The sequence below is a fragment of the Fringilla coelebs genome, assembly GCF_963513975.1.
Source record: "Fringilla coelebs genome assembly, chromosome: 11".
Classification (NCBI taxonomy): domain Eukaryota; kingdom Metazoa; phylum Chordata; class Aves; order Passeriformes; family Fringillidae; genus Fringilla; species Fringilla coelebs.
The window spans coordinates 16,446,262-16,590,440 of record NC_140037.1 but is presented as its reverse complement, the minus strand read 5'-3'; the positions used below and the strand labels follow the sequence as shown (position 1 = coordinate 16,590,440).

Sequence of the window (144,179 nt, the reverse complement as noted above, 5' to 3'; positions counted from 1 at the left end):
TGTTTTCCAGGGGGGTCATGGTGGAGGGAGAATGCATGGCCAGGAGTTCTACAAGGGCTTAATCTGCCAACTCCTCACTCAGTGAGACCCTGGGGCACAGCAAGCCCTGGCTGCACCAAGCCAGCCCCAGCAGGAGCATCTCAGGGAAGAGCTCTTTGGGGCCACATCCCCAGATCTCTGTCAGCAGAGTGGGAGGTGGCAGCAGCACCAGCCCAGGCTGTCAAAGAGCAGCAATCTCTGCTCTCCCAGCCCAGCATTGCTTTAGACACAGCAATAAATGCAGTGCCCAAGTCTGGAAGGATGCTGGAGCCATGAGGAATTTTAACACCAGGGGGTTTGACCCACAGAGAGAGGAATGGAAGCAGCACCTCAGACACTTGTTGCAGACTCCAGGTTTTCCTGAGAGCCATTTGCCTTTTTCTGAAGTTGCAAAGACACAAAGCAAATTTTGTCAACGTGAACATCTCATGAGCACAGACAAAGCACCCTCTGCAGCACATCTTCCCACCCACACATGCTGGAATGTGGCAGCATGAGGTGCAGGCAGTGCTCCAGCTACCCTGAGAACTGCCAAGGAGCCCAGCACAGTCACCCAAAAATATCACCCAGAAAAATTTACTGTGTACTTGTGTTCTGCCTTGTTTCTTAGAGGTGTTTTATTTCTGCTGGCAGCATACAAATATATTTCATAAAACTGATGAATCCTAAGACTAGAAATTCTGCCACTCCATCATTTCTGTTTGTTCCAGAGAGAGGACCTGTCTCTGAATCAGGGCAAAGCAGGGATTTTGTTCCCTTTGATTCAGAAACAGAGATCTGTACATTTCAAATATAAATTTTTAACCATAGTCAGATGGGCTAAAACAGTGCTAGAAGGTCTTATTTAGATTTAGCATTACTAGCAAAAATAGTTAAAAACTCTTCCTTAAAAAAGCCAACAAAGTAAGACAAATCTGAAGGAAAAATAGAACTATGATTCTCTACAGACAGCAGCAAGGATATACTCATAATTTGAAAGGAAAAGAGAATACCTAATTTATTTCTTTTAAGGGAGAAAAACGTTTTTGCCTCCAGCTGTAGAGAACAGAACTATTTCCAGTCCATCAAAGAGAGAAACACAGTACAGACCTCATCAGCCACGCCATCAATAGCAGCACCAGTGCCTGATGGAAGACCCCAGCAGCAGTCCTGAGGACTTGCTTTTCCTTCAATCACCATTTCCCAGTCAGGATAAAGCTCCCCTGAGCACGTGGGACTGGCAGGATGCTGCAGCTGAAGCACTGCAGGTGTCAAATCAATATTTTGCTTTCATACAAAGTCTGAGGACATAGTCTGACCACTGCCATCTCCATGGCTTCTCCTTACTCTTTTGGGAAGAGCTGCACTGGTTGACAACCCTGTGTCACCTCAGCCTTGGGAAATACAGATGTGTTTGTGCAGAATGGGCCTGTTAGCTAAAGCTCTGCTGCAGGGCACAGCTCAGGTGATCCACTGAATTTTATCTGCATCCCCTCAAAAGCCTCTGGGAAGCCTCAGGAAGCTTAAATAATGAAAGGGCACCAAGCACTGAACCCAGTCCCTTGATGCTTTGAGTTCAACCACTGCTTTAACCTCATCACCCGGGGAAGAGGAGGGAAGGGGTGCTGGCAAAGTTTGCCTTGCAGTGGGGAGGGAGCAGAGAGGGGCAGGGGAGGGGGGCAGGGGAACACTCCAGTGCCTGGACACTCCTCAGCAACATCCCTGCTGCTCTTCTGGCTCCTCAGCAGCCTGGAGCCTGCCAGGTCTGGCAGTGAGGTGAGACTTGTACAGAACCCTGCAGAGAGCAAGAGCTCTGTCAGGGCAAACCACAGGAGAGAGCCAGGAGAGGAGAGGATTTGGGGCACCCAGGGGATCTGGGATGAGGCTTTGCTTCCCTACCCTTGCTGGAGTAAAGATACAGTAAAGATGGAGCAACTGTGAGTATCGGTGGAGAAGAAAACCATGGCAACAGAAACTTAGCTCCTATGTTAATTTATTGCCATTGAGATATTTGCCAAGTGCCAACTCCCTGGGAAAAATGCATTTTTCATCAGTGCTGCACAGAAATTAGCATCAGAAGAATTAATGCACTTAATAACTGACAAAGAGAGCTGAGAAATGTGTGTGAGGTGTGCAGACAACTGTATTTATGTGTCCCTTCAACCTATAGCAAACACCAGCTAACTGGATAAATGTCACTGCAAGTTTGAATCATGACTTGGTGTCATTTTAAATTCAAGTGGAGCAAGGATTTTCTTTATTTAGCTAACACTGGAAGTGACATAATGAATAAAGGGCACAAGCTCCTTGTTTGTGTTGCAAATCTTTCAGCCTTTAACCTAGAAAAAGGTGAAGGCATTTCCAACACAGGTCAGGTCATAGGCTGATCTGCTGGTTTGCACCCAGAGGAGATGTGCAGCAGACATGAGACCTGTCAGACCCTTTAGGCCCTGGGGGCTGAGGCCATCTCCTCCTCCTCCTCCTCACTTTTCCTGCCCCATCTAAGCCAGGAGACTCTGCAGCCCCTGGCCTTGCTGTGCCCCCCTGGAGCACATCCAGCCAGACCTCTGCTGTTCCACAAAGCAGCAGCACAGAACATCTGTGCCTGGCTGCAGGAAATCCAGGGGTTTGTGTGCTGGGCTGAGTGCCTCCAAGCCCGCTCCAACACTCTGCTCCTTGGCTTATCTCCAAGGTTATCTCCTGCCACCCCACACTCCCAACAGCACAACTTCTCCACAAGGCTTTGGTATCTCCCCTCCTTCCATATCACAGCCTGCTGCTCTGAATGCTAGGCAGCAAGCAACCAGCTTGCCAGAGCATCTCTGGGTTTTCATCAAGAGTCCACTTCTTGGTTTTGGCCCACAGAAAAAGAGAAGAACCTTTTTTCCCCAGCTCTAATTCATTAAATACACAGCACAGACTACAAGTAGCATCATTACATTTCTATGAATATTTTTGAAGGAATATCAATCTCTGCCTTTGTTTTTTTTAATTTACTGCTCCACCAACAGACAGGACTGTCTACTGTCAGACATGCACTGCAGAACTAAGACCTGTGTTGGCTTTCAGGACCTACAGAGACTTTAGGAAACTTGGGTGGTGATGGGCTTGCTTTTCTATTTGAAGTAACTGCTTGTCCATATTTTTGTAGAAGATGGTTTTTTGGAAGGGAAAGTCCCCCAGACCTTCCCTTCCAAATGATTAAACACTGTTTGCTTACACTGAAGGCAGTGTAGCTGATGTGCATTCTGTCTCAGCCTGTAACCTTGCAACAAACTGACCACTTTATTCAGCCTCTCGATTTTAACAGGGAACATTATTTAGTACCACATGCAGATTGGCATCTTAACTGTGAGAAAAATAGAGACTGATTCATTGTTCAGCTGATGGGAGGAATTACCTCCACCACTGTGTGATTCATCTCGATTCATCCCACACCAGGAATCACGAAGGAATAATTTAAAGCCAACTCAATATCTTGTAAGCTCTAAGTGGGAAAGCCTGTGCTTAGCACACATTGCTGATGGACAGAAGCAAAGTGTGGGGCTGTCCTGTTGCAGAGCAGCAATACTGCTAAGATGGAAGCATAATTACAGAAATGGATTCTTTTCCCCCACCCATGGTTCACTGTGGAAAGCTGACGCTCACAGGACAAGAAACAAGGTAGAGAAAAGGCATAAAAAATTTATTGTAGGCAAAGCAAGATCCATGCAGGGAAAGAGTGACAAAAATTGAACTGCTACATGTTCTGATGAGACAAATAGGACAGGACATGGTAGAGCATCCTAAACCAGTGCAAAGCCTGGTGCTGGCCTGCTTGCACATGAGACAAACAGAGGACAGGTGAAAAAAAGGGAAAGGACACAAGCTGGAAGAAAATGTGGGGGAAGAGGAGTTAGGAAAGCAGCAACACAAAGCAGATACTCCAGGACTCAGTAACACTGAAAAATAGGGATAATGAGAAACACAGCCAGGAAAATAACCCACAGACCAGAAGGATTCAGGTTCCCTGATGGGGTGGGGTAGTAGGGGTGACCTTGTAGACAAATTGCAGAGTATTTATCTGCCACAAAACACTTTCTCTCAGGATCCTGCTATGGGCTATACAAAGGGCTGCATGAGACAAAAAGACAGTGGATATTGTTCCCATGGCACAGCTTTAGCATGTCCAAAGCAGGATGGTTTGTAACCCTGACCTAGCACAGATAGAAAGCCCTGCTGTGGTGTTAGGGGAGCACAGGCAGAGCAGCCCTGCAGAGCAGGGCCAGGTTATGGATTTAGTAAGTGAACACTCTGAAACACTGTAATTGCCATCTGGGCTGCATTATTGCAATATGGGGGTTTTAATGGAGAGTTAAGAGCAGTGCTGACCTTTAAATACCCTAAGTATTTTAAAGCTGTACTAAAAGATTTTACACCAATTATTTATTAGCATTATAAGTAAATGAGTTATTATCATTCATGAATTCTGTAACAGTCAATTTGTTTCTCTGCCCAGAGCCTTGAAGTGCCTATTTCACAATTTCTTAGAGATGTAACCATAGGAACTAAGTGGTTGCCAACATAAACCCTCACAATTAATGACAATAAGCTTTCACCCTATTGAGTGATAGTGAAATGTATACAGAGCTGATGAAATGCACCTCAAGGGCCATGGGACCCCGAAGGCAGAGGCACATCCACTGGCTGTGCAGCACTCACATGCTGCCTCAGTGAGTGCACTGGCTCAGCTGTGCATTTTTGAAACTCACACAGAGAATCCTGCTGTGAAATGGAGGACCAAGAAGGCAGATTTTCTGCCCTGGAAAGCAGAGATCCCTCTGAGCTGTAACAGAGAGCGAGGACAGTGCCCTTGACCCACTCCCTGAGCATCACAGGGGAATTGGAAATGGCAATGGAGAGGAGCCACAACTCCCCAGGGACGCCAGGAAAGCTGCAGCCCTGGAGGGCCCTGCTCCTGCAGTTTGAGCAGCCCCAGGGCTCCCTGCAGTGCAGCACCCACCTGGGATCAGGGGCTCAGCTGTGATGCCTCCTGCACTTGAACCTCTTCTGTGGAGATTCTTCCTGTCCCTTCCACATTGGGATGAATATTTTGCCTCTGGTCCCCTCTGAAGAGGTGGGTTTGTTTTGTTCCCCAAGCATCTCTTGCTGGAGGACAGACAGCTCCGCTGCAGAGGATCATCCTTCCGTGGGTGTGTGATTTCCAAGCAATAACAAGGCTTTTCCCAGGAAAGGTTCACAAATATTCCACCTCTGGAGGTGATCATTTTATATGCTTAAATACCAGGCCAGGGACGAATTCTTTTGCTCTTGCTTGCCTGTGACCAGGAAGGCACAAGACCTTCCTGCAGGGGAAAATGTTCAGTACACCTGAAGGCAAACTGCTTCCTTGCCAGGCATATTCATCAGGAGTTTTTGACACGTATGGTAACAGGCTCAGAGGAGATCTTGAAAGACATCTCCATTTACTGCTTCAAGAGAAATATACAGATGACTTTTCCCACAGCATGTTATGGTAGAAATTAGAATATGGAAATTAGAGGCATCCCAGCAAATGGTTTTGAGCTTCATCAGGTGGCTCTACCAGAAAGAAATACAAGACTTTCCTGTTTATGAGATTCTTCCCAGAGTGATGCTGTGGAGGAAGACAGTGAGTGTGCTCCAGCTCCAGAGAAGGAAACAGTTCTTTGCCCACAAGGTGGTGGAGAACACAAGAGCAGTGACCTGGGGCCTGAGCAGAAGGGAGCAGAGCCCTTTGGCTGCCAGGGGGATGTTTAAGGAGAAGGGAAATGTGAGCAGCACATGAGGGGCTGCAGGCACATCTCCAGTCTGGCAGCAAAGAGGGACTGAGGGGCTGCCAGAGCCAGTGGGATCAACCCTGCCAAGGAACAGAGCTGAGAGTTTGCCACTGAAATCTTTGTGACTGAAAACACTGAAAAGGGGCACAGCAATAGCTTCCTTTTTGACTTGGGCAGTGCTGCTGGAGAAAAGTGAAGTGCTTCAAGAGGGGTGGCACAGGCAGGGCACAGGTCTGCACACACACATCCATTTCTGTCTGAGCTCTCTGCACACAAATCCTTGCATTGTGATGCTGTACCGAGTTTTGCCTTTTTTACCTTTTATATATTCTCTGTATTCACATGAATATTTGTAGCTCTGTAGCCTATTATTGCATTCAGAGCTAGTTTTCCCAGTACTTTTCCTTGCCCTGATAGGCAGAAAGGCAAAACATTTTCCAAAGCCCCATCCTACTCTGGCTCTCCCTAGGACCCAAGACCAAACAACAGCTCTTGGAGACACATCTACATCAACAGGTTCAGTTTCCATCTGAGGGGGGAGGATTTAGCAGGGGCTTGAACTGGAGGGGAATTGCACCACCACCTGTGCTCCTAATCACTGATTTTTGCCAATTATGCTAATTTAATAAACTTATAAAACTGTATGCACCCCCATGAGGGGGTGGGCTTTTGTGGACATTTTCTGTATTTGCCCCTGGAGGCCTCCAGTAAAGACCAGGCTTTATATTGCCAACTCTACTAATATTATCTTGAAAGTGTGTGTTGCTTCATTTCTAGGTTTCTTAAGGCATCATAAGAAGGCTCATTTGGCTTCTGCAGTGCAATAATCCTACCAATAAAGAAGCGCATTTGAATATTTGATGCCATTGAGGAAACTGTACTGAACCCTTAGACAGGTTTTTGGTTATCTCAGCCATCAGAAACCCTCCGAATCCTCTGTGTTTAAATGTATCTGTCTTCAGCTCAGTACAGATACACAGTTCCTGGCAGATAACTGTGCCACACCAGATAATAAGCTCCTGCTGCTAGATAAAGCACTTGGAGGAAGATGCACATTTGAATTTCTATTCCCTTGCTTTAATGAGATGCCATCAGCTCAAGTTTGGCCCCATATTTAAATGTCATTAAGAGATGTTCTATGCAATCATAACCACGATAAAAAAAAAAAATAGCACAATTTCTACTGGAAATGGGATTTTTCTTCCAACCCCCCATTTCTTTGCAGCCTTCATGCAGAACTGTGCTGCAGATGAGAAATGACATCCAGTGAGGATGGACTGAGAGATCTCACAGGCTGATCCAGGACTTGGTCACCCCAGAGGGATCAGGTGTCCCCCCAGGCAGGGCTGTGACATGTGGCACTGTGTCCCACCCAAAGCACTGCTCCAGCATGGCACCACCCTGTGCAGTTTGATTTGACACTGACACACTGGAGTGGCCACTGAGCCACACAGGGAGAAGGGTTTGAGGTCCCATGTCCAGAGGTTTGAGCTCCTCCGTGCCCAGCACAGAGCCACCACCCCCTGCTCCCCACAGCAGCTTCTCCCACAGAGGCAAAAGGCTCAGACCAGTCAGATCTGCTGGTTTTCCTCTCTTGCCCTGCTTCATATGCTGCTGACTTCCACTGTGTCCTGTGCCACATCCCAAACTTGATGAAAATCTTGGTAACCTCTGAGGGTTTTAAGATCTCAAAAACTCATTTTCTCCTTCATATTCCAGCAGGAATAGCTTGGAAAATAATCATTTGGCCATATATATATTTATATCCCATCATATTATATTCCAAACAACTGCCTTGGGCTATGAGAAACCACATTAAAATGCATGCAAACTGAGTTAACAAATGTCAGCCAGAGGTCCCAAATAGAAAGTGTGCCTCTCAGACCCCAGGCTAGAAGTCTGAATAAACAGATGTTCTTTGCACTGTGCCCTGGAGGTTAAACTTAACCTTTGTTAGACAAACAAGGGACACTGATACTCTTTGCTAAATAAGAAAGGTCGATGGCAGGTATAATCAATAATATTAGACCATTTGACATATTTTAGGTTAGGGTTTTTTGCAGAGGAGGAGAAGTTATAATATTTCTAGGAGAGGAGAAGCAGACAGACTGTGCACAATAAATCAAAATATTGAGTTCAGAGGCACCCACTGAGAGGCAGCAGCTCTCCCCCTGTTTCCACACCTACTTTATTTGCAGATTGGGCTCCACCCCAGATGGAGGGATGGTCTCCAAGCCCCCTCCAAGGAATGGCTCCTCTCTGACACCCTGGCCCTGGCAGGTTTTCAGGTCCACGCAAAAGACCCAGGTTTGACTCCATCCTATCAGTGAGTTAGGACTTGAGATCTGGATGTAATTCCACCAGAGATAAATTTTGTCAGAAGCGCTCTTATCCATAACTCCATATCCATGCTCACAAAGAGACTTAAACAAAAAGTCCAGAAAAATCTATAAGAAAAACTGTGAAACAGTGTCCCATGATCATAAAAACAGAAGAGAAAGTTAGGGAAAACCCTAGTCACTGTGTTGGTTTTTTTTCCCTGGAAACAGAAAAACAAAATATACCAAAAGACTCTTTGTTTCCTCATGTGTTGGTCAGCAGAGTTTTTACTTTTTCTTGTGCTCTTTTTGGGCTTTGCAGTATGAAATCAGGACACATGCTCCCCTTTGCTTTTTTTGCAATCTCCATTGATTTATATTCCTCTAGGCTGTGCTGCTTTTCCCTGCCTGTGCTTCTATTCTGCTCTAACCTCCCCTGCATGCCTTAATCTGTGGAATTGTTCATTATCTTCTAGCTCATGTAGATACCCATCTTTCTAGCTCAGCAAAAACTAACCTGAATATGAATGGTCTGTGTTCCAGCTGTAGGGTGCTGTGTGTGGCAGAGGCTGCCTCCCACATCTGATTGCTCTGGTCTACCCATCTGATTTCTCTCCACATGACTAAGGGAATCCTTTCTCTACCCAGGCCATGCTTGCTGACCATGGAGATCATTTTTAATGTGGTTCCCATCCCACAGGAGCAAGGATTGCCAGGGTTGTGTTCCTTCCTGCTCTGCTGAGTTACACATCACTAACTAATCTAGAATGACTCTCAAGGACCCCTGTTAGTCAACAGAGCACAATCAACAGAATTGCTGAATGTTTTGCCATGTTGTTTCAGGAATAATGGGTTCAGGTGAGGTGACAATGCCTTGTAAGCTGTCTGCAATGAGATACATTCTATTAGGAAAGTGCAGAACGACAATTGTTGATCATCTAATTAAATTTCAGGCTAAGTTTACTGCAATTTGATTTACTCATGTGCTCTGAGTGACTCACACACATTTTGAAATAAGGGGCTGGTATGACAACTGTGCACAATGATACAGAAAATAAAGGCCTTTTCTACGCCAATTGGAAATAAACCCACATTTATTTAAATAAAGATATGAATTATTTATGGCACTTCTGTAACACAAAGATGCTGATGCAGACACTATCATAACAGAGAATATAAAAGCAGAAACCAAACATGTCTCTTACCTGCCAATAATATGCAAGACATCTAAAGAAATAGTACCTTGTTTACTGTAGTGGGCTGCTCCTCCCAACACACAGTGGATGTGAGTTTTTCTATATTTCATCTCAAAGTCAACTAGAATACCTTATATACTCATGCTAAATACTTTCACTCCAAAGATGATCTTTATTATTGTTATTATACAGAGAAAATATCTGTTGATTACATCCAGACAGATATGCCCATTTCCATCATAAGCTTTACAACAGTTTTATTGCCTCTTGCTGAAAAGTCAGCATTTTGCAAGATTTGAAGAAAAAAAAAAAAGAGAAAAAAGAAGAAGTTGAAAACAATTAAACCACACAAATTTCATAGTCATTTTCCATGGGAACAAAATCTTCTATAGTCAGGGCAATTATTCCTTTTAAAGTATAGCTTCCAATGTTCTGTTGTGAGTTGCATTTAAATAGGGAATGAACTCATCATCACACCGTTTAACCATCTGTAAATAGTCTAAATACAGGACATTAGATCTGGATAAGAAATCTCTGCAAAAATGTTCATTGGTATTTAGTGCAAATTAGAGCAAACTTCATTTTGTAGACAGCATCAGAACTCTTTGCTCCTCACAAATTATCTGGAAGAGTTGATATTTCTGCCAAATGGTGGCATTTTGGCTGCCTTGAGTGAAAGTTGAGGGAGCATGGCTGAGGTAAAGGGTACTTGAATTCTGGCTAATTCAGTATCCAGGCCATGAGAGATTCACACCAGAACCCATGGAAAGGGTGTGAACCTCCCAGCCCTGCTTCAGAGACCCACTGCTAGGGCTGTATCCTTTCAACTATAACCTGCCCAGCAGCCATGAACAAAATAAATAAAATTATATCCTAGAGATGTAGCACTTGCTGCATTTATAGCATTAATGATGATTTCATCCCATCTTATCCCATCTGTAGCAGGGCATAATTTCACTAATACCCTTTTAAAACACCACTAGACTCTACTTTCAAGGGAGGGAATCAGCCCATTGGTGCCCACACGAAGACAGAGCTGTTGTTCAGGAGCACAGCAGCCAAACATCATTTCCAGAGGAGCCCTTAATTGACTGCACTTGTGAAAGATGCATCAAAATGTCCCAAAATGAGCACATTGTCGCTTTTATAATTTGCTGACAGTTTGCCCCCAGGTAAACCTCCAGCACACTAATAGTTTTTCTTGGCCAGCATAACCAATATAGACTTAATATCTTTCTCTGCTAAATAAGAGGAACATTTACAATAGCTGCTGGGTAGAAAATTAACCAAGTGAACTCTTCAATTTGTCTGTCCCTGTCTGTCTCTCTCATTAATTTTTTATGGAAATCAAAGACTAATTCTGTCTCTCTGCTTGTAATCACATTCAAAACATGCTCATGACTCAGTAATCTGCTTATGAACGTTGCTGTTCTCTGCAGTAACTCTGCAGACACCCACATTTGGGGCGGTCTGAATGTTCACACAGCTTGCAGTTGCCAACACAATTTCTATTCCTCGCTGTTTTTGTCATTTTAGAATCTCCCTTCCATTTTGAAAGCTATCAGGGTGAACAGGAAACTCATCAAGCCAAAGTCAGAAGTCACAAGAAGCTATTCACCACACTGCAAAACCCTGGTAAGCAATTTCTGATGGCTTTAGTAAAAAAAAAAAAAAATAAAAATTACTGATGATGCTTTTTTTTTAAAACAAGCCCAGCCTGAAAGGCCAGATGTGAAATCCCACACTTATTATCCCAATTCAAGGGAAGTCTGATCCAAATTTGTTATTTTGTCTTGAGCCAACACAATTTGCTCAGTTCCTCTGCATACAGAACATAATGGGAGTGAGGTTTTATTTCAAATTTCAGCTAGTTGCCAAGATGTTAACTTTCCTAGCTGTGTTCAGCATCATAATTACCTGCTTCAACCAGTAATTGGTTGCCTTCATACAGCAGCAATAATCTAGTTATTATTCCTCATTCTGCCCCAGTCAAAAAGGCTCTGGGGAGGAGCAGTGAGCAGGTATCCATGTCACCTTCCCAGCAGCTACTGGAATCAAAAGTGGCCAAGGAGAATTTCCCTTTAATGGCAATACCATAATTTCTGTGCTCCTGGATGAGGGGAGACAAAAGGCAGTGATGAAGCAAGGAGCAGGAGCAGCTCTGTGGGAGCACGAGGGGCACAGCTGGGCTCATCATTGTTTTCCTCTCAGCTGCATTTTGATGGCTTAGCAACACAGCTAATTTTACCTAAGAGGGAAATGGTGAAGCAAAGTGATAATACTTCTTTATTAAGCAAATGCACTCTTATTTATAGCCAGATTTTGGATCACAAAAATAAAAGAGATGAACACAGAACTTCCTTACTATTTTTTCGTGTGTGCATGCATAATTAGTACAAATGTTTTTCCACATTCAAATCGTACCAAAATCAACTATCTTCCAGCATGTAAATGTTTTTCTGACTGTATGGATAGCACAAACACAACGTCAGGAGAGTTTGTAGCAAAATGGTTTGAAGACTTCTACTTAAAACCCTGTTCTGTACATGAAAAACACATGTATGTGTTGCAGAGATCTGGTGATGTACTCAAATGTTCTCTCATGCTTCCTGTAATCAGTCCCCAGAGCATAATATTTTGGAAGAAGCTAATTTGTTACATAATCTAAAGCAAACAGTCACAGGCTTCCCAGCTCTGCTCACACAACAAATATAAAACCAAAAAGAATTTCTTTATTCTTAAAGAATGAGCCATGAGTTGCCTAAAAATAAGCTTTCATAAGCACATAAAAATGAACACCACAAATATGAGCGTGAGAGAATTCTAAATGAGACATTTATTAGACTTGGGATGGCAAAAGAATAATGAAGTAATGTGTGAAAACGAATTCTCTTTGATTTGACACGTTGATTTTTGTGTGTTTACAGCTAGGCAGGGATTTGCTGAAGGGAGGTGTCCGTGAGGACGTGCAAGTGGGTCAGAATGACAAGTTTCTTCAAGCTGAATTGCACCATTTTTTAAAAATTACCTTCTAAGGTAATTACCTTCTAAGGACAAAAACACACCTCTGCTAACTAAGCAAAACTCTCCTAAAAGTTCTTGTGCAGAATGTACACCACTTCTGATTATTTACCAGTCCTTTGTTTTATTTTGCCAACTCCAGTATTTCCATATCAATCTAGAGCATGCTCATTTTAGGCTTTAAAACTGGGTCAACACACCCCGGAAATTCACACCAAACTGCAGTTCCTGAGCACAGTTTGTCAAAATATTCTCATCACTGAGTAAATTTGTGCTCAGAGCAAAACCAACAGCCTGGAAAACACAAGTGCCCTGCAAGCTATCAATTAAGCCTTACATCAGGATAAACTTGTGTCAAGAGGAAATTATTTCCATTTTACCTGGAGAGATCCAGCTCTGCTCTGATGTACAAAGAAGGACAGCTCAGGAAAGAGTCCACTTGCCTAAAGAAAGGGCAAATCCTTGCTGTGCTGTTTGATAAGGTGCTACAGGGAGCTCCTGTACCCTCAGTGGGGTATGATTTAACCTGAGCATTTTCTGAGATCTCAAAGCATTCCCATTCCCCATCAAAATGAAACAAAAATGCTTTCAGGACGTGCTTTTGCAAAAGGCACAAAGTGTCCCCAGAGGAACCCAACTCTTCATGACTGGGGCAGGAATTTGGTGGCTGGGCTTTGCTCACAAAGCCCTGGTGTCAGGGAGGTGCAGGGGGGTGATGAAGCAGCTCTGCACAACAACCTGGATGTCAGAAAATTCACCTTCCTACAAATCATCTGGGGAGCCTCCTTTTCCCCCAGCTGGTCTCTGCTTGCTTTCTTGGCCCATGAACTCTTTTAACTCAGAGTAACAAGGTGAATCCAAAACACTGAGATGTAAGTAAAACTGCAGGAAGAATGCAACATATTTTAAATTTTTGAAGTTTCTTCCATTTGCAGTGGCTCAAATTGGACTGTCTTTTTTTAAGCCTCTCTTACTGTTTCTAATTAAAGAATTCATTTGGTTTGACTAACAGATGTAGAAACATATTTCATCAAATAGTACCTGAACCACATTTTTTCATTAACTTTATCAAAATTGACACCTGGTAGTTTCTTTTTTTCTGATCTTTGGAACAGATTTAAGACAAGAAAACCTTTAGAGCACTCTTATCCCAGGTTATGCTTACCAACCACTGTTCCTAGCTCCATATCAAACACAGAGGTGGGTTTTGTCTCCCTGTAGATATTCACACAGGCCTAAGTGGGTAGGAACTAAGTCTGCTTGGAGGACATGATTCCATGATTCTGAGAGTGGGTGGTTCAGAGGCCAAGGTTAAACCTTTGAACTAAAGGGAAGTTAGAAACATATTAAAGATTATTTCACCACCCCTGGTTCTGGGAGGTGTGTTACTACTCACTGCAAGTTGTGCTCAGATGGAGAAAAGCATCTTGCTCAAGACTCAAAACATGGCACCACCAGCTAAAAGGTGGAAGTGTTGGTTCCATAGAATCCAACAAAAAAATTCCCATAAACTTGGGAGGTGCCAGATCTTCCTCCTGAAATATTGGCCATATCTCTGCCTTCCTGCACTGGCATTTTCCTGCTCTAGTATCACTCATTCCTCTGCTTTTACATGCCATCCTCCCAACTTAATCCTTCCTCCATTTAAGATGTATTTTACGAGGTTGATTTTCAAGGCACCACATTGCCCCACCTGCTGCGTGTCTTTATCTGCTGCCCTTTCCTTTCACTTCTCCTTTTGCATCTTTTTCAAAGCAACTGAAGAAAATTCAACCTTTACTGTACAGCATCTTGCCAGCCAAATGAGGCAGGAGAAATCGAGATCTACCTCCTTTTTCCCATCCAAGCACCTCGTGAATACTTTGGTCCTAGGAGGAGTCTGAACTAACAGACATGAAATTTGCTCAAATGGATTTTTCCCAGATTGGTCCTAATTCAGTGTTATTGTACATGGCCTCCACTCCCCAAACAGCACTGCCACACCTTTGTGCCTGAAACTCACCCTGCTCTGTCTTAGTGGGATTTAATGAACAGGGAAATAAATACCCCTTTTTAATACCCCATAGCTCTCAGGCTACTGAATGGGGTAAATGTAAATTGAATGCTGAAGATTATATGATTTAAAAAAAAAAAACACAATAGATGACCTAATTTCCAACCAGATTTTCTAATAGGACACATATTTCCCTTGCAGTTCTGGTATTGCCAATATTGTGCTGCATCTCACAGCATGGCAGCAGACAGGGTGGAAGGGTCAGAAGATCTCAGTCTGGAATTGGTAGGAGAAATGATGCTGTACATATTTTCCAGCTCTTGTCTGTGCTAAACTCTCCATCTTGAGATATGCAACATTTACCAGCTTACACATTTTACATTTCCCACTTTGAATGCCCATTCACCTTCTGCTTTGAACTGTTTCAGGGTCTGTTAACAAGGGAAGATAGAGCTGCTCAGAAAAATAAATTACTTTTTAAAAAATATCGCAGTAGTGCAGGGATGTTTCTGAGTAACTGGGTTGAGAAAGGGAACAACAAATGCAAACCATGAGCTTAAAAGTACCTGGACAAATTGACTTTGCATTACAAATTGGGCCTGTGCTATTCAAAGGCATCAATTTGTATTGTGTTAGTAGTCAGTTCAAGTAGTAGTTAGTAATATTCCATTACAGTTAGTAATTAATTCTATAACAAAATTAAATAAATATTAAATATTATAGATCAATATTATTTTAAATTATTATTATTTAATACAAATAATAAATAATCAAATTCAATAATAGTTAATAATTAATTCAAATCATCTATTTAATGGCTAAAGGACCTATGTAAAGAAAACTTACTTTCAAGAATACAGTACCAATGAGCTATTGTAGCATCATTTTTTAGCTGCCCAAAGGGTGATCTCAAAAGTTAAAACTAAATTTCTGACCTTATACTGTTACCCAGAGGCAACCTTCTGTTGCCCACTAATCTGATTTTCAGGAAACATTCAGCTTTAATTCCTCTTGCCATCAGTAAAGGAAATGAGCTGGCCCATGCATTGCCTTTACAGCTGTTAGTGATGAGGCTGGCAGGATAATTCAGGCTGAGTCCTCTGTCCCCAAAGCTCAGAGCAGCCTGCTGTGTCTGTGCTCCCGAAATCCCTGCCCTAACCTGCCCTGGACTGGGGCAGGGCTGTCTCAGGCCATGGGTGACCCTTCCCCACCTCCTCTCCAAATCCCTGTCAGGTGAAACCCACCTCCACAGACTCTCCCTGCCCCAAGTGCTCATCGGGCTCCTGTCTCTGGTGCACGGCTCTGCAACAAACAAACACAGAGACAGGAGCTGCCTCCTGCCAAAGGAAAGAATTGCAAGAAGGAGGAGATTAATGTGGAACAGCTGTGCTGTGGATTTTTTGAATAATTTGCTGAAAATAAACTTTAATGGCAAATTAAGAGCAGAGATTAGCTCTGCAGTTCTGTGTTCTCAGAGGGTAAGTTGCCTGCACAAAAGCAAAGCCAGAGCTTGGCAGCAGGGGCAGCCCAGCTGGCAGTGCCTCCCTGGAGCCAGGCAGGGATGGGAGCAGGGCTGGCAGGGAGCCGCACCCACTCCCTGTCAGCTCTGGGCAGGCTGCTGCTTTTGGGAGCTCCACTTGCTGGGAGGAGGGGAAAAAGGAGGTGATGGCCCCGTGGATCAGCTTGGCTGCTCCTATCCCCTGTGCCTGGCTCTGAGAGCTGACCCGAGAGGCTCTGGGCAGGGTGGAACACCACTGTTCAGGAAGTCACTGCCTCTGCCAGCTCAGGCTTCTCTCTCCTGGATGTGTCTGTTTTTCAGCAGTTCAGAGGCCCAGATGAACCCAAACCAGACCTTTCAGGTCTCTGCACAAATGTTGGTTCCCACCACAGGAGCTGACAGCAAGCAGGCAGCCTGCACCCCCCTGGCCTATTTGAATGTGTTTTCTGAGCTCACCAAGAGCTCAAGTCCTTCAGTTTGCATCTCCCAGATTCTCAGCCCCTCTCCCCTCTGCTCCCCACTCCTAGAGCTGCTCTCAGCCCCTCTCCAGCAGCAGGGCAGGTGAGCTCAGAGGTGTGACAGTCCCTTCCAGTAAGTGATGGGATACAAGGCAAGGCACACTCTGCCTGGCTCCTGGAATGTCTGCTGACTCCAGCAGTGCCCATTTCTAGGACCATACCTGGTTCAGCTTGCCCAGAAAGCACCTCCCTTATGGAAGCCCCAGTCCTGAGCACAGGTCTGTCAATGCAGAGGGTGCAAGCTCCCCTCCTGCTGCCCCCTGAGTGCTGCAGTGGTGCCTCTGCAGGGACTGCTTGGGCTCCTGGCTGGGAGGCAGAGGCAGGCTCCTCCTGAGGCAGGCAGGGAGGGAGGTTTCCCTGCTGCACTCCTGTGATCTGTGAATTAAACACCCTGGCTCCATCATCAGTTTCTCCTGTAATGACTGGGCACTGACAGAGAGGGATGAAAACACCAAGTCATTCCTCCTCCTCTGAAAGGAAAAAGGCCAATAAAAGATGGATGTTGGCAGGCTGGCATGAATTACCACGCAGGCTGATGTCTGAAAAGTCCCAGCTCTGCCAGCATGCCTGACTGCTTCGTGGACATTGAGTAACACGACCCCAAACATGACAGAAACTACTTGTGTCTGCAGAAATGGTGTCAATTCATTTTGAAGTTAATTCATCCAGCTCTGATCACTGCTTTTGCTTCAGCTGAGAAAAGACATTAATCTGTTTAATTTCTCTCTCTGTGTTTCAGATCAGACAATCCATTTAGTGAATGTGATTGATAAATGAAATAACTGTGCAACATTCATTCCTTTCACTAGTTCAGAACACACAAACTGAAAATAAGTCACTACAAACCTCTATATGTGAAAGATAAACTACAGATCTTTCTGGATATTGTAGAGTTCAGTACCAGAGGAGGACTGAAAGATTGTTTAACCTCATCCAGTCCAATTCCTCCTCACCTTGCACCCTCTGCAGCCATAAGAGATCACCAACATTGCATGGTCAAACACAAAGGTCTGTTTGGATGGATATATTGAATCTGGCAGGAGAATTTTCCTTGCATGCTTTTCTGATTTCATCTCTTACTCCAACAAGCACAATTCCTTTATTTAAAAATATTTTTGACACAACCATATCCTACCAGCATGTAAAATAAAAGCATTTTTGGTACTAAATCTTTGCCCGTTTCAATCTTTGCTTGCTTGCTGAAAGAGAAAATTTGAAGAATTGCACGGTATGTGAGAGGAGAGACCACGGCTTGAAGTGGTGGAATGATCCCAGAAGCAGAGCCAGGCTCACAAAAGTGGCACTTGCTCCTTTTCCTGCCCACACAGACATGTGGAGCAGGTTGCAGCTGAGATACTCCCTGATTAATGGAAAATTGTTTCTCTAACACTGATGAACCACTCATCAGGAAACACCAAGCACATCCAGCTCCTTCCAAATGTGAAGACATTTACTATCTGCTCTATAAGCTTTATTACAGTATTTCCTACAAGTTTTATGCATGCAATCAAAGCATCTACATCAAGTTCTGCACATTTTAAACGCCTCCATAAAGCAGAGTAATGACCTTCCCCCCCAAAAAAAAAGTTAATAAACCAATAATATTCAAGTTTTACATCAGTGAGGCACAAATATTAAGTGTATGCAAATTGCACTGATAAATCTGGAGCGAGCATGTAGCATCCAGCACTTTGCAAAGTCACTGGAGATTCTGGGACAACAGACAGCATCAGGAGAGACTGATGGCCACTCCTGCCAGACAAGACCTCCTGAGTGAGGAAACCAATGCAGACCTGTTCATAGTGCTTGGAAATGGAAGGGGTGAAGCAGTAATTCAAATGCCACCTAATCTTTACTAGTTCAACAGCCAAACAAAAGTCCTTTCCCAGGGCTGGTTAAAGCCCCTCTGATATCACATCCCTGGGAAAGGCATTTAATCAGTGCCAGCCCTGCCTGCCTTGGGCTGGCTGGGGCCTCTGTGCAGGTCCCTACCAGCTGGGAGCCACGAGCAGCCAGGGGACACAGAAGGGACACCAGGGAGAGGAGAGCATGGCACACTCAGCAGAGCTGCCTCTGGCTCTCTGCACACTCCCACTGCCAGCCCAAGCCATCTGCCAAGGGTGGGAAAGCCACCAAAGTGCTCCTTTTTTTAACTGAGTGATCCTATAAAGATGTGCAGGTAATCCCACAGCTCCCCCCAACAGAAAGGTTTGATAGATGAGTATTTGCTGCCTGCCTGCCACCACCCAGCAAAGGACCTGGATGGGTTTAATGCACTGTGCATCTCACAGCAAATGTTGGCTGCTTTTCTTTGCATTGCACTGCAAGCTCATCAACAGAGCAACAAGGTCAGCTTCTTTGTAAGCACAGAGAAAGCAAAATGGAAAAAACAGTCATTGCATTATTATCCCCTTGTTCATCCCTGCTCCTGCTCCCTTCTCCAAGGACACACAACCTTAGGGGTGACCCATGCTACCAGTCTGGCCCAATAATTACGTTTCAAAATAAAGTTAGCTGTCAAGATGAAGTCTGCTTTCCTGATGATGCTGATCTTCTCTTCTTTTTGTACTCCAAAATAATACAAACAGAATGAGAGCATGTTTGGTGGGGGTTTTTTTCCCATATTTTTTTCCCTTTTAGGTAGTATAATTTTAACCTCCAAACTAGGCCAGCTCAGAGAAGGAGCATTTAATCTGTTACAGTGATTAACAAAGCTGTACTATTGTTAGAGACTACATGTGAAATGTTTACCACAATACCATCCACCTTGTGCAAATGTTTCCTAGATGGTGCTAAGGAAAAGCATGCAGAGTGCAGGGAAAGACTAAAGAAAAGAGCCTGGCTGAAACCCACCAGTCTGAAGCTCTGACATTTTGGGCAGCCCCCCTTCCCACTTCCTGGGATATGAAATGATGTTACCCATCCTTTAAGAAAGTCAGCACATTCCACAGCACACATAAATCTGTGATGAGTCAAGGGTGAGGAAAGCCTTGTAGACTCCAAGATTAAATACAGCATGTCTCATATCTTCTGTTGCTAACTTATATCCTTTCAAAATTAATCAGGAAATGTAGCATACAGCCCTTTAACGTGAATAAAATGGGGAGCAAACCTCTCTTCTCCCTCCATCTCTTCCTGGCATTTGTGCTTCCTGAAGACACAACCCTCATGGGGAGTTTTGGGGGTGTTTGTGAACAAGTCCTGGCATCTTTATTTTGCCTATAGCCTCAAGCCTCCTCCTCTGGTTGGAGGAATTAAGCAGGTTTGGGGTCATGGCCAGGGCAGGAGGTTTCCCACCAGAAGAGCCCCACCACCACTGTAATTTCACTTTGGAATCCCTTCATTTTGATTTGACAGCCCTTGCTCTGTGGCTTTCACACTTTTTTTTTTTTTTTTAGGACATTCCCTGTCCCACCCCTGGTCCTGAGGGGGGCACAGACCCAGATGTTGGATGTGACCCCTTCCTGCAGCTCTGCCCCCAGCCAGACCCTGCAGCCCTGGGAGCTGCCCTGGACCAGAGCACACCCCTGTTGGCTGCCTCCTTGGTGATGGAGAAACATTTGATTACTGCTTTATTACCTTTGTTAGGAGTCTCAGCAAGGGAAGTGAACATTCCTGTGCTCCTCTGCTATTGTGCCCAAGTCAGGCAAACATTTGTTTCAGGAGAAACCCACCTGCCCATGCTGCAGTATTTGCTGCCTTGTCTCATTTGCTCTTCTGGCTCTCCTCTTTGCTTCAGCATGGCTGATATGCTGGAATAAAAAATAAAAGCAGGCTGGGGAGAGCCTGGAGCTCAGCCTGGCTTCCTCTGAAACACACAACACCATGGGAAAAGCAGCTGACCTTTAAATCTTGAGTTGCATTGGGCTCTTTCAGAGCTCTTTCTGTATGAAGATTTTCAAGAATATTAGTAATACACAACAATTCATGGAGGGTCTGTGTTAGTTCACTGCTTTCTTACTTCCCCAGCCCCCCAGCCAATGACCTCTCCCACATCTGGTGGTGTCTGGAGTACAGAAGCTCTTCAGGTGCTGTGCTCATTTCTTGCCAGGGAGTGGGGGATATTTTGCACCTTGCAGTGAGGGATTTTGTTACCTTTGTAGAGATGTTCTGGAAAAGCTTCAGCTCTTTTTAGGACTAAAATTAAGCCTCTCTCACTGTGTGTTTAATTAACTTTTATTTGCCTGACATTTTATTTTTTATTATTTTTAAGCAGTCTGAGGTTCTTGGCATTAAAGTCACATGTAAACTAATTCAACTGATAGATTATCTTCACAAAAGACCTTTTTTTTTCTATCATCACACCACTAGGAATATTTTTCTGAGGAAAGAAGGTGGCTGCAAAAATTCCCCTTGATTACCTCAGTACAATGGATGCTTTGCAAGGCAATAACAAGGGGACAAAGTATCTGCTGAGAACATGTTAACCCTAAATCAGGCACTTTATGCTTCTGGTTGAGTTTCTCCAGGTACCAGTAAGAGAGAGGAGGGGCTGCAGAATATTTATTTTATTGGGAAAAACCCCATTTATTTCCTCAGTGGTTTAAAGGCTGATTTTAACCAGATTGAAGAAGAAAATAACCCCTGCACTCCTCCACCTGGTTACTGCCAGGCTTCTTCTCCCTTCCCTTCTATTTTGGGCATATTTTGGAAAGGCTCTGGAATCTCTGAGATGTGAAGCCTCTTCTGCCTGAGGGGCCATCAGAGGCCACACAGGAGCAGGAACAGGAGCAATGTAACCAACCTGAAGAGTAAAACTAAAGGGAGCACAAACCCCTCTGCTTTGGACAGTCATTTTATGTATAAACACACACACACACCCCTAAGAGGCAGATGAAGATTTTAGGAGAAATGTTGCCTATCCCCCCCCAAAAAAAATCGAATCAATTAATATGCTGAGCATTACCAAGACACCAGCTTGATGAAGTGCCCTCAGGAGAGGCAAGAAAAAAATTCTATTTTTGCATTTACAGAACATCTCAACCCACGATGTTCCACCTATCATTTTCAAAGCACTCATAATTCACCAAAGAGAGAAAACCTGGCACTTACTGCATATGAGATATGTTTACAGTGGCACAGTTGGTACATTGATTACATTACTTCCTTTTAAATATTTTAACACAGTCTTTGGCTAATGGAGTATTTAATTAAAGAGAAATAAACATTAGTTTTCAATTTATGGGAAAGGAATGCCCTTACAGTATGGGCTGCAGGATATGATCCTCCCTGTCTTTGCAGATTTATCACTTTCTCCAGACACAGAGGATATAAATAACATCAGCCTTAGACTGGTGGCTCTCAGCAACTCTGCAACACTTCATAATATTCTGCTGAAAAATCAGTGTTCTCTGAAATTCTAGTCCTGAATTGCCAGCAATGTCTTCTCAGCAGCAATCAAAAACTGTTGGGAGATATGCAGTGGGGGTACAGTAATCATTATTGGGCCTACAGACACCATAGTCTGTTTGGCTGATAACAAAGTCAACATGCTGGTTTTGAGAATAGAAAACAATGTTAAATAAGCATTAAGCAAACACCCATTCTATTCCTTTTTTTACAATGACTCTTTTGCTTCCGTTTCCTACAATCTGATGGATTCAAAGCCAAAAATTTAATTTTGCTAATTCTACCCCCTTACTGAAAAAAGCGGTATTTCAATCTGCGTGGATGTGGAAAAGAACAATTCAGAGTTTCCTGGAGAAAAATGGGCTCTCTGGAGTCTTTTTAGCCAACATCTCCCTAATTTGTTCCTGATATCTGATCTAACCCTGCCATCCTCGAGCATGAAGCCATTGCCCCTTGCCCTGTCACTGCCCGCCCTGGTGACAACCCCCGTGGTCCTTCACCAAGCGGCAGCAGCAGATTTATCTCCCCAAGGCACCCTTAAACTTTGGGCCTCCTATTTAGCAGTGCCCCTGTAACATTTTGAGGGCTGCCACCTGTCCTGTGCTTTGCAGTGTGACATTTCTCCTTGTGCATTTTGTGGCGTGGCTCTTCACCCAGCCTGAAACACCCTGGGGCTCTGTGCCTGCTGCTCTCCTCCTCCAGCAGCACCTTGCAGTGGTCACCACTGAATTTCAAAGCTTGCAGTGCAGCATTAACCAGGAGCTGCCCTTTCTAAGGGTTTTCTGCTGGCTGTTTTTCTCCTCCTTCCCTTTATTTTTCTCCCCTCAGACAAGTCTTTGGGAGAGAGTGCCTCAGCACAGAATTACTTTGTTTGGTGCCAAATCCTCCTCGCAGTGGGATGCAGTCAGGAGGCTTGCATCCCTCTGCCAGAAAAACTCTCCTTTTCAGTAGCTCTCAACCTCCAGCATCCCTCTGGCAGACAAGGCAGAAAAGAACAACCTTATTTCTTTCTCCCTCCCCTGCAGGCTTCATCTCCACCAGTCACATCCCAGCTCACAGCCGTGCTCTGCTCCAGGTCTCTCCCCACACTGTCTTCACACAACTGGCCTCCAAGTTGCTGCTCTGGCTCCAAGTGGAGCTTTTAAAATCAAAAGGAAAGCCAAGCACGGAGGGAGGAGGAGCGAGCCAGCTCTCAACACGAGCTAGCCCAGCCAGCCTGCCCAGTCCTGGGCTCCAAATCCGCAGACAGGGCTCCCCTATCCTGCTGGCTCACAGCCCTGCTTCAGAGCAGAGCAGGAATCCAGAAACAGGAGAGACTTTTTATTTGCTGCTTCTCTGGGGACCTCTTGAGCTGCTCTCTGAGCAGCTCTCACTTAAGAGCTGGCATGGCAGCCATTTGATTTCTTTTTAAGCACTTGGTGGTGGAAGCAATTTTAGAAAAGGAACATAATTCTTGTAAGGGCAACTTCTGCCTGGGCAAACGCTGCTGTCAGCAGTGGCACAAATTAAAATGGGAAAAGAAGATTCTGCCTCTTGAGTGGGATGGGAAGAACAGAGGCTGCAGCACTGCTCCAGGGCTTTGATGTCCCAGGGACCACAGCACTGCTCTCAGGGCCAGTGAGCTGCCTGAGCCATGGAGGTGGCATCTCACCCAGCAAACACCCCACTGAGTGTCCCACAAGCCTTTCCTGTCTCCTAAAGCAAACAGATTATTTGCCTTTCTTTTCAGCCTTCCTTTCTTGACATTTCTCCCCTGATTCTGTTCCTTCCTCAGATTCATCCCTATCCCATCACCACTTGACAGCTTCTAGTTATTACTGATTGCAGCAGCTAAAAGAGGGCAAACCTCTCCCTCCCCAGTCCAAGAGACTGACTTTTAAAAATACATGCAATGAGATAAATAAACCTCAACATATCACATACCTGATCTGGTGGAAGAGACCTCTGCCAATGGCAGTTTCTCCTTTTGTAATGGTGCATTTTCAGGAAAAATATATCAAGTCCCAGGAAAGAACTCAAACTGCTTAAGTGGCTGAGTCTCCGACACCCACATTTACAGAGTTAATAGCTGTGAGGAACAGAGCATGCTGCACCACAGAGCAGGAAAAAATGCCCCACACATGAAAACCAACAACACAAGCCAGTAAGCAATTTCCCTTTCCAAAGGGATTTGAAGATCACACTCTGCAGAAAGCTAGGAAAAAAAAATTAATTTAAAAGCCTCTCTTTCCCTTGAAATGCATGGCTCTGGGGGATCTGGTGACACCTGGGCCCATCCAGCAACAGCAACCACGGGAACCCAACAGAGACACAAGCAGGCAGTGACCTGCTCTGGACACTCTTTGGGCAGGTTTTGCTTGTGGAGGTCTTCCCCCATCCCCAGGCCCCTGAATTTAGCAGAGATACTCCTAAAACCACACTGGAGAATTGGAGTTTGCATAATATTTCTTCTCCCGGATGCCTCTGGGAGCAAGGAGTCCTCTGGCAGGAGTTTGGGAGAGGTTTTGCCTCTGCTTAGTGCCCACATTCAGCTTATCAGTGAGTCCAGGAAAGATCTGGTGTGTGCTTCAATCCCTCCCTCCATGCCTGCAGCCATGGGGTTGGCAACTCACACCAGCTCTGCACCAGGCTCTGCCAAGCTCTTCTAGTGCTGGAATTTAAAAAAAAAAAATACACTTGCTTCTATCTGCCACATTTCTCTGCTGGCAAAACACAATAGCAGAGATACATAGTGCCAGCATGAATTCCATTTGCTAACTGAGCCTATTCTGCTCACTAAAACAGCTGTGGAACTGTGTTTGTGTTTTGCTACAGTGGCCAAATTTCTCAGCACAGACAAAGCTGAATTCCCAGCACTGCCAGGGATGGGCTCTGCCTCTGCAGCCCTGGAGCAGCCTGGGAGCCTCTCCCTCTCCTGTCTCTGGCACGATTCCTTTGTTCCCCAAATTTCCAGAGGGGAGAACAGACCTCAGATGGGTCAGTTCAAGAGAGGACTTTTCACACCAGAGACTTTATCTCACACTTTGTATCACCTAAGCAGCTTTGTATCAAAATTGCCTTTCTTGCAATTTTGCAAATTGAAATATTACCCAGCAAAACCCAAACACGACTCTCTGTTTAATACAACCTAGATGCAGTATCTTTTTAAGGAAGGCTCCAAAGTGAAGGTGTATTTTAGTTAGAGCAGCAAGGACAGGTTTAATCAGTGTTGAACAATTGAGTTTCTCGCCCAACTCTTGATTAATAAGCATGAAATACAACCTACCTTAGAACTACTCCAAACACTCAAGTATGTTAAAGAGACTTTTGATCCTCTCCAGCTTCTTGAGTGTGTGTGAAGCTGCAGCTGAATCCAATTTGTACCATCAGCAACTGGAGTTATTCTTTATTCTGCATTTGTCACTGGCACTACCCTTGGCATTGCACTTCTCTCAGCCACAATGAGGTGCCACTGAATGATGGAACTCTTTCTACTGTGTTAACACTGTGGTCATCCAGGTGTTTGGAGTCTGTCAGGGAACTTGAGCTATATGTGTTCCAGGACAAAAAGGTAGGAGTGTTTCTGAGGCATTTTGACTGGGCAAATTGAATCACAGTTGAAGCCAGAAGTGGCTCTCCTGCAGTGTGTCCTTTGAGGGACTTGCTAAAATGTCTCAATTAAATCTCATTTATCAGTGGGAGCAAGACAGGCCTCTGCAAAACAGCTTTTGTCCAGAGGCACCCAGGTCTAGTAGAGCCAGGCACTCTGAGGGTGGCTGAAGACACTTTCCTGTCCAACTGAGGATCCAGAGGCTTCCTCAAGCTGTGGGGTGAACCTTGCTAAGCCCCACAGGTGGATGCCCTGACCAAAACAGCACCTGCAGGACAGAGGCAGGAGGAAACAGTGGACAGGCATGAACATCTGCACGAACCTCTGGCCACCAGCACAGCACATGCTGCCCATCAAAGGTGGAAGGGGCCACTTTTAAAATTTCTGCCACAAAGGGAATCTGTGCTGTCCTCCTACTGAGAGAATATTCATGATAAAGCCTGAACTGAAAGAAATACTAAATATTTTAACCAACTCAGTCCTCCTATGGAAAGAAGTAATTTTCCCCTCTCAGGGCTGCATGGATGGGTGCACACTTGCTGCCTGATGGAGCAGTGATCATTTATTCAGGCTGCTTTAGCTTAACAGCTAAAATTCAGCTCTTTGACTTCCTGTGCTTAGGAAAGAAATTGATATACATTTTTTAAACCTTGAAATAGACAGAAGCTAGTAAAAGCCAAAAAGAGGGGAGGAAAAAGGGAGCATTCAGAACAAATCAGCCTAGAGTAATCCAGAATAGGTTTAAGCATGTTTCCCCTCATATTGCCTATTTCCTTCTGGACAGTTTTTACTGTCTTCTTGTGCACCTTTCACCCTGTGGACTTTTTATATCTCCAGCATTCCCCTGCCTACAGGGTCAAATACCAACCTCTTCCACAGTCCTTAACTCACAGCAACTCAGGGAATGCTGCTCCTTGCCACCCCAGGTATTTTTCCTCTATAAATAAAAACACTGGAGCTGCTTCCCTAGTTTTTCACAGCTCTTATCCAGCTTTCTTTAATTTGTGCATGTATTTTCTAATAATTACCATGTACACACAGTGTCAGCTCCCCTTTAAAAGCTTTAATCTTTCTGTTAATCTAACTTGAGGGGTTTGGTTCTTATCTGCCTTTCTATTCCCCATCCATTGCCAAAATAAAGGAAAATAGCAAACAGGAACCTGCCACCCATTGAGTAATCTGGACAGCAGAGCACCTGAAAAGAGTCAGTCCAAATGCAAACTACAGGACACATCATTTTCATCCTCTTTGATTCTTAATGGCAAATCTTTAATGTTAAATCTATAAAGTAGATCAGCAATAAATGAATGAGGGAAGGAGAGGGAAGAGGGGAAAAGATATAATTTCTGATGATAAACATAAAAAGACAGAAAATATTCCCAGCTTTGGGCTGCTTTCAGAGGTTATGTGCAGGGTGAAGCCATTTCAGTGCAGCCACTGCCCTGCTGCCCCACTAGCTGCAGTGACACCATCACATTGCAGAAATGGTTGGCACCAGCATTCCCCAGTTCAAGGCTCTGATTAACTGGCTGTTCACCACTGGGAACACCAAGATGCAAAATTAGCTGCTTCTCTCAGGAGAGGGTCTGCCTTTCATCTCAAAGATCCACATCAGACTCTGCATTGCACTTGGAAGATCCCAGTGCTGGCTCTCAGGGGTTCAGCCAGCAGTGCATGGGGGGCTGCTCAGTCCCTGAGCAAACTGAGCAAAAAGCTCAAGGGCTGTGTCTGGAACTGGAGGTTTCCCTGGCAACATGGAGAGCTTGGTTCTTCTCACCATTTGCAGTGTGCACAGACTTCCTCACTGTATCTGCAGCCCAGGGAGCTGCAGGGCTGGGAGCAGGAAAGCTGCCCAAGCATCCAACCTCCTCCATCCCAGCACAGGTCAAGGCTCATTGCTGTGCACTGAACAGATTTTGGGGGGCACAGCCTCCTGTGGTGGCTTGTGTCCCAGAGAATGGCCACACAAAAGCCGTTTGACTTATAAGGCCCTTTGTCCCAGCACACAGCAATGCCATAAAATGAAGAAAACATAGCTTGAAGCACAGGTTAAATTAATTTCTTCTTTAAAAAATTGTATGTAGCTTTACTACAAGGATTTTGAAACCACCTAGCAACTTGGCTTTTAGTAGAGCAAAGCCTGTGAGAAACACAGATCCCAAATCCTAAAACTACACAAATAGAAAACTCAGGCATATCACCACTAGGAAATTAGTCCCAATTCCCATAGCACAGCTGGAAGTGTAACAGCAACTCCTGATCCAAGGCAAATTACACAGAGGCCTTGACCTCTGATAACGAGTCCTGGCTCCCCAGGCTGTTGTGTCAGGCAGTGGTGGTAAATGTGTGTTTGGAGCCAGTGTTTGCAGAGGAAAATGCAACTCAAGTAATCAGAAAACACAGGAACTGACACAATGATGTGCAAGAAATGAACAAGAAGGAATCCAAACACATCTCCTTTGCTGCTTCCCACTGGAGGTGTTTTAGCATATTGTTCTTCAATACAATTCAAACTATCAGCTGATAGAACAATTATCTAACTAAAAGATTTAACCATGATTAAAGTCTAAACAAGCTGCTGAGCAAACACCTACTCAGCCCCACTTGAGCTTCATTTCAATTCCCTGCACGTTGAGTGCTTCAGTTACTGGTTTTTCTGGTGATCAGGCTGGCAGGGTTCTAGGCAGCATCTCTTACCTGCTCACCCACCTTTTATAGTCCAACCCCCCCACCAAGGCAGGGTCACCTGGAGGGGAGGACACAGAAACACTTCCAGGTGGGTTTGGAAGGTCTCCATGCAGGGAGACTGCACAACCTTCCTGTTCCAAGACTCTTCCATCTTCAGTCTAAAGAAGTTCTTCCTCTGGTTGAGGAGTGCCTAAACACTGAGGAATGGGCATTGCTCCTTGTCCAGCACACCACTGGACATCACTGTAGAGAGTCTGTCCCCAACCTCTCTACCCACCTTTGAGACATTTATGTGCATTAATGGGATCCTTTAGATGCCTTCAGCAGACGATTTCTGCAGAAAGGGCCAGTCTGCCCAGGCCTAAGCAGAAGAGAATTTCTGGACTTTGTGCAATAAACAGCACCCCAGTGAGTGCTGGCAGAAGGAGGAGAGCCAGCACTCCCCTCACCACACCCCAGCAGGGCAGCCACCTCTCCCTGACCTTTCCATGGACGATGGGACACAAATTTGCCTGTGACAAATGGCAGAATGCATCAAATGAAGAGTTTTACAGCAGTGAAATAGCAAAATACCAATGGGCACTGCTGGGTTGCTGTGTCACCAAACAGCATGTCCCCATCCAGGAGATGTCACTGTCTTGTGGCAAGAGCCACAGGGGGTCATTTAGGGACCACAGCCACTCTCATCATGACCTGCCACCACACCCAGCTCAGCCAGGAAACACCAGCAAGGAGCAGGATCACCCCCTCCCGAGGGCAGCAAGAAATACAAACACAGCCTGGGCTGGCTGCACCTCCTGGGCTGACTCTGAAGCATTTGAGAAAATGCTCAAGTGCTCATATCAACACAGTATTGTGCCATGGGTGCATCAGCTGAGAGCAGAGGAGATTAAACTGACAGTCTGTATCCTGATTTATGACATAGAAATGGCAGGATCTTTACTCATTGGGCTTGAAAAATAGTTATGCTGCTTGACTTTTTAGTTAAATTGTGAAGACTATTTATTATGTGACCATAAATTGTTTGTATAAATACTTATGGTTTTGAGGGATCTCAGTGCAAAGGACAAATAAAATAAAAACTAATAAAAAAGTATTTTTTACCATTAAATAAATAGTAATTTAAGCATGCCGAGGGTCACAATTCTAGAAAGATTGATCATCCCACAGGAAGAATTTTTTAACTATTTGGCTGGTTCCTTGCACTTTCCTTGAATCAGCTTCTCTTGGGAAACCAACAGCAAAATGTTAAAACCCGTTGATTTTAAATGGCTGAGCTTTTGAAAATCACCCACATTTGCACATCTCAGGCAAGAGATGAATAATAGATATCTAAACAAAACTACCCACATGCTTGCTAAGAAGAGTGGAACACACCACAGTGGCAATAAAAGTAATCTGTAATACCTGTTTCCCCATCCATGAATTCCATAACAGGTATTAAAAATGAATGCATCATAGAAGAGAATCTACAGGCACAATTACAGATCTGAATTCATACCACTGGTATTAAAAAAGAAAAAATCTGTTAACCTCCAATAATGGTAAGATACTCTCAATGCCATTTGGATGACAGAAAACTATAAGGAAAAGCTACAGCTGAAAGAAGCTAATTATGGAAAATCCTGTACAAAATATTGCTGAACACAGAAGTGAGTATAGCTTCCACTCTTTTCTGCATTGCAGATGTGCAGATTGGTTTAGGTAAATATCCCTGAACAGTAAAGAGAAATTTGAGCCTAAAAATAATAAATTTTGGTAGAGAAAATAAGAAGCAGCAAGCTAACACTGGATGGGAATTCCTCCTTTTCCTTCAGTGCATCTTCACACACACACAGGGGGATCTTCCCCACAAGGACCATGTCTTGGCAGATACTCCAGGTTCAGTATAATTCTTTATTTATGTGCACAAGTGAATAGAAAGGGCTGGAGAAGACTTCACATCTTACAAAGTTTTAGATATGCAAGTCTAGGGAGCAGAGCTTGCAGGGTGTCAGCTGATTTGGTCCCTAGCAGGGACACAGGAGTCATTACCACACCTCATGCCCTGGAAGCTGTTATTTATGGGCACTGTGTTTGAAGGCAAACCAGCCCAGAGCACTCACCTCTCCCTGGAACCCATTTCTGGGGTTTGTCTAACACTTCCTATTAGAAATTATGCCTGTCACCTATTTTTGAGAAGGTCTCACACCTCTGCCACTTGCTGCCAGACACTGAAATTTAGTGGGGAGAGAAGCCCCCAGCCAAACAAGCTCTTTTTCTTCAGTTCATTCTGTCTGGGGCTGCTCATGTTCCTTCTGCTCCTGGTGCCAACAGCAATATTTTTTTGCAGCCTGTCAAAGCAGTGATTAAATCCAAGACTGCAATCTAAAGGCAGCCCCAGCAGCCCCAAGAGCTGCAGCAGAGGCACATCCTGCCTGTGCCAAAGGTTTCACTGGTGCCTTGCACAGGGAGGGATGGGAGGGACCAGGGGATGGAGCCCAGAGGCACATCCCAGCCTTGGGTGGAATATCCTGCAGCAGTAACAAATCCACCTCAGGCTCTCACTTCTCCACAAACACTGAACCAGCAACCCTTTGCACCTCAGCCTCCCCTCTGCTGCACACCCCTGTATGGGTTCCTGCCTGATCCAGACTGCAGCAGAGGAGCCCTAGCCATGCACAGATTTCCCAGCCATGCACAGGTTTCCCAGCCATGCACACACAGATTTCCCAGCCAGGCACACACAGATTTCCCAGCTATGCACACACAGATTTCCCAGCCATGCACAGATTTCCCAGCCATGCACAGATTTCCCAGCCATGCACACACAGATTTCCCAGCCAGGCACACACAGATTTCCCAGCCATGCACAGATTTCCCAGCCATGCACACACAGATTTCCCAGCCAGGCACACACAGATTTCCCAGCCATGCACACACAGATTTCCCAGCCAGGCACACACAGGTTTCCCAGCCATGCACATGCAGATTTCCCAGCTCCCCCTGTGCAGGAGGGTGTCTGAGATGTGAAGAGGGGTGGCAGCAAAGGCAGCATCCCCAAGGGGACGAGGGAAGGAATCCATCTGCCAGATGAACCTTTTTCAGAGAGAGAAGATGCTGCTGGTAGCTTGGGGGGCCCTGCACAACAGGGCAGTGAAGGGGGAGAAGTTCTCAGAGAAACGTTGATTTACCAGGAGGCAGAGGCAAAACCTGCTGCTGTGGAGCAATGGTTACCTCTGGATGAACAGGAGGGTCTGGAGCTTGTAAATCCTGGAACACACCTCAGCAGCCTCTCAGGACATGCCATTCATGGCAAATTATTTGCCAAGAGTCCCAGTGCCTGTGGCAGCTCCTCCCTGGGTGCTGAGCATCCCCTGATCCCTTTGGGCTTGTGCATGACCTCTGCACTGCTGCTCTTGTGCCAAGATGCTTTTGGAAACAAATCACCTAAAGCAGGCCCCTTTCTAGGCTGCAAAAACCCAGGTGTACTCACTATCTCCCCAAGGTGCCATCCCATTAAAAAATTAAGCATTAGTATAGAAAATATTAATACAAATACAATTATGTTAATACAAATAGAAAGATAATATATAATAAACTATATTAAATCATCAGAAAACATGGACTTCTGCAAAGCTGAAAAACAGAAAAAGGTGCTGTGACTTCCTGAACTTCACAAATGTTTGTGATTCCTCTTGAAGTACCTGGTGAGAAAGCAAAATTTGGATTATGCAGGTCACATTCTTTCACTAATAGTTCTATTCAGAGGCAAATTGATGCACTTCTAAATATCACGAAGCTATCTCTATATTCACACTTGTTTCATGGTGTATCTTTCTCCTTCTTTAAAAACTTAATAATGCCAATTAAATTTAAAAAGCTGTGTAGGCTGGATTGGTGAGGCTCAAAAATGTTTTGGCTGATTAAGTTTGGAAAGATGCCTTGCTTTGAAAACATCTTCTTTGTCCCTGTCTGGAGCCAAGGGTGACTCCACTTTGCAGCATATTCCAGCTGAACTCCAGAGAAGTGGGCTGACAGCACAACAGGAGCTCCTGGAGGAGATGCACATCCAGCCATCCTTTATCTCTGCTCCCTTCCAGCCCCCACTCTGCATTCCTTACACTTGCTGACTCATATTTGTCTATGCACAAAGGCCCACAGGGGGAATTTTCAGTGCCAGGTTTACAGGATTTGCCCTTTATCACCTCCTACAGATATCTAAAAGGATACATGCAAGCCAGGACTCCGAGGAAAGTGGGCGTAGAAACCCAGGACTCTCAGCATCACGACAACTGGAATAGCAATAAGGAAGTCACATGTCTTGGCCAAAGTTCTGTGAAACCTTTCATTTTCAATGAATTGGCATTTTTCAAAGGGAAAAATGCATCATTGCTGTATTTCTCTTCAGAACTCATACAAAGATGCACCACAATCATTTGCTTTGCAACAAATCCCTCCATAAAAAGTGCTGAGCTTGCAGAGCTGTCTGCCTGAGAGGTTATGTGGAAAATTTGTAGGAGTACAATCAGAGATGAAATGACATGTTACCTTCTGGATTATAACTAATCCCTCTGCAAATAATCATTTATTCAATCAACAAAATAAAATCAGTTACATTAACCTTGAAAGATCTACTAACAGCTACACTCCAAGCTTCACATACACAGATCGTGATGTTTAGCACTGACAGTTCCCACTATCTGATTTTTCACTCTATTTTTGTCATAAAACAGTGAAAGATATCCTCAGGCCTTTTTACTGTTTTACTTACAGAGAATGAATTATATGGAAGGTAATTTTCTTCTCACTTGCCCCAGCCTCTCTAACTGGGCCAGCAGCACGTCCATCTTCAGAGCCACCAGGGATGGGCTCTGTTGGACATCATGGAAGCTTCCAGCACCTTCTCACAGAAACCACCTCTGTGGCTTCCCCCCTGCTATCAAAAACCAGCCTGTGCTGAACCAGCACACCCTGGCATGCATGATTTCATTGCACCATCCATCCAGCCTGGTGTGTTTTTGTCTGAAAACCACTTCTGGCTGGAGACAACTTCCTATGGCAAATGTTACTCTGTGGTGTCCTGTGATTCCTGGTGTGTTGCTGCTCAGTGCAGGTGATGCTGTGCCTTCCACACTGCACCAAACCCCTGCAAAATGAGAGGTTTTGCAGCAATCCCCAGCTCAGCATGGCCATTCCTGCAGTGCAGCCATCCCCAGCTCTGGAGCACTCCACCGGGCCTGAAGGGATGAGCCCTGAGATCTTGGATCCAGCCCATCCTCACAGAGCAGCACACACAGCTCTGGGAGCCAGGCACAGCAAAAGGCAGGAGCATTCAGCCAGGCATCATCTCCTGTTTCTGGATGTTTTCTCAGAAGGGAAATCCAGAACAAATGAAATGGAAAAGGTGATTCAGATCCACTGGCAGGCAAACAAACTACAGGAACATCTTAGCTTTTTGCACAGTCAGGTCTGTCCCTGCTAGAGCTTCTCCAGCCCTCCAGAGGAACAGACTGACAACAGAAAGTGCTGGGAAAAGGATGGTTCTGGAAGAATCAACAACCAGCTGGAAGGCAGCACGAGGCTGGGTGTGCTGCAGCCAGCCTTGAGCCCCACTAACAAACTGCAGAATGCTCAGCACTGCTGGAAAGCTGTGCCATTCACATTCACATCCTGCATTGCCAGGATGCCAATTTCCTGGAATTACCTGGGGACTGGCCACCAAAGCCCTGATCCACAGCAGGGTCTGGGTAGTGACTGCAATGCAAGCTGACACCTGGGGAGAGCAGGTGGCCACAGGATGGTTTCTACAACAGCTGGGTGGTTACACACCTGCAAGAACCTGGAGGAAAAGCAGACATCTCCTGTTAGCCAAGGCTTGGCCACAGCATCCACACGTCCAGGTGCAAGCTGCAAATACTGAAAATTGTATCTCCAGCCCCAGGAGACAGACAGCAGCCTGAGCAGGGGCTGGATGGCAGCACTGAAGTCCAAGCCCAAAGGCTCAGCTCCTGGATGCTCAATCCTGCTCTGACTGAAGCCAAAAGGAAATCTGGGAGAGCACTCTGCAATGCACTAAAAAAGCCAAGTTTACTGGTGTTTATGTTTATAAATATATAATTAATGTTTCTGAAAAATTCATTCTGGGAGCCATGGAGAGCAGCAACATCAGAGGAAAGCAGACTTGAAAAGAGAAGGGAGAGGTTGAGTCAACAACAGAGCATCTTTATGATCCATATATTTAACAACTGCACCTTTCTGTGCTGTTCTTAAAAATCACACTTATTTGTTATCTGTGCCTCTGTGCAATGCCTTTACCCTGCAATCCTCCAGGAAAATTATTAAATTTAATAGAATCCACCCACGTTTTAAAGCTGAGATGGAAAGTACTCATATTTAATAAAAAGTACATTTTCTAAATGGTTATGGTATTTAATTTGCATTCTCTTTGCTATTTTAACTGCAGCTTTATTAGAACAGCATTGTTGGCTGCAGTGTTTATTTTTCACCACCATTGCCACGATAAGAAAAACATGGAAAGCAGATGAAAAACAGGGAAAATATAAAAAAACACAGCATGAGCAGAGTAGCTGAAATGTGTGTTTTGGGGAAAAATATCTCAGATCTCTGCAAAGCTCAAATCCCCAGTCACCCTCCCTATGAGCTTCCAGGAAGAGAAAAGAAGATGTACGACGTTGCTGGCTTATTTCCATACCAATTAAACATCCTTTTGCTTTGGCAGAGAGGCACAGACAGTCAGCAGGTGAAAACTCATCCCTCCAGCCAGCTGTGCCCATTGGCCTCTCCCAGCCTCTGATTCCTCCCTCCCTACATGGTGGGCACAGAAACTCCCTTTCCTTCCCCTGCTGTGCCCCTCTCAGGACCCACTGAGCTCCCTGGGGTGGAGCTGGTGCCAGATGTCCGTGTTTGCCCGGGTCAAATCCCCAAGCAGAAGATTAGACATGTCTGCACCGAGAGGATCATCCCCAGGCTCTGTTAATGAAATCACAAAGATCAGGAGGAGAGGCTGTAACGCTGGCCCAGAGCACCCACAGGGCCTGGGAGGGGAAACATGAACTGGCAGGAAGGGGGAGAGGGAATGGGCTGGGAGAGCCAGGGAATGGGGTGGGTGAGCCTGGGAATGGGCTGGGTGAGCCTGGGAATGGGCTGGGAATGGGCTGGGTGAGCCCAGGAATGGGGTGGGAGAGCCAGTCTGCTTTGGGTGCCCAAAGCCCTCCTGTGTGGCGGTGTTTGCAGGGGTTCCAGGACAAGGGAAGAGATGAGACTCTTGACTCCATGTTTCAGAAGGCTGATTTATTATTTTATGATATATATTATATTAAAAGAAAATGATATACTAAAACTATACTAAAAGAATAGAAGAAAGGATTTCATCAGAAGGCTAGCAAGGAAAGGAAAGGAATGATAATAAAGCCTTGTGACTGCTCACAGCCTCGACACAGGTGGCTGTCACTGGTCATCAAGTAAAAACAATTTTCCATGCTGGGTAAACAATTCTCCAAATCATATTCCAAAGCAGCTTCTCAGGAGAAAAGATCCTGGCAAAAGGATTTTTCATAAAATATGTCTGTGACACTCCTGAATCCACAGCCCTGCTGCAGCCCCTCCAGCCTCGGCCACAGGGATCATCAGGAGTCAGAGGGGAAATTGCAGAGGGAGAAAGGTGAGCAGAAACAGCAGCTTGATCACAGGCCCCAGTAATCACTTTCTGAGCTAGAATCAATCTCTGCTGATTCTGAAAAATCAGACATTAAATTCTCCTTTGACTTTGTCCATAGATAGGGATTTGCTTGGATTCATTTAATCATCTCTGTTGCTTGCTGGATGGAACAAGGAGCAGCAACTCACCTTTCTATAGATGTCACTGAGTTTATGGCCCCATGTGCTAAGGAGGCAAGGCACACAAAGTATTATGCCTTCATTTGCTAAGGAATCAGATTCACAATAAAATGTAATAAAAGTATTAGGATTTGTTTACTGTTTCTCTTTTAAATAGAAAAAAAAGAAGTTACTTTAATGAACTATTTAAGCTGACTTTGATTTAAGCCTTTTTTGGAGAATAGTGTGTCCACTGATTAGATTCTGAGAAAAAGGAGATGGGTTTTTATGTTAACTGGTCCTTTTGCTCACTGCTGTCATGAGTTTAGACAGATCCCCACCAAAAATCAAACTTTGATCTAAAATAACACTCACCAAACATGGAGCAGAGCCAAGAATGCCTGCAATTACAGGGCAGCAAAATTCATCTGGCCCGGGGTTCCTGTGCTGCAATACACACAAAACACTTCAGATGGAGTCATTCAGATAATATTTCAGATAGAATAGCCAATAACAATTGTTTTAATTAGCCCTTGTCAAACATCTCAGAACAAAGCCCTGTAACACCAAGACTGGTGCAGATGTTTTAAGATTTGCTCAAACAGGTTCAATCAACAGCTTTGTCCTGGCAGGGAATTCAAAGAGGAGAGGATAACTAGAACATTTATGCCGAGGCATGTGAGCTTGCAGCTATTAAATACAAACCTACCAAAGAGCTCACTCAAAGGGGCGCCACAGACTCATACCAGAATTGTTGCCAACTGAAAACAGCTCCTCAATAGTTTCTCTGTGCCTACTGAATGTCTGTCTTCAGCCCTTCTCTAAATATATTCCATGTCATCCTGGGAGAAATACTAGAAAGGCAAAAAGATCTTCAGTACTTGTACTCTTTCTTGTGAAAGGGCTTCTACCACCTCCAGCCTCCTTTTTAGATCTGCTACACAGAATGGCCCTGCTGAGGGGGTTTGCATGGCAAAACTTCTTAAGATGATGCTGCCAGAGCATGAGTGCAGTGGGCTCACCCCTGGCCTTTGCTTGGCAGCAAGAGAACACAAGGTGCCTCCAGCTTTTGAAGTCTTCTTTTAAGCAGGTTGGTTCATCTGATCAGAGGCAGGCTGGCTGCTCAGGAGTAGATTTTATAGGCAATTAAAGTGGCAGAGAAATAAAATGCAAATACCACATTTAGGTTTAATTAATTGATTTGCAATTATGCAGGGTATTTCATGCAGGGTATTTCATGCAGGATGGCACAGAGGGTGCCTTGGCAGACCAGAGACAGACAGGAGTGACCTCGGGAGTGCCCACACCGACCCAGTCAGCCCCAGAGACTCAGCTGGGACCCAGTCCTGAAGAACTCAAATCTTGAAATGCAGAAGGCTTCAAATCCTCAGTGTGGCTCCTTCCCATCTCACAGTCTGACCACAGGCTGCTCACGAGGGCTGTGCAGGGCAGGTCAGGTCCTGCAGCCAGCTCTGACTCCCAGCAGTGCCCCAGATCCCTGCCCTGGCACAGCTGGCTGGGTCAGCTCGGGGGTGCAGCTGTGAAGGGGATGCCTGGAAGGCACCTTGGATCCCCCAGAGGAGCTGCAGTGGAAAAAGACCCCATTCCACTGCCCAGCACTGCCCCAGCCCTGGGATCGTGGCTGCACCCACCTGGCTCCTCTGCTCTTCCCCTTTGTGCTCCCTTCAAGGTGAGCTCTGCCCTCAGGTTTGGTTGGATGTGTTGGTGTGTTTCTGTGCTCACGTTCAAGTGGAGCTAATTTTACATGGCAATATGCCAGTTCAGGAAACCAATACGCAAATTCATAATTATTCATGCATAATTCAGGGATTATTTGCATACAGTAAACAGGCCATCATCCTGATGAAGTGTCAAATGATATAAAGTGCTAATGAGAGAAAAGAGAATAGACAAGAAGAGATCATGAGATCAAGAGAGAGAGAAAGTGGGAGTGGAATATATCCTCTAATGAACTCTCAGAAGTCTCCCTAAACTGTTGTGCATGACAAGAGACACTAAAACGCCTTTAAGCACGGCCCCATGAGCCATCTTCTCTCCCACATTTCAGTCCAAAATTTCCATCAAGCAAAGGCACATTTTCAGTCTGGCCCAGGATTTATCTGGGTGTAAACCAGATCATTCCAATCAAACCAGAAATCAGCTCTCCCAAGACCCAGCAATCCAAAAGGGCCATCATTGTCAGACATGCAATGTTTCATTATTACCCAGCAATCCAAAAGGCCCATCATTGTCAGAGGTCAATGTTTCATTATTACCCAGTAATCCAAAAGGCCCATCATTGCCAGAGGTCAATGTTTCATCATTAAAGGGCTCCTTGGCTGTCCCAGGAGGGTACCTACACTTCCATTATGTATTATGTATGGGGAGATTACTTTAATCATTTCAACCCAAGAACAAACATTTCCCAGCCTCATCCAAGTCTCTCTCTCACTCTTATCCTGGGGTCTATGAGGGAGACAGAGTCCTCACCTCCAGCAAGTGCAAAAATACTCTACATTGCTAAGAGTGTTTGTCAGCAACATGATATTCACTGAGGAAGAAAGGGAGAAATGGATTCACACTGATACTCCAGCACTGGATTCATTCCATCATTTTACAGTGAGGGTTGCATCCACTGGAGAGACACAACTCTTACTGAAAGCATTCTCTTTGCAAGGAAAAACAATCAAAGGTGTTTGTTGGGAGTAAATTCTTTCTTTTTAAATATGCAGACTTCATTACTATTACTTGGAGCTTTAAAATGGGAATATTTCAGAAAAGGGTTTCTGCCTTTCAAGATTCACCACAAATGTGGTTTTTAACGTGTTATATGTAAATAATATTTCTACTGAACCACAGGTGTTAGTAGTTACTATATACACATTAAAAATACCTCTGAGAAAAATTACAAAAACTGTTGTAAAAATGTGCTTTTAAAAGTTTTTTCAACATTTGATTTTAAAAACTTAACTGCTAGTGAAAAGCTTGAGCATGGAATGGTGCAAACACAAACGACAAAGGACAGCTCCTATCTTGATTTATGGTGTATTAACCTGTTGCTTTGGGCACACAACAACTGGCACAAAATGCAGTGAGGTGATGATGGTACACTCCTGGTGGTAGCTCCTGCTGGACTGAAGCCCAGCCAGGCTGGTCTGGGCTCCTGGGGGCTGTTGGAGTTCGAGTCCTTTTTGCACACATGTTATCCTGTGGTTTGCCATTGATTAGGTCATAAAAGCCCTGACTTTGCTATCTGCTGCCACTGAAGCAGACTTGCTATGGATTTATTATACTTTCACTGAACTGCAAACACACCTATTGTTCATGGAGGGGCAGTCCCATTCTCACTAAATACAAGTACCAAAACATTCATTATTCTGATTATTTTGTGGTTTGCTCATTTCTGCTGTCACACCAAGAGCAGCAAGGTGGCTTTCAGAGGACAAAAGCAGAGACAGGCTTTCTTTGTGTGCATTCCTGTTTGTTTGCTTGCTTCTTAAGCAGATAATATTGCCTCTCCACAAAATCTATTTATAATCAAGGCTTCAGTCTTGCTTTCCTCTTGGGTTTATTTGGGGGGGGGTGGGGGTTGCTGGGTTTTTTCCCCATGAATGGACTGCCAGGGGGAGCTGAGCCTGGGAGATAAATATATCAGCTGCAGTAACTCTTGAGCAGAGCTGAGGCTTGGCACAGTGCTCTCTTTCATGCTGCTGTATGCATGATAAAAAGGATTTTTTTTTTTCTGGTGAAGATGCTTTAGGAGAAAATGTTCTAAGCATGGTGCACAGTGGAGAGAAAGGGAGGGAGACAAAGTCTGGAAAAGAAGGCAGGAGCACTTTGCACCATAAGAAAAGATTTAAGCTTGTCAGAATGAAAGACAAGCATTTTCAAAGTGCTTAATATCCTGAGAATTACATGGGATGTGGGTGGCTTCAAGGCTACAGCTCCTGCTCTGCCACATATAGGTTTCAATGTCAGAGTCTAATTTTACCCTGTGATATAACAGCCTGTGCTGGAGCTGCTGAGACGAGTCTGAGTGCCTGTCGCCCCAAGTGATTAGTGCCTCGCTTTCCTCGTTTCTCTGAAGCTGAGGAAGGGCGAGAATGGGGCAATTTGGGATCACTCCATGACTTCCACATCCACAAGTGACGCAGGGGCAGGCACAAACACTGCTCCAAGGCACAGCACAGCTTCCACTGCCAGCTTGTAAGGTGAGCTGAAGGTGCTGGGGGGGAACAAATGAAAGCAGGGATTCCTGCGGTGGGCACAAGCTGTGGAAGATGCTGGTTTCTTTTTCCAGTTAACCCACAGAAACCTCAGCTTGAAAATTAATGATTTCAGGGCAGGAACCAGAAGTGCAAGGCCAGGAGGGAACATGGCAAGGCAAGGCAAGGCAGCAGTGATCCTGTGCTCATGAATTCAAGGCTTCATCTCAGTTGAGCTGGGCAGGAGCCTGAGAGAAGCACTGGGATGAAATCTGACTTCAAGCAAACAACCATAAAAAGGAAAGGGTGGAAAATGGAAATTAACAGTCAGTGAGACAGACCTTGAGAAACCTGATAAGGATTAACACTTCTGATGCCTGTTCCTCATAGAGGAAAGGAGGGTTTGACAGCATCACAGGGCTAAATAGTTGTGACCTCTGGAAATTGGTCCATCAGAGCTCCTGGGATGGGCTCCTGAGATGAGGGCAGACAGAAATCTACACCTAAGTGGTTCCTGCCTTGGAATAAGCACAGGGCAAAATGACTTTCTGCATTATCTGCCAGTCCTGTTATTCAATCATTTCACAAATTCCCCCTAATGCATCTCTTGGCATGTGCAATGCATCCCAAAGAGGGAGGGAGGGAGGGAAGGAAAGCAGGAAAGAAGGAAGGCTTCTTCCTTCGTTACTTTTCCTATAAATGACAGAGCCTCCTGCCCAAAATGAACACAATTTTTGTGGATTTGGGGTTTTCCCCCCCACAAATGTATGCCAACAGATCACAGAAAATGTTGGAGAGCCAAGCACATCTCTACAGCCAAGGCCACTGCTCTGCCATTATCATACAGAAAATGTCAGGTTTTGCTGTCATCACCAAGTCCCAGGGCTTGCTCAAATAAATCGTGGATGAAGACAAAGGCAAATTTTGGCCAGTGGTCCCTTCCCAGTGAAGTGCAGCCCCTCAGGAGTGGTCTGCAGTGAGCCCCCACAGCTGCTGCTCAGTCTCCTGCTTGCAGCCCCCAAATTCACCCAGGGATTTTCATCCAGTGCAAGCCCTTCCTCTCCTGTGAGCTCACCTGTAGCACTATTTAAGCTGTCTCCTGATGACAGTCTCAGAGACAGATTTTTCCTTGCCTAAGCAAGAGCTCTGCCAATTCCACCCATTAGAAGTATTGACTGCCACGGGGTGATGTGTGGAGCAGTGAGAACACAGAGCTGCAAATTGTAAAAGACAAATTGAGTCCCCACTGACAGTTCTGAGCACCAGCACGAAGAGAGCTGCTTCTGCCAGCAGAAGGATTTTTAAGACTTTCCTAGACTGAAAACAAAAACAACACATGGTGACAGTGACCTTTGGGCTGAGGAAGAGCCAAGGATGAAGTTCTTGCACCTGTAAGGGCCAGAGGAGGTGCAGGATGATGCTGTGGGAGCACCAGTGGTGCCAGGAGCTGTTCAGCCACCTCTCACTTCTGCAGCACAGATGACAGAGAGCAGTTCAGTTTTCTGGCTCTCACTGAGCAGACACCAGACCCCCAAGTTAGACACCCAGAGCCATTGCAAACACTAAAGCATCTGGTAACTGTAAATCAAAAATTTTCCTCCGAAGCATTCTGTTAAAGCAACAAATTCACTATCTTTCCCACACAGGCCACATTTATTTTGCCTTGTACCTTGCCTTGTATTTAGCTGCATTAAAATCAGCTTATTCTACACCAGTCCAGTGCTGACTACAAAGTAATAGTGCTGATGATTATAAATTCTTCATGATGCTATTTTCAGAGTAGGAAAGATCTGCAAGGCTGGGAGAGGCTCCCCTTCAATCCTTTTACCCTAATCAATCATGTTTGCTGTAAACCTGTTATAAACTTGCTATGAAGTAAACAATCAGAAAACCAGTATCAAATTTGTCTGACAAGGTCATCTTGCCCTCCTTCAATACTTTATTCACTATGAAGTAGGATTTGAAATAATGATGCCCTCAAGGTACCTTCACCCCTAGCAGATGGCAGAAGTCACAAGGCAAGAGCTGTAATTAGGAAATCCAAGGTGGTCTCATCATTTATTGCCTTCTACATCAGTGCTGGAGAGAAAAAGAGGGGGGTCTGTTTGCTGGTGCTGAGGGCACCCATTTTCCAGTCTGGTGCTCCTCGTCCCTGGCCTCCAGAGAATGCTAACATCCCACCTGAGTTGTTTTGGAAGTCTCCAAAGCGCTCAGTTGTTTCCAGGACCAAGGAAAGGGGAAGATGTGTCACTTTGCCTGCTAGGAAGTCCCCAGTTGCTTTTCTTTAGTGCCTTTGCAGCTGATTGATGAAGAGTGGCAGGGAAAGGGCACCAACAGTGGGATTGTGCCTTTTGCAGCCCCTGATGAGTTGCCAGGCTCAGCCCAGAATTTCCCTGACACCAAGAGCAGTGTATGCAGAGACCCTGCACTCCAACAATGCTCTGTGTGCACGTGGGTCACACCAATTTTAATTACATGAGGCTTTTCCTCTCACATTTCCAGGACATGCTGCAGAGCTGGTTCATGACTCACACACTTAGAAGGAGCTCTGCTCATAAATCATATGGATAAGGTTTATGCTCCAGGCCTGCTTCCTAGAGTATCCAATCTTTAGTAGCAACACAGAAAGCTCAGGAATGACCTGAGCCAAGCTTTTCAGCTAGGGCTGAGACCAGCTGGCCTGGCTCAAGAAGGATGCAGAAGTACCCAGAGCAGCAGCTGCCCCAGCCACAGGCTTCAGCATCTCCTCTTTTTGCCAGCTGTGGGCAGGAGGGGTGAGAAACCAGCCCAGAAAAGGGGCACCAGCTAGCAAACAGAGCATCCTGTAAGTAACAGGGCAAATGGTGCAGGGGTACAGGCAGCATTCATTCAGGAGCACTTCTGGAAACATCCCACAGAGTAGATAATGCCAGGGAAGAGCATTTTCCTTTAACGGCCCCTTCATTTCTCTTTTATTGCATCTGAAGGATGCAGTAACAGGAAAAACATTTGAAGCCATAAACAACCACAGAGAAGCAGCCTGGCATCTCCTGAAATACACTGCAGGATTGAACACAGACAATTTCAGGAGGGAGCAGGGTGGTGGCACAGAGGCAGAGTATTGACGATCCCATGCTGGGGGAAATCTCATCCTCCTGTGCATGACTGAATGAAAATCCCACACTGCACTCCTCATCACTTGTTCTGCTCTGGGAGCCTTTCCTGCTGGCTCCATGGGCACTGGGGATCCTGGGGGAAGCAGAGGTGGTGATCAGGCACAGGGACAGTCCTGCAGCAGTGCTGCAGGTCCCAGAGATGTGCTGAGGAGATGAGCCGAGACTTGTGCCACTGCACTGCAGCAAAAGGAATCCAACCAGCAGAATTCCACCCCATGGACAGCAACAATGCAGTCATGTCAGAGCTTCTCCAACTGAGCTGTGCCTCACTGGCAACATTTTGGCCCTATATCTGAAATACCAAGGGAAATGACCTTTTCTTTAGGAACTAATAAGGTACCAAACCCCCCCAGTGTGCAGGATGATACAGAGCCCATCTAGTTTGAGCAGAGCCTCACCTGCAGCAGAAGAGAGAACCCCGTGGTGGTGGTGGCAGTGAATTCCCCCAACAGCCTGTCTCCCATCCCCTCCCCTCAACAGTGAGAGAGGCAGGAGCTGTGCCCAGCCCTTCCCCCAGATCTTGAGGTATCTCTGCCCCACCAAGAGAAACCCCTCAGTGAGAGTGGCCAGGTGCACCCTCCCCTGAACCCCTGCCACTTCTTGGGTCTCTCTTAAATCATTATTGTCTCTTAGCAACAGATGTGAGAAAATTCCCTGAGAGAAAGAAGGAAAGGAGTAATCCTGACCTCCAAGACACCTACACAAATGCTGCTTTCCTATAAAGTTTGTAGAAAGATGTTAAATAACACCTAATGCTGGCTTTAATTTAGCTGGATGCTGGAAAATAATGCCAAAATAGTAAAAACCCCCACAAAATCCCAAACAACCCAAAAAACCTATTTCCAGGGCCCAAGAGTCAGTAAGCAAGGACATGAAACAGGTTAATGACAACATCCAGTGTGGAGATGCATCACACCCCTGGCTGTCCAGCCAGCAGCACCTAAGTGAACTCAAACAATTCACTCTGCATATCTAATTAGCAGCACAGCCTCGAGGCTGTGATGCAATCAATCACTCAGCATGAGGCTGTGATGGGGGACACAGCTGATGGCACTCCCTCGTGCAGGGCATGGGGGAAGTGCCAGCACTGGACCCACAGCTCTGGTTTGCAGCAGATATTGCTGTTCATGATGGCCTTGATCTTTTTGTTGTTGTGTATTTACAGACCCTACTGCTGTGCACAGACATCCCACACTAAATCTATCAGAAAACATTACCCACTATAGCTCTTGGCAACACCAGCTCTGCTGTGTCAACCAGCCAAAACGGGGCTCTAAATGAGGAGAACAACTCAGATCATATGTTTTGCTAATTATGCATAAGAAGAAGATGTAAACGAGCTCCATTAAGATTATTATGCATGAGTTCATGTTTTTGCACAATTCACAAATTACCTATAACTGCTTTTCTCAGATAAATAAGGTTGGAACGACTCAGCTGACATTTTTTGCCAAAGTCTATGACTTCACTGCAGCTTTCAGAGAATTACTCTGAGATTTACAGTCTTATTAACCCATGACCCTGATATTGTCTGATGAGGCTTGATTATCATCCCAGTCTGGTGGCTGAAAAGAGTCCTCTTCTTGGTCCAGAAGACTCAGAGCAGAAGCAACATGCCTCTGAATTGAATTGGAGTCTGAAAGAAACTGCCCCAGCTGTGTATGAGCAGGGATAGCCCTGTTCTGCCTAGGAGGAAAGCTGAGTCAATAGGATGAACACATAGGATGTCTTTATTTTCTGATTCAAATCAATCTTCTACAAACTGGGGATGCTGAAATAGACACAATTACTAGAAGGCATTGATACATCATTCCCTGATCACACCGAGTTCATGATGCTCCTGCAGAGAGATGCACGGAGAGTCTGGGGGATCAGGACAAAAAAAATGGGTTTCCTGCGATCCTCTCCACATCCTGAACAAACACAGCTCCAAATGCACAAAGCCACGGCCTCTCCCTAGGTCCTAGATCACAATGAACATGTTGCTTGGCAATACCATTCCCTTTTGGAAGCTCTCCATTCCCCAGCACTTCTGGCTTCACTACCAACTGCATCCACACTTGGGATTTCCTGTTGAAAAATGCTGGGAATCAACTGCACTCAATTTCTCAGTCCCTTTTTACTTTTTAACATAATAATCAGATCAGGGCAGGCTTGTGACTTTTAAAATTAACCATATTATTGTTATGATACTATTTTCTTCTGGATCATTAGACAGCAGGAATGCCTTTCTAACCCCATGTTACTCTGCTAATTGCTTCAGCTTTACCTACTGAACACCAGCCCACTGTCCAACACTGAAAGAACAGATGTGTTAGGAAGAGATTGCCTGTTTTTCCATAGTATCTCCTGGCAGAGATAGAAGGAAAATACCTCCCTGAGATGAGAGTAAGGTGGGACAAGTCCATGGTTTCAGCCAGTGCTGCAGACAGCTTTGCTGGAGGAAAGCAGTGATCAGCTTCTTCCCTTGACCAGGCTGTACACAAGCAGGAAGCCTGACCTAACATTTCTGAGATTTATAAATCCCTGAATGACCTTCATGGATCTCTTTTGAAAAGTTTTGAAGTGCTGCCAGGTTCACTAACCTTGCATCATTTCCAGAGGGATGCTGAGAGCCTTTGCTTGAATCGGTGGTGGGGTAAGAGCACCTTGTCTCTTCACACCTGAAGGGCTTTAAAAAGGCAATTGAAGGATTTCTGCAGAAATCTCATCCATCTTCCAAAAGTGGCCACTATGAAGGACACAGCTCCTGCAACACTGAGGGCCAAGGGGACTGGAGGGCCGAGCAAAAGTCTGCAGGAGCCCAACAAGACCTGGGTTTTAACCCAAAATTCACCCACACGTCCATGAGCTTTCCTAGGATGTGTTCAGGCATTCAGCTGCCAAATCCACCTTGCTCAGGGGCTCCTGCTTGGGCAAAACTGTGCCCAGACCACAAATTAAGGTTTGCCAGTGGCATTGTGTTCTCCTTGACTGACATTCATAGCTTTAACTACAGGTATTTAGAATTATATTAATGTCTCCTATGTTATGTAAGGAAGATTAGAGTTCTGTTCCATTTAATCTTGCTCATCCATCATTTATTTAACTTTGCATATTGTCATTCAAGGCAAGTATTTGGAAATCAAAGCTCCATTAAACCTATTCAATTATCTGTTGTTCTGGGTAACTGTTATCACTGGGTGCAATAGCTTTTATTAACTGAAATAGAACATTAAGAAAATGAAAAATATGTGATTGTTAACCTTGGAGCATCCCCAGGTCCTCATTTTAAAGCAGCTCAGGCATTAATCCTACAACTTATAAATAAATGATTATTAAAAAAAGACTAGGAAAAGTTGTAGAAACAGACAACTAAGCAATGTCTTCCACCACTGATTCTGCTTTTTTAAGCAGGTAGATCTTTCTTTCCGTGCAGCACACAGAAAGGCTTTGATGTTTTATGTAATGCTGTTGCTCACTGAAAGGCAACTTGAAGTTCAGTATAAAATTCAGATTACACAAAGAGCTCAAGTCCACAGCTCTTGCTCTCCTATTTGTGAAATGCTTTATATTTAAGAGTATTTATACTGCTTCAAAACTATGTTCAGAAGAGACATATTGTGGTGACTCTGTCTTAATCACTTTGTAATTAGATGTACATTTAGTAACTTCAAAGTAAGAGGAAATATTGGTCTATTTCTGTACTATTCTTACTCTATGTCATGCTTGTAAAAACTTCAAAGTGTCTAAAAACCAGTCTGATTTCATGCATAATTAGGTATGGAACTGATACTTCCAAACAGCAGTCTAAGACAATAGCAACCCACTTTCCAGCCCTTGGCAAGAAACAAATTGAGACAGAGACAGCAGCAAGAATAGCTGATACCTGAAATCACCTCCCTGCTCTCTGGAGTGAGAAAGCTTGGGATCAGACAACCCATGTGGTCTGTGGATCATCAAACTCCTCATTTGTGCCAGGAAGTTATCTAGGAAATCTTACAGACTGAAATGCCTGAATTGGTCAGAGAGAGGTGGCTGGACCCAGAAACACATTTGAAACAGGGAGCTCAGAAAAGTCACAGGCTCTAAGGGAAGGTGCCCAACTCCAGAGGCCAAAGATACCTGATACAGGATCACAAACAGCAGCCAGCAACAAGGCAAAACAGCTCTGTGAAATTCCACTATGCTGAGGCACAGTCATATCCTGGGGGAAGTTTATTCCAGGCTTCCTTGTAATCCTTTTCCTATTGCTGACCAACACCACCTCCCCCAAAGAGCCCCAGCCACTCTTCATGGACAGCAGTGCCTGCCCAGCACAGCCTGCCATCCCCTCAGCACTTCTCTGGGGCAGGAATCAATGCAAACTCCTATTAAGGCATAACTTTTTCTGTTGTTCCTCTGCCACAGTGCAGAGAACCAAAAAATACCCTTGAAGAGATGCACATATGAGATTAGATGATTTACCAGCATGAACAACAGATGCATGTGGGTATTGACTCCCTTTCTGCTCCAAGTAATTACTGCAGGCTGCAGTGAAGAAGCTGCAGTCTCCCAAACACCTTCAGTCACATCTCATTGGTCTCCAGCCAGATCATCCCACAAGAACCTTTTCAATCACACAATCCTATAAAAACCAATTTGGTTTCATGATGGTGATGAATCTGTCCTCTGACTAACCCTATTATTTGCTTGCTTGCTTTGTGAAGTGCAGATCAGACAGCTTCAGATACATCCATACATTTTCAGTGTTTTGTTAATCACCCTATTGCTTTATTGATGTTCCCATATTGGACAATCCCCTTCATCTGAAGAACACTTGCTAATTGTCAATACTGGGCAGGCTGGACATTTGTGATAAGTCTGGCTAGCAGAAGAGCATTTCTGCTGTTCTGTCAGAATGAAATGATCAGCTGTAAAACAATAGGATAAAAACAAATGCTATGTGTTTTCATCCATGGGAAAAATCCTGCCTGACCAACAGCACAGAATTCCTTGTAAGAGAGCTTCCTTGTTGGACTGGGGAAACACACTTGTCCTCACCTATCCAGAGTGTGGCAGTCACTGCAACCTCCTTAAGTGAGTTACTGCTTGAAGATGGAGCAGCTGGGCATTAAGAGCAGGAACCAGCTCCATTGGGATTACCAGCAGGCTGTGCTGAAATGAGACTTCTCAGAGCAAGGGCATTATCCCTGGTGACAATCCAGTTCCTGGCTGTCATTAAGGATCCTGGCCCATGAAGCAGCTGTGGTGCTCAGGGAACGTGCCAGGCTCATGTCCAAGGCAGGAGCTGTCTTACAGAGGGAGACAGAACTCCAAACCTGTGTAAAACTGCCCTGTATTACCAGGCTTTTCTTTTTCTAAAACCTTGAAATGGTCAGGCTGAGAGTCAGAGAAAAGGTGACATCAGAGGGACTGGTAGAGATAAAACAGAGAATGCCTTGCAAAGAGGCACAGCTTGACTCAGCTCTGCTCTACAGCGAGCAGGTGACACATTTTTTATTTTTCCTTCCCATGTGAAGGAAAAATAAAAAATGTACTTCAGGTCCTGAAGACTCAAACCTGGGGAAAAAGAAAAGCAATCAACAGTGCAATTTGTTTCTAATTCCCAAACATTTGAAGTCTGCTGCAGTGAAATAGTTCATAACGAAGCAATTTCTATCACCAAGCAGAAGAGGAGAGATGTGTGGGCCAGGAACAAATCAAAAGCCACTCTACCAGAACCATCACTCTTGAAGAGCCCCAGAATTGCTGCTCAAGTGTCTCAGTGCATGTGACAGCACTCAGTCCCTGCCCAGGCTGCTGCCTGGCTGACCAGCCCTGTGCAGGTCAGTGTATTGCTGCTTTGGGGCTGAGCCTGGGGCACAGGGGACTTTGGAGCTTCTCTGTGCAGGACAAGGAATATGAGATACTCTCATTTCCCTCCCAGAAGCACTTAGCCTCTAAATTATCAAGCAGTGGAGGAAGAGGGGGTTTTATAATGCCAGATGCTGCAGCTTGTGTCTCCAAGGCTGTGTCTCACAGGGTGCACCAAAAAGGCTCAGATGGTACAGAGGGTTTGGTCCACACAGGGCTGGCAGCAACTGCTGCACCAAGCCAAGAGGTCCTGCAGGGACCAAACCCTTGGAAGTTTGCAGGATTTCCTCAGCTCAGCTGGGACAGGGGTGAGCAGGAGCAGCAGCACAGCCAGGACAGGCACTGGGGGCTGAGGCAGGTCCTGCTCCAGTGCCAGGAAAGCTCAGCCAGGGCAGCTTTGGGACCAGAGCACCACATTACAGGAACAATCCCTGTTCACTTGAATGCTCTCCCATTTCTGCAGCAGCCACTGTGCTCCCACACCCCCTTCCCCTGGCAGAGCCCCCTGGCACAAGGAGCAGCTCATTCCTGAAGCAGCAGCACCTCTGCACCCCCGAGCCTGGGCTGGGGGACCAAAGCTCAGATGTGAGCTGAGCTCCCTGACCCAGATGCAGACACCTTGCTCACTGCCACTGCAGGACTTCCCCAGAGCAGGATCAGTGCCTGGCTGAGGGGAGGTGATGGTTTTGCCTCCAAAACCATCCCAATCCCTCTGCAACTTCGAGGGGAGCTGAGGGACCTCAGCAGGATCCCAAACTGCAGCAATCTGGGGCACAGAGACTCCTGAGCTCTCCCAAGGGCAGGCAGAGCCACCCAGCCCCTCTCATCTGGTAGAGAACATCTGCTCCTCAGAAACTGCAGTTTTCACAGAGAAAAACAAGAAAAACAGGTGGCATTTTTCACTCTTTCCCATTGACTTTTTAAATTGAAAATGCCACCATTTTCAAAGAAGGCCAAAAAGAAAAAAAAATTACAAGACAGGGCATAAACAGAAACTAATAGAAGTATTTCCACAGGATTTTTTAAGCATGAAAACCTTTTTATAAGTATCTATGGAAAGATTACTGCTATTTTGGATCAGCTGTGGAGTCAGCATCGAGCAACAGATTTTGCTGAGCATCCGCTCCTCTGGAAACATTTCCCAGGATAGAAAGCAAAACACCCAGAACTTCTCAGCACACTCAATTTGCTAATTTTGTCCAAGGAAATCTACCCTCCAAAGTGAGCCCTTCATGTCATAGAGCAGTGCCCAGGAAGAGCAGCAGCACTGCAGACACTCTGGTCACCCATCAGCCCTTTGCACAACACCCTGCACAGACAGCCCAGAGCCTTTCCCTTGCCAAACACACATTTTATCCATTTTAATGCTGATCCTCCCTGCAGTAATGAGTGGCTGAAACACCAGCAGGGAGGCAGCAACAAAGCCACTCTTGAGGTGTTGGGGAGGACTGAACCTCCCTGAGGGCACTGGTGGGACTGAACTCCTCTTGGAACAAGAGCAGAGATAAATTCAGGGAACTTCTTCCTGCTGCCCAGATGTGCTCAGCATAGCAGGCAGCTGTGCTGAACTGAAAATCCATCGGACAGCATGGAGAGCAAGACCCTGGAGAGAGGTTGGGACAGACTGTGTAACCATGGATGCTGACTAATGAACACAGATTCATTATCTTACCAATGTTCAACAGTGTTAAAGCACAGAGTGATACTCTGGCATCACTTAAAAACCCAACTGATTAAGGCTTATACCAGCATACTTTTATTTTTTGTATTTTTGCCAAAATCCCTTCTCTAAAGTGTCAATGCTACAGCAGAGCTCTGCAAATCAGGGTATTTGTAAGGCTGTTTTAAAGATTTTAAAAATTGGGAAAGTGAGTTAAAAAAGGGAGCTTCAGCTGAAAATTTGAAAGCCAGTTTGCCAGCTAAATAGTACAAGGAGAAAAAGAATAATTAAAAATAAAGTTATCAGGCTTTTAATATTACATTTACCAGACAAGCTAAATATAGCAGCATTAGACTAAAGCATAGTCTTTTGCAGGCTTAAGTTTCAACAGTTCATTTGCTGATTAGCATCAACATGAAATCACTCAGCACCTTGATTTTTGGGGAAAAAAAAAGACAAATAGGGAATTTTTACCTGTTTAAAGAAACCCAAACCACAGTGGGCTAAACATAGAAAAGGAGAGCGATAACGGAGAATGATGTAAAACCTAATTAAAGACCTTTGGCTGCCGCAGAATTGAAAACCAATTAAAAACCTCTTTTTGCCTAGGAAGGTCCCAGAAGAAATTCCTAAATCTTAATTTGCTTCTGTCCTTATCTGCTGTGGCAGGTCTCTGAAGGCTCCTCAGGAAGATAAAGGGCAGCAGCAGAGGCACCCGGGCTCTGCCTCCCCTCCCCAGGCACAGCCCCCGGGACCGATCTTTAATTACGGAGCACAGCCGGGTGCTCCATTAGAGAAAGGACTTTTAAAGCCCCGTTTAGAACTTGATAGCCAGCCTCAATAGCTACAGCCCTGCAGGAGGATGGAGGATAATGCTCAGCCCAGGCCATATTGTCGGAACCCAGGATGTTCCTCTGGCTGCCCTGGAGGACCAGAGACCTTGGCACAGAGCCCAGGACCCCTGTGCCTTTGATTTAGCCTTGGATAAAACAATTACCGACCCTACATGAAGAATTACAAGCCACAAAAGTTTAAATAGAATGATAGTGAATTTATCACAGGGTGAAAAAATAGATTTTTGGGGGTTTTTAGCATGGGGGTTCAGGGGACAAGATGGAGAAAGCAGGGCATGTCCAACCTTTCTCCTTCTGCTTCTTGGCCTCCATCTTCTGCTGTGATGGTGGCACTTTTGGATTGGTTTAGAGTGGAAGCTCACTGTCTAACACAGGTGATAGGAATTGGGAAGTAATTGTAAATATTGTAATTGTAGTTTTTAGCATAAAGATATAACACCAAGGGCAGGCAGAGTGCCTCTGACTGTCCTGCTGAGCTGACCTTGGCAGGCCAGGAGAAAGAATTTTATAGATGAAATACAATAAACAACCTCGAGACTGAGAAATGAAGAGCTCTGACTCCTTCTTCAACCGCAGGGCTGGGAAAAGAGACTTCCCAACTTATCTCAGGGTCCCTCTGACCAGCAGAGACCCTGAGACCATCCCGTGAGTGTTCCTACTCCTGCCAGCACCTCCAGTGCTCCCAGCCCAGGCTGTCTCCTGTCCTGCTGCACCAGGGCAGTGCCTTGACACTTGGCCAGACACTTGATACCATTGTGTTCTATTGCTGTAGGGAATTATCAATGACAGAAGCTGGGAACACTCAGAAAGACTTTTCACAGGTTTATGCTTATTTTTAAAATCTAATTTAAATCCCTAGTGGCCTTTCCTTTTTATAGAATTAACACTTAATTCCTTCCTCACTACTTGAATGAATTCCTATCTGTGGTCAGCCAGAGAAGATGAAATTGGCAATTACAATTCTGGGGTGTCATAGTGCATATGAGTAATAAGAACCATGGATTTTGACATTGATTTATTTTCTTTGTTACCACTTTTTGTTGCCCCTGTCAATATCACTGGGACCTGGGGTTTGAGATTCACACCCATGGCAAGTGCAGAGACCAGAGGGAACCAGAGGGATCAGCTCTGCTCCAGTTCCAGCCCTGGGAAGGTGCAGCCTGCCCACTGTGTGCCCTCCCCAGTATTGCCAACACACAGATCAGCAATCCCAGACCACTGAGGCTCTGCAAAGCATGGTCTGGGAGCTGGTGCCATGCCAGAGGGGGGGTATCCGAGGGCAGAGGGCATTTGCGTGGTGCCTCCATCACCTGAGACATTCTTGGAAAGATATCAAAGAACCTTTTCTCCTGCACTTTCCCTTTTGTGGAATGCTCCCTTTATGCCATTACTGCTCTCCTTTTCCCTTCACTTTTTAAGATTTCTAACACACTGTTTTTTCCTTCCCACCGAGGCAGACTCAATCTTGCCTCCCCTGCAGAGCTGGGTCAGCTCTCCCTGCTGGAGGCAGCAGCTGACCCTGCTCACACCATCCCTCTCACGAGCTCTGCTCTTCTCACCTGAAGAAGGAGAATTAAAATTATCTTAGCAAAACTCAACACAATGATGGATGACTGATCATGGCTCTTTCCCACCAGAGACCCCACAGGCATTGCTTGAGCTGGCAGCTTGCTGGGATTTTCATGATTTAATGTTTACCCATGAGCTACCTGAAGGGCAGCTTGGGCAGTGCAGGCCCTTTCATCATTTTTCATGCTGAAGTCCCAGGCTCCATCCAAGTCATCATCTGCAGAGGAGCAGCCTATGCCTGTGCAGACACAAAACAATATCATATACCGGTATTTACCAACTGATAAGTGCAATGACAAGCGCATCCACCTTAGGCAGAGGGACCACGGGAGCCCCAGAGCAATTACATAAAGCAAACTCTCACCTTGAGAACATATTGACATTATTTCAAACTCACGCTCCCAGTGACTTTGCTCCCTTTGCTGGTGTCCCTCCTGATGGCAGCTGTGGTGGATTGCTGCCTCGAATCTGCCGTGCCAGTGATCTCACATTCCGCTCTCCCCCAGGGCCGGGGATGGGTGTCTCCACAGACAGGGATGGGTGCTTTCATTGCAGCCTGTGCCCCCAGGACCCAGAAGAACAGAGCTGCTCCTCCCAGGGATCCTGAGGCCTGACCCTCTGGAATGCCAGGCCATGGAGCTCAGGGCTCGGGGGTCCTTCTGCTGCCGGCAGACGCTCCCATCCCTGCGGGGCACTCACAGCCAGCCCCCAGGGATCATTGCCATGAGCCCCCAGGGATCATTGCCATGGCTGGGGCCATTGGCCATCTGATCAGCTTGCTCACACAAGCTCTGCTGCTGCACTCCTTACATGGAAAAGGCAGCTTCAGGGTGGGGGAGGCAGCTTTAAGCTGCTGGAGGAGAAGAGCCAAGGGAAGGTCCTGGAGGGCAGCTTGATGGGAGCTCTGCGTGTCGGCTCTCACGCCATCGGACACTGAGCGAGAAGCAACTCCAGTTGGGAATTAACCCATTTTGCAGTTACTGCCAAGCCTCTGGGTTTAATTATTTTTAAGAAAGTATTTTAATCCCCATTCCTAGGGGGTTTTTTTTTCCCCAGAGATCTCTTGGCCTTAAAGCAGGTTCATTTGTACAATGGCAGCTTCAGAACCTTGTCTGGTTCAGGCTGGATCCTGAGCTCAGGGGGCTCCAGGCCATCAGACACATCCAGGTATTCCAAAACAATCAGCTCAAGGGCTCTTCTACACACAAAAATAGCCTTTAATTTGGCCCCTCCCTCCTGCACTGCTACAGCTAAATTTTATTTTCCTTTATGCCAAGCCTTTATTCCTGCACAACAGACTGCCCAGAGAGGAGGATCAAGAGGAACTGTCCAGAGGTTTGTGCATTGTAAGGTCACAGCAGGCCTTTCCTGACGTAAGCCACTAATAGCATGGCTAGACACACTAAGTGACATAAAAGTCAAGAGTGGACAATTAAATATAATTTCAAAGTGATAGTTATCCTACTTGGGAAGGCCACTGGATTTACAACGTCTAATCCTTTGCAAAATGTCTGTATATTAAATAGAAATAGTTAATTCAACCACATATCCTCTCTGTGACCTCGTTAGTCTATCCCCTTGCTAAAAATACTCTTGGTTTGTCCCTGGGAATACAGTGATTCTCATTAGCAAATCATGGTTACTCTTACTTAGCACAACAGCACAGACTGCTATACATGAAAAATACATCAAAGAAACCAAACAACGTCTTTCTGCCTTTCTGAGGGGTAAAAACCAGTCAGAACAATCAGTTATTTTCTTGTGAGAATACAAAAGAACCACCAGACCACTACATGCCAAACCCAACAATAATCTTGTGCAGATATAAATTAGCCCCTACCCCTCCCTGTGCTCAGACCGTGCATCATGCCCACAGCTCCACTCTTTTATTCCCTTTATGGCACATCCTGGAGGTCCTTGGCAGGAGCTGCACTGGCCTGTCAGGGCTGTGCCACCTGCACACCTGCCACCTGTGTCACCTCAGTTCGTGTGTGTGTCACAGCTTCCCAATGTCTCTTCATCACGAGATGCTGGCCCTCAGTTACAGGCAATGTCTTGCTGAATTTTCCCATGCTGTCACATCACTCCTGCCTGTGAGATGCAGCACGAGCCCTGCTTTGCCCTTGCACATAAAGGCTAAATTTGCTAAAAAAAATGTGTTTACAGAAGTGTTAAAGCAAACAACTGGAAATTCTTAAGACTGCACAAAGCATTCAACATGAGCATGCTGCTCACAGGGCTGGTCAGGATCTCCCTCTCTGTCCATCACCCAACCCAAAAACAGAGCTCAGTGAGGAGCAGCTGGTAACACCAGAAGCAACCCAAAATGGGTGAATGTACTGGTGAATCTAGCCCCTGTCCCAGCTGGAAGCAGAGCCTGCAGGTGAGATGCTCCCCTGCCTGGAGGAAGCTCCCAGGTTCCAGCAGCGTTGCCAAAGGACATTGAAAGACCTGAGTGCTTCCCTGGCCTTCACCATCCTTAAGCAGCAAAACCCTAAGATCCTTCCAAGCAGTATTTTTCCTAATATGTCTTCAAAAGTCACTGTGGCTTTCATAGAACTCATTTTACCTGTAATTTTACCAAATTGTTTTGGTGAAAACTGTTCACTCCCTACTTGGTGATGGCCACAACCAAAACTTGCTCATATGCCTATAGTAATACTGGGAATATGTTTCAGATTTGTTTTCTAAGCCTAAAATTATTTGAAATAACTTTCCATCAAGACCTGTAAATCTGATCTGTGACCCACACACAAACATTTCACCTGGTTCCACATCATTCACTGGAGCTGGAAGGAAAATGGACTTTAAATGAAAATAAACCATAGCATCTGAGTATTTACATCTTCAACTGAGGAAAAACAGTTCCTCTGTTACATCCTTCCTGTTCATGACTTTTTTTCAGCTGAGAACACACAATTATTGGTGATAGAAATTCTAAGAAGTAAATATAATTAGTTCTAATTAGTAACCAAAGTACTTTTACTGAATAAACAAACTGTAAATCTTTCCTCTGTGCCTAAAGGACAGATTCTCTCTTAAATTGTCTGTGATCATATTACCAGAGTCCTGCTACTGGGCAAGCCTGGCAAATGAAGCACAGAAGTATCAGACACTCTGCAAGGTGTGAGCAGGGCAAATGCTGCTGCTGCTGGTTGGTTTGCAAGAAAAAGTTGGTACTAAACTGCTGCAGCCCTTTCCAGTGCCTTAATGGTGGAAAAATGGCAAAGCACCTGCTACAGGCCATGAGGAGGAGAAGGCATGAAGCTGCTTTAGATTTGCCACTGTGGTGCACATCTTTACAACCAAGTGTTCATGTATAAACCACCATCCATTAGCTATGGAAAAACATGCACTAAAAATAATTTTAAAAGGAACATTCAGCTGCTATTTACCCATTATTTTTTTGCTATTCGAGATGGTTTGATTTTTTTGTCCCTTTTTTAAAACGATTCATCCCACTCCACCTTGACATCTTGTTTACAGTTTGTTTCTAGGCACAGGGAGCTGACAGATGTGATGTGATTAGCAAGACAAGACAGCCTAAATACAGAGCAGACAGCAGAGCAGACAACACGCAAGGGGCCTGCGAGCTCCTCTGCAGCTCCATCATCCCCAGCAGCCCTGGGAGCTTCCATCTGACAGTGGAGATGGGCATTAACCCCTGCAAGTCCACACAAGGCCTGGTTTCAAAATAGGCTGCACTTAGGAGCAAACCCAGTTTCTGAATTATAGAGAGAGAAGTGTCTTTCTGCAGCCCAGCTCTTTCAGACAGGAACATTTCCAGCTCAGTTCCACTATCATTAGAGAGTGACTAAAATTATTTCTGAAGATCAGCTTGTGTGCTGTGACCTTGTCCTTGGTGCCACCTCAGCAGTAGTGTGGGAACAGGAACAGAGCCCCACAGCTGCTCTGAGCTGCAGGAGCAGAGCTCCCTGAGGGGATCCCTCCCCTCCAGGACTCAGGGCTGTCACACGTGGAGTCATCCGTGTGCTCTCCAAGCAAAGGGGCAGGACTGGCAGGGCAAAGAGAAACTGAGGAACTGTCTGACAAACCCAAATGAGCATTTCTGGTGTTGGCAAATTCAGATACCTGGGGTCTCTCTTGCCAGGGTCTTTACACTACAATGCTTTGGCTTCCCAAACCCTCCCACAGCTCAAGCCCCAGGTAACACATCCAGAGAAGAAGATACTTTACAGTCATTTGATGGGGCTCTCCAAAATATTACTGCCCTGTTTTGAAGGGACATGAGGCCATCCAATACCCACCCTCAGTACCACACATCTGACAATGTGCTGCCCAGGATCTGCAGACAATGGGGTCACCACCCTCAGCAGGTGGCTTTACTTACTACTCTGGTGAAGAGTTTTCACTGCAGGCTGTCAGATCACATGGACAAGGTCCACAGTAAGAGAATAGAAACAAGGAGCTGAACAAGGGGCATCCCCACCTTCAGCAAGAGCAGCACAGGTTGGTTCAGGGGCTGATGGCTCCCACCCCATCCCAGCAGCCATTCACAGCATTTTGCAGAGGCATTAACCAGGAGGGATGAGTTCAGAGCCAGGAGGGGCAGCCTGCCTAGATACTCCATCACAGCAGACTTTCACTCGCTCGCTCTTGCGATGAACCCAGTTACTTGTGGCAATTCAAGAGCTGTTTTCATAAAATAACCAGTGGTCTCAAGGTTCTCCTGTGCCTTCTGTGGGTGGCCAATACAGACACCTGACAGCACAGCCTTTGCTGTTGACATCAAAAATGTCACCTGCCCCCCCATCCTCCTTCAGGTAGATCACTAGATGTTAGAGCTTTTGGGAAAAAACAAAAAGTAATACCAATAAACAGCTGGAGAAAACAAGTCTTTCAAGATAAACAGCTTCAGGAGAATGTAATAAATTACTTGTTCCCAGTTTATGTGTAAGGGAATACAGGCTCCCCATGTGGCTTAGAGAAGAAACAGGAAAGAGCAAGTTCTTCCTCCAGCAAACAGAACTAGGAAAGTCAAGATGTACCCCACCCTCTGACGAGACCCAGCCCCTGGGCAGGCCGGGCCAAGGGTGCCCCTCAGATCCTGGCCCTGCTCTGCCCTCATCCCCCCCAGAACCTGCAGAAATGGCAGCGCAGGTTGCTGGGAAGCGAGGACCCACCCTGCTGGCCATCACCTCTCCCTGGAGGTTCAGGGCACTCCTCTCTCAGGGCTCTGCTTTGCCCAGCAGCTGCAACCTTCAGGGCTTCCCCAGCAGGTCCCTCCCTCCACTCCAGCACCGAGCCCGTGAGATTTGCCAATGCACAGGTTTCACTTGCCTCTTAGCCTTCATATTTGCATCACACACACTGAGATTCTTCTGCTTAATCCTGACCCATTTCCAGTGGCAAAGCAGTGCCAACGAGCACAGGGTGCAATGGTTTGGTGCTGCAAAGTCCGCTCTATGTGGAGTGTACAGAGAGGGCTCAGAGCAGAGGCTTCTGTAAAAAGAAACTCCAGTAATTTTTAGTTTGTTTGCTAATTGACAAGCTGATTTTAGACTGCATGAAAGACTAATTGCTATTCCTTTCAGCCAGGCAACTGTTAATGAAGCTGGAATTTGTCCTAAAGACCATATGGCACATGTCATCTCTATCAAGTTATCTAAATTCCAGAAAGTCCACATTTATAAGTGTATAAATATGGAAGACAAAATGAAATGTGATTCTTTAAGAAGCATAGTTTCTGCTGCAACCCTGAGTTCCAAGCTGCAGCTGTTTATTGAATGGCATTGGTCTCTCATGCCACATGATGTTAAGATTAAAAAATTCATCTCAATTTTTAAAAGACAGCAAAAATGAAGAGTGAGATGAAGAATGTGAGGCATCTTTTAAAATTCCCAATCTGATGCCTGGTCTAATGAAAATGCTGGTTTACAATGGGAATGGGTTTTCTTTGGGGAGGAAGTAAGGAGAGGGAGGGGAAACAAGGTCACAGCTTTTTTCCTATCAGCATCCCTAAGTACAGGAGACATGCTTGGTGACATGCAGAGTCTCAGTCATGTCCCTAACTACCTGACCTCTGCACAGCCCAGTCTGCCTGGAATGAGACTCACAAAATGTCTGAGAAATATTTAGGGCCGAAAACTGGGGGGGGGGGGGGAAGGGAGAAACCCCCACTTTATTTCTCTAATTCCAAAATCAGTGGCTGATGAGTGTTAGAACTGCAGGAGATCACTCAGACATGCTCTCAGTGACCTCCCCGTGCAGTGATTGCAGCTCAGATTTGTCCTATGCTTTGGAGAGCCAAGATTCAAAGTATTCTGACGAACAATCAAAGATAAAAGAGAAAATCCTTCCTCCATGCATGGATGAAGGTATTTTTATGGCCCTGCTGGTCCCTGCTCAGAGGGCCACAGCAGCACCTGCCTTCCCAAAGCCACACTCCATCCCTTCAGCCTCGCAGAGCCACAGGCTGGAGCCCAGCTGGGGCAGAGGTGGCCAGGGATGGCCCCTGGCTCTGGCACAGCAGGGATGGAGCCAGCCCTGCCAGGAGCAGGGATGGAGCCAGCCCTGCCAGGAGCAGGGATGGCAGGGGAGGCTGCAGTGCCTCGGTGCAGTGAGTACCCAGGGTAACTCCACGGGGTAAGACACAAGTCACAGAGCAGGGAATAATGCAAAGGTGTTTGGTTTTTCCTTTCCCAGCACTGTGTCACTCCTGGGTTATTCCACTAGATAAATTTAACAGGATTGTAAATCATAAAATTGTCCCAAATGGCAGAAATGCTGACAGCAGACACTCATTCAGTTGCACCTGATGTTTCCTTTTCTTTGTTTCTTCTTGCCATCCCCTCCTTAAAATCCCATAAAGTGAAAAGGAGAAGCAGAAACTCCAAAAAGCCCTGAATGATGAACCAAAACCTGACATTTCATGTTTCCTGGGTTTGACTAAATGCAGTACTGCTGAAATAACGAGATACATAAAATCTCTTTTTAAAAGGCTTAGGAAATAAAACCAGAAAAGTGTGTCCTCTAATATTCTATGTTATTTTAAAACATTATTCAGAATTGACTAGATAGAAAACACTGTGACTAATGGGAACTAGGGCATCACTTATGTGATATGAGCACTTGAGACATCCCATGTACACACAAAGTCAAATATTAATAGTGTGGTATATCAACAGAAGCAATCTCTCTGTTTTGGGGACAGATGTAGGGATTTATTTTATTGTCTTCATTTACAGCAACAATCCTTTCATTGCTAATATCCTCAACTCCTGACAAAGCATGCCTAAGGGACAGCAGCTCTCTCTCCCCTTTCTGGAAACTTGGGCTGTGCTTTAACTGCAATTAGGAAGTTGCTTTGATTTTCCTTCCAAGTTCACTGCTCCTGACCCTGGTAGAGGTTCTTTAGTCACACAAGGCTGTTCCCCAAGGGTGGAAGAACATCACTCCCAATGAGCCTGTCTGGGTAGGAAGGGAACCTCTCAGGCAGGGCCCAAGGGAGCCTCAACACCCAGTGCCTCACCCATGGCTGAGCAGGGAGCACACACTCTATAGAGAGCTCACTGTAAGCACCCAATGCAATTAAATATCCAAAAGAGACAAATATTCAAAACTAAAGTTAACAAGCACAGGCCAAAACAATCTGCTTTTAAATGTATTAAACAGGGCAGGCCTGATCTTCAAAGCAATTTTTTTTCCAGAAGTGTTTAAGAAAAGAGATGACCCCTCTTTATCCCAATTAACAATCCAGCAGCCATCAGCAGGAGTTTTATGGCTCTGTGATGGTATTTATTGACAGCTGTCACACATTTGGGTAAAATATGGAAAGATACACTGGCAAGCACTGAGTAAGAAACATGGGGAGGGGACTCAGGTGATCAGTGGTGTGTTTATTTCGGTGCATAAAACATGTAAGGAAAATTATTTCCACATTTCTAAGAAAAGGTTACAAGCAATGAAAAACAAATGGAAAAGAAAGCAATTTTTTTTTTTTTTACAGTAAGGTTGAACAAGGTAGGTAAAGGCAAGGTTGTTAATTCAACAGAAGCCAAGGATTTTGGAACAATCCTGGTTATGAGGAACACAGGTTAAAACAGACTAATTTTTCCTTTATTACCAAATACTGTTCTGTTAAACAATGTTTAAAATCTGAAATGTTCCTACAGTTCTTTTTCCTGCAGACAGATGAGCATAAACAAACTTGCTCTCTATTGAGAGCTGGAAAGTGTGACCCAACCCTGACCTGCCCCCCACCATCTCCACCTGGGCACAGAAGAGAGAGCAGAATCAAAGGCCAACAAAAATCAGGTTACCCAAGGAGTTCCTGTGCCTGCCTGTCCCAGAGCCCTCAGCAGCTCATGTGCACAACTCTCCTTGCAGAGGGACAAGGACACTCTGGTGGTCTTTAAATGCCCAGGTTACTAAAATTTTCAGCCTGAGAAATTTGCCTGATGCACACAGATTTTAGCTGGGTTTGAGAACTTCTTGCAAAGCAGTCAGGGGCATTAAATGTCAAAGCCATGGCCCTCAATCCACAGCTCCACATGGTCTTTAGCTCCACAGGACCTTTGGATGTAAGAGCACAAGCTAAGATTGATTTTGGAACTCAATCAACAGGCAGCAGGGAAGAGTGGAGGTGCTCTGACAGATGCCAGACAGCACAGAATGCTGTGGTCTGAGGGAGCAACAGGCCAGCCAGGAGTGCAAGCAGGTACAAATAACTGAGCTTTGACTCAAGCCAACTATAAGTTATTAAAAAAAAAATATATATATATCACTCCCTATTTAGTCTGTGAAAGCTGAAAGTCCAAACTAACCTCTAAGCCATGACCAAAAAAAAATCTAAAACAATATGCATTTTTGTTCCAGTCCCAAACATGTTTTTATCTGAGATCTTTTCACATTGCAAAATGATTTCTCCTAAACACTTAGGAAACAGAGCTCCAAGCAGAAAGGGTTTAATAACCATGTGGACAGCCTGAGAGCACACAGCTCTGAAAGAACGACCTGAACCTTTTGCTCCCACTGCAGACTCACAGAGGCATTACTCATTCATGAATAAAAAGTTAAAAACTCAAACAGCAGCAATAAATACTCCCAAAGATGGGGAAAAAACCATCACTCGAGCCAAAGCAATACATATCCTAGGAGACCATCCCCTCAGCAATGTCAGCCACGCATGGCTCCTGCTGTAGCACCACTCCCAGGGTCCCTGGGCTGCATCTCTATACAAATTACCAGGTCATGAAAGAGCTCTGGAGGACTCCTGTGTGTCACTGATGGTGGAATTCCCCATCAGTGAAAAAACAAAACAAGCTATGTTGTTTCAGGTTGTGAAAACACATCCCACCCCAGAGTGGGTAATCAGCAGGTCCCACAGAGCTGGACACCAAATCTGGAGCCTACTGAGAGAGAAAAGAACTTCACTGAAAGACCTGTGAAAGCCTGGCAACAAGAACGTGTGACCTGGTGACAGGCAGGAGAGCCATCGGGATTTCCTGGCTGGCTCTCAAACTGCAATCACCTTTTCACAGCTGAACAGGTCCTGCCATACTCATGGGACAAAAAACTTTATCAATTAAGCAAACCATAACTCTGCCCTTTAAGACTTTTTTTTCTGACCACATTAGCACATAAAGAATCATTATTCACATTTAAAATACAGAAGAAATAATCCCCGATAAGCTACATATGGTGTGCAAGGAAAGAACACTTCACAGAGCATGGAAAGCATAAAGTGCCACATGAGAGCTTGACTCTCCCTCCAGATCTCTGGGTCACCACTGCACACCACCCTCCACACACCACAGAAGGTGCAAGCCAGGAGGAAAGGGGACACACATTACTCCTGCAACATGCACATACCTTTCACTAGCTTAAAACTGCTTTTATAGTTCCAAGATACACAAGCTGAATTACAAATACATTTATCAACTATGGGCTATTTTCTCTCTTGATGCAAGTGCCACTAAAAAAGGCTTTGCTTTATCTGTTCTGATCAGGAGCAGAGGAAGTAACAGAGATGTCAGCTACCAAGGACATCAAGTCAAACCAAGGATTTAAGAAACAGTGACCAGCAGAGTCAGACACCAGTGTAAATGTGAGGTACTCACCAGCTGGAGGGCAAATTAAGAAGGAACAACAATTGTGGTAGGCAGAATGAACTTTGCAAAGAAAAGTGCTATGATCTTTTCTGGTAAGATCATCCTCAACTCTTTGGTTAGAAACTTCTCCAGATATTTGTACTGCACTTGTTGCTGTGGTGTCGAATTATCTTTTGATGTCCAACCAGCCCATCGGATTAAGAGTGTAAGCCTTTAGGTAGAACTTTATTTACCTGCATGCAAACTGCTCTAATCCACGATTGCCATTGTTCCATATACTGGTATGAGCTTCTCTCTGTCACTAAAATGCTCCTCCTTGGAGATCCCTCAGAAACAGAATGGGCAATTTAAAAATAGCATTGCTTATAAGAAAACAGCTCACTTTTGTCCTGAGAGCAGGTAAAGTGATTCTTCCACCCAAGGGGCCCGTAGAGCCACAGCCAGGCTGTCAGCCATGTTCTGCTGCACCAGGGCTCATCCCTTCAGCACAACTCCATTATCCCAAGAAGCCACAAGTCCAGCTGGATCCTTGCAGGAATTGCTTTCCCTGGACCAGGTTCTTGGACTTAACAACTTTCTAAGGGGAGGGGAATCACAGAAAAATGGATATTTGCAAATAATGAACTCTCTGATATTAACGAGGTAAAGAAATTTTACATAACCTGGATTTTCCCAGGTCTTCTTCCCCATTCTTCTTGTCCTATCTCAAAACACAGAACAATGGAAATGTCATCTTGGATGTCTGGAGTCAGAGTGCTTGGGTTCTGCAGGGATATCAGATGGGCCTTTGGGCAAACTGTACAGGAAGGGAGCCCTTTTGGCATTTGCTGCTAATTGGGCACCATAAAGCAAAGTCTGAATGAATTTTGCAGTGTGTGTCTGCATCACTGGGAGAGGGCAGACAGCTCCTGTGGCTCTCCCAGCTGGCACACCATGCAACCCTAATTTCATTCAAATCAAATAGCTATAATTGCTTTTTATCCAGATGCTTTTCTGATTCAGGTACTACAACTGCAACATGAGAGAATCCAAGATTCATGAAGGGGCAGCCTGAAATGGAGATGGGATTTGCTGTATCCATGTGTGTACCTACAGCTGTGGGTTCAGAGATGGAAAGGGGTTCTTATGCTATGGTTAAGAAAGACTCAATGAGCATCAAGTAACTTTATACATTACAGAAGAAACCAGTTTGCCGTTTTGGGAGAGTCTTTGATGTTTGCTTTTCAATCCTAGTGAGTAAATGTTAACTAATGTAATTATAAACACTTTAATCCAGAGGGAGATTTAAAAAAAACAAACAAAACAAACAATCCCAAAGATTAATTTGATTGAAGCACTACATTTAATCCACTGATGACAAAACATTCAAAAATAAGTCTTCCATTTTATGTATAACAAATAATGAGTAAAAAAAAAACCAAAACAAAAAAATAAAACAAAAACAAAACAAAAAGAAACACAAACAAAAAAATCTCAACATTGTGGCCATATACCAGCTCCTGGCTATACAAGGCTCAGACACAAAACTGACATCCTGGCTTTAAACCACCTCAGAACTATAAGAACCCATGTTAAGCTTCTTCAAACAGAGAACACCAGTGAAGATATCCACTTTGAAACACTGTGTCCCTCATCCCCAGCATGCAAAGAGCAGGATATATTTACATCATCCTAAAGGAATTGCAACTCCTTCAAGTACTTTTCAGTTCAATTAATAAAAGAGACACTGAATAACTCAATAACTCACTGATTTAACTCAAGCAGGATCTAAAATCTGATCTTTGAGGTGGAAAAAAAAATTAGTAGCATGTGACACTTAAATGATTGAAAAATCTTTAAACAACAGAGTGACACTTTTCTACCCAGTGCTTTGCACAGCATAAGAAGAGTACTCTTAGGGTGATGAACCAATTTATCTTCACTGGCCAGTTTCCAGGAGTATCCACTGGTGCTGCTGTTCCACCTGCAACAACCTTGCACAGCCATGGAATTGAGACTTCAATTTTTTAAAGAGGAAGAATTGATTTTGATTTTAACCAAAACAATTATGAAACCTAAAGCTTACATGTAGATTTTGGTAATGACCATTACTAGTAAACTGCACAAAGAATAAATATCAGTACTTCCAAATCTGACACCACAGTAATCCTGCTGCTTGATTGCATCAAGCAGGGACAAAACACAAATAGCAAAATCCCAACAAAAGTCTATTAAGTTTTACTTGGTTATTATTAATAGGTAACACAATAAGCTGGTTTAAACAGTTTTCCCCAGAGGATGCCCCTGTGACTGTGTTCATTAGCAAAAGGACTTGTAACATGATGGGAAGTTCAGAACAACCACAATGGCATAATCAGAGCTGCAGTTTGTCAGCAGGGCACTGTGTTTTGGAGCAGGTAAAGATTCCTGTGAATTTACAGGGCGGCACACATAAACAGTTCTCCAAGGAAAAAACCTTAAGACTGGTTTTTCATCAGTCCCTAACAATAAAATGAACACATCAGACCAAAATAGTTTCTCAAAAGTAGGTCAATAATACCCATTCATGATCACTTGTGCATTGGTTTCCTAGCAGGTTCACCTACCCACGTGGATCCACGTCACACGTATCCTGGAGACAGTGAGGCAGAGGAAGAAAACCAAATACATTAATGAGGTAGCTTAGACTGGGTAACTGCAGTTAAAAGTTTTATTGAACAAAAGAAGGTAAAATGTGGTAGTCCAGGTTCACTGAGCAAAAGCAGCTCTCTCACTGAAGCTGCACTTTGTGCTAAATAACCTTAATAACTGAGACTATACAGAGGACACATTATGCAAGTTATCTCAACAGCAAAGGAGAAAAGGTAGATTAAATTTGATTGGATGGAACCATTTGGTCAAATTCAGTGGCTTAAGTTACTGATTCTAGCCCTTAACTACCCATATTCAGTACAGCCATAGCACAGAATACACAACTGCACTGAATTCCCATTTGTTAATAGTGTGTGCTCCCATGCAAGCGGAAGCCAATTCCTGAAAAAAAAAAAAACCAAATTAAAAAATACAAATATGTTTAGGATGTTTTGTTTGAAGCATCATTCAACTGACTCAGGAAAAACACTCGATATATGTTATAAAAAACTCCCGGCCTCTACAAGGTCCGCTCCTGTACAGTGCTAATATTTTAAAATTATTTTATTTCTTCCCTCTGCCTAAGAAACTTCATATGCTCTGAAAGCACCCACAAAGTCAGGTGGGTAAACAGATATGTCAAAAATACTCTGTGTAAAGAGGGAGGTAGCTCAGGCCCCTTGGCAACCTTCAGAGAGTTCACATTGATGTGGTCTACCTACCCTTGTGATCTGCAGTCAAAAATGAAAGGAAAAAGGATTTCAACATGAAATTCAGTGACATGTTCAATACAAATTTGACTCACTGGGCTCCCAAATGTAAGCTACAAGGTACCTCACACCCAACATACAACATTAATAACGTACCTAGTTCATACATTTTATAGACAAAACCCTCTCATTTGTTAAACATTTGGCTCGGGCGAGTACATCTTTTTTGTCAACCACTTGAGAGACATTCTAGGCCAAACAAACAGCACAAATAATGTCAAAGTCTTTTTGTTTTTTTTTCCAGTAATTGTATGAAATGCTGCAGGCTAAGCCTAACAGAAACTACTGAAGAAAAATAACAGACCCCATGATGCAGTGCAGAGGTGTTACTACAAGATGGTGAGCCAGGGGATGGTTCTAAGGTGCTGACAGAGGAGACTCTCTGGACGGTGACCCTGTGTTGTCCTCCGGAGGGAAAACAGTGAGAGTGCAGGCTCGAATGCCACCAAGGGATTCTGGAAGGTCAAACACTTTATGCCACTCATCCTTTTCTGGATCATACTTCTGAACTATTTCCACCATGCACCGGTTATTCCAAGAATATCCTCCAACAACATAGATTTTATTTTCAAAGACAGCAACCCCGACATCACTTTGCCCACGTAACATGGCGGCAATTGGAGTCCACTGGTCTAGAGTTGGTGAGTAATATTCACAGCTTAGAACATCATCATAATCACTTGTTCCTCTAAAGTGATTTCCACCGATAACATACAGCTTGTCTCCTACAGTACACATGCAATGCAGACCTCTGACTGTTGTCATTGGAGCTTTCTGAGTCCATTTGTCTGTGTCAGGGTCAAAGCACATGAGTTCCTTTTGGAAAGTATCGTGGGTGATTCCTCCTAAAGAAACAAGACACATGTTAGAGGAGTAGCCACCCTAATAAGTATTAATTAACAAAAAATACATTTTACTGAAAGAATTCCATCTTCCTCCAAACTTCTTCACTCTAGCTTAGATTACTACCACAGAAGTACTCAATTTCAAATTCCTTTAAATGGGAATATGGACAGAAGTCATGTCTCCCACTGCACCTCATTACACAATTAATACTGGCAGATTAAAAGAACAAAAAGCTGTTACCTACACTTCTATTTTGCAAATTTATTTCTTTGCTTGTATTCATTCAGTTTGCTAGTTATGTTTCTCACCATCAAGAATCCATATCCCTTTCAAATTTTGATACTGTGCCACTGTGTTTTAAGTATCACACAGTAGAATTTTCATCAAAAATCTTTTTTCATCAACTTCAAGTGAATAGAGAGAGGACACACTTTTCAAATATTCTTCAGTTAATAGTTACCTATGGTTCTCTCTACATTTACCTTCTCCATAGCTCCCTGCAAAAGCATTTGGAGATGCTCCAGGACAAAAGGAAAAGAAAAATCTGTGGGATCTACATGAAAAAAACACAGCAGACAGCATATGTATGTGCCACCTGCAGCAAAACAAGCAAAATGGGCAAAACACAACTGATAGCAGCACAGCAATTAGGAGCTCAATGGACTTGCTCACAGAAAAAGAGCACCTGTACCTTATAGTAAATTCCAAAGCAAATTTCTCCTAGCTTACTGGCACAAAGCCCCTAAAAGAAGCAGCTCCAGCACATCCCCCACTAGTTCTTGTCAGCTAAGCAACCTTGTCCTGAATTTTAGCTTAGTTCTCAAGAGGACATCCTTTAAAATTTCAGTAGGAGAATGTAGGCCTGTGATCCCTGCAATGATCACTGATGGACAGATTGAATCTTCTTTAAAAATTAAGCTAATAGCAGATTTTCAGACAACACATTTGGAAAAAAATAATGTAATGAAACTACAATCTCAGTGACACACAGGACAAGCATATTTCAAATAAAAATCCAGTGAAAGTAAAGCTATCACTTATATGCTATGATTAACATGAGAACTCAGCCCTTTCCATTACCTCAATGAAGGCAAACGTTGTTTAAAGTTATAAAATTTCCAATGCATTCCAAAGTTTTAGGGAGGGTGTGTTTAATTGCTATATTATATCACAATACATGTTATAATCATTTAATACTGTTATACACAATTATAATTAGATATTATAACAATATTATGTTTAATTATATTGCTATATAAATTTTTATATGTGGTGACAGAAAACTTTATTCTGATTGGTAAAGTGAGTAACTGCTTTGGAATTCAGAGCTATTCAATTACTAAGCATAATATTATCTACAATAATTTTCTCAGAGCCAGCGGTGTATGTGCTGTTTGACAGGAAACTGCATCACTACCGATACCATGGCAATCCCACTGCCACCACAGCCTAATTTGTACCGTCTGCTGCTGAAACAGAAAAAGTTAGACAAGGAATTGTTTCACAGAGATGATGTCACAGGCATCATTTATTTACCTGAAATATACATTAACCCCCCATAGACGGTTCCAGCGTGACCATAGTGGGGCTCGTTCATTTTTGCCACGTAGCTCCACTCGTTCATTCTGGGGTTGTAACATTCCACAGTGGCTGTTGGGGACAAAGCAGAGCACAGAAGTGGTGAAAGCAGCACGGCAGTTCAGTGCTGAGCTCAGTGCAGCGGCAGAAACATTCACAGAGGAAGTGCCAACAAGTGACACTGTTCAGCTGAGGGAGTGTCAAGGGAATTATTGAGCACTATCACAGAAACACAGAACAGATGGGGTCAGAAAGGGCCTCTGGAAATCATCTTCTCCACCTCATCCAATTCCTCTGCTAAAGCATGGTCACCAAGAGCAGGCTGCATAGGGTTGTGTCCAGCTGGGTTGTACCATCAGCAAACTTGCTCAGAGAACACTCTGTGTTCTAAATTTCTATTGTATTGCAATGTTCTATTAAGGATTTGCACAGCAACATACAGCACAGCATATGCAAGTCACTACATCAATTTACAAAAGCCAGGCTTAAAAGAAAAAAGATGAAACATCCCTGAATCTGGCAAGGAGATAAGCAGTGCCTGTGTTGATGCACAACTCCATTTGTGCAGTTTTCCCTGTCAGCTGGAATGTTAGAATGATCAAGGGTTTTATCGGATCAGAAATCACAGAGGACAGTACCCAGCACCCAGGAGTGCAAAATGGATTCCTGAGAGGGAAACCTCTCTCCAGAGATGCAGGCTGCAGTAAAAGGCCTGCAAAGATGTGCAGAAATTTCAAAACCAGAAGGAAACAGATTTGATGTGCAAGTAATTACAGCTGTCCCAGTTCCACCCCTAGGGCAGCCCCTTCCAACCCATGTTGCTGCTCCTCTGCGCTGAAACATCGTTCTGCTGCTTCCACAAAAACTGCTTCCCCTTCCCAAAGTGCTCCCACCCTGCACTCAGGTGAGGAACCCGTGTTTCTAACACGCTCCAAGGACAGGGAGAGCAGAGGATGTGCAAAGGAAGAGCAGAGCCAGCAGCACACAGATGAATGTGACATTCAATGCTGGACAGCTTTATCTCACTCTGCACTACAAACTGCATTTGAGAGAAGCCAGAGCCAAAATATCCCTCTAGCAAGAGAAGAGCAAACATGCAGAATTGGTACCCACTGCCACCATCCCTAGCACCATGTTATAAGGACATTATTTATCTGTGAAAGGACAGTGCTGAGTCCAAGAGCCATCACTTTCTGACGTGGCTTCAAAACTGTCTCTAGCATTCCTAGTACAGCCAAAGTACTGTCTGACACTATTTCAGACAAACTATTCCAACCCAAATCTCACATCCACTGTGCTCTCAAACAAAGCTAATTACTTTCCAGCTGAAAAATCCTGCTCTGGTGTTAGATTGATCTGTAGAATTGTTTCCCTGTTACCTTGCAAGGTCATTCAACTTCTCTCTTTTAGCAAGATATTCCTCTGCACTGAAAAGAAAAAAAATACTCAAAATTCCAGCTATTAAAGGTGCCCATAATTTAAGAGAGACAAATTCCTCTTTAGAAAATCTCCAGACAGAGCAGAGTTCACAAAACACTCTAAAACTGCTACTTTAATGCACCTAAGTGAGAGTGATGGATTCATTCTTTTGACACTATGAATGATTCAGACCAGGCTCTATTTATGGTTAACAGTAGAACCTCTGATGTGTTCATTACCATAATCCAGGGAAGACAGGCCTCATTTTAATAGAATTAAGCAATCTCAAAAAGACACAAAGTTTTGGCAGTCCCAAGGGATGTTCAGCCTGCACTCATTTTATAGTGCCATCTGTGATGCTATTTGAGGAGGATACGGATATTTAACACTTCTCTGTCAGTAGCTTCTAAAGTGTCTTGAGGTCTGTTACAGCAGACCTTAGCAACTCTGTGATGTCCCAAAACCCAGGCTCTTAATTTTGTTATACTATTTCTATAGCACAGCTTATTCAAATAGTCCTAACTAATTTTGTCCTAGCACAGCAAGGAGCCACTCCAAAATAAGCCTCAGCACAAGAGGTCCTCTAGCTCACACTCTGGTCTGATAATCACAATACTACTCTGACAGTGAAGAGCCCAACTGGATACTGGTGCATATCAATCAACAACATTTAAAATATATTAGCTATATCTTTAAAGACATGTATCTATATGCACACACACACACACACAGGGGAAGTTTTTGTATAAACAAGGAGGGTTCAGGAACATAGGGGGCATCTGGAAAATATCTTCCAACTTGATGGGCAGAGGGTCAAAAGAACTGGCCTGGCAGTTTTCTCTTTTTGTCTTTATTGCAGCGTGACGAATGAATCTGTGGTTTAGTCACAACCCAATTTCCCCTCAAGTGCTGAGAAAAAGCCCATATATAAAACCTCCAAACTCTACTCAAGCCTATCAGCAGCAGAGCCTGAAGTATCTGGACACTACCTAATGCACAAGTTTTCTAGTGCATTAGACACACACAGCTTCTGCCATCATCAAGCACAACTGAACTCTTACAATGAGCTACAAAAATCTTTTGTCAGAAGAGAAAACAGTCTCCAGTGTTCAGCTGGAATCTGCCAGTGTGCTGTGCTTCACAAGTATCTTTGTGAGCCACACCTGCTTTTCCCTTTGTCTCTCTGTTTTTGCCCACCTGCCTTCTCCAGGCTGGGCTGCTCCCGTGCCCAAGTGCTGCTCTCCTGCCTTCTGGGAATACCTCTGGCAGGTGCCTGCCTTGACATTTAAAGGGAGCTAACCAGAATTATCTACAATCCTTCCAGGAGAGGTGCTGAATTCTGCACAGCCCTAAGCTGTCACAGGGTTGAGAAATGTCAATTATAATGTCATAATTCAGGACATTTAAAGGATACATTTACCACATTCTAACACATGTACCACCTGCATGGAAATTCACTCATCCTGCCCAGTGAACCAAACTTTTCTTAGTGGCATGCACTGGTAAAACAGCAGCTCATTATTACATTAAAGCAAGTATTACAAATGTAGAAAGTGGCATTTATAAAGTTCTCAGAAGGAGAAACATCTGAAAACTGTTTTCAGAAGGTTTGATAGAAAGTTTCAAAAAGTATAATTTTTATTCCCATGAATCTCAGGGAAAAAAAAAATTGTTTTAGTAACTTTAATCCTTTGGCCCTTTTCCATAAGAGCCCATTTTCCAGAAAGCTCAGTTCAGGTTTTGGGAATTTTTCCTCTCTGACAACAGACTGAAATTAGTTTGAACCCAAGGGCAACTTCTTTAATATCTGTCCAACACAGATTTGACCTTCTCTCTTTGAAAAGCCTTAGAGCTTTTCTCTTCTGAACAGAATGGGAAGTTTAAGCTGGATTGCATCTTCCAGTTGTCAAGGTTTATGAAAGAAATATGAAAATGAAAAGTGACTCACCTCACAATTAACAAGGAAAGAACCTGAAGCCCCAAATCAAAGCATCAGACAGTGAAAATATTTAGCATTTAAAGTGCTCTTCCCACAGAATGATCCAGTGGCATTTTTCAGGTCTGTGTGGAAATTGCTACAGCATTTTAATGATATCTTTACAAAAGAATTTTAGATAGGTGATAAATTTTGTATTTTAATTAAAAAAAGCAGAAGAGTTGAAGTCAGCAGAATGATACTGCTCAATCTAATTTAAGGTAACACTGCACTCAAAGCCTCCCTCACACACAGGTTGTATTGGCTTAGTGAAAATATTATTTCATATTGATTTTGTCAGACTTGCAACTTTTTCACTGACATCTTTATAACCCTACTCTGTTCAGATTATGCAGTGCACAAGATCAGCAATCTGATTATCTGCTATTAATTCATACTGTTAAAAAATAGCTCACTGAAGCTATATATCAGGTTTTCTGATACTCAGAGATCAATGCATGTTATTTTGTACATTTCCTCTTTTAGAGGATATTAAGATTGTTTAGGATGTCTTTGCAGGTAAATAATGATACATAGTAAAGAATTCTGAAAACCCCAGTATCGGCATCAGAAAATGGCTGTCTAGGGAAAACAAGTTATTGCTAAGCAGTTTCCCATCTTTTTTGAACAGGAGGCATTTTTAAATGTCCCATTTCATCAAACATTGGAATGGAATGAAAATTTCTAGCAAAGCCAGACCACTTTTTTCTGGTGGAAGCAGTGTACGGAATGTTTCCTATGAATATTTGCAACATGACAATGAATTAAATCTGTGTATGTGAATAACCAAGATGCAGTAATTTTAAGAAGCCACAGATCCTGCAGTAGAAATGAAGTTTTGTATTGTTTCAATTAAATATGTTTCTCACTGCACTTACAGATATCTGCGCATTTCTGAAAATCGAATCTTGGTACCAAGAGGTAGAAGCCACAAAGGGACATGGGACAGTTGAGTATTGGGCTGAAAGCAGCAAACTAAATAATGAGATGTTACATCTGGGTTAGGAAGAATATTATGCTAAACTTCCAAGCACAATCTCTGTGACATTTCAATTTTAAAGCACAGACAAATTTACAGTTGAGTCTCCTATCCAGACTTGACTCAACGTTAACCACTATGGCTTTGCACAATGCAGGGGATTAATAGAGGTCATCCTCTGCATATTTTTGTTAAATTTAAACTTACCATGTATTTATTATTTGTTTCTAGCTTGTTCTCTGGAAATTGATATGGGGTTTTTCTTCTGTTTTTGTTTGTTTCTTTCTTTTTTGGAGGTTTTTGTTTGGTTTGTTTGGGTTGTTTTTTGGGGTTTTTTTTTGTCAAGCTAAATTAAATATCATTTGCAAGGGGGGAAAAGAAGAGGCACCAGGACCAAGTCATTCAGTCATTTGTACAAATAAGATCATAGGGGAAATATAACATTTTTAATAATTAAAAAGTCCAGAACATCAGAATACCTGAATCTCACTAATCTGTGAGTGAAACAAATCACAGTCATAAGACCAAAAAAAACCCAAAAACCCCAAAAAACAACAACAACAACAAAAAAACCCCAAAAACCCAAAAACCCCTTGGCATTTGAAATACTATTCCAGAAAATTTGTGTCTTTTAAAATGTAATGTTCATTCAACAGCGAGTTGTAGCTAGAGCTATGTATCCTTTAGGAATGGATTTTGTTTCTCAGCTGAAGTAATGATTCATTTTTTCTTTTTAAAACTGCACTTATATTCCCCACACTTACACAGGCAGACATAGATGCTTACTTCATGTTTCCTGGCAAAGGCCAAGACGCTGGATAATATGCATCAACACACAAGACATACGTATTTGCAATTCTTTTGTGGGATTCCTTCTAGAATTAACTTCTAAGACTATCCAGAAAAAATTCTGCATTTGCAGTATTTTCAGAAAACAGCAGCACTCCAATTTGTTTCTCTCCACCCCCTCCCTTGGCAGGGGGTGTTTCCAGGCCCGGCACACGGCAAGGCGCTGGCCGCAGGAGGACTCACCTAGCTCGCCCGCCGCGTTCCGGCCTCCGACTGCGTACAAATGTCCTTTGAGGGCACTTAGGTGGAAGAAGGTCCGTTTCTCGTTTAGAGATGCCACTTGCATCCACTTGTTGTAGCGCGGATCAAACCTGAACACCGTGTCCACCGCCGTCTTCCCCTTGGTGTCGTAGTTGCTCTGGCCGCCCACCACGTAGAGGAAGTTGCCGATGACGGCGATGCCGTGCTGGTAGCGCGGCGCGTCCATGGGCGCCAGGGACTTCCACTCGTGCGCCTTCTCGTCGTACATGCGCAGCTCCTTGCTGACCACCAGCTGCTGCCTGAGCACCCCCCCCAGCGTCACCAGGTGCGTGCTGTCCGAGCGGATGGCCGTCCGCTCCGACTGCATCACCGGCTGCATGTACGGCATCATCTGGTAGTTGCTGGCCTCCAGCAGCAAGTTGACGCAGGTGTTGTCGGTCCTCATGAAGTCCACTGTCTGAACGTAGTTGATAAGATCCTGGGGTGTCATCAGGGGAAACCTGATGTTCTTCATGAGCTTGGCGGCGTACTCCATGCGAGGCTCCTCGTAGCGCAGCCAGCGACACGCCGCCTTGAAGAGCTCCAGTTCGGTGCAGTGCTTAAGGCTATTACTTGAGAGCACGAAGGCAAGACGTTCAAAGGGGAGTTTCACAAATTCACCCGTACTTAATAATGCAGGGAAGTTCTTGAGGATGAAATTATTAACATATTTATCCACTTCTGTGAGATTGTATGTGTTGGCAATTCGCCCAACCTCGACACAGTTTTCCAATGAAACCTATTAAGTAAACAGAAAAAGGAATCAAAACGCTTTCTTAATTTGGTGTCTAAATGATAATGTAAATACTGTAGAATCAGCAATATTTCAGCATTTTGCAGAGCTCAAGGTGATTTACACATGAGCAAATATTCAATGCAGTGTATATATTCATGACTGCAAAGGGAGACCCAATTTATTCCTTATTTTGAAGAAAGAACTGAACAAGTAACAAGCAGATGGCATATATTATGTCAAATACCTTATACAATGATGAGGCATAACAGTTATATAGCACTTCATCTTTGAAAAGCTCTGAAAACATCTTTGTAAGCAAGACAAGTGGAAAATAAATTTAGGGGACAGGTGATCAACCCAAGGTTACAAAGAGTAAAACAAAGTCTCACCAGTAGATTTTTTTCTGACACTATTAAAATTGTATTGGCATAATAAAACCAAAGAGAATGGCACAGCTAACCCCTGTATGCCACATATTTTGGACGACTAACATTTACAGTGTTCAATCTCATGAATACATTCCTTCAAAACAAACAAAAATGGATCTTTAATAAATCAAGGCAGTGTTCTTACAGACTCTGTTCAAAATTAAATAGATGCCAAAAATAAGACAAAGGTAGTGATTTTAGATCATAGACAATTTTTTAAAAATAATGAACCTAGGAGGATTTCCCCTAAAAATACCCAGCTCATTAAATGCTTTAGCAGTATGGATCACACCCTAATTTAACTCAGTACTGGAGTGGCTTGGTAATCATCTGTTTTACACTGTAGCTGCACGTATCTTTTTATATCTTTGGCTCCTGAATTTCTAAGGTCACTTGGGATCCAAGGCACAGGAAGGAAGAAACATGCCAGGAATGGGGCAGACTTCTAGTGGGTTTTCAGTGAACCCAGCCAGTTCCTTTCAGGAAGCTCTCTGGTACATGTGCCCAGCAAGTCAATCAAATGCTTCTTGCTGAGAATTGCAGCTTTTTTGCTTTCAAACCTTATTCCAGACCAAGCTTCATTTACACATATTCTAGTCTCTGTGCATGTCAGTCCTATTCAGTGTCAACCACCTCCACAACTTTGTCATTCTCATTACATTCCTAATGCCAGAAGAATTTAAGCTTACAAATCTCATGGTTATTTTTAAAAAGATTATAAAGATTGAGGACTGGACCTGACTGGAGCCTAAGAATTCAAAAACCTTCAAATGACTTCTGGTCATGACAGAGATTAGAAGATTTTAATACTGTATAACTCAATCTGATCATTGTCCTTTAATACCAGACAATTCAAATGTCTAATGAGTACAGGAATAGGAGACTTTTTAATTCACTAGAAACTGATCTAACTTGCCCTAGAGTTAAGATCTACAGTCATGCAAAGTCTTCATTCACACATCTTGAAACTTCTACTAATCCTGTAATCAGGTCCTATCTATAAAATGAATATGCAGCAGACTGTCAGGAGTTCTAGTATGAAAATATTTGTGCTTTATATACATGGATATAATTTTTGTATTACAAGACAGACCACATAGTTTATATCAAAATCTAATCACACCAACTAGCAACAGCAATTCCCTGACAGTTTTGAGGATCTGTGGCTGCTCCATTGCTGAAGTGTCCAAGGCCAGGCTGGATGGGGTTCTGAGCAACCTGGTCTAGTGGAATTTCTTCCAAAATTTCTTCCAAGTTGTATTACAATATAAAGCAATGGAAAAATCACTACTTAACAGACAGCTGACTTGCAGTATACCACAAATTTTAGCTCTTGCTATATAGTTACTGTATTTAAAAATCACTCAGGTATGCATTGTCTGGCACCAAACTAGAGAGATGCAGCATTTCCTCCACATCAAAGTAGGCAGGCAGATATTATTGCATACAGGAAAGGCACACTTGAACTTAAAAGATCAAAGCAAAAGCTGTACAGGTTCTGTACCACTGGCACATGCCCAGGATGCAATGAAGTATTTGGAGTTATTGCTGCCTGCTACTTATCAAGTGCCCAGAGTGCACTGAGTTCTGTATTACCATAATTATGTTACACTGTAAATCCACACAGCTGAGCATATTCCTGGACTACTTACATTTGAAAAATTTATTGACACATTACACACTGTTAATGACTGATGAACATGACATCAGCAGTTTCCAGTCAACCCCTGATTCTCAGAAAATTTACTTTATACTGCCTTTATTAATCCACTGGGACTGTACTGCACTCAGGGTTGTTTTTTCTTAAATATATGATTGCAAGTACTTCCCATTATGCTTATGAAATTGTGCACTATGTTTGACTCACCAACAAATTCCACCACTCACCTCAAAGCAGGGTGCCATATTAAATATTGTCTTAAAGGTTACTTTTCTTGCAAAATTGCTGTTCCCCTCTTTTCTGTACTCTAAGATGACAATCAATGTACCAGCCTAAATTATATTGCAAAGACTTAAAAGTCATAAAAATATATATCCTAGATTCTTAAATCCTGAGCCAAAAATAATCCTTCAACAGAAAGAAATGCTATAGCTACTTCTACTTGAATATTCAAAACTGGATAGAGTTCAGCACAATAATGTTATTTAAATAAATACTTCAGTTACCCAAACATTGGAGTTTTTTGGTTTTTTTAGAAGTTTGACTTATGCTATGGTTCTGTGTGGAAGTCAGACAATCAGGACCTCTCCAACAAAGAGAAGGAACTGCTACTCTGGAAACCCCACTGAAGTGAACAGTAGGAATGGAAATACCAGGTGAAAATATGTACACTGTACAGAGTATCCAATAACGAGTAAAAATGCTCACAAGGAAAGAGTTAAAAGCCATAAACATTCAAAGAACTAAGCAGCTCCACAAGGGGTTCAGAATTTCAGTTAAATAAATCCTATTTTACATGGACTTTGACTACTGAGCAGAGCTGCTCACTCACATTACTCATTGTAATTGCTCATTACAAAACAGAAGTTGCAGAAAATACTAAAAAGCTTTTCAAAAAAGAAAGGTCAAGTACAGCACCAAGTTACAACAGCCTGAAAAACCCAAAGCAAAAGCCCAAGTACGTTCTTGAGAAAGCAGTTCACTTAATTCTTTGAAATTTTGGTAGCAACCACTTCCCAAGCTCTCATGAAAACTTAACTGACTATAAAATACTACAAAACTCAACACAGCAAAATGATTGCAAGTATGAGATCCTTGGAGAACGGCTCAGGAAAAGTAGCAGGCACAAAAAAATCCAGCCCTCAAACCCAGTAACACAAAACAATCAGGGGTCTAACTTTGTTTTGTGTCAATGGCTGTCAGATACTGAAGCACTTCTTGCAGTACTTGAAAGGGTCAAAGTTTAAAAGAGCAAATACACCCCTGAAACTCCCAATGTTCCTATGGGCTCCCATTGACAGAAGTCCAGAAAAGACAGCACAGAAATTTGACCAGCTCAGAAAACAGAATCAATTGTACCCCTACAGTACAAAGTCAGATTTCTGGTGGCTGTCAGAGCTGGTCCCAGGGTTAAATCCCACATTCCCACAAAACAGATTAACTTGCTCTATCCTCAGATAACCAAGTTTTTTTGACAAGACACAACTTCCAAATATTTGACTATTTCCTAGCAGTTACAAAAGTGTAAAGCACCAAATTATAGATGGAATAAAATTTTTTTGCAGGTACATCCAAGACATTAATTTTCAATGTTTGGGAATGTTTTCTTTAATTATAGTGTAACAACCCTTTCCCCATTACCCTGTAATTTTCCTAAGTGCTACAATTCACTTGGGGAAGTTTCTCATCTTTCTCCACTTTGTACATTGCTGCTACTTTTGCAAAATCAGTGTTGTGCCTAGAACTCATTGCTCTGAAAATATTTCCACAGCATTTTTATGAATTTTATTTACATTACAGCTCAGTAAGATGTGAACATGAGAGTAGTCCTAGTCCGTTGTACAGCTATAATTATTGAATAACAATAGTAACAGTAAGACTGAAAACATCTTAGGAAGTATTCCACTGTTTTCTCTGAGAGTCGGTTTGGTTGCAGAGCAAAGATAATCAGAGCAATGGGATATTTGACAGGAGGGGTGTAAATGAAGAGCAAATAAAAAAACCACTTTCAAGTCAGCTACAACAGATACTGCTCTTTGAAGGTCTCATTATTTTTGTTACACAAATTAAGCTGTTACCTTAAGCTTTGGTTTTTCTTTGTAAATATTTCCAATCCCCTCTTATGCAGTACACAATTTCATTATGCCTTACATAAACTGACTTCTATAATCTCTTTAATAATGGACTCCCCAGACAATTCAAAGACAATTAAGCATTTGTCTGGGAATGGTTACCTCAGCTCTCAAGCCAGATAACTTCAGTAGAAATAAGCTCAATACTTGCTCAGAATATTCATTTAAATTACAGAAGTGCTCCTTCAAAAAGATCTTTTGCTCACCAACTCTCGTTTCAACAAATTTAGAAGTAAGGTCATTCAAAAATTCTTTATATAAGGATGCTAAGAACATAACTAGGCTAACAGAACAACCTCAGTTTTTGTACTTTCTCTACAGCTATTCCATGAATGTGATTATGTCCCCTTAGACATCAGTCTAAATGAAGGTATAACCACAAAAAACCCAAATAAAATTAAGAGAATTAATAAAGTCTTCCTCATTCTTTGGGAATGAAATGCAGTATCAAACAAGATATTTCTTATTTGAACAAAAACAGTGACTGAGTCAACATCCCAAGTGAATATACTTTCAGAGAATGAGCATTTTAAGCAATAACATGATTCAATATGAAAAAACTTCTTTCCTTAACAAAGCCAAATAAACAAGGAGCTGCCCTACCCAGAAAGGGGAAAGGCCACCACAGTGTCCCCAGGGCTCAGCTCCCATCAGAGGGAGCTCTTTTCAAATACCTGATTCAAAACCACCAAGATCAAGCCCCTTTTCCAAGCTGGTATTTATAGTAATGTCAAACCTGCAGAGGCATCACTTTGGAGGTAAAAAAATAACACTGAGCAAGATAAAATAGGTGGAGTAGGATTGAAGAGTATTAAGCTTAAAGAAACATTATCACAACATTATCAGACAGGTCAGTTATAAAATGTCTCCAAATTAAAAGGAAAATGGCATTATCAAGCCTGAATATCTCTAACACATCATAGGAAACAAATTGCTGTTATTACCAGCTTAGAGTCCTCTGGTTTGCATAAATCCTGGTACACATTTTCAGTTAGGGAGGTCACATTTCTAAGCCTGTGTACTCTACAGAGCAACAGGAATACCTGCTTCTTCATTGCTCATTACAGAATTGAAAAGCTGATTTCCAAATGATTCCTTAATTTGTCTGGAACACACCTGTTAAAGTCAGAGTTCTAGTGAGATGTATAAGCATTTAACATCAACACTAGAAAACCTCCAGTGAACATTAAAAATAACTGCAAAGTGTCTCTCCAGGCAGAACTGCTCTTGCACCACTGCTGTTCTACAGCCCCACAGGGCAGGAGCTCCTCACTGCTGGCAGGACAGGAGAGGTACTGAGGGATCCTGTCTGGGTATTGCTTTTATCCTCTGTTAGAGTCAGAAAACAGGTAACTGCACCCCATTGAGATGGAAGGGCTGTAAATATGGGAATAAAGTGACTGTAACTGAAGCACACCTAATGAATGCAGCAAGCAGATAATGCCAGAGTGAGTGCAGTCATGCAGGGAGACCCTGAAACATCTCAAATCAGACATGTAAGGGAAGAATTTCAATGTGCTAAAACATTTGTATCAAACTCATGCTGTATGTAACACTCAGAAGAAAACCAAGTTTTTCAAGGAAACTATAAAGCAAATTTGTTCTCTGCGAATCTAAGCTGTGAATAATGGCAAGTTTTAGCCATAACTTTGATTATAACCTAAGTCAGTGTCATTATAGAAGAAAAAACAAAACTACATACCATGGCCTTAAACATTGTAAATGGGAAACAAATTGTCTTACCCCAGAGATAAGAAATACTTTACAGAAGTCCAAAACAGGTAAAATCTGCAAAAAACTGGCAGCTTCCAGAGTGTCCTGAAGGTTGTCCATGTTAAGGGAAAGTTTTGCAGTATAGATGAAATCAATGATCTTCTTTAGGCCTATTTTGTTCACACCATGAAGCTTAATGCACATTAAATCTTGTTCCTTCATTCCTCCTGAAACAGACATGCAGGTAAATGTAAATGATCATTTCGATGGGGTTGAAATTATTTCATAAATTTAGAGATAATTAAAATATAATTTTAAAATTTAATTTTAAAACCCCACATGCAATAGTAGAGAGAGATGTTTAGTCAACAGTGTTGTTTGCAGTCCTGGACTGATTCACAAAAACATCAGTGAACTCAGCACTGAACTTGTGTCTGAGTGTCTGAATTAGAGCAATTTGGAGCAGCAATTTGGAGACAGACATGGCTTTAATAAAAACACCACCTGTGAACATGGCCTTGAAGTAATCACTTGCAGAAGCCATCATTGCTCTGTGCACAGGGAACACCTCATCACCATCTCCAGGAACGAGCGTCACGTCACAGAGCAAACCTTCCACTCGCAGCTGGTCAAAGCCCTGCAGGAAAAGCACAGTGCAAAGCATCCCTTGGATCTGGGAGGAGAGTAGGAACCTCTTATTTCCCTTATGTAAATATTTGTTTACTTTTATGTACATGTGTAGTGGAGGTCCAAAAAAGTGACAAAGAAATAATTTGTCATCTTAAAACCATTATCTGAAATATATTCAATGATTAGTATTCATTGAAAACAAGCAGAATAATCATTATTTTCCAGATACAGCTGATGAATGCCAAGTACACCAGGCTTTAGAAAGTAGTTTTATTCAAATAATTAAGTTATTTTCAGGAAGGAGTTCATTTTGTAAGCTTTCACAATAGCAGTTGTTTCAGGAAGGGACTGCTACCTTTTTTGGACCTACCCCTTCTGGTCACGTATGCATTCTAGATAGAATTCTGTTCCACAGCAATTTAAGGGGTTTACAACCTAACAGGCTGCAAAAGTCTGTGACCTGAAAGGAAAGCAGTTATCTGGTTCTATGATTACCAAATTTGTTACCAAAGCTGACATGCTAAAAACTCCAAAATAAGCTCCCATTATACATCTGATTTCTGAATTACTTATAGCATCTAACTGTAATAAAAAATAAAATCATCTACACTGGCATCCTAGAGAGAGATTTCTCCAAAGATGTTCCTGGTTGTGTATACTAGAGAATGGATGAAATACTCTCCTCCTTCATTCACTGTGGAACAGAAACTCAAACATAAGCCATTTTCCCTTGAACTGGTATTTTTCTAATACTAGCAAGAATGTAAATATTGTCTCTATAGATGTTCTACTACACAGTAGTGCCATAGTCAGACCCAGCACAGGGCATTAGACCAAACCTGGCAGGGCTCTGCTATCTTAGGGACATGCTTAATGCAATTAAATGATATTCAAGTGAGCTTCTTTGATACAGCTGTCATGTCAGAGTTAAATCGTTGTTATGTCTTAGAACTTGAGAGTGGACTGGGATATGACCCCAAGAAAAGGCCAGGTTTTTTCCCAAACTGGTGCTGAAAGTTGAACCTCTACCTCACAGGAAAGCAAGTCCCAAGCAATGCTGGCTTGTGGGCATGGACAGCACAAGAACATGAGAGGTTTTGAGGCTTTACAGGAATTACTAGACTAATAGAATCTGACTGGATACATTGTTTAGAGCAGCCAAAAATCTCAGTACAACTCAATACAGGATGAGAATATTTATTTACCTGTAACACCACAGAACTGTGAGTATTGCTGGTGAAAAATCTGGTGGTTCCTGTCTTCGAAGACTGCAGGTGGGCAGAGACGCCCATATCGCTGCTGCCAAGAGACACTTTCATATGAGGATCCTCCTCTTCCACCAGGGATCTAAGGGAATTGGAACAGAGAAACCTCAAGCCCAAAGTCACTTCCATTCAGCGATCTTTTGTGCTAAACCCACAGTCTTCTGGGATGAAATGTAACTGCACAGAGGCTACAGGAAAAAAAAATCAGCAGGCAACAGAATCAGTCCTTAGTGGTTCCCTTCAGCTAATTCAAGAAAGTGAAGGGTTAACAGTCCCTAGAAAGGCATAACTGCTTTTCTGATTTTTCCTTTTCCTTCCATCCCCAGCTCCCTGATTTAGACACTTGAACACTGTTATTTCGACAATCCAGCATTGTAGGATGTTTATAGAGGTTTCATCTAGTTTCCAAAATTAAGCATCTTAGCTTTTCATTGCCAAACTGGTGAAACATTGAAACTCTAACTGTAATATTAAAAAAGAGTATTTTCATTCTTACAGCTTGCATTACCTCACCCATGCATGATTATTCATAATAGAAAATATACATCATGGAGTTTCAAGCTGCAGTTGGAGTTTTTAACCTGCTTTTAAAAACACACAATTAGAACTCCTTCAGGATATGATATTCACTGTTCTGCTACTGTCCAGGCAAACACTTTAATTTTAAGATTTGATTCCACACAATTAGTGTCCAAATCTAGACAGGACAAGCTCATTTTATGTAGAATTGTTAAAGAATTACTGCAGTGTTATTAGCCTACCATTTTAATCTTCAGATATAAATTAGGTTACATCTGAGAGCCTAACTAGGCTAACCTGTAACTATTATACAATGGTAATAAAATTCTTCTACAGAAATATTAACAACAAGTAGTTTCAGTAATTTCTGTGATTTAATGTTCTATCTATGAGCCTGTATAGAGGTCTAATGAATATGTACACAATTTTAATTAGCAAACATAAGCTATTAATCCAGAGAAGAAGCCATCTCTTTTTAATCAAGTATTTCCATATCTCAAAAAAGATTTCTAGCTGTTTGACATACTTGCTGCAAATTTCAGATACAGAAAGTTTTCCAAATTTTAAACATGCAAGTTAAAACATTGGCCTTCAAACTAGTTTCAGAAATTACTTTAAGTAACAAGAACGTGCTTAAATCCCCCTCCTTTTCCCCAGTTTTTATTATGATCACTATGTAAGGACAAATTTGGAATTTGTGGAAGAAAAATAATTTCCTTTTTTAAAAAACATTTACCCCCACCTTCTTCAGGTACAAAGACCACGTAGAGCACTTTCTGAAACTCACAAATTACCCTCATAGCATTGATGTGCCTTGTTCAAAGCCATGAGTACAAAAGGTCAGCTACAAAAACATATTCAAAACAAATTCACCATTCAACAGAGTACATGGGTTTGAAACAGTGAGATTTTATGCACACAGACATAACATTGTAGGAACAAGGGTACATCTGAACAGCTGTGACTTCTAATGTACTCAGCTGAATAAACTAATGTGGATGAAGTGCAGCATGCAAGATCCGTGCTATTTTTGAAACACAATTATCTCTATTTTATAAAACAAATCCAGAGTCATTTAACAAAGTTTGCAGGGTATGTCTTAGCAAAGGGCTCTCCAGACTATCTCTGCATCCAACAAACACAGCTATGCAACAGAGCAGCAAGCAGTTGCTGGCTCACGACCCAAAATATTTTTGTTCACTCGGTTCTAGGGTGTTTTGGGTTTGGTGAGTTCTGTTTATTTCAGTTTTCATACAATTGCATGGAGGCAAGAGTCTTACATAATTTTAAAGGACATCCAGTCTCTAAATTTGTACATGACTTCCTGAGAAGAAATACAAAATAATGTGGGGAGACTTGCAAGCGTGGGCGTGAAGAACAACAGATTCAACAAGCATGAATCTGACTCTTTGCTCTTGAAGCATCTTCCCAAAATGTCAGATCAGATAGATGTTACATGAAGGAGTATTTAAAATACTTTCTCTGAACTCGGAAGAAAATAGAAAGCGAACACATCATTTAAAATCATTATGGAAAGAAACAGACAAGTAAACCAACCTCCTTGGCTGTTTGGAGTGGGCTTTTTACCATGTTTGCCACATCACTGCTTGACTTCCTGACAGACAGCATAATTCATAAGTTTTACAAATGAAGGCAAAGACCTTGAGCATGATTCATTTATTCCAAGGACGGCTGGGATAATGGAAGCATTTTTCTGAACATGACACACAACTTCCCATAGCTCTGTTCTCTACAGGTTATCCTCTATAGAATACAATGCCTTGTTAAAACTGCACAGTCAACAGAGAGGATATAATAAATATTAAAATACTTGCAATACCTAAAAGTAGACATTTGACATGCCTGGTGTGGCTATAAGCAGTTCTCTACCTAATTTTCAATATATAATGAGCACTTGTCTATCACACACATAAGCTCAGCAGCTCACCACCTGAAGCTCTTCTGCAGAAAAGATTTTCACTATTTCTCTTCCACATTTGCTGTTATGTGGAAACCACAAATGTGTTATGGACAGAAACTTGCACATGTGAATGAAGCATTAAAAACTGCAAATTCCACACTAGAAAAATTCACCAGAGTATAACTTCTACAATTCTAGTCCTAAACATTAACTTGGCTGATTCCATGTGAATAAAGACAAGTAGATTATATTAATCCTATATGGGGTTTGGCTTATATATAAACAACAATGACCAAAAAAAAAAAAAAAAGTGATGTGGGTTTTTTGTTTCTTTGTTGGGACTTGGGGATTTTTGTTTGATTTGTTGTTGTTAAATACACCACTACTGCTTAGCAGTTCTGGAGGGCTGAACACCCTCTCCCTTCTGCAGCAAGTGACATTCAGGAGCTGGGTTTGGCAGAAGTTCCAAAGCAAGTCAGCAATAACACCTGGCAATAAGGCACTGATCCCCTGAATTCCAGCCCTGTGACATTCAGCAAGAGGGAAAGAGCACTCCCAGAGTGACCACAAATTCTGCCTTTGTCACTGGCTGGGTAGCAGCTCAGCATTTATCTTCACACACCACCAAAAACCTGTCTTTGTAAGACAAAGTGAAACTACAACAGTGCTTAAGCTCTGTGTTAATTGCAATACACAAAAAGCAAAACCCAAGCATTGCATCACATACCCTGAAACAAAATCTTAAAGTGTTCAGAATGCAGCTTCTGTTGCAGGGGCTGTAACATGAAGATTCAGAAATAACTTTGCCATTCACACCCAGAACAGATGGGAATTGAGCTGAATGTCCAACTGACTTCCCAACAAAACCACAGTAAGTACATCTGTCTTGTTTGGACACTTACCAAAGGCATTATTTACATTTATTAACATAGGTCTACTAAACACTATCATTAACTCAATAGTAATGAAGGTAAACATATTGATTTTTTTTTTTTACTTTAAGTACAGTATATCACAATTAAGCATACTACCAAAGGAGAAAGTTAATTCACTTTCTAATTAATTCTATTGTTCTGATCAATAGAAATCATTAAATAAGAAGTACAGCAGTACCATTTTTAACCAGAGTTTTACAAAGTTAGGAAACAAAAGAAGCTAAAACTTCAGTAGCATGTAGTGAGAATTCACAACAAGCTGCTCTAAATGTGGATGTTAAAATCACCTTCAAGACACACACTTGGTCTGGAGAGGGTTGAACATTACAGTAGTTAGCCAAGAGAATGCTGGAGTTGAATGTGAAATGAATATTAACACTGCAAGAGGAAGGCACAGGAGCTGCCTGACTTTCTGCAACCTCTGGGAAGCAGTGTTTTGCAGCTCAGAGAAAGGTGCCAGAGGTTAATTAGTTGCTATCACAAAGTAGGTTGAATCAGAATTTTCTTACCAACCACATGTTGATACTTTCAAGTACAGCACAGTTTTTTCCTAGAGGCTACAAGCAAATGTGCTTTTCTCATGACTCCAAGTTAATCCTCTGAGTACTTCCCACTGATATTTTTGAAGTGATGAAATACAGTGTTCATTATATGGATATTAACATGCTTTAACTTTCCAGCAAATACTGACATTTCACTGGCTGGAGTTACAACCTGATTCACAGAGGCAAATTGCTTTCCAAACCACTTAGCAAGTATTAACCTGTTAAAACAGTTCAGAGGCATCCAGGTGATGATGATAAGCAAAGATTCTTGAAAATTGTGACAAATTTTATTCTCAACTAGAATATTCAAATCATGCCCTTGCCATTTTGTAGAGCTTAGTGGCACAAATGAAATAAACCAATATTCTGACATTTTCTTCAGAAGTAGTCAAGTTTATTCTGATGCAACAGGAACAAGGCAACTAAGAATATTATTAAGGATTTTTTCATTTGCATCAGTAATCCATTCATCTATTTCTCAAACTATTGTAGAAACTCATTGAAAACAAAGTAAGGAGATCAGCCTACAGCTACAGATATTTTAGAGTGCATGTTCTCCAATTTATTTAAAACCCAGTCTTTACATAACTCATTAAAAGCTTTGCCAAAGCCAGATCAGCCAGAGAGTGAGTTCTTAATTTGGTGAAGCTCAATAGCTCATTTTTGAAAGGACTATAACCTTATTTTCTCTGTCAAATTACTGTTAAATGAACCATGACCACAAGTGTTCTGGTCACTGGTAAAATGGCTTCTGGCGCAATCACCCCTGGCATGTGCCAGGACTCTGGTATTTATCAGGTAACAAGACAGATTTCAGTTTCAGGTTAATCTTATTGCAAGCCAAATCTTTATGATTTTATGACCTATCAAAAAAGAAAACCAAAAAACCCTGGTACATCCCAGGGCTATCCTATCCATGCACCTATGCATGTAATTCGCTAATGAACCTATTAATTAAACAGCCTAAAATACAAGTAATTTTTTACTTTGTATGCATAATCTGCTAAAGAGTATTTAAGTAAGCTTAGTCTCCAAAAAAAACCAAAAATTATTGTCTGTATTGCTGTCTTCCCATTATGAACAGATGTTCCAACTTCCTGAGTAATGAATTTAGGAATTCCCCAACAAAGTACCTGGCCACCTTGGAGCTCAGTAAGCAGAACTGATGGGGCAGCATTGTATTAAAGAAAAACTCATCATGTTTTTTAAGAAATTCAAATATTAACATAATGTAGATGAAAAAATTATGCAATCATGGTATTTCACATTTCCATCCCATATCTTCCACTCATACAATTTCAAGAGATCCTTTATTCAGGCAAAGAAGCTACTTTTATACTTGTCCTCCCCTAAAATAACCTCTCTTCCTTTTATTACTACTTTTTATCAAGAATTTCTAATTTAATTCTTTTATGGTATCAGCAACCCAGTAAAGCTAACCAGCTTTTATCAACTGCTAATGATTTCTTATTACAAAAAAGTTTCTATAGGAAATGCAAGTTCACATTTTAAAACACGTACATGATTCCAGCTAGGAGAGAAAAGGAAGAGAAAAGATCATTTTTGTGCCAATGGGTTGACATAGCAAGTTAACTCCTCTCCACAGACCAAGGAGCAGGTTCAAACTTTGGGGCACACGGGAACTGACACTGCTGCTGCTCAAGAGCCAAATGGAGCACGAACACAAGAACAACACTGGAAGGCAGGACCTAAATTGCTTTGCATGGATCACCTCTGTGACACACACAGTGCATTGGGAGTGGCAATCATGCCTTTTTTCCCTTTATCACTATGACCACTTGTCCTACACTACTGGCTTCAGATGTCACCGTTTTTACTGGACAGTTTAAAGACCAAATTTTTATTAGATGAACTTGAGGCTGCTGCTGAAACTAAAACCACCTGTATTTGTCAGGCTACCGACTTTCTTTAAAATGCTGTTTAATTAGGTTCACTTGAAAGGGGCCACCACAACCAGAAGTTTACAGACCTTCTGCCTCAAGTGAATTATCATTGCACTGTAACTTCTGTGAATGCAATCTCCTAAAACAGTTAATGGCAACTAGTGCCAAATACTGCTCACTTTGGACAATGCTCTGATGTTTATGTTTTAATATTTCACTTTTTACACCTGATCTTTTTCATATATTAGATGGACAGCAGTAACAGCTGAACATTTAAAAATATTTGCTTAGTAACTTCATACTGAGCTCTTTTAAACAAGTCTCCACTCCAGGAGAAAGGCACAAAGTAAAAACTTACTGTTTCTTAAATAAAAAAGCAAATAGATGTCCCATTTTCCACCTTTCCTCTAAAGTGAGGGTGTCTGTAAAAGAGAACATAAAAACAGGCTCTATACAATAGACCAAAGCAGTCAGAATTGGGTTTTTACTTTGACAAAGCTCTGGCCAAGGGAAGTAGGAGATGAGGATATAGGACTTGCAAACCCCCAAACCCAGCAGAAAGGACAGAGGTCGTTTGTGGGCACACACTGATGGGCAGAGGCAGGCAGTGCTCAGCTTTTCCTGCTGTTCTGACACACTCACAGCACAAGATGCTCACTGCAGTGACCAGCGGAAGAAGGTGAAGGCAAAGTCAGTACAGGAGCAGCAGAGCCTGAGTAGCTCTGCCAGCACAGTGAAGGAGAACAACGACCACAACCTCACTTGAAGGACAGGGACAATGACATGTGCTTAACCACAGCCAGGCTCCAGGTGAAGCTATTTCTAGAAGCAAAGTTTTGGAGACTAGTACTTAAATGTCAAGCCTTAACCTTTTCTTTCTTTTTTTTTTTTTTAAGTACAGTCAAGTCTTTTTGGACTTCAACATACAATCACAATATTGTGTCCAAGCACACAAGGCCACATCAACAGAAAGTATGAGAGCTACTACTCAGATGATTGAAGACATTGTCACTGTTCCCAGCACTGGTGGATCTCAATAGCAAGTAGGAGAACACAGAAACAAAGAAACTCCCAACATCACTTAAACCTTCTTTTATCACTTTCTAGTAAGGCCACACTGTGACCAATGCCAGCAGATCAGTTGCCATAAAGCCAGCAGAAGAGGACTGAGCAACTGCTTAGGTGTGATTTCCCAAGAATATGCACAGAGAAAATATTTTCTTCAAAACTCCTTCTTAAGCAACCAAACAATCACAGGTCTCAAGCTGTTTGCAGCATAATTACAGCCCGCTGGTTAATTCAAATTTGTTTTCCACAGAAACAAAGCAATATTTGGCTCAGTCACTGCTATAAAGCTTTTGTTCCCAACAGCATTTAATCTCTCTGGGAGCCTTAGCATCACATCCACATTTATCTGTTTGACAAAGGGTTTGCATTCATTGAGCCATTCGTAGCTTAAATCTGCAGACTTGCATTGTTTAATGATGCTAAATTAGAAGCAGTTCACTAATGACTTTTTGCCAAAGTTGGTGTTTGTCTGTTGATTCCTGCTATTAGAAACAGAAAAGGCAAGGAAATTCACATTTTGTGGCTTTTCTACACAAGGAGAACTATTTTATTCCCTTAATGTTGAAAAAGGTAAAATAGAAGAGTTAGAGGTTTCACAGTTGAGGCTGGACTAACACAGCATGTATTTTCTGCTCTTTATGTTTGGTCTTAAGTGATCAAGAGTTAAACAAGAATTTTGACTAGGCAGCTTAATACTTCCTGTGTATTACAAAACACAAAAACCATTCTGCATGCACCAGCAGATTACAGTTATACCTCATGTGTTCTTAGTTTCCACACACAGAAATTAGTAAATTAATAGAATGGCTCCTTAGAGACAAATTTAAGTCTAAGGAGGCACCTGCACTTTCAATATTTGGTCACAGAACACACATCCCACTGTATTCCTGTAACCAAATTAGGAACTACTCCTCTCAAGAGTGTTAGAGTTTTTTCCCCTATATACTGGCCAGAATTATTCTGATACCTTAAAAGTCAGTAAGATTCTGACTTTAGGGTTTGGGTCCTTATCTACCATTCCTCTTGCTCTGTCACTTCTCACAGATGTTTCAGCATTCTTTTATTGCAGTCTACCAAAGAGGATGTAGAGGGGCATTAATTACTTTCAATTGTAAAATATTTTTCCCCTATGTGATAAAGTATTTAGATCTATGCATGCCAGATAAGAGGGGCACGTGACTTGTTCATCCCATGAAAAAACCACAATCTTTGTCACTGCTGGACAGCAGCAACATAGATGCACAATTCCACTTCAGTGTGATAGTTACACATTATTACATTACAATTCCCATTATTACCATTTAGAACAAGCAACTACTATTTTAAAACCCAAATATTCACCAAGCACTTTTTGAAAATCCATAGGTAGCCCCATCCAAATGTCAAGAGAAAATACCACTTAACACTAGAAAAGTCAATGAGTAGAATGTGACTGGAGAACAAGATTTTTTCATCTTACAAAGAAATAATGACAAAAATAACAAACGGGCAGAACTGTCATGCTGGCAGAACAGGCTAACATATTCTAGATAATTCAATAAAGATGCTTTACCATGTCACAACACAATGTCAATATTGCAACATCCTGCTGCATGAGGAGAAGTGTGCAATTTTGGGGACCTGTAGGCCACATCGTCCCCTATAAAGTCTCCCCCAAAAAAACCAGTAGCCCCTGGAGACTTCATGATAAACAAGTTGGAAGTTTTTTCTCATTTTTTCTCAGTTAATTACAGCAATGAAATTTGCTGTATGAATGAAATTTCAAACTTAGAATTATCCCTTGAAATACCTATTATATAAAGAGCAGAAGAAATACCAACAGGCACAAAGGAGAATTCTATACACAAAATTTCTAGGATTAAAAGCAGTCTCCTATTAGTTTGATGCAATCCCCTTCTACTCCCCATTCATCCAATTCATCTTTTTGCGCGCATTGTCAGATCAGTTTAAAACATATTTGAGGTGAGCAGCATATTGACTTCCAACATGTTGAAGTTTGAAATATCTAGGAAGCAATGTCATAAAATGGAAATGTTGCCAAAGACGGGAGCGGGTGAATATCGTGTAGTCTGTCAGTTGCTCAGGAGCCCAACAAAAGGGTTCATTTCCTAAAAATGACCATTGAAGGCAGCAGACACACATAGGGTGGTCTCACCAAAGAGAACCAATACAGGTGGTCTGAAGAATTACACACACACACCTTTTCCCATTTAAATATATATCACTGTATAGGATAAATTCAAAGGGCTCATTGTAGAGCAAAGCAGATAGTTGAAGAAGACACAAAAGCATCAACCTGTAAAACCAATATAAGCAGCTAAAACTAATGCTGCTTACTCCAGAGGATTAAGAATTTATTCTACCTTTCTGCAAAGGTAGATTTCCTTTACAGCAAAGCATTTCCTATCAGACAAATTTCATAGCCACACGACTCAGGACAGACTGTGTAGTAAACCCTTTGATAACAATACATTTGGAATACTACATCTGTTTATTTCTCCTAATATTAGTCAGTTATGTATGAAAACACATGCAAAGGATAGTTTCCATTTAATACTATTCCATGTGAAAGGATAGAAAGCACTAAGATTACAAGTGGATTATTCTGAAATAAGAATTCTTTGATATTACTTATCTTTAAAATTGGCATGCAGGTGACTAAAACCACTTAACCGAATATTTAACTTTCTAAAAACCAGCTAAGAATATTCTTGCATGACATAACCTTAACAGAACAATCCTCTGTAAAGTGTTTTTGGAAATAGTGCTTTTGCATTATTGAATTCTTTGTAGATGTTCATCATAGCACTTTAATCTCCTGAGTTTCCAAAAATATCTCTTCCATTTGTATTAATGGAAGATGTGCACAATTTAAAAAAAAATTACATTACTGGTGTGAATAAGAAAGAATTCCCTTAGTCCTTAATGCATGAGATGCCATGCACCAGGAACAATAAGTGGGACCCACGTTCCTTTATGCCTCAAAGCTGTTAAATATAATTCAGGACTGCTCCTCACCCTCACTGTAGTAGTGATTTAATTCTTAACCTCTGCTTATGTCAGTCACTGTTGCCTTTTTGTTTTTAAACATTTGGCAATCATGTTAAATAACAGCCAGGATGCCACAAGACATCACTTTTTCAAGTGTTATTCACTGTCTGTGCTATTCACTTTCTCCTTTCCTCTTATTCCCTTGCTGAAACTGTCCACCTAATATATGAAGTCACATAGGTCTCTCTCCACATAGTCAACACAACCACAAATATGAATATGATTTGACTAGTGGTGCATAAACTTGCTGTAACAGCTTTCACAATGTTTGACAAACAGCATCTATATTCTAAACCCCAGCAAAATAAGTGCCACAAAAGAAAATGCAGCCTGACAAAGGCGTGTGCACGCATCCACAGCTGCATTCCTAACTCATGCACTCAGCCAGCTGCACTACACCTACAGATACTGTCACATGCCAGTCTTCCAAGTCTAACAAAGCCTAATTTTTCCTAAGACATGTCACTGGATCTCTCCAGCTTGGGGGAAAGTTCAAGGTATTCTGGATCAGTTTCAGCAGCAGTCAGGGAATGTGAAGAGTTACCTCTTTGCAGTCAGGATGTCCTGAAAATATCCCTCATAAATAACTGGTGGTAGAGAAATCCACCAGCCAAGAGGCAGCAAGTCCCTGCTGCTCCTTCCCATTGCCAGGAAAGGGGTACCAGCTCCTACAAACCAAGCAGACTTCCCAGAGACAGAACCACATCCTCACCCACAAATTGATCACACCTCAGCTTCTGCAGGACCTTCATGTCAGGTACTGCCCAGCCACAAGTTCCCCACAGCACAGAACTCTGCGAGACGAGCTCCTCACACTCATCTTCCCCCATCAGCAACCGCCACAAACTTCCCAAGCAGAGACTGAGCTAAGCCTGCACAGCTGCAGGACAGTCAACATTTTGCAGTGGCACTTCGTACACAGGTAGTTCATCCACGAAGCCAAACCTGCTCACAACCACCAGTCTCAGCATTTTGAGACAGGGAAACCAAGGCAGAGTTCAGCTATCGGGTACACAGACCAAAGAAACTCTAATAAAATCTACGCATCCTGATCATCAGTTCAATCTCCAGATATGTCACTTGTAAATCATAAGCAGGATGAAACTTTTAAGGCTAAGGTCAACTTTATTAGAGGAACCTGAAAAACTGGAACTTCATTTTAAATACAAGGAAAAAAAAAATCGAACAAAACACTTTTAAGACCTTCCTACTTTGCATTCCAAACTACACTAAACCCCTTATTTTGTAAGATTTAGATGTCAAGTATCAAAGGGATTAAAAGCTCAATCATACCTTTGTATACCCTAGATCCAAAATATGAATAAAGTATTCATCTGTGAATTCTACAGTTTTATGGCCATTTATTTTGCATCAATACATGTTCCATTTCACACACCACTTATTCCTCAACCCTTTACTCAAAGCATAAGCTCTTAGCCAGTGTGCAGAGTACTACTTACAACAGAAGTTATAAATATGAATATGAAGAACAGATTATATAAAACAGTATCAAATTACTGTTATCTCTACAATGAAAGTAATTAATCTGATCACCTACTTTACTGGCCAAACCAAATTACAAGAGATTTTTTCATTAGTTGATTTATTTTGCCTAATCAAATAGGTGCCATTTTGTAATGTTTCTCATTCTTTATAACAAAATATATGAATAATTTTAGCGTTAGATATACAAGTCCTCCTAATGCCAGGTCTGTGTGCCAATAAAGAAATGTCTCCATAAACATTGAGATACATTGACTCATTATCAAGAGATGATTAAGGCTGCTGATCACATATTTCTCATGCTCTAGATAAACTCAGCATCATATAGTTTAAACATGATCACTAAACCGGCTCATACTTTCAACACACTGAGATAATCAGCCACACGATCCCCATCACAAAGGCTGGAGCAGTCTCAGGGCTAAGATTAGCACTTTAAAGGCGACACACAAAAGAAATGCTCCCTTTCAGCAGCAGAGACATCAGACTGGGCTAGTTCTGATTTTTCTTGTATTTAAGACCACTACAGTTTAAAAACAACAGCATAAGATAAAACACTAATGACACTGTTTCCCTGAAACAGGTTCAAATGTCTCACAACTCTTACCATCTTGATACTTTTCTTACATTTAAGTCATTTTTTTTAACAACTCAGAATAGGAATTTATAGGAAACAGCTTCCCTTTTGGTAGCCTGAAGTATATTTGATGCTTCCCATAAAAATTCTGAAGCACATCCACACCTTGTCAAAGAGGAATTAATCTCAAAAGCGAGTGTGCCCAGCAGAGGTTTTGTACAGGCAGGTTTGTTCCCCACCTTTCTGCCCGAGAACAATAGTGACCCTGCACATGGCGCTGGATCCCTTCAGCCCCACCATAACAATGCCACGCTCAGCAACAATTAAAAAAAGACATTTAGAGGACCTGTGCACCTCTCTCTTACAGCATGTACCTACTGTAGCTAAAGCAAAAGCCTATCTGTAAGCAGACAATACAAGCTTAAAAGTACTAATATTGTAGGGATTAGGCTGGAATTCTATTGGAAAGTAGTAGCCTTTACAGCAATTTCCAGATAGAAGAGTCACCTATACTGCTACCTGTGCATTTTGAAGCAACTCTTCCTCCTTCTGGAAGAGTTGCTTCCTTAAATAAAGGTAGAAGGAATTCAGTATCCTGAGCTTACTAGTTTTATTTCAGAGAAAGAAAAAAAAGCCACCTGTATATGCCAACACAGAACTCACAGCAACAAAAGGTGAACAAAAGCTGCATCAGGATTTGGCAAGACAAAGGCACATTGTGAAGCTACTTTACACTGACAGCCTGTATAACTACGTAAGTATTCAGATATGAATGATTCAAATTTATGTTATAAGCTTTTATTGCAACTTTTTATGAAGACATTCAATTTGTATTAAGGCTAAGACTTTAAAGAATAAAACAAGACCAAAGCAGGATGATTTCACCTCTACAAGAACTCACACGAACAAAAGTGCAATACAATACAGCAGGTGATTTCAAGCTCAATTTCCAAATGAAATAGTCAGGAGAAGGAAACGTTCACAAATACACTATATAGAAAGCCTGCCAGCCTCAAAGCTTAACTTGTCATTTCAAGATCGGCTCTACAAATTAACACCACCACAAACTTTTCAAATGAACATACACAGTATCATTATGAATAGGGCTTAATCTGCACAATTTCTCTACGTTTCAACAAAAAGGGAAAGACTTGACACGACATCCATCATGAAACATCCAGGATAAAATCGGGAGGGGGGTCTACATAGCAAACAAGATAAAATTCGGAGTGCCAATGTCATTTAATATGTATCAGGGTATTTTGCCACAGGGTAGTCTCACAAAAAGAATTCCCACCTTATTATCCTCATTTCTCTCACTTACATGTATGCTGGAGAAAGTGGCGATGACCTGGATGTTTTAAGCACAGGAACTGGGAATTTCCAGATAGCAGGAGAGCTCGTTTTCCATTTCAATGGCATGTTGTCACCACGGTACTACAATAACAGTAAACAGCGTTTCCATAACAGACTACCAACTAGGACTTCCATTCCACACACTACTGACACAGCAGTGGCTGCTGCTAAGAACAAGGAAATGATTCTGCCAATGCCCTTAAACCGATGCTTCCAATCTGTAAAACAGGGCTGTAAGGCATCTCCTTTTAAATCCTGCTGTCCCCTAAAGCAATATGATGATTCTATCCTTCTAACTCAACAATAGTGCCACCTCGTTAGGGAAGCACTGACTGCAGTATATGTTAAGAAAAAAAAGAAAAGACTGCACTCTGCACACCAGCATAATGCAGCTTTATTTAATAAAAGCAGCTAATTTTTAAAGTACTGTTTCTGATGCTATTGTTCTACCTTAACAGGGACACTGCAGCACTCTACTATATTCTCTTCCTATTAACCTCATTTCTGACCAATGGAAGCAGAAAAAAAAAAATGGGTTTCATATGAAAATGAAACAACATACCTACTCAGAATACACTTGTCATCCTCTGAACATTCTTCTTTTGAGCTGCAACAATACAAATGGGATATAAATCTCAGCATAGCCTTAGGCCACGGCTAATAGAGATCAGTGACTAAATTCAGCAGCCTGTTTTCCTCCTGTGCAAGCTCTGACCAAACAATACAAGAATGCCATTATGGAAAAAGCCCATTGCAAAAATCAGTCCTTCTAATCCATAGCTAGGAAGACAAAATAAAGCAGAAATCGCTGCAGGTTTCTGCATGCTCTTCTAATAGCTTCTGGTTCAGGACGCTCTCATTTTCCTATTCTCATTTCCAAGGAGGAAGAGCAAAATCTCATGCATTTTACAACATGATATGGGAACACAAATATCACTCTGTCTTCTGCAGTAGAGAAGCAGAGACTAGCAGGCTGTTAATAGCAGTCTTTGTAGGAACGCTATCAACAATCTAATTCTCAACGCCCCCCAGCAGCTCCCAAATTGCCTCCAGAGCTGACAAAGCAGATGGGGCCACGCCGGTCCCCACCAGGGACCGCTCCGCAGCTCGGGGCTCTGCCTGGTGACCTCCCGGGGCTGACGACAGCGGGGAGCAGGGAAGGCAAGCTATTAAAAAGGGAGTGGGGAATTTAATAGCATCTTATGCAGAAGCAGAGCACGTTTCTAGGGAAGAGAAGGCAGAGATTCTGCTATACTGATTACCTTACAGGAAAAAAATACATCACCTCCAATGTATCGCCACGGCAGACCAAATCAACACTAAGATATTTAGTCTGCAGATTTCAGAATAGTGTCTGTACAGCAGGACAATTTTTCTATTCATCAGGACAGCTTAATCCTCTCATTAAAAAGCCAACACCCTGTCACGCTATTTAGCAATAAAGAATTGAACCAGGAGCTATTTCTATAAATGTCTATAAATTTATTCATTCTAGTGACATTTAACAACACTCTGATAGGGTTCTGTAACAGTGAAACATTTTAAGTTTCACTGTTACAAAATGTTTTTTACAATGTAAATTCAATTTTGGGATGAAATCACTAGGGAATAATTGCTGCTGCTGATTACCATTATTGAAAATAGTTTTGGGCAAGCTGTTACCAAATCCAAAGGGAAGGAATTAAAACAACACAGGACAACCTCACTCAAAACCAGATGCACCCCTTGGACAAACAATTCAGGGCCCCTCTACCACTTCTCTGAAGTTCTAAATTATAAATGAGCAGCATTAACCCAGGCAACAAATTTCTCAGGAACTGGGATGCTGAAGAGACACCACTGTGTATGACAATAGTGTTTATATCTTGTGACTGTTAAGAAACACTAGTCCTGCAAAAATATCTTTGCAGTTTTAGCACAGTCATACTTTTAGCAAAAGAATTCAAGTATTTACATGCCAACAGGCAGGCTTGGCTACACCCTTGGTCAATACTGTGTCCAGTCTCACAAGCACACACAACACCAGACTACTACGTCGTGCCAGCTCTGCACTGAAGGTCTAGAAATCATGTTGAAAGATGTTAGATAGCAGCTATTATAATAATAATAAAAAAATCATTAATTTGCATTCACACACTCAGCTTTGCTTTTGCATTCACTATTATACAGAAAGTGTCTTAAAATACAAAAAGCAAACACAGTTACTCCCTTCCTCACACAGAGTGCAGCCAGAGCAGCCAACTGGTAGCTGCTTGTAAAGCCTCTGCCTCCACTGCTCTACCACCCCCAAGGAGATCTTCACATGTTTTATTTATTAACAGCAGCATGACTAATTTAAAACAAAAGAATGAGGTTAAAGACAATCAATGGACCCCTTTTTCAGAAGTAACTCCTGAAATACTCTTTTGATCAGTAAAATAAAATCCAACTCAAGCCATAAAGTCATTCCCAAGCATTGACTGACATTGAAGTCAATCCAGACAGGCACAGAAATCAGAGTTCCTTCTCACTTTTGATCCCAACAAGATCATTCACCCTAGAGAGCAACATGAGTCCTCAACTACCTGCTCTCCCTTGTGTGCTCCTGGTCCCAATTACTTTTCCACTTACTCTACAAACATAAGTAAAACCTTAGCAGAAAAAACAGTAAACAATTTTTTTAAATTACAGGAATTCCAAGCACTGCCAACCAAATCCCCTCCCAAAGTCCAGCATTAACTACTCCAGCAAACAGTCCATGTACAAAATCCAGAACTGAAGAAAGCAGCAGTGCCAGGTACTCTAAAAATAGGGAAATATTTGTCACTTGCTAAAGAACAGCCATGTGAGAAATGAATCACCTATCCACACATAAGGAGAAAAAAATAAATCAAACCCCATTTTCTTCCTGACAGTCACAGATTGGTTGCATATTCACAAGGAAAATACTATTATAATGTATTTTATGCTTTGCATCAACTATTCCTAAGACGACAGAACATCTCAGTATATAATTCTGATATTTTAATTAAGACTTCAAAATAACATTTTAGCTGCACATTTAAATATATGGGAAAAGTAATCTGATCTCCTGGAGTGTGTTATACCACTGAATAAACATTTTTCTGTTCTCATATTACATAGCTTTGCCACTCATCCTCAAATGAAGGATTCTGAGGGCCAAAAGCAGCATTACACCTCTGTGCAGAATACTCCTTGCTGAGAAAATATTTTCCCAGTGAAGTGCTCTGAAAACATACCAACTTGGCACACAAATTGGAGATGTGCTTTAAATTTAAAACTCCTAAGTGCTGAAAATCCCATGATAACTGCACAGATTAAACATAATTTTGGGACCATTCGAGGGGCTTTTCTGTAATTTTCTCACAAGCATGTTCACATTCAAAATTAAAAGCATCTACTATTTATAGCTTGAAGTCACCTTCTACTTATTATCCAAGTCTGCCACACATCCTTAATTCTGTGTACAAAAGATCAGAAAGTGTTTGGGGTTTAAGCAACTATTTCCATGTTCGCGTTTCCAAAGCTGCACTGAGCACACACAAGTAACTGACAGAGTATCACGAATTCCTGCACGAAACTCAGCCATAAAGGAAAGGAACAGGTGGCATAAGAAGAACAAAAGTAAATAATGCCACCTAAGGCAAGATCCCAAGGTGCCACTTTACAGAGCTGAGACATTAAGAGAGGCCAGAAGCTACTGGCTGGGGATGAACAGCAGCGCAGCTCTGATCCCACAGAGGGAAGACTGAAAAAAGTGCTTGTGATTAGAGAGGAAAGCATTTCCTAACCCTCTCCCTCCATCCCTCCACCTACATCCCGCTTCACTATTGACCAACAAGCAAAATTTGGCCCCAAATGAGAAGAGCAGGCACACACATCACACTCAGCAAGCACATGACCAAATCACACACAGAGTTCCCTTGCCAGGGCACTGATCACAGCATCCTTTCTTCTGAAAGCTCTTCCTGATTTTCAGAGCAGGAACACAGCTGAAACCACGTCCCTTGTGACTCTCTTCCTTTTCTGGGGATATCCTCTTCCCTCCTATCCTCCCTGCTGCTGCCACGTTGTGTCACACACAGCAACTGTCAACACATTGTCCTCTTACAGCCCACTGTGTTCACAGTTCTGGGGCATCTGTACACCCATCTCTGCATTTCCCCTAAGACTTTCCTTCACAGTTGCTCAAAAAGAAGAAAAAGGCACAGGCAGAAAGCTGTACCAAAGCCCAAGCAATATAAAACTGCTCTAGTCTGAAAGTATTTATTCTTAGCCTTTGAATGTTGCCTGAATTTTTGTATGAAAACCAAGCAGAATAAAAGTTAACTTCTAGAAATGTTGCTGGATTTTCATCAGTTTGCACAGATAATGAGTTCAGCCTTTTTCCCTCAGTTCTTAAACTGCTAAAAACAAAACTGAAAAAGATACTTGCTCAGTCAAGTGATTTGCTGTGGTCAAAAAATTGCTGTTCCACTTTAACAGGCTACTTACCTCTCTCCCTTTATTCATCTCTTAGGTGTCAGAGGAACTGAAAGCACAAGGTGAAAAGTAGGGTTATGCTACATCACAACTTTCTCAAGTCTTCCAAACCCTTCCCAGCATGACCTGAAAAGTCTTCTCACTTCCAGAACCTCAGGCTTCTAAAGTTTTCCAGAAAGAAAAACAGCCAAAGCTACTGACAGTGGTATGTACATCTCCCATTTTCAGCTAGAAATGTAGACAACAGAAAGGTCTTAATATTTGTGTCACAATCAATTTCCTACTGATATAGTGTTTATATAAGAGAAGATGCCAGACTCAACAAGAAGAAAAATACCTTAAAGTGGTAGTGGTTAGACCAGTAAACATATTCAAACTTCTGAGATTCTTTTTCCCCCACACCTGTGTTCTTAAAATTCATTGATACAAAAGCATGTTTCCATTTCAAAATGCGCATTTGTTATTTGATAAAATCCCTGCTTTATGAAATTAGCAGCAGCAGAGCTCACCCCAAACTGAAGGCAGAAAATCAGTTTCACATAGGGAGGAATTGCTCTCATCTTTTCTGTGTCTTCAAACCACCAGCCTGCTGAGCTGATGCATCCTACACCACACAAGAGCATTTTGATAGGGAACAAAATAAAGCAGAACCCCCAAAATCCAGCAAAATATTCCCAAAGGCGTGGAGCTCAAATGCAGTAATCATTTCAATATCCAAATCATTTCAGCAATTTCAATATGGCTGCAAAGGCACAATCTAGAAACTGAAGAGGAACAAATAAGGATGTGTAACATTTTTCTATGGGTTCCCAAAAAACTGACTGTGTGATAATTTAATTGGCTTCCTTACTCAGCTCTTTCCACTTCACATGGGTGCTTCTCATGCCTCTACCTCTGGCTTTTCAGTCTATTAAACTGCAGCTGTTCCAATTACTGGAAGAGAATAATTAAAAGATGGTGTTGACAGTACTGCCCTGTATATGAGTCAGTTAATTAATACAATTTCTTTGACCACACATCTCAAAATATTCATACCAAAATTCATATGAAGGGAAAACAAATTTTTGCCTAAGGAGGAATCCAAAGGAAACCACTGCAGTCACATCTGCAGTCCCCTCACAGCAGCACTGAAACATTCCCCAAACACTGAAGTACAGAAGAAGATTGGCAATATGCACCTGGCAATGCTTTTACTGAAATGGCAACTTTTCTAGAAATATCAAAAGTCTTACTAAGAAATCTTACTAAATCTTACAAAAAAACAGTCTTTGAAATATTTTTTTTAATTTCATTAAGAAATTAGCTTTAAAACTGCTGAAGACAGTTCTGACAATTATGCCTTTATTTTGACTTGTTACCTGCTATATTGTCTCAATTTTTTTTTTTTTTTAATAACTGGGGATAAAAAGGCCCTCAGACATCAGATGTAAGTTACAGCAGCTTTTAGAAGCAGTTGTACTGTAGATATCAAGGTGCATGTGAAGGATAATAAATGGATCCATCCATAATCTCACCTCATAAATGGATCAGAGATGCTAACAAAGTAGTTACTATCAAATAAATTTATTTCTTTTAAACTGGGATGCCTGGTCATGGAACAAGGAGCAATCATAAAGAAGTGAGATAAATGGGTTTGCAGCCAACCCCTCCTGCTGTCAAAATGCTGTAAGTAGTGCAGGTCCCTGTCTCTATAGCAATATGTGGAGCCCTTTCTCAAATAGGAAAAAAAATCCCCAAATCTTTAAATATTAAGTTAAGCAGTCATGGCATGTCCTATGTGTTTAACAAGAAGTGCTACAGTTTTCTATCCACTCACTCAGCATTTTTTCCTGTATAAATGAGGAAATTGCTGCAGTAACATTTTAGGATGCATCAATTCAGTGAAAATTATTATACATAAATATACATATGCATACTATATATATGGGATTGTGTATATAGCATGTGTGTACATATATATATACACATACATACACACACTATATATAGACATGCATTATTTCTATATATATTTGACAAATACACATTACCCAGCATCTGACACAGCCACTTCTCCTTCCCTTCCACACACCTCAGATAGGAGAGATTCAAATTCTCACATGATTTTGAGACTACCAAAGTAAGTATATGTTCTTCAACAAACCAAAGATGCTGAGAAAGGATCATGTTGAGAAATTAGTTTCACCATTTCACACATTCTTGAAATGTCCATAACCCTTGTCTTTGCATCATTCATAAATGAAAAAAAAAATTTTTTTTTAGTCCAAGTTTGAAACTTCTGAAATTCTTCAGCAACAAAAAAACTCATGCCATTTCCTATAAGGTCAAAATCCCCTATTTTTAAAACTATTTAAGCAAAATAATTTTGCTCAAATCTTAAGTCAGGTTCCCAAAAACTTGTAGGAAAAGGGAGACTAGAAATGCATAAATTCAGTCCCTGCAGTATTCCCACTTTAAATATTTGGAAGCATTCATTTGTTAAAATATTAAAACCTGTCTCAGGTATATTTGGTAACTATAAAAAGCCTCAGAAATATTTCGAATATTCTGAAGTGCATGCTCCTTACCATGAAAGTGGGTTTTATTTTATGCCACTTATGGATGTCTTGCATTTTCTTGTGTGCATTCTTGAAGAGAGATTTTTCTAAAATTGAGCTAAGATTTGTCAAGATACACTGTTAACTTAATTACAAGACACAGGTTATAATATTAAAAAAAAAAAAAAGCTTTGCTTGGGTAAATTACTGTTATGTAAAATTTATTAGGTAAAATAAGGTCTTGAAACACTTAGTAGGAGGTAAAACCAAAGTGAGCTAATGAAGGTTTCCAATTTTTGATCTAAGTCAATGTACTCTACTGACAGCACACCACTAAGAAGAAATGCTTTTGAATTAGCACCAATTTATTCAGAGAACTTGGCTCATCTTCCCCAGGTGATTATATTTAATAAATCAACACAGAAAACTGAATGCACAGTCACAGCAGCCAGACTGACCCTGCTGAAGATAATTGTCTGAAGCAACAGTTATTTTTGTTAGGTCAAACTGTGAACTACAAAGAATTTATTTCTAAACAACTTCTCCACAGCTGTTATAGTCTGCTGGCTGCTCAATTTATTTTAGTAAAGTATGCCTAAACACATTTACACATCAGACTCAAATGCTGCAAATATATTAAACAATTTAGTAATGGAACAGAAGCCAGGACTGAGCACCAGCCATTAACAACTCCAATATTTCCTGCACCACAGACAGCAAACTGCAAACTACAGGTGTCATGTGTTGGGTAATGTTTTTTTGAAATATTCTTAAAGTGGAAGTTTGTAGGCTTTTTCTTTCATTCTTGCATTATTTATATGGAATCTGTTAGCCCTCTTGCATTCTCTAAATCCTACCATCTTTGTCCACTGGAGTGTGTTTTGGTGGTCCTACAAAAAGTGACCCTGAGGAAAAGAGAAGAAGAGCAGGGAGGAGTGTGGGGAGTCAAGAACAAAGCCTTGATCACTGCTCTTGTGCGATTCTGTAAGAACTCTGTTTCATTAAAAGCCAAAAATATAAACTTTTCCTGAACACAGGAATTCCCACTGCATTATCACCTCTGATGTCTCCACTGTGCACACCCCGGACACCTCTATCCCAAGGCCAGAATCCCTCAGGAAGACTGACAGAGAATAAAATTGAGAAGGTTTCAAGAAAGATGCTGATGCTTCAAGTCCAGATTGTCAGAAATCATTGTGTACAACCTAGGAGCCATAAAAACTGCAGCAGGCATCTTCCAGCATCCCATGGACACTGCACTGCAGCTGGCTGGATTCCTTCAAGGAGCCACAAAAGGTGCAATTATTTAATTACCTGCCTTCAGATACTCTGAAGCATATTAGATACAAATTTTTATTAAATAAGAATTTGATCTTAAAGTTCAGCTTGCCCTCACACACAGGGACATGTGAAAGTCTTAAGCAGCAAAAAGTTCAATTTCAAATTTGTCACTAATGTCAATTGTTTATGGCTAGTGTTAATTTCTCACATTCAGTGAGTGAAAAAATAGTATAATTTCTCTACACTAGAAAAGGAGTTTCTGGACCACAGATCATTTCAAATAAATGCCATGAGAACAGCTGAAATTAGTAGCAAATCCAGAACAGCTAACAGGCAGTGTGGGAAAAAGAGTTTTGTACTAAATTTTCATTGTACAGAGTGTATTCATGACACAGAATTAGCCCCATCCTAGCAGTCATCAACATTTAAAAAACACTTGCAACTTTCAAAATGCATACCTTGCTTACATTTAGATTTTTCCAGAAGACAAAAATACATAATCACAAAACAATTCTTTATATGAACTTGTTGCATTTCTCTAAAATAAACCACTATGTTCTACTTCTAAATCACTAAATGTCAAAACTCCTGTGTAATAATTAAATTATAGACAGAAAATTACAAACTGCTTTCATCTTTAGCAGCTCTGAGAACATAAATTTAAGGAAAATTCCACATTTCCTAGGCAAAGTTTTGAAAAATGCCAGTTAGCTATTTCAAATATATTATGGTGGGCAAACATACAAGCTATTAATTCATTTCCAAAAGCAGATTGAAAGTTTTAAAATACTCACTTAGCAGACTGGAAGAACTCTGCAATTGCAATACCCCTATTTAGTGGCAATCTGGATAATTTAGGATCAAATGAGGACACACTGCTTTGCATAAAATAATTGTACATAGCAAGAAAAGCACAAGCTGATTTTAGAAAGGCCCATGGAAGAATGGCAATCTTACTTGCATTTTTAAAAACTACAAACTATTTAAATAAAATACTTTCAAGTCTTATGATTATAAACCTTTCTTTCATAAAACTTCAGACATCTAACTCCTATTTAAAAATACAATTCAGTGCTTTCACCAATGTCCATGTAGCAGCTTCTACAGGTGATTTTACCAGCACTCCACACCCTCCTGACAGTTCCCTACATCTTTATTGAGAGGTGGCCACATCCCTTCACCTGGCAAAGCCCCCTTCAGAAGCACAGAACAGAAAATAAATCAGTGAAGCTCAGAGGAGGAGAAGACTGCAGAGAGGTGGGTGGGAGGCTCAGCCCAGTGAAAGCCACCACCAGCACAGCTGCACCACTTCATCCCACCCACATCATCTGGTCAGGAAAAAAAGGTCTAAATTCTGCAAATAACTCCAGGCTCCTATGCAAAAGAGTCACATCCTTCTCATCTGTGCTGCTCTAGTGAATCACAGCAGGCTCAGGAGAGATCACATTGGAGAAAAGAAAATTAAAAATCAATAGATGTGCATGGTGTAGAGGTCCTTGGGGTGAAATAGCGTTGCACAGCTGTGATGCATGAAGACACAGTGCAAGAGTCAGCTAAACCAAGAAATATCTGTATTTCAGCACCTTCTGCAGCTGCAGTAGTGTACTTTTCTACAGCTGAAGATATCTTTTTGAAGCATACGTAGAGAACACCAAGCAACCATGATAACTTTGAGCTGGGACAAGCCCTTCACTGAAATAATTCTAAGTAAAGCAGTTGTAATTCAGGGCTTTGTCTGCCAGAGGGAGCTGAAGGAAAGTGAAAAAAATCCCATGCATCTCATTCCTCCAAAAGTTTCAGGGTTATCCTACATGTTACAATTAATATTCTAACAAAAAGGGGGGTTAATGTAAAATCCACCCCAGCTGTGTCTAGCACAGGGCACCCCTGCACTGACACCCCACTACCAAAACCCTGCCCAGTGCCCTCGCTCTAGGAGTGAGTCTCTCTACACTGAATGGAAACAATACCTCCATTTAAAGTGTATTTAACTACTTTTTGATCAACACCATAGTGGAGATGACTGCTCCAGAGACAGACTAATAAGGAAAGCATCAAATGAGATGGTAATTAACACCTTCTTACACCAGCTTGTCAATAAATGCAGGGCAGCACTGCACAAAGACCAAGCTTCCAGTTAGAACAAGACACATATTATCTGAAAAGAAGATTGTCATAAAAAGGCTCATTGGTCTTTTTTGCACACTCTTTTCACTACACCTAATGGTGGTACACCTAAAAATCTGCCTGTGGTTAGAGATGCTACCACTCAAAACTATCATTTATATATTACCATACCAATAACTTATTTCTTTATAGCACTTGCTAAAGAGCTTAAAAGAAACAGGAATTGGTCTCATTTTGCAAATTGATGAAGCAAGCTAGTCAAACAATGTGTTCATGGGAAACTGGGATTCTGTAAAACAGCTCAGGGAAGAATTTCATTGCACACATACTGGATAACCCCTTTCTTCCCCCTGCATTTTCAGGGAAACTACTTCCACCTTCAAAAACTTTACCTATAAAAACCTGCACACAAGGGTTTTGCAGTTTGGAAAAAAAAAAGGCAGGTAGGTATACCTTTAAATAACTCTTTTAAATGCTAAGGTCTAAACTGATCCAGCTACCCTTAGATTTCACCAACAGCTTTAAAATCAGCCCAGTAGCATCTTGTGCATTTCTTGCAATCAGAATGCTTTTAGGAAAACCAGTTGTGCCACCTTCTGGTATTCACAAGAACTACACAACAAGACAAATATTTTAATACATTCCCATTTAAAATGGGAAAAAACCCCAGTACAAACAGAAAACTCACTTTATCTATGAAAACAATAAAAAATACTACTTTTTTTAAGCTTTGGTTGATCTGTGCAACATCATAGCCAGGACTAGCTAGACTGGACTAGTTTGTACCCAGCCTTGAAGTCCTAAGGCCGTAATGCCCAGGAGATGGATTGGACGGTCCTTAGGGGGTCACTTCCAACTGAGGATATTCTATGACGCCTACTGACAAACACAGCACTCTTCCCACACATTACACATGGTCTGAGGCAGGAGTTATTCTGCTCCTTGCCCCATCTTACCAGCTGCAGCAAAGAACCGGGAAAGGCAGAGCGTGAAAAGGATGAGAAAACTTGTGGAATGACTTCTGTACAAGAATTGAATTTCAGATTTGACTTGACAGCACAGAAAGCAGAGAGGAAAGAAGAAATACACTCAGAGTACATAGTGCCGCAAAAAGCATGGTAAATGTGGGGTCCTTATCCACCAGCTCTCCAACACAGTAAAGAGAAAGCTTTACATGAAACTAGCAGATGTTTGGTGAAAAAAAAAATGAAACAGAGGAAATGTCTTCAAGTAACATGCTGCAGCTATCCCACCAGGAGCAGCTCTTCAATAATTGTTTATTACAACACAGATTCACAGAAGCAAAGTGAGAAAAACAGTTTAAACCAGAAGTGGTTGTACCCAGTGCCCCGTAGGTGACTCCAGGACACACACACAAGGCCAGCAATCAAACTTCTCCCCCTTATCTCCCACTACCAAGGCATCCCTAATACTGCAGTGGGGCACACACATGGTTATGTAAAAACAACTATAAATGCCCTTCCTCCTGTATTATACCTGGATCTATGCAATTAACCCTGTACTGATGAAAACACAAGGAAAGAAGAGTTTAAGCTATGACTTCAAGACATTTTTGATAATTTCCAATCTATGCCTTCAATATAAAATTGTTTCTAGATGTCAAACTCCCACCAACAGGTTCTGAAGCAGAAAAGGCTTCAGTGAAGGAAGAATGAAGGCACAGAATTAGGTATGAAATAACATTAACAGATAAAGCGAATAACTGACTCCAAAGTGTGTCAACTGCTACCTCACAACCCCTCCCAAGACAAACATTCAGTGAACCTCCAATCTTAGACAATCTCTGACACAGAAAGTAGGTATTTCTGACTGTAATTTTCCACTGTAACTTTGAACTACAAAGTTTATATGAATTTAAAATAGAATTTGGAAGTTTGGTGTGGGAATCAAACACAAGACCATGCTCAGTCACTAATGTACAAACAGCAGAAACAAGGTAAGACAGCTGAAACACAAAGACATCTATTTGCATGCCCACTAACTCATCACACCTTCCACAAACCTCTGCATATCCTTTCAGCCATGTTTACTCAGCTCTCTGCAGTATGTGTCCCATGGTATAATCATTTTCTGGATCTCTAAACAAAGCAAAACTCACATTAATCAAAGCTTTGCTTTGACATGTTCTTCCAAGTGCAGGATATTTTATTCATTCTGAAGTTTGGCAGTTTCATTTTCTGGAAATGCTGAAATTACAATTTTGCCCACACAAGACAGAATGATAATATGCAGGAGGCTATACAACACCATGAGAAATACAAAACATGATTTTCATCATAAACAACACCATAAATCATGCTGTAAATAATATCTTACTTGCCTGAAAGATTTTACAAGAACCTCTGAAATAGCTAATATAACAGCGAAGTTGCCCAATAACACTTCAGGAGAATCATGAGAGTAACTCAGACCAGGCAGAATGTGACTCCAACCACATGAACAAAGTCTTGCTGCATATTGCACAAAGTGTGGCCAGGAAAATGCAATGCCATTGCCCCACACAACTAACTGTTAAAACAATTTTTTTAAAAAACCATGCACTAACATCAGTCATGCCTGACCTCCTCCTGTCTCCCTGTGTATCTACAGATATTTAGAACTGGAACTGAGTAGATTCCTGCAATTTACCAAAGCATTTCTTTACTCACTTGGAACACTGATTCTAAATTTCAAACCCTATACTGAAAGCAGCATCGGTGTCTAGAGATTCAAAGACAATCTCAAAGGAAATCAGTACTTTCATGACAGTTAAATCCTTGAGAGCTGAAGCTTTGGAGGCCTTTGAACAGCCTATAAGGAAAACATGAAAAGAAGGGAGGATTAATTCTGGGGACACGTGGGAAATCTCTGCTGAGACAAACATACATTACTCCAAAAGCACAGGATACAGCAGTCAGATTAGCAAGGGAGGAAGGCAGGAAGGCAGGGCAGTAAACCAGATATTTATTCAGTGGGGTCAGTACTGAACTCAAAGCAAAATGCAGTTGGTAGCTTAAGATAAGATGAACATTTGCCACAAGAGTTTCTGTAAACACTGAAATAAAAACTGTTCAGTGAATAATAAACCTCAGCAGGGAAACCAAGAGTTACAGCAACTATGAACCCAGGAGTTTTACATAAACACTGTTACAGAAGACTGTTCTTTCTTTAGTGCTTCTCATCAAATTTCTGTGAACTTATGTTTTGGTGCATATCCTGAATCAAGCAACAACATGCACAAACATACCTTCTTCTGTTTGAGCCTTTCACTAAAGTAGAAATATAAGTCAACTACCAACACCTTGCAGTCCAAAAAGCAGCTGCTGGGGAGAAATTTCTAAAGCATGACAAAGTTTTGCTGGATCTTGAAATAAATGTCCATTCAGGAGCATTTTTTTGCTGTGGGAAAAGGGAGCGTGCAAATGGCACTAATCAAAGATTGATTTCTTTAAAGGAAAAGGCATATTTGAAGACTACCAAGTATTTTACATAATTACATTCAATAAATAGTTAAGAAGATTTTCAGAATTTTCAGTCATTCCATCAGGCACCTGTGTGTAAATAGCAAAATACAGGATTTGTAGATAAGCAGCCTATTTATAATTGTCTTTTATCAACACCCCAGAACAACGCACAAGGCCCAGTGTGACTAAGCTTTTACTTCAGAGCTCTAATCTGATGAAAGTCTACAAAATCCAAAGGGCAAAAGTAAAATTAACTAAAATTATTGAGCCTTAGCCTCCTAGTGTTGAATGTACAAATTCTTTTTCACAGCAAATTCCAGCAATGTGATTCAGTTCATTTACCCTCCTCCCGAGTTCTGCATCAGTCTCTAACCCAGTTCACTGGCTGGAGAACAAGGCCATTCCTGTTCTCCAGCAGAGCTGCTCATTACTCCTGAAGCATGAACAGCAGAGGGATGGCTGCTCCCACTGCACAACAAGCATCACATAATTACTCCTCAGCAGCGCGAGCCTCTGCCACACCCCAGTGCAGAGCAGCGATGAAAAGGATTTCCGGCTGCCAATGACAGACCAGGGATGTCCTGGCCAAGGCCCTGAGCAAAGCCCAACACAGACAAACATGTACTTTGCTGGATGGGCCAAGCTGTAATTATCTGAAAACAGAACTGAACAGAGTCACATTGGCACTCTAATTACCGAGACACAGAACAAGAGAGGAGAAAACCTGGCTGTGGGAGCACAGAGGAACCCAGACAAAGGCAAAGATGCTGCTCCAGCCAGGAGAGAGCAGCTTGACAAAGCCTGCAAACTCCTCTGCCGCAGCTCTCGTGTTCCCCTTCGCTCCCACATTGCTCTGACTCACTCCAGTCACATCAATTTCAGCAACAGCAAACATGGCTTTGCTCCTTGTCCAGCTGGGCTCCTGCAGGACTTGCTGACTTGCTGATACATGACCTCTGCGCTCTTTGGGACAACAGAAGGAAAATGAGATTTAACACATTCTCCTTAAATTAAGTTTCCTCCTGGATCCTTGGCTAATCCACCTCCACCTACTTGGCTGTCAGCTTAAGATTCAGCCACCCTGAAACAGGTGAGCTGGAGCAGAAGAATGAAAGCAGAACTCAGGAATTTGGAACAGGATGGCTGCATGCTGAAAATGTTTGGAATCCAACATGATGGAGCTGGATGTGAAAACATAGCTTGGGAAAATGAAAGGAGATTAGCAAGATGCTCAAGTTTCAGCAATGCCAAAGGAAGGTCAGGGATAAATATACACACAATATTGTGACAAGGCAGAAGAGCAGTAGTTATAGCTGGAGGTTTTCTGTGACAGACATGGACATTTAAACAGTGGACTGTTATGTTCCATTGTTAAATTTCTGTTATCTGCAGGAATCATACTGATGTCTGGATTTCAGAGTGTTTATTTATGGGATTGGAAGTCACCAGGCTGTAGAACACACTGTTTTAAAAACTGAGCTGCTTCCCTGAACAGCCTTTGCTGGTCCTGCAGGATACTTGTATAATACCTCTGAAGATCACATGAAAACTTAATAGTTGCTGCAACTTTCATTCTCCAGGACAGGACATTAATGCAAATATAACCCAACACTTCTCATTATTACAGGATGTCCTTAACAACATTAGTAAGCTTAAAGTGCAGCTCATTAAAACAGATCAGTTTCAGATGCAAAACTGATCTCCCCATACTACGAACACAAGCAAGACTGTTTTTCCAGCAGAGTCTCCACCACTGCGTGATTATTTTCCAAGATATGACTGATTTTGCATCCAAGTGAACTGCAACCTGAATCAGAGACATCCCAGATGTCCAATGACAATGGAATAATGGGAAATGTATTACCAAGCTGCACACAGGAACATACACAGGCAGAACACCTCTAGCATTAAAAAAAAGAGTGGAATGAACACATAGGAGGTTTTTGATTGGTTGGGTTTTATAGTGCAAGGAAGGTTTTGTGTTGAGGTGTGGGGAGTTTTTCTGTTCAAATAAGGCAAAAATATACACGTCCTTCAGTTGTTTTGGGGTGGGGTATGGTTTCTTTCATTTGTTTAAATGTAGAAAGCACTAAACTATTTGGTAACCATGAAGAAAGGGACACTTCTTTCAAAATTAGGTCACTTCTGTTAACAGCAAAATTAAATAAAACAGGTCAGACACACTCAAAGAAAAGTTCTCTTTATGGAATAGCAATTCTTATTGCTATTCAATAAAGCAATATTCTCCTTATTCAATAGCAGATAACATAATTCTTCCATTTTGACTAAAGGGACATTGATTAGAGCTAAACTTTAGCACCAAAAGAATTTTCTGGGAGTAAGCAATTTAGACAGCATTGTTGCTTTTCAAGATTACAACTTTTACTTCAAAAGTGTTCATTTGGATGATCAGCTGCTAGTTAAGGCAGATTAAACTGAGTATTAAAATTACTCATTTTTGAAAAATCAGGGGTCATTTTTGAATGTTTTGTACATTATCAATTTAAGAACTATGCCAGTCTCTGCCAAAAGTGATACACACAGTTTCAATATAAGGTCACAATCAATAAATTACATGCAGACAAACAAATACCATACTCTCTTTCAAAGGGACAATGCTATACAAACTATGGGAGTAGATTATTTTAGATTTAAGATTTTAAAGCACCTTATCATAAGCACAAATTTGCTTTGGTTAAAGCCCTTCTTTTTAACTTGATGCATTCAAATAAACAGCAAACAGCAGGGAAACAATTACTCATAACCCTACAACCACCAGTCATCAGGAGAACAGCTATAACCAGCAGACATCCACCCACCCAAGAGACAGAAGACAGGATACAAAAGGGAAAGTGACAATCAGCATGAGATTACACTACACTGCTAACAGGTGTCATCAGATGGAGACCTTTCCAAAGTCAGCTTCCCAGAAAAAACCTGCTTACAGTATGTTGAACATCCTACAAGCCAGCCAGACCTTCCAAGCAGCCAGGGCAGTTTGCAAGCTCACCTATCCCAGCAAAAGCAGCAGCTGACCTCCTTTGAATGAAATATGAACTATTTTAGATCCACACCTCTCTGCCTCCCACATGAAGTTCAAGTTGCAAACAGTTCATGTGCAAAAGGCACTGGCTTACAAACCCTGCACTAAAGCTGCACTTGGACAGATGGCAAGACCCACAGCCATGTCTAGAGGAAACTGAACTGCATTTAACCCAGAAACACACCCAAACCAAAACCCAGCTTTTAAATATGAAAGAGAATGTTTCTGCTTTGAACCACTGCTCCTTCTTCATGGAAAAAAAAATTAACAGGAATACACCTGTGTCGTGTTTCAATATATTCATTAAGCCTGGATGTTAATTTCAGTCACAGAAGAGGAACTTGGGCATTTTTATCAAATATTCCATCACAAATAAAACATTACTGTTACCTAGCCAATCTTGAAAAAAATTATAGATACTATCTTTTAATGCAAGTCAACACTAAAGCTGCAAGTATTCACTCTACTAATCCTTAGGTCATTTTAGTGTTTGGTTGAAAATGAAGATTATTTGGAGATCTAAAAGAATTTACAGGAGAAAAACTTTTTACTGAAAAGGTTAATTCTTCCACTGAGATTAAGAAAAACCTTTAACCCTTAACAAGCATAAACACTGTCACACACACATCATACAGACCAGATGTAACAAAACCAGTGCCCAATAAATATGGTAAGAAGTTTGTCATTGCCTTAAAAAAAATGTACTAATTTTCTTTCTAGTTCTTTATCTTCTAATTTTAATTCTGACATGAATATATTAAAAAAGGATTCACCTCACAATGCCAACATTCACATTTTGAATGTCAATGGACTTCTAAAGTATTCAAGTGCACATGCCTGGGAACAGAGGAGAAAATCATGAACCTTGTGAGGATTGAAAGCACTTTTAACATCACTGCTAGGAACACAGAGATGTGTTCATCTGCTAAATAAAATGAAGTACAAAAGAATAACTTGACGAAAAAAGGACTGAGTAGGTACTGGTTGGGATTACTAGAGACTGGAAGCTTTCAGAGATGGAGAAAACACATACATAAGAACTCTGGTCTAAGGAAAGCTTTTTTTCTTCAAAGTTTCACAGAATTATTCATTAAAGAGCCATTTTTCAAACTAAGCAGAAATGTGAGTGACCAAAACACTGCTAAGGGGTTGTGTGCACCCAGAGTGCAAGTCTGAAAAGTGAAACTTGAGACTGAATATGCTCAAGTCACCATAAATGCATGCAGCAGACAAAAGGCACTTGTGTGCCTGTTTTGGAAAAAAAAAAAAAAAAAAGGCAGAAAATATATTGCTTCTAATCCAAGATCAAACCTATAAGGAAAAATCCCCCCAGAAGCAGGGAGCAGCATACCAATGATTTTGGTCGTTCTTCAAGACTGATTCAGCTGCTGCCAAAACATAACTTCAGTAATTTCAACTGTTGTCCTATGAATTATCTATTTAGACTGAGACAAAAGTACACTAAATCAGCCACTGAAACTACAGAATCTATTAAGATTTCCTCAGTCCAAACTTGCTAAAAGAAGGTTGCTTAATGCCTTGGAACAGAAATAATTGAGCATTTATTCTTAAGATGAATGTTCAAAACAGTTTTATTAATCTAGTTAAAGGAAAGGTTTAAAATGCCATTAGCAATCCAAAGGAAAAAAAGTGGAAGACTTAAATGACATTAACAGAAAATTCTAGCCATGAATAATGCCTCTTGCTACAGCAATAGTTTCAATCACCTATAAAGAAAAATAAATCCAGCATACTGAAACAGTCATAGCCAGGCTGTTACATTTCATACAGTGGTGAAGAAAGGCACATGATGGGTCCCTGTCACTTTCACAGACAAACACTAAATCAAAAGTATCACTCCTGACAGGATGTCAGGATGTAAAGTTCCTTTACAAAGTAGTGTCAGAAACTGTTGCACCAGCAGCACATTTCAGCATAAACTTATGACCCCATTCTTACCTTTTCCATTTAAGTATGATGTCCCTATTCAATTGCAAAATGCATAAAAACTAATAAAGTTATTTATATCTGAGCATGCAGCTCAAAAATTTTCTACAGAAACATACTGCACTACAAAAATATTTATTTTTCTCGTTTCTTTGAATGAATGAACCTAGTTGTTACTCCAACATAAATTAACCACATCAACCAAACTACCATTACAGGTGTGCAAAGTACAGCACAAGATAATATAAACAATGCTATAGCTTCTATGTCCATATTATAAAGGAACAATTATGTTTTAAGTGAGGATTTAATTTCTAGAAAAGACACTGAAATAAGCTTGCTGGAATTTCTGTTGGGTTAAGACAGTCAGCTCTGCATTAAATGACTGCTGAAGATCCGTGGAGTCCATCTCCTCTTTACTATAAGAAATTAAGTCTGGTGGTTCAAAAAACCTACATCCCAGAAAGCCACAAAACAGATGAGATTCTAAAACATAGAATTACATTGAATCACAAGTTTCCAGTATCTAAAATATAGAGAAGATGGGAATTGTTCCCTTCACAAGGATACACTTATCTCATTATTCCATTTTAAATCTCTCTTGAAAACATGTTAAGAACCAAATTACTTTACAATTAAAATCAATATTAAGTAATTTTTGTCACCACAAAGCATTCCAGACAATGAAAATATTCTGTATTACAAAAAAGGAAAAGAAAAAAAACCCAAAACTACTGAACTTTACTAGCTTTCCTCTTTGCCAACAAAGCATCAAGAATGGAAATTCAAAAGCTGAACCAGGTTTTCAGACATTTTAATATTATAAAGCCTTGGGTGGAAGTGACAGTATTTATATCAAAATAATGAGAAGATTACTTCTCTTCTGCCCACATGCTACCTCGAGTTTTGGGCAGATCTTAATTTATGCCTTTTATCTTGCCTGCAGCAGTACATCACTAGGGACGTGCAGTTTTGTCTGACTGGTAATTTGTTTGCTGGGAGCACTAAAGAAAGACTGTTTTGTTTGCAGGATCCTGTCCCTTGGCATGAAAGTGAAGACATAGGAAACATGAAGGGTGCTGTTTCTCTAAAAAATTCACATATTCAGAACAGCAAGGGCCTTAAATAAATGCAGTTATATTGCTAAATTTTTATCAATTTATGTCAGCAGTTAGGATAAGACATCTTCTAGAAGTGTATGCTGCAGGTATAAAGAGTTACTGGCAATAGACAATAATTTCCCAAAACTTTTTCTACAACATCTTCAAGATGCAGCCTTTTCTGCCTTGTTACTTAGTCATGTAAAATCCATCTTTCACAAAATTAAATTATTCTGGCTTCTGACAAGCCCCACATTTCCTAATCTTTGAAACTACTCAAGTGTCTTCCTGCCTTGTCTCTTCAGCCACATTAATTTACTACAGCACATCCAGCCACAACTCCTCTCACTACATCCAGCATGAAAAGCTCCTTTCTGATTCCCTACAGGGCTCAGCTTTGCTGGATTTGCAACACTTTTCCCCTCAATTAGATCAACCTTTGGCATTGCAGCCAACAAACACTTCTGTCTTCTCTTCCATGGGACCCCTAACACACCAGAAAAGAAGAAGCAACACCAATTTCTCCTTCAAAACACCAAGCTGGCAATGGCACATGGCACTCAGCAGTCAGAGTGATGATATTGGCAGCTATCACTTCTTAGGCACTGGAGTAGATTTTGCACAGATCCCCAGACAGCCCACAAGCTCTTACAGCAAGAATTGGGAGCCCCAGGCTGGCACAGCACAGGCACAGCATTAGAAGTGCAATTAAGCAGCAATTGCTAAGGTAACACTTTGCATCTTGCAATTCCATTACAAAAACTTGGTAATCTCTGATCAAAAGCCACCACAGCTAACCATGAAGAGGGGTGCAAGCTGACTGCAGAGCACTCTGCTAGCACAGTAACAGCAGAGACTCAGCCCTTCCATCAGAGGCTATTCTGAACCAGCTGCAAACCCACAGGCAGCATCTGTTGAGTCAGGGCTGCTTAGGAGCAAGGATTAAAGAGGGCACCAGACAACAGTTTAAAAAATATTTCCATGGATTTTTCTGTTGAACTGAAAATACTACAACACTGTTCTTTATTACAAAAAGAAAAGAAAAGATCAACAAAAAACTATTCAGTTTGGCTCCTTGAAGCAAAAGTTATTTTTAATAAATTGTGCAAAACTGGCCAAAGACTAAATTTTAAGGAAGCTTTGTTAATAAAAAAACCCAACACGCTTCATATTGCACTGAAGAGTTCATCAAAATTCAGCTGTAGGCAAAGTCAGCATGTGTTGGATCAGTTCAGACTTCCTGAAATGCCATTTACAAGCAGTGAATTTCAGGTAAGCCACATACACTAAAAAGGAAGTGAGACTAATGGAACAGGATTCACTACAATAAACTCCATAATACAAAACCATATTTAAAATCAGTGCAAGTAATTCTTGTTTTATGTAAACCATTCTACTGCAAAATTAGCTTGTACAACACACAGAACACTGCTAAAGAAGCATAAGCTTCTTTCACAAGCACCTGGCTTGTGAAAAATACACCCTGGCAAGCAGGAGACAACCCAGCAAAGGACACACTACCAATGTGCAGAGAGTGAAGCTCTATTGCTTTGCCCTCACCATCCTAAAACACCTCCCAAAATTACTCAGAAGGACACCTGTACCAAATCAGAATACAAACTGCTTCACTGCATAGCCACTGCAACCTTTAATAAGTCATTGTACAGCAGCAAAATAAACCTCTTGTGCTGTTACTTGGAGAAAGGAAAACCCTTCTACAGTCTTAATGAAATCTAATCTTTAATCTCAAAACCATTGAGCAATTTCAATCCCTGCATAACATTTGCAGGAACACAACTGTGCTTCTGTGCTCCCAAGCTACACAGGGTTATTTCACTGCCTAAGTACACTGGCATCTTGGCTCTCAAGTCAATCCCTGTCTTGGCAGCTAGGGGCCAATTCCTATATTGAGCTCCAAGACAGACAAGTCTGACAATACCAGAGCCATTGCAAAATTTCAGCACAAACAGGGTCACATTTTACAGAAAGATTTATGTAACTTGAGTTTAAAAGCAGATCTGTCTGTTAAGACATTCAGGGAGATATAGGACAAAGCATAGCTGGAACACACTTTTACAGACATATTAATCCACTGTCTCATGTGTGCCACAAGTCACCTGAGGCCCCTCCTCTCTTTGTACACTACTTCTAAAGTTCATCTGCTCCAAATGAGCTTTTTTGTCCATTTTCATGGCCTAGAAGATGACACTGCTTCCACCTTCTGTCTTGTGTCTAAGGGAACAGCTCTGCCTGCTGCAGCCTCAGAGCAGGGACAGAAGCTCTTCCCACCAGAGCTGCCCCTGGCCTCAAATGGGCAGGCACCTGAAACCCCCATCCTACAGGCAGCACACGACCTCAGCTCCATGCAACAACAGCCTTAAACCACTGCACTGAACATAAAGCAGCAGAAAGCAGAATTTTTACAGTGCTGAGGTATGTGTATTAAAATAGTGTCTTAAATGAAATATTCTTCTGAATTTTAAATAATATGATCAACTTTTTCATGCCTGGATTTGCATAATGAACCAAATTTAAACTCATACCTATGGTGAAATTAATCAAATTATTATTAGCTGGCCCAAAAGCTCTTGAAGGGCTCTTATAAGTGCTCTTAAAATGTGAACTTAGAGATTTCCCATCTCTTCAGTATTCTGTAAAGGACTTTCATCTGCACTTTCCAACCCTCATAAAGCCTTTCCCTGATATAAGTCACCTGTGGCTACAACTTATTAAAGCTCATTCATCATCACCTACACTTAATAAACCCACAGTGATGAAATAAACTCTGCAGACAAAAGGTTGATTAGATAAGCATTGCATGTAAGAAAAAAACTCTACATAAGAAATCCAGCAAAGTGAAAGAAAAACCTGGATTGTTTCCACAAAGACAACAGGACAATAACATTTGGATCCCACCTTTTCCTCACTACCAAGTGAAAAAAATCCTGTTATGAAACCAGCTGCTGACTGTCAATTATTTTAAGAGCATGAAGCTTTATGTGGTTACAGAGAGGAAAGGCCAACAGAACATATTAATCAGTCCATTCATGAGGAAACTGAATAGCTTGATACAGCATGTCCCTCCAGTGCCCAGCTTGTCACATACAGTCCCTGATCTACCAAGGGCACAGCTCAAGCACCTCCTACTATTGCACAAATCACACTCACTCAGACATGGGCAGAAGTCAAGCAGAACAAGGCACCCTCATTCAGCTTGTCCAGAAATAATCAGCATTGGGAACTGCTGTGCATCTCTGCATTTTGGTTGAACTTCATGTTAAATATTATCCACTTAAGAATTCCACTCAAGAATTAATATTTCTGAAGTTTATTAATTTAGCAGCCAATACTACATTGAAAATGAAAAAGCTTTTATTGGACATTTGTTCTTCATTAGTTAAATTACTTTTTAACTTAATGGACTAAGCTGCAGTGTATATTTCAAGACTTTAAAACCTTTGAGCATTCAAAAGGTGAAATGCTTTACAATTTTTCACCAGAAATTCTACACATCAAGTACACAGTAATAACCACAAAAAGAACAATAGTAACAGGCAAAAAGCAATTTCCTTTATCTAGTCCACAAACTTAATAAATATTCCTCAAGATATTACAGCATAAAGGTTAAAGCCAAGGTTGTGATCATGCAGAACTGGAAAAGGAACCAGTTCCTTCAGCTCCATCCTGTACCAAAAACTAAACTAAATTCTCAACTTCTCCCATTATATTTTACACACATTCACCCTTGCAATAATGCAATAAGACCTAATGGAACTGTCCACAAAGATATTACCTGTTATTGCAGCTACTAATGCTGACACAGAGGATTATTAATGTAGGGAAATCCCAAAACACTCTTCATGGTGGGGGTCATTGGCTGTGAGCCTCATCCACTCAAGTGTCAGAGCACAACCTGACCCAGCCCAGTGCTGAAGACCATGAAAAGCTGACTGCTATGCAACTGAAAGGGCCTTAACAGCAACCATCTGTACAAATTAAATGCTAGCCCCACAAAACAACTGCTGCCTATTTTACAGAAAGTCTTTTCTAAAAATATAGTCAACATCTGTAAATAAGGTCCAGGAAAAATATATGTATTATCAAATTACTGTAGCATCACCATAAGAACACTTCAAGGTATAATGACTGATACTTGGAACATTTCTACCTGAATTTCTTGTTTAATTTAAAAAAAAATCAAGTTCCAATTTTATTAAGCAGATAATATTAAAGAGATTTTTTTTTAAATATTGAAGTAATGAAGAATATTGCATATTATCATTGCTACTCAGCCAACTGCAGCTAAAACTTCACAGACTTTGTCCATAAGAGATCTCAACAGAGCCAATCAAATCAATACTATCTCCTGGGTAAGTCAGCTGGATCAGGACAAAGATTTCTCCTGCTGCTTCATAAAGAATCCAGCCTCTGGCCAGGAGACTGTTGTAAAAAAATCCTCACACAGCCTTCCTGAACCAGCAAGCAGAGCCTGGAAGAAGCCAAGGGAAAGATGACTACAAGCCAACAGCATCTTTAAGCTGATTTTCTCTTGAGTGAAAGCAAGACAGGCTTCCAAATCAGGCACTATTTGCAGATGCCAAACCAGAATGAGGACATTAAGCAATAGTGACTTTTTTTAATTAGTTACTAAACAAATCACAAAACCGTATCTAAGAAAATATCTGAAAGTCTCCAGGAAGAGGGAAGTCTAAAAACATTTAACCTTTCTCTTAGATCCACATAAAGGCAAGTCACGTGTAGGAACCCAAACTGGTTCCTACCTGGGAGTTGAAGCAATTACTAGTCTGTTGTAATAAAAGGATTTTTCTTCAAGAAAAGAACAAAGAAAAAAATTTCACTGTGCAGCTTTAATGGAATAAACATAGGAAAACTTAGAAATTAAGGTGCCTGAGGTAAGAGCAGTTCTTCTAACTTGAGCTCTTCCTTGCCAAGAAAAGCACTGAAGTTGTCCACAAAGGCACTGTTCTCCTAGATAATTATCATTAGAACAAAGCAGCAGCTCCAGAGTATCAAAGTTTATGGTTTAAAAGAAAGCACTCAAGAACACATTACTCATATTATACTTACACACAGAAGAAAAAAAAAAGCACAAAGACTATCACGGAAAATCCTAAAATAACATGCTGCTTTAATTCACAACTGTTACTGGAAATCTGGCAAAAAAAAAGGAAACACTGGGACTAATTACTCCAAAGGAATGCTGGCTGAGGAGCCTATAGCACTAAAAGCACAGCATTTTTATGGAATCTATCTGAAAAATAAGACATTGCATCACCTAATTGTGCTCTCTAAAAACGACCTTGTCTCCAAAACAGCAAATCCTTTAAGTACTTCTTTAGGTACAGTTACACTCCATCACGGAGGTTCTTCCTTTCCTGTAATATTTTAGCAGTGTGGTTTAGCTGCTTGATCCCAGAATATTGCTGTTTATTCCAGCAGACAAGAACTGAAAACTTTCAGGAAAGCTTCTACTGACTGCTATTATTCCCATCATCTTTACAGCACATATAGAAGACACGCAACCCAAAACTGGACAAGGACAATAAAATGTCAAGAACCTGACATGTGGAATAAGCTTCTATAAGTAACAAGCAAACCCTGCTAAAGGCTCCCCATGCCCACCATGTCAGGGGTTTTACTGCAGTCTAGAACACTTTCAGCAGCCAACAGTAAAAGCCTTTGGTAGACTGATCACTACAGACAAGTAAAGCATTGTGGTTAATCCCTTATGAAACCATACATTGCTCTGTCCTCCAGCTCTTTGCTTCAACAATGAGCTTTGTCTATGGTTCCCATGAAGGGCTCTACACTCACAGTTTCCCAGACCCAAATGAAACTTTTAGACAAATGGCACAGTTATTCTAAGTTAGAGAATTAAAAAAAAAAAAAAAATTCCCACATTAGCATTTTGGGCTTTTTAGAAAACACACATCAGTTACTCACAAAGAGTCTCTCCACATCATCTCTGACAAGCGGAAATATCTCCTCTGTTCTTCATGCACCTGTAGTCAAACAGAAAAGAACTGAAGCAGAGTCACAGACAGACATCCCCAAATAGCACCTGGCTCTCTGATCCCATGGATTTTCACAAAATGAACCAAGATTCGTTCCAAACATTCATGCACAATCTGTTTCCCTATTTCACTTCCTTTCTCTGGTAAAACTACAGAGATGAAGGAGCACAAAGGCAAGAAAAGTGCTTCCTGTTTGCATGCATTGGGCTGCTCTTTGCTGTGGAAACAAGGATGAATTATGAAAACTAATCAAGTGAACAGAGAGCACATGCCCTAGATTTTTCAAATAATCTCTTGGTTTAACCCAGTTGTTCCTGAGCCTGCCTATCCCATGAACAATTTACTAAAATGGAAGCTGTGACTCATTTAAAGCCACCTTTTAAGGGAGAGAGAAACGGCTCAAATTATTTATAAGCAAGACGTAATCACATTAATTTGTATAGAAGAGGCCAAAATCATAATGACTTCCATTTCTAAGATCTAATACAGCTCATAAACAAACTCCTAAGTTTTTTTTTGTTTTTTTGTTTTTTTTGTCTCAGGAGTATGGTATCTTACAGCCTTTAACCAAAATGAAAGACTACAGACTATATTGTGCCTTGTGAAATCATACCTCCACTTGAAGGGACAGTAAAAAAGTTGTAACATTTCTATTTGCTGACATTTATTTATTAGCAAACATTGCAAAATATAAACTAGGCAATACCCCTAAAAAGAGCCACACTTCAGCTTTTCAGTCTTTTATATATTTTACATTTATAAACATAACTGAATGATAAAAACTTAATAGCTGTATGCACTTGGTATTTCTTTAAAGCAATTCGCTATTAAGTCATGGCCCAAAGAAGAAATTCCTTTTTCTTAGTCAATACTTCAAAAATACAGAAGCAAATTTTTAGATAAGGTCACAGTGGCAGTTTATATATAACAGAAAATAAAAGCTTCTGCAAATCATCCTCTCCCCTTCAAGTGCTCTGTACCATGACAAATAAAATTTTGACTTCAGAGAGTAGACACAAGCTCTCCTAATTTAAGAGCCTGTCTAAAATCTTATTTTGCTAAAGCAGACTTAGACATTTAGTGGAAGGAAATAGCACAAAGTATTTGTAAGCATGAATTATAAATTCAGTGTCTGCTTTGCAATACTTTAAACATGCCACAACTGAGACAGCATCAAACAGAATTGTTTAATAGCATCTAACTTGCCCACTCCCTCCCACTGACACTACAGCAGCTGGCAGAATAAAGTGCTTCTTAACTCTTGATGTTGTTACACCTCAGGACATCCTCTTGTTTCAAACAAACTTCAGGTTCTCCTCTTTTAAAGAAGTCTGCTGAGTGAATGGGATGGGTTTTATCCATCCTCCATCACAAAACTAGCATTCAGAAAGTGCCACTGAGCTGCTCTGCAATAGTTATTTGTGAAGTCCTATGTGGTGTGTAATGTGGTTCCTGCAATTAGGATGGGTGCTTAAGTCTCAGTCCTTGTTTTACCAACCTGTGGACACTACACTACACAGGCTTCTCTAATGAGACCAATACAGCACAAAACAGTATGAAGGGATCCAAAAAATTCCATGTTGAAATAGAATTTTTCATGCTCAGAAAAATTTTAGTTAACTCTCATCTTTAACAATAGAGCTTCTATCATTCTCAGTGTTGATTCTACATTCCCAGCATATAAATATTAGAAATTCACACCTCTGCTTTTACCTCTGCCACAGAAAGGACAAATCTGATCACCAGCACAAACTTGCATGCCCCTGCCAGGAGCTGAATTTCTCACTAGGGTGCAAGGTCCTAAAGTCTCTGGTTTGCAGGGTTTGCACTTGTAGCTGCTATTATATTTTGCCATCATTCTTTCAGAAACGCCAAAAGTAGTACACATATTAATGAGTAAGGATTCATTTCCTATATAAACCATTACATTTGTTCTAACCATCTTCAGCCTGAATAGAGGAAGACAATTTAAAAGAGGTGTGGTTGAGACCCATGTAAAATTGTTGAGCATTCCTGAGTTAAACTATTTCTCATTCCAACTCCATAAGCAAACACAATACATGCATTGTCATATGCCCCTGAATGCAACTCAAGTGGTAGATACTCTGTGAAACTTATTTTTATGCCTGTAATTCATCTGTCAGGAAGCTCTAGATTATTCAGGGTTGATAATGCACACTGCTTATGTAGGTTACTTGTATCAGTTACAGCCAGCTCTTCTGAAACAACAGCAAATGAGTGACACAAGTCATGCCAAGGAGTGACAAAGTGTGCAGGGCACAGCCTAGGAAGCCATTAAATGAACAAGCCCACACATCCTCAGAGGCAAACATGAGCATCCAGGGAACATGAGAAACACCCGTCAGGTCAGAGGCCAGACCTCAGCAAACATCACTCCTACAGCAGGCAAGCTGGGCTTAAATGAGTCTCAGAAATCACACAGCAGATGCTGGGACTGAGCCTGACCTACAGTGGTAACACAGTCCTTCCTCCAGCACAGCAGACAACCTGAATCAAAAACTAACAAAACACAACAGCTGAAAACCAGAGTGCTGGTGAAACGTACAGGAGCAAGAGGCTGAATTTGCGCTTGGGAACACTACTGAGGGCCACAGCCCCATGCAACTTTAGTTTCACCCAACCACCCCCTGCCTGCCTTGTGCTGGACCCAGCTGCACAAGCCACCAGCAAGCAGCTGTGAGGGGACAGGCAGAGCCAGCACAGCCAGTGCTGCTCCCACCAGAGGGACAGGGAGATGCTGCTCTCCGGGGCAGCCGCAAATCCCCGGCACCCACTGGGCAAAGAGAGAAGGAAGCAGCACTGTCCCTTCCAGCAGCAACTGATTAAATCTGACATTGAACTGTGCTCTTAAAAGAATGGTTTTAATATCTCTCTAAATACAGAGAAGATATACCTAAAAAAGTATTATCATCTTAGAAGTCAGATGCAGACAATCCTGATGTTGGCAGTTTTCAGCATGGACTTCGTACACGTTTCTGGAGAATAGCACAGCCTCCCAGTTTTTATAACAGGCATCAGAGTAGCATTACTCAAGAGCAGCATTACCCTATATCAACTATCACCTGATAATCATTACCAAGTAGAATAATTTACTGACTTCCACCCATAAACCAGAAGTATATAAGTACTTAAACATTTTCTACAAAAATCGAGTCCAGACACAAAAGTAACCCCATATTATAGTCTACAGAAAATATAACTGAAGCTACCAATTAGCTTCAGTCAGACAAAGTGCTGCATTTTGAAAAACTCGGTGTCATAAAGGAAGCCAACAATCGAAATACAACTCTAGGTAGCAGAGCAGATCTTGTCCTAATGGAAATTTTGCAATTGTGAAGTCTTACCCACCAAAAGCAGTGCTACCATGCTTGTCAACTGCAGTTACAGAACAGCCTTCATTAATGTACTTTCAAATATGTTTGTTAAAAAGTTTACTTAACATATTCTAGAAACACAAAATAAAACAAGCTTCAGCATGCTCACACAAGCTTAGAAGTCTTCACAATACTTCAAGTATTAAAAAACCCCAAGCTTCTCGGTATAGTATTTCACTCACACAGAAAGAGAAAACAGTTCCCTGAAGCAGGTTGAGTCATTAATACACCACAAATAAATCACACCTAAGTAAAACACCTGCAGTTTAAAATGGCACCATAGGCAAGAAGAAAATGCTGGTTTATATTGAGTATCTGTGCTAAGCCTGACAGACCTAGGTTGGATGCCCTTATATTATACTCTCAGCACTGGGAGCTTCAGCAATTACAGCATAGCATAGCCCAGTCCCAAGGAATGAATGCACTTCTCTCCCATTCCCTTGAGCCTTATCGAGATCATCTTCCCACACAGCAACCCCAGCCTGGCACCAAAGAGAGGGGGACAAGGAACAGGCTGCAGACGACACACCACAGTGACAGTGAGTCTAAGATGCCAGCACAGGAAGGGGACAAGGATGCAGCAGGGACCAGTGCCCCAAAACACAAGAAAGAGAGTGAGACAAGCCAGCTAGCTCTCTGCAAGAGCCCCAATGACCTGACAGGTTAGTGACTCACCCGGGTTCAGCTCTGGTCCTGGACAGCTCTGGTCCTGCTCTGCCTCTTCTGCCCTCGGCTCAAACATCTGCACCCTCTAGTCATGCCCAGCTGCAGATCCAAGCATTGTTCAGAGCTGTGCACAGCACCCAGATGGTCTGTCAGTGGCAGCTGCCCAAAATGCTGCTGTCCTCCCACTGCTGCTCCTACAGCCACAACGCAGAGCAGGCCCCTACCAGTGGCAATGCCCACAGCTCCTGCTGTTTGTCCAGACAACAAAGCAGCTTCCATGCCACCCCTCTCCTAAAGGTAATGTGAGCTTCTGCCTCTATGCTTATGACTGGAGGAAGGTTTTTAATCATTTTCTCCCAAGAGGGCTGACAGTACAAAGTTAGGAGTCTTATCCTCCATGGATTGCTTCCATTCTCCAGGACCTCCATTCTGGACAGTCTGTGTCACTGACTTAGAGGCACGAACTACTACTCTGGAAGCATTAATGAAAAAGCCAGCTCACATCAGACTGGAAACAAGTGATGAAAGCAGGATGTAAAAGCCTGTGAAGCCTCCTGGTGAAACAACACACACATTGTTTTACCAGCCTTTACCAAGTGACTCCCAGATAGCCAGGACACATTACCTGGCAATAAAAGCAAAAAAAGCTCAGAATATTAAGGCCCATTTTTCCATTTTCTGCTGTAAACCTTTTGGAATCCTCTCCTACATCACATACCAGAGTATCAGAACCACCTGCATCACTGAGAAATTGAATCCTTGGTATTTCCTTATTGCTACCATTCAAGTATCCTTATGACAAGGCACTTTGGAATCACTTTCCACTGAACTCCAAGCCTTCCCTCCTGCTATTACTTCCATCAACAATGTCCTTTACCTGGAGGCTTCCCCTAATCTACACATGCAAATAAAGGCCTCAGAAAAATGCTCCTAGATGAAGTTAGTATGATTTCCAGCAGCAATCACTGTCAGCAAGCTTCCTCATTTTGCAGTGCTGTTATGGGCAAAGGTGGAAGCTAATGGAACACCAGGCTGCAGATCAACTTAGTGGCATTAGTTCTCCTTTATTTTCTTTCTAAAGCTATTCTGAGCAGACCTTGCAATGCCACAAACACCGAACTGACAAAATTCAGGACACACTAGGCCAGAAATGTACCCAGAGCACAACACAGCTCACACCACTCACTGCCTTTTCATAAGGCTCACAAATGACACATGAGCTGAGTAGGATGCACTTCACACGTTGGTCATTCAGCTTTAGTTAGTGGGCATGGATGTTTTCTAACACAACAGCTTTAAAAGCAAAATGAGATTTGGATTTCTGATGATACCAGTGCTAGAAATGGACATTAAAAACTTCCCAAACAAAGGGATCTTGAACACCAGTACAACAGTCCAGCTTTTTTGGCTCAAATAGTCACCTCGAAGGAAAGACCAGAAGAGAAGCCACACAACCTTTAGATAACTGATTAGCAGGGAACAAAAAAACCCAGGATCATTCTAGATGTCCCAACCTCTCAAACAGTGAATTGCCTAAATAAGACAGTTCAAAATAAAGAAATGTTTTACCTCAGAGCAGTGCTGTTTAAATTGTTAGCTCAGTCAATCTACAATCAGAAAAAGTAAACTGAAGCTTTAGCTGCATTCTGGAAAAATTTCAAAGCTATTTAATATTCTACAAATATACACATTTATCTTTTTCAGGTAAGCTGAACAAACTTCTCAGAAAGCCAAAAGTAATCAGTCTTAGCAGAATCTGCTTGGAGTGACATACCCTACTTTGTACAAAGCACTAAGCTTCCTGTGTCTTCATTAGCTCTACTAATAAAGAACATAAAGGCTCTGTGATTTGACCTACAAGAATTTAACAATTATAGTTTGTTCATCAAAAAAGAGTCCTGATATTTTCAAGATATTCATAATGCCTAACATCTCAAGCATATAATGCTTTTGAAAGCCCTTGGAAAAAAACTGTTCCTATGGAAGAATTAAACATGACATGGTGAAGAGTTTAGATTACAGGAGTTTTCAAGAGATGTACATTTCCAATGGACTATATCCAAATATGTAACAATACAAAAGCCTTCTAATTTCTATCCCAGCGAAGGCTGACAAATTGTGTAAGTTTTCTGCAGACACTGTTGACACTTTACAAACTTATTACTAACCCACACAGTCTCTCAAGTCATCTATTTTGTACCAGGAAAATTAATTAGAATAATTTTCAATTAGTTAATTTAAAGATGCCTACTGCAACATCTGGAAAAGGCTATGTAAAGAATACAGAGCATGTACATACATGAATATTTACACATCCTTCAAACTAGGAAGTCTCAGGATATCAACAACACAAGAATATCTGAATATTTTGATCAACACTCAAGAATATCTTCAAAGCCATCTTGCTTTCTTGGCTACATGAACTGTTTAATGAACCTCTGTTACACAGCAAGTTTTATATAAGAAAAGCACCACCCAAAAGTCAGACAGGAAAGCTCAGACTGAAGACCTAATCAGCCAGGCCACTTGTTTAACAGCAGTCAATTGAGGAGCAGTGGCAGTGAAAGGACACTGCCTCCTGGCAGCTTCCCTCTGTGTTAGGGTGTTAGGGACTTCCTCCCACAAGCTGTGTCTGCAATTCAGCCTTGAGCACTTCAAAATTCACTTTTTTCCTTCCACTAATTTGTCTAATCACATTTCAATCTAATTTGCACTCAAGATATCCCATTACAATGGAGTCTTGATATAATTATACACTGGGTAACAATGGAGTCTCACAATATAATTACACATTACAGGAAAGCATCCTTCAGCTACCACCTCAATAATTTCCTAATGCACCTCCCATAGCAGCTTCCCACCTCCAATGCCAGACTGATTGCAGAGAATTCCCCACCACAGTTTCCCAAAGAATGCTCCCCTGCTGCTCCACCCCTCTGGTGCTGCCTCTTTATTGCCTGGAAAGCTGGGAGCACCTCCACACCAGCTGCACAATGTGTGCCTGGTTGTGTTAATTGAACAGGAATGGTTTCACTGGGGTTCAGTCACTAAAAGAAAATTATTTGCATACACAAAGTATCTCAGCTTTCTTACTGTTCATGGCAGGATCCCAGGGCTATGTTTCGCCATTCCCAAGCAGTCCAGGTTAATTTTGACATCTAGAACAAGGTTTGGGAAAAGAAAAAAATTGTCACACATGTTTGCAACACTATTATCCACTGTAGAAGTTATTTTAAAGAACTTCAGGGTAAAGCATCTCCAACAGAGTTAACTACTGGCTTCTACAGCCCTTTGAGCTCTGTCTCTAGTGTGAGTGGAAAATTGGACAGCCCTGCTTCTTGCCTGAAGGGAAAGTTCACATAACTCACTAAAAATCTGTGGCATCCTGCTCTTTTCCATGTGTATGGAATAGTTCATACAGAATCCCACAAGATCACAGCTCCACATAAAAATCTATTTCAACAGTAGTGCAGAAGAAAAAAAGTCAGATCTAATTTTTGCTTTGAAGCTACTCAGGCAGACACTGTTTCAGAATCACAGCCACCATTTCATGTCAATCACAAAGTGGACACAAGCCACAGGAGGTACAGAACTCCTAACACAAGTAATACCTTGCACCATGATCCCAAACCAAGCCCCCTTCTCACAAATTCCCCCCAGCAGCTGCTACCACAGCAGGAAGCTCTGGCTGGGCTTGCACAGAGAGCAACAGTCACAGCAGAGCTGAAATAGTGCAAAGTTACAGTGAAAAGTCATCTTACAGCCATGAACAATGGGATAGAGGGATTTAGGAGGAGACACTGCATTTCTTTTTAATGCTGAAAATATAGCACAACCAATTTGAAAGGAAAACAGCAGGCAGTTACCCCAAAACACAAGGAGCAATCAGCAATGCTGGTATATGCACTGGCATAAATTTTTTTTAAAATTCATTCTAACGTAAAGCAGAATGAAGAAATGCTGGCAGTTATGCTGCTGGGTTTCATTTCCTCTGCATTTCCTCTCAGAAAAGAAAAAAACAAAAACATTGCACTAGGCAATCCATATTCTTATACCATTAGCACCAGAAAGTGAGGGCCACTTCTATAATTCAATGAATGAACTGTATTTTTTTCAATTACAATCCCTTCGCAATCAAATTATTCATCCAGTTAAAACAACAAAGCAATGCCAACAACAAAATCACGAGGAAAGTGCAAGTCAACCAATAATAAGGGATCAGAAGCACTAATGGGACATTTAAACTTCTTAACCAAAACAAAGGGTTTACCTAAAGATAAGGGGCTATGGCAGTCTAATTTTATGAAGCTTTTGATACTCCTCCTTCAACTGTGTCAAATTATTTTGCTTTCATATATGCACGGCTATGGATGGCAGCAATCAGAATGACTCAAGTTCCAGAACTAAAATACCATTGTGTCAGAAATGGCACACACAATTCACCGGGAAGCCTCTCACACTGTTTTGGTGAAGAAGGCCAGAAAGACATGGAGTTAGAATGTAGGTTTTGGTGGTTTCTTACTCCCTTTAAAACCAGGAGTAAGATCCAGCTTCCCCCCATGCCCTATGAGCACATTTTGTCCAACCTGCAGGGTGGCAGAGCCGTGTCAGGCTGCTCCAGTGACACACATGAGCATTACACTGCAGGGCCTTGTGAAAGGCTCTTAGTAATGAAAATCTCAGACAATGTCAGACTTGTTAGACACATCTGGGATGGCACTGAAACAATAAAGTCAATACAAAGACAGCATTTTCTCCTCTGACCCATTCATTTTTTCCTCCTCCCATTTCTTTTTCTGCCATTATTCATTCCCGACTCCTTGTTTAGGACAGTGAAGTGTTATCATGCAACTTCTTACCTTGCACATTCATGTTTTCCAGCCCAACTCCCTCCTACCAATAATTTTACTAATGAATAAAAAAATCTAAACTAGTAGTGGGAGCTGGTTACAGCCAAAACATGGACTCTTCTGTACACATGTAGGGAAGACAAGGCATTGCTGCACAGCAGCCCCACACCACATGCCCTGGCACCACCACCACAAGGGTGCCAGCCCCTGCTTCCACATGAAATATGTCTAAATTTAGTCATTTCTTTCACTCCACACCAGCAGGTCATTACAGCCTAACCAGAAAACACACACATTCCCCACGAGGAGGATGAAGGGGAATTTTCTTATTTCAGCTGTAATCGCAGGGTTATTTGCAGGGAGAAACCATATTTCTGCCTCCAAGCAGCCCTTCAGCTTGTGAACCTGTGCCCTAGGTTTGGATCTCCTCATCTAGGAACAGCTGTGCCATGGAAGAGCTCAGCAACCTTGGCTGCTTGTCCCTGCTCTCTGCCATAAGGCTCCAGCTGAGCTGCTCTTAAGTACTTTCTAACCTATTTACTCAGGATCAACCAATACAAAGAGTGATTATTTAGGCTGTTAAAACCACTCCAGCTTATTTTGGTTGACATTCTGCAGAAGAGCTCACATAAATGTACAAGCTGCCAGAGTTAAGGTTTACAACCCCCTTACTGAAATATTTTCTGCTCCTACAGACTAGCAATGATATCCAACAGCAAGAGAAAGCCAGCAGCAGACAAGAAATCCCTGCTGTCATCCCAAAAGAAGCCAGGGCATTTGGCACACTCATCATCACCGAAAAAATCAATTTTAAGAGGAGGACAAGTCCAGTGTACATCTGCTCAGCCCTTTCTCTCAGAAAAGACATAACTTGGAGCTCCATCAGCCAGGAGAGCCACGTAAGCACCTACAGTAACACAACACAAACCCCTACCCTTAGAGGAAGGCAAGACATGCTGGTAAAAGACCACCACATAGCCCTAGGGCTATAAGAAAGAGAAAACTGTCACCACAGGCTAGACTACCTGCTTACTAAGCTGTTACCAACAGTTGTAACTGTTCCTTTATACAGTCATACCCAACCCCAACCACTGCCTCCAAACACCAGAAAAATAACCAGCAGAACACAGACTACATTTTGGGAAGGGAACAGAAACTGCCTTTTTGCTCTGCACATGGGAGGTGCTATCATAACAAGGTCTTGGTGCACCACTGTGGCTCTTAATTATCATCAGGTAGGCACACCAGCTAGAACACCATGAAAAAAAGCAATGGCAGTAGGAACACAAAATCTCAGTCCCTACCTTCTTGCTAAAGGGAAGTGCTAGGGGGGGTTGTACCATAGTTCATTTAGAGCCTCACAGCAAACTCCTCCACATATCAAAATTTACATTAAGACAAGGTACTAGAGCATCCCTGAAAAATATTTGCAAATATATAAGCCAGGCTCTCTTGTAGCAAGTGACACCACCAAGATCACTGAGATAAGTGATGAGTTAACAACACTTCTACCAACCCCAAGACAGATGGTAACATGATCATCTCATTACTCTTACCTTCAAATAACAGAACTCTGTTTGGACATTAAGGACAAAATTCTCAGACTCACGGGTAAAATATGGTACCAAGTCTCACTTGGATCACAAATCTCCCCACAATAGTCCTTTTATCATTACAGACGTCAGTGTTTGGTACTAATAAGGAGCAGAGACAGTGAATGCTGGCACATTTACTTCCCCATGACAAAGGTGAGCAACCACAAGAGACTGGTCAGATTTGCAGAGCCACCAAGGGAGCAGCATAAGGCAGCTCAAGCAACCTGGTAAATTCAATATTGCTGACTTATCTAGATTTATCCTCCAATTCCTTTGTAGTTTAAGTGTTTAATTCCTAATTTCCAGCTTCAATGTGTAAGCTTGCAAAGTCTTTTGTTTGTATGTCTCATAGGACATAGACCCTGGTGGAAATACCTTAATTCCACTGTATAAAAACAAGCTTTCCTTAGAACAGCAAAAACAAGAGCCCAGATTAAATTTCATAACCATGAAATCACTGCTATATTATAAATTCAACATTGAAGAGAACAAAACTTGTAACACTGTTCCTGTTAAAATCTTCCAATATAAACAAGCAACAAAATATAGTTATTAATAAGTGTCAGCAATACAACATCACGTGTATTTTGTAACTTGTAGTGCTACTACTTAAAAAGTTACTCACTAACACCGAGATGAAAGATGATAGGGGGTGGTAGGCATAAAATATTAACACAAGTCTTCTACAATTCTGGCACCATGGTGGATAATCAGCTTCTAAAAAAAAATAAATATATATACAGAACACATGCCCACGTCTGTAGGATTCTAGTGCTGCTTGCAGCTTTCTTTAAATAACGGATGTGCTGCTCACTTCCTCAATTCTATTCAAAAACTGTGGGCAGCCCAGAACCACGTGTTTTGTAACACTGAAACTAGTTGAGTGTCAGGCACTGAGAAGCCAAAAGTTGACAAGGCAGAAGAGCAACCCGTTTCTCCCTCTTGGCTCCCTTCAAGAACCAGGTGTCTGTCAGCAAAATGCAGGGCAGTGTTTGAATCCTCCAGAACTAAGAAAAGGTTTCCCCCCTTCCTTAACGTAGTGTAGAATTTCTGCTTTAATATAAATATTTACCTGAAAGCATGAATATAAGTGTTACATGGATCATTCAGCTTCCTCACAGATGGAAAGTTAATTGGAGAACAGCAGTCCCAGGAAGGGTTCTTTAAAGGCATCTGGAAACATGACAAGTTTGAAATGGGAGCAATGCCCTAGTCCTGCTGAGCTGAGTTTGATGTTCCATCCCCAGCATCTGCTGAGAGAAGCTGTGCTGTTTTCCCTCCACTCACCCCCTGACATTATTCCTGCCTCTACCTGCAAGAGCAGTAGCAAGGTGCAGCCACAGGGTGAGTTAGCAAACTGATAAAAACATCACTGAGTGGGTAAGTTTCCCATGAGCTTACCAGCATGAAAGCAATCATTCTGCAATCACTCAAGCATTAGCTCTGCCAATGGAGCTGCCCCAGGAGATCAGGGCACAAGGCAGGACCACCCAGAGGCACAATTGATGAATTATCTGCAGCACCAAACTGTCTCCAAAGTCTCCAGCATCAGATTTTGCTGTTTATGAAGTTTTGCTGTTTTGCTGTTTATGAAGCTTATGAAGAAGTTTGAAATCTGAAATATTTTGCATTGTTTTCTTATAGAACTGTTTTTAAATGTAAAAAACATACTGCAATCATATATAACAGAACCAGAGCTTCAACTTCAGAAATCCATTACAGTAAAAACATGCTGGGTATTTCAGATCATCACCTTAACATGTTGCTGGATCCCTCCCATTAGCATTGTCAGATAAGGTCAGTTATTCAAAGGAATCAAAGTTCTCACAATACTAAATTAAATGCATGTTGAATACATAATAAAATGCATTCAACTTAAACTAGAGCACACCACTTACATGGAGATCCCGAAAAAAAACCAGGAAAAAGGAACTGGGTTGCAATTCACATTTATCCTTGCTTTTTTCAGCCTATAAGATTCTAATATTTAATCATAATCGCTCACACTCATTCTGCTGAATTTTTTCATCACATGGCACCTCACCTTCCTCAAAACAATTTGTACTTGACCAGATGGTTATGGTGTGAATTAAACTCATTTACCATGCACCATGGTTTTCACTTGTCATGATGCTAAATCCTGGTCTGTGATTTCTCAATAACAGACTGATAAAATGAGTTTTTTTTACCCACCGAGAAAAAAGGAACAAAGTTCTTCCCCCACTGCCCTGCAAAGAACGAAATTAACATTCATAACAGGACTCACATAATGAGTAGCAGCTGAGTACTGCAATATTTGTTAGAACACATACTTTTAAGTCCTCTGAGCAAGGACAGGCACTCAAACCACCCCATCCCTAGTTTTAACCATGAGATCCATGTGCCACATTCCCATAAGCTTTGTGCCAACTGTTTCTCTTCTTGCAAGGTGTAACAGCTTAGACAGGACCTCTGTCCTAAAGCAGCTTACACCTCCCACTTCAGGCAAATAAAGAGACTTCTGAGAGGCAGGACAAACTAGTCCATATGCCAGGAGGCAGGAGCCAAAGCAAGTGTCTGACATCACAGGTAAATAGTCCTGCTGCTTTGCCTACTGACAACCAGGTCTGCTCTGGTCCCATCCACACCTGCACAGAGAACACACAGCAGCAGTTTTGCTCTGTCAGTTGCCTTCCATGTGCATCACTGTCTGGGCACCCTCCAAAAAAGGGGCTCTTGCAAAGGGTTAGCAAAATGTGCAATGTGACAAAACAAGCAGGCATGGGGCACCTGGTAAGATTGATGCTCTTTAAGAAGGAAATGGAGAAAGGTCTGAAGTTTTCCCCAAAATTTAAGTAGCTACAAGTCAGGACAAAAGCTCTAAAAACTTATTTAAAAGCAAAACCTCTGTTCACAAGCTATTTTCATTTGTACTTTCTCCTGTACGTAAGTTTGTTCATATTTGAAACATTTCACATTAAAGAAACCAAGCAGAATAGCTGGCATTGCCAAACAAGTCTCGCATTTCACAACTGCAGAACACACCACCAAGCAGCTGCATCAGTCACAAAGAAGGTAAAACAAAAGCCCCAAGGAATCATATGACCATTGTCATTAGTATTAACAAAGCACTGTTTCCATAAAAAGAAATTGAATTACGTATTTCCTACAGCAAGTTTAAAGCAAAATCTTCAATAATACAAATTAGTAGTTGGGGCATTCTTCAGAAAGTAGTACAGCCAACTCACTTGAAAACAGCTTCTCAGAAAAGGCATCGAAGACATCAAATTCATTACAGGACACTGGATATGGAAAATCACCCAAATTTTCTTAGTCTTCTGAAATACACAAGCCAATTAAAGGAGTCAGGTTTAAATTTTGTCGCAGGTTGCAAGCTCCTCCTGGGCTCCCTTTCTACCTCAAAATTCAAAAGATATCTTCAGGAAATCCACTTCTGACACACTTCTGTCACCAGTACCAAGTCACACATTCCAACTCCCTGTATCTCCCACCCCACTGCACTTACAGCCTGGCTCCCTTGTCAGAACCTCCTGGTACAGGATATTGGCTGTCTGCACTGCATGGCATAGGCACACCCTCACCCCAAAACACCTCCTACTCTGTCAAGTCCTGAGAGACAAAGCCTTATGGAAATAATTCATAATATTTAATAATAATGAATAATTTCCTAATCATAATTCATAATAATTCAGATAAAACTGGAAAATTTTTCAATTCTGCTGAATGCCCACTGAAAGCGTGCCTGTGCACCAGAGGCTACAATTTAACATTGGTTAATTACTTTGTAGCTTTTCAAAGACACTTTTAGCTTAAGGCCAGCCAATACGCTGAGAAGAGTTTCTTCCACAGCAGTGTTTCTAATTTATCCACAAAGCTCTAATCTCACAATTTTAATAAACCTGTTGCATCACAAATAGTAAAAAAGAAAACCATAAAAATGTTTCCAGACAGTACTCTGACAATGCAATACAGCTGTGAGACTGAAAAAGACCTGAATGTAGAGAACCTTGACAGGAAAGCAGAGCATATGTTGCCCCATCTATTTAAGCTTTTACCTCCCACTCACACTGCCACCCATAAACACTGTGCCAGATCTGTGATAAAAGCATCCATCCCTGTGAAGCCAGCCCCAGGCTGTCAAAATCAACTCTGATAAACTATTAAGAGTCATTAGAAAAGTTTTCCACTATTGATACAGCGAAACAGCCAAACACTGAACATGTTCTGAGGCTGCTATTCTTAAAACACTCCATAATTGTTCCATTTTTGCCATAGTGCAGTTTCACAGAAAGTTTTGCCAGCACAGATATATCATCTAAAATAGTAAAGGGAAAAACAAGAAAAGCCATACACTAGGCATCACAACTATTTCAGCAACCTAACAACCATGAAAAACACGAGCATTTCTGACAGCTTTGCTCGTGGTGTTTGTGGAGGTGATAGAGTAGTGCTAGCAGAAACACTCCCAGCAGAACACACTGCAGATTCCTTTGGAATCACTACCAACACTTTCTTTGCAGTGTTGATTAATGATCCCTTTCTAACAGCCAGACCACACCAAGAACATAGAGCCCTGGAGGTAACTTCAATGATACCTTTAGATCCAGACAACCTGGGCTTGATCCCCATTGTCAAAGAAAACATAGAAGTACCGAATTACACTGAGATATATTCAACATGAGATAGCTTGTTGATTTTTTTTTTTTAAGAACTCCAGCATTTTCCTCAGCCTGTTAGAAAACAAAACAAAGGAAAAATCACACTTCTGACTAGAATACATAGAACAATTTGGGTTGGTAGGGACCTCAAAGATCACCTGGTTCCAACTCCCCTGCCAAGGGCAGGGACATCTCCCACTGCACCAGGTTGCTCAATGCCCCATCCAACCTGGCCTGGAATTCAGGAGGAAAAGCCAAGGCCTTCCTTTGTACGCCCAACCCCACTGTGCCTCTAGACAGGTCATGTGCCAGCAGAAGAACCCTTCCTGCAGAGCTACATCTCACTTCCCCTCTGAGCCTCCCTTCCCAGCTGCACGCCCTCCCTTCCCTGCTTGCCCCCACCCGGCTGCCTGAGACGATCCCAGCGCTCAGCACTGCTCCATGGACACGCTCTGCTGGCATCTGGGGCACTCCACTGCACACCAGACCAGGGAATCTGGGCCCTTTGCTGATCTGCTTCATACATCACCAGAAGTTGTGCCAATGATACCATGAATTGCAGAAGTCTCCAAGCCACAATTACTGCTACAGATCAGGTACAGTTGAACTACAGCCTCAGATGACATTCAGCTTAGTGAATCTTTTACAGAAGAGCAGAAGAAATTATTTAAAGGAATAATAATAAAAAAAGCTGGCTGGGGCAAAGTCACTTTAATTCATTTTTGACACCTAGACTCATTGGCTCACTAGAAGCAGTCTTGCTTCTTTGAAGCAGAGCAGCATGCTAATTTGTGCTGGCACCTCACTACAATTTTTTGAACTTTAGAAGTGAAGGAAAATGTTTAGAAGCACAATTTTGAAAATCATATAATCAAAGAGATCACAAGAAGTACATTCAGGATAGCATTTAATCCAAGTTACTACACAATTTTTTTTTACTATCAACACCCTGCAGCATATTCTAGTATTAAACAGGACTGCAGAACAAGCTCTACCATGAAATCAGAGAAGTGGGAAGAGTGCCCCGAAGGTTATTCATTAGTATTATCTCTATGTGTAGCTCACTGGGGAAAGAATAAGGAAAACTCCTCAGTGGCATTCTATTCAAATGTATGAGGCATATTTAAATGAGTGAGCGAAGTATTTCTGATGCAGATTTCACAGCAGGTCTAAGACAGCATCAGTTTCATTAAAACTCAGAACATCCAAGCTGAAGCGCCCTTTGCCATACAAAACTGGAAAAGATGTGCACCTTGCGTCTCCTGAATCATACAAAGGAGCCGAGCCAAGACTCCTAGAGTTCTTAAGTTAACATCGCACTTTTCATACGGAGGCGAAAAGTCCTGAACAGTACCTACTAAAAACAGAGCTTGGCCTAAATTTTATGAGAACAGGGAGAAGAGGAAACTGACAAGTTAATTACAACCTACAGCCACGTCCCCCTTTCTAATGGCTGCGTCTCAGAACTAATCCCCAAAACTCCTTCCTGCGCCCAGACCTCATCCAGCCTATTTAAGGAGCAGGGAACAATAAACACTGACGAGCAGAACGGGCCGGGTGAAGGAAGACAACGACTACAATGGCTGCACAACAAAGCCTGGAAAAGGAGAGTTGAAGATACTTTTTGCGAGCGGCACAAGCTCCGCAGCCCGCTCCGCACACGCCGCCAGCCGCGACCCCGGCCGGGACACTCCCGCCGTGTCCCCAGCCGCTCCCAGCGGTGACCCCCGTCCTGCCGGACCCCGTCCCTGCCCCGCCGGGCACGGCGCACTTCGGCTCTGCCCCGCATCGAGCAGCGCTCGCCGGTCCCCGCCGCAATGGGGGCACCGCCGTGTGCGCTCCCTCCCCAGCGGGGCCGCACTGCCCCGGACCGCACCGCCCCGGGCCGCCCCCCGGCACGGGGCTGACCGCCCGCCGTCCCCAAAGCGCACCCGGGACACCCCGGTCCCGTCCCGCCCGCAGGGAGCCCCCGCCGCCAGCGGCGCTGCCCCGCGGCCTGCGGGCGGCCCCGGTGAGCGGAGACCCTCGGGGCAGCCCCTCCGCTGCGAGGCAGCCCCCCCGCGCCGCTCACGGAGTGCGGCCCCGCTCCCCCCGCGGCCGCAGAGGCCCCGCGGGACGCGGCGCCCCCCGCCCCGCCGGGCCCCCGAGCGGGACAGAGCCGAGCCGGGCGCCCGCGCCTCGCCCTCACCTGCGGCTGCGGCCGCCCGGCCCCGGCCGCGGTCCCGCTCCGGAGCGGCCCCGAAGTGCCGAGCGCGGCCCCGCTCCCCGCGCGCGCCCGGCCCGCCCCGCCCGGCACGCGTCACGGCCGTGCGCACTGCGCCTGCGCGGGGCGGGGCGCGGGAATAAGGGGGCGGGGCGCGGGTAAAGGGGCGGGGCCTCTGGGACGGACGGACAGACGGACGGAGAGAGGGATGGAGAGAAGGAAGGACGGATGGATGGATGGAGAAAAGGAGGGAGGAAAAGAGGGTAGAGGCTACGGCGCGGAGCGGTAGCAGGTCTGCCAGCAGGGCTTGTCTCCAGCAGCTTGGTGCATCAGGAGAGCTGCGGGAACAGCAGGGATGACAGAAAGAGGCAGCAACAGTCATAAAATCACAGAATGGTTTGGGTTGGAAGGGACCTCAAAGACCATCCTGTTCCAACCCCCTTGTCATGGTCAAGGACACCTTCTACTAGACCAGGCTGCTCCAAGCCCCATCCACCTGGTCTTGGACACTTCCCAGAATGGGTGTCCACACCTTCTCTGTGCCAATGCCTCAAACAAACCTCAAGTAGATAATTTCTTCCCAATATCTAATCTAAACCTACTCTCTTGCAGTTTGAAGCCATTCCCCCCTCTCCTGTCACTACACTTCCCAATGAAGAGCCCCTCTCCATGTTCCTTGTCATCCCCTCTCAGGCACTCACCAAGTCCTTGGTGGCCTAGGGAATGCCAGTGATAGACACACAAAAACATCTCCTTGTGTTCTCCAGGGGATTCATTTGGGATCAGCAACATTACCAGGTGAAAAGCAAGCCACAAGCTGCTCTCCCGACCATAGTGCTGGCAGCTGGAAAGCTCAGAATTGCTTCACCTGCTCCCATAATGCTGGAGGATGCTAACCCTGAATTTTCCTCACAGTCCTCTCCTCTTTTTCATGTGGCCACATCTTTGATTTGGGAACTGCTGTTCTTCTGCTGTTCTGCCTGTATTGTTTCCTGTAAACACACCTTTAATTACTGAACCCCCAACATTCAGCAAATTTTTGACTGCAGGTAATCTTAGGGCAAATAATGCCTTAGTTAAACCCAGACAACCCTAATGAAGTTATAGGAATTTTAGCAATGCAATTGAGGGCAGAACTTGAAGCAAAACTAATTATGAAGCCATAGGTAACCTTCCAGCCAAGACTGCAACCAGCTTCTCATTCTTTTAACCCTGGAGGACAAGCTGAAATGCCACTGAGACCATAACACAGCATTTCAGAGTTGTGTATGTCTGACAGCACTTGCTTTTAAAAGAGTTTTTTATCTGGACATTTTTTGCATTGGCTTATCAAAGCCAGTGCAGCATCAATCTCAGAGTAAAAGCTGTCCTGGTTGAGTAACTCTAACAGATTTTGCTGTGGGCAGTTTTGGGTTCCCTTCTGTTCTCCTCACATCAGTGAGAGCAACTGAAGCAAATTCAGGCACAAGGAACCAATTCACCTCTGCTCTGAAGCAGACAAGAAAATCAGTGTATCAGTTGCAGAAGAAAGCATTTTTGTGTTTATTTTTTGTGGATATTTTTCCAACTCCTGCCCTTGAAAATGACCTCTTGCATGAGCCAGTGCCAGTCTCAGCTTATCTTTACAAAACTTTAGGAAGAATTCACCTCTGCTGAGAGGAGACATGGATGGAGTGACACACTGGATATCACACAAATGTTCCAAAATAGAATAACTCCAGTACAGGAATGTGCTCAGTCACAATATTTTACAAAAAGAAAGTTGTAACAGTGAGTGCTTCACCTTTTTGCTTCTTTCTTTCCACTAAAAAAGAAAGTGAAATTTGCCATTTAGATGGACACTAACCATAAAGCACATGCCACTCCAGATACTGTTTTTTTTTCCTACTGCTCTTTTCCATCCCAAGGCAAGGTAATGTCCCCAATGCACATGTAACACAGGCTCTTGCCCAGGTTCAATCCCACGCTTCCAACAGCACAGAAACTTTCTGATCACCTTTGCTCATTTACCTGGCAAAAGGTGGGTTTTTACAGCCCCAGTTCCATCTCATTTCACAATTGAATATTCCTTTTCTTTCTGCCTTTCTTTCTTTTTTGTTTAACTAAGGACTTGGCAAATGAATCAAGTGGTCATACTGCTCCAGTGCTCTTCCAACAGTTCCACCCTAGGACCAAGCGAGGTTTCCTGGTTTTTACCTGGGATCTCTCAGCACCAAATTCCAGCATGCATCTGGAAGCCCCCAGGAGCCCAGCTGTGCAGGGGAGGGCTGGAAAGCTCTGTCAGCAGACCTAGGCTTTATCACTAAGGAGTTCTTCTTGAAAATACACGTACTAGGGTTGCTTAGATATAATATTGTCATTAAAAAACTTGTCCTAAGTCCAAAGCTTTGATGCCTGTCGTGTATTTCTCTGCAAGAAGTCCACTTGAAATTTGCTGTAGACTCTCTGTCAAGCATCTCAAAGTACAAACACAAGACAAACACACAAAATTACTAATACAAAGCAATTTACATAGTAAATTTTCTATGTGGTTATAATATATATTGCATATTATATTACAGTAAGACTGTATTCACATACATTTCCTGTGTAAGTCGACTTACAGAACAGTTCCTTTCAATACAGCATTCTCACTATTTATGCTGACAAATCTGATACAATTTGATAATTATACTGATCATAGTTTGGTGTGATAATACACGCTTTCAGCATCTAAGAACAGCATAAAAATGAACAGCTACCAGTTCAGGCAAAGCAGGTCATATCTACCTCACAATCACTTTGCATTGATATTACACATTAGAGAGAGCAATATCCATTCAGCAAGAGTATTTCCTGTTCAGAAATTATACAACTCGATTTTATCTCAAAAGAAGCAGGTACCCACCACCACCTGAGCTCGAAACAATTCTGAGCTTTTGCCATAAATTGTAACAGAATCTGTTACAAAGCAGAACACGGAACTTGGGGAGAGGAGAAATGCTCTCCATTAAGTTTCAATTGCTTGTGGCAACATTGATTCACTATTTGCAGTCCTGCCAGTAGTTACTGTCAGACTGGATTTGAGCATGTGAGGAGCCGCAGCTCACATGTAGTGAGTACCCACATGTGTTTAAGGCAGCATTTCTGCAGCTCTTTCAGCCAGCATTGCCTGCCAACGTGAACTGTAGCATCCCTGACCCCTTCTCCAAGGGCAGGGCTGCAGGTGGAGGTGCATCTGTGTGCTTCCAGGTGTGAAGTGAGCTCCTCTGCTGCAGGACTGCTTTTTAGTTCCTCTTACTTTCTTTATTCCACAATTAGAAAAGTTACTTTCAGGATTTATACCTTTTCTATAATGAAAGTGTTCTGTGTAAGACAGATCTGCATATTCATGCCACAATAACAGCCTCACAAAATTAAAATCATTCTAAAATGAGAGGCGAGGGGCATATTTGTCAAGCAGTAAACACTGAAAATGTTTTGTGGTAAAAAATCATTCATTTTAAGTGTTTTAAAAGCTGTCTTTCCCCCTCAAGACAGCTTGATTCCAGCCACGCACGTTGCATTTCCAAAGTTCACTGACAGCTCTAGCTCCTGCTAATGCACAAGAAATCCTGCAGAGCTGGAGCAGAAAGGAGCATCTGCTGAGTACAGGCAGGGCTGAGCTCCAGCTGTTCCTGCGGGCTGCCATTCCCTCCCATCCCATCCCATCCCATCCCATCCCATCCCATCCCATCCCATCCCATCCCATCCCATCCCATCCCATCCCATCCCATCCCATTCCCTCCCATCCCATCCCATCCCATCCCATCCCATCCCATCCCATCCCATCCCATCCCATCCCATCCCATCCCATTCCCTCCCATCCCATTCCCTCCCATCCCATCCCATGCCAAAGGCCAGGAGCAGCTCGCACTGACCATCAGGAGGGGCTCTGTGAGCACAGCCTCCGGCAGAGAGAGAGGGATCTCAGCAGCAATCTCCCACCTTTGCTGTGGCTGGTGGAGCCTCATAAAAAGTCTTCATTCAGGGTGGAGTGTACCTACACTCTGTCCTTGGTGTTTCCCTGCGGTGTGAGTTGGAAATTTCCCCCAGAAGGTTATCAAAATGAAAATCCCTGGAGGACAGAGCAGTGCTCCACAACTTTGTCCTACTATACCTCCAACAGCACCCAGGAGACACCAGCCAATTTCCAGGAACATCAGCAAGGAAAGCCTCCTTTCTTTTCTGACTATTTCTCAGATATTTCTTGTAAGAAAGACAGCCTGGCAGCCTCTCTCCCTGTCCTGAGATGCAAACATGAGATACTTTTGGTGCCCAGCATGAAAAATGGAAATTTCACCTTCCAGCCTCAGGCTTTAGGGCAGAGAAATGGGTATCAGCTTCCTCACCACCCAAGCACTGGTCAGATCAGAGCCAGCTGAGGTGCACAGAGACACAGCCATGCCTCCCC

At 42.3% G+C, this 144,179-nt stretch overlaps 1 protein-coding gene across 2 annotated transcripts; it reads right to left on the bottom strand.

Moving 5' to 3' along the window:
• Nucleotides 1-64,325: 64,325 nt before the first annotated feature.
• Nucleotides 64,326-139,771, bottom strand: KLHL13 (kelch like family member 13). Of its 2 annotated transcripts, XM_084212739.1 has the most exons (9): nt 139,733-139,763; nt 129,535-129,599; nt 122,310-122,368; nt 82,926-83,067; nt 81,595-81,727; nt 81,121-81,317; nt 74,365-75,160; nt 68,918-69,031; nt 64,326-67,380 (listed from the first exon to the last, which is right to left on the bottom strand). In XM_084212739.1, the coding sequence occupies exons 3-9, from the start codon at nt 122,327-122,329 to the stop codon at nt 66,893-66,895; spliced, it is 1,890 nt and encodes a 629-aa protein (XP_084068865.1). In that variant the 5' UTR covers nt 122,330-122,368; nt 129,535-129,599; nt 139,733-139,763; the 3' UTR covers nt 64,326-66,892. The 2 variants fall into 2 exon arrangements, with proteins under 2 accessions (XP_084068865.1, XP_084068864.1); XM_084212738.1 differs by lacking the exon at nt 122,310-122,368 and having other exon boundaries at nt 139,733-139,771.
• Between the last annotated feature and the right edge of the window lie 4,408 nt (nt 139,772-144,179).

Excerpts from the sequence above, each read along its gene's own strand:
- KLHL13 (XM_084212738.1), bottom strand. The coding sequence starts at position 129,599 with ATGTCAAAATTAACCTGGACTGCTTGGGAATGGCGAAACATAGCCCTG. Across the intron at positions 81,728-82,925 it reads ACAGTTCTGTGGTGTTACAG|GGCTTTGACCAGCTGCGAGT; the intron begins GTAAATAAATAT and ends CTTTTCCTGCAG. Across the intron at positions 81,318-81,594 it reads CTTCAAGGCCATGTTCACAG|GAGGAATGAAGGAACAAGAT; the intron begins GTGGTGTTTTTA and ends TGTCTGTTTCAG.